The sequence below is a fragment of the Vanellus vanellus genome (assembly GCF_965231255.1).
Source record: "Vanellus vanellus genome assembly, chromosome: 5".
Lineage (NCBI taxonomy): Eukaryota > Metazoa > Chordata > Aves > Charadriiformes > Charadriidae > Vanellus > Vanellus vanellus.
Genome location: NC_138910.1, coordinates 663,945 through 808,123, shown reverse-complemented (window position 1 = coordinate 808,123; position 144,179 = coordinate 663,945). Strand labels below are relative to the sequence as shown.

The 144,179-nt window shown below is 49.8% G+C and overlaps 3 protein-coding genes across 3 annotated transcripts; all 3 read right to left on the bottom strand.

The window, feature by feature from the left end:
• Positions 1-1,080: 1,080 nt before the first annotated feature.
• Positions 1,081-12,462, bottom strand: CYTIP (cytohesin 1 interacting protein; the record flags this gene model as incomplete). Its single annotated transcript, XM_082484094.1, has 8 exons — positions 1,081-1,942; positions 2,459-2,525; positions 5,447-5,516; positions 5,669-5,762; positions 5,894-5,996; positions 8,701-8,755; positions 9,086-9,135; positions 12,298-12,462. The coding sequence occupies 8 exons, from the start codon at positions 12,460-12,462 to the stop codon at positions 1,470-1,472; spliced, it is 1,077 nt and encodes a 358-aa protein (XP_082340220.1). The 3' UTR covers positions 1,081-1,469.
• Positions 12,463-27,484: 15,022 nt separating this feature from the next.
• ACVR1C (activin A receptor type 1C) lies at positions 27,485-56,886 on the bottom strand (the record flags this gene model as incomplete). The annotated part of the gene is made up of 9 exons (XM_082483273.1): positions 27,485-27,610; positions 27,939-28,069; positions 28,292-28,416; positions 28,818-28,974; positions 29,494-29,661; positions 29,884-30,114; positions 32,350-32,595; positions 43,549-43,779; positions 56,814-56,886. The coding sequence occupies 9 exons, from the start codon at positions 56,884-56,886 to the stop codon at positions 27,485-27,487; spliced, it is 1,488 nt and encodes a 495-aa protein (XP_082339399.1).
• Positions 56,887-75,161: 18,275 nt separating this feature from the next.
• On the bottom strand, positions 75,162-143,109 carry ACVR1 (activin A receptor type 1). Its single transcript, XM_082483652.1, has 10 exons — positions 143,009-143,109; positions 109,511-109,584; positions 99,664-99,930; positions 98,938-99,155; positions 94,208-94,307; positions 91,855-92,001; positions 89,042-89,317; positions 85,238-85,435; positions 77,430-77,560; positions 75,162-76,424 (listed from the first exon to the last, which is right to left on the bottom strand). The coding sequence occupies exons 1-10, from the start codon at positions 143,014-143,016 to the stop codon at positions 76,290-76,292; spliced, it is 1,554 nt and encodes a 517-aa protein (XP_082339778.1). The 5' UTR covers positions 143,017-143,109; the 3' UTR covers positions 75,162-76,289.
• Positions 143,110-144,179: the final 1,070 nt, after the last annotated feature.

Here is a 144,179-nt window from a genome sequence, read left to right as displayed (position 1 = left end):
GCACGCAGAGGGACCCTGTCCCAGGCACAGCCCTCTCAGGAGGTCCCCAGAGTGCTACATGCCACCGCATCCATGCGCAGAACAACGCTGCTCATCCCTGCAGGACAGCCCTCTGCCTTTACTTCTCTCACCGTAAAGAGGTCAATCGATCTGAGCTATACAGCATTGTAAGTGGATGAGTACTTTCTCAAATCTGGTAAAATTCTGGCCAGGCGACTTGAGCTCTGTGCCCTCCGGGGGTGCGGTGAGACCCCGGCACGCCATGGGGCTCTTGCCGAGCTGACACGGTGCCGAAAGCATTGCTTCTGCCGAGCAGAGTGCCACGGCATCGGCAGAGCCATGCTGGGAAGCGGCAGAGGCAGAGACCCACCGCCCTTTGCCGGCTGCCCGCTGCCCACCCCCTGCCCACCGCAGCCGCTGCCGCCGGCCCCTTGCCTCCTCCCGCACCCCGCAGACCTGCACTCCTCACCCTTTCCCCACGCAGCGCTCCGCTGACGGCGTTCACCAGCCCGTCTGCACCTCCGCCCGCTGCCGCGCTCCCTCCACCCCGCTCCCCTGCATCCCAGAGAGGAGCCCACCCGGCTGCGCGGTGACCGGCCACCCTGCTCCGGGCACGCCGAGCCGCTCAGGGCAGCCAGCGCACAGAGACCGGCTTCACGGACAGCGGCGCAGCAGAAGAGCCCGGGGCTGCGTGCGTGCTCAGGAGGGTCCTTTCTACTCCAAATCCCCTGGAATAAGGCAGGTTTGGCAGGACATGGGGTACCGGCCACTGGCAGAGAGTGCAGCTGGCCAGATCACAACTGATAAACCCGGTCGCTGCAGGGTTTATACGACGGCTGCGAAGAGATGCGAAAGCGATGGCAGCCGGCGTTTGCTTTGTAAATCTGTCTATCGATGCTGCCGGCACAGCTGACCGGGGGAACCCATCCCTGCCTGGGAGACTGGGAAGTGGGTGGTGGAGTTCACCCTTGTAAATCTCTGCCCTTCATTTCAAAACCTTGCTGCCTGGGGTCTGTCTCTGTCGTAGGCTCTGGGCTCCATCCTCTTTCTAACGGGACCCTGTCGCTGGTTTTAGTAGAAGCACTCGCTTTATTCAAGACCTTTGGGAGACTGTGACTTCAGTAACAGGAAATAAATAGCTATCAATTTTGCGTTCAATTAAAAACTGTTATTAACACTAAAGTATGCTGAGGAAGTTCTGCAAAGGTTCTTCACATTTCAGAGTCAGTCATTTTTCACGTTAATGAAGAGGTCCGCAGTGTGCTCTGATTAAAAATTAAAATAATTAAAAACCCCAGAGCGTTTCAATTACCATCAGTCCTGTTGTAAGGTTGTGTGAGGAGAGGAAAAATGCGGTGCCACCGTGTTTCACCCACTGCGTGCTTCTGGGTGAGCTGCTGCCCTGCGCCCCAGGCCACGCAGCGTTCCCACGTGCAGAGACCCAGACGTGAGGGATGACATGTGCCACATCAGACCCGACTTTCTTCCTCTTCCACCGCCCGGTGAAGGCCTGGAATGAATTTCAAAAGGTGCTTTCGGACACTGGATCGCCTGCTTTTCCGCGGGAGGGTCCCAAAACTACTGGTGCAGCTGCTGCCCTCCCAGAGCGGGGACATGGACCCGCTGCTGGCCAGGCTGATGCTGCGGTTCCTCCTCAGGGAGGACCTGCCGGCAGCGCCCTCCCCGTCCCGGGGGAAGAAGCAGTCGTCGTCCATGCTCGACTGGCGGCTCAGGCTCTCTGCCGCTGAGTCCTCGAAGGCGCCGCTCTGGTAGAAGCCGTCCTCGCTGTCGAGGGTCATGGAGCTCAGCCGGCTGCGGGAGCTGCTCTCGCTGGAGAAGCGAGGTGTCCTCGGAAAGGGGGGTCCCGTCGTGCTGCAGCCACCGAGCAAGCCAGTCTCCTCCAGCTCCAGCGCACCCTGCAGAGCGTTGTCGTTCACCTCCCCTGGAAGCAGAAGCCAAAGAGGAGTGTCATTTACGGCTGAAGGCGCGAGAGCGGGACGCCCATGCCAGGGTGGCGCGGGGGAACGTCACGCTCAGCATCTCCCTTTCCCCGGTGGGGAGCGGTTTCCCGGCTGCGGGGTGCTCTCTGCCCCTGCCTCCCCCCACATGCAGAATCAAAGCTGCTCCCTGGGCAACCCATAAAAAAAAACCCAACCAAATTAATCTCTCCCCTGATAAGTCTGAAAGAAGAATGGGAAAAGACTTTGCAACCCACATCAACGCCTTTGCTAGAACTCATGCAGTAGAGCCTTTGGTCTGCCTTAGTCAAGCAGCGCCCAAATTCATTGCTCCTGGAGAAAAAAAAAGGCTTTTCTGGGGCCAGCCCATGCCTTCCTTAACAGGGGCAAAGGAAAGCAAACAAAAATCAGATTAAAGAATTGCTTTTTACTGCTCAGAGAGCGTTTCCGCAGAAGGACGCATCGCCGGTGCGGTTTCCGACCCGGAAAGGCGGACATACCGTGCAGCAAGCGCCGTTCCTGTGCGAGCAGAGCGCGCAACTCCACCCACTTCTGCCGCAGGGTTTGCTGTGGAGGAGAGAGAGGGCTCCGTCACTCGCGCACTTTCGCAGAACCGTAAAACACTTGCAAAGAAAACAGCCCCTCTAGAAAGTACAGGCCACCTACAGGAAGCACTCCTATGTCCTTCTTTTTACTGAGACGATTTTCCCAGAGTTTAGCAAAGTTCTTCCAGAAAGCACAAGCTCACTCACGCCCTGGCTGCTCTGGCTGGGGTGATTTGACAAGATTTGACCTCCGATTTGACAAGCAGAAGCCTGAAACCCGGCGAGCGTGCCGCTTGCCCCCAGCCCCCAGCGCAGCCACCGGCCCCCCGCAGCCACCAGCCCCAGCGGGCGCCCCGCTCCTCCGTCCCGGCGGCGGCGGCGCGGGCACAGCACAGCGCACCGTCCCCGCGTTCACAGCACACCGCCCCGGCTGCCCTCGCTGCCTCCCCGTGACACGTGCCAGCCACCGGGGAGCAAGGAATTTCTTTCCCTCCGTTGCACATCAGCTTTTGACACAGCAAATAAACCACCGCACGGATGATTCAAAAGAAGAAAACCAAAAAGCACATGAACCTCCACCTGGTGAGAGCCGCAGTGGGCACTTCCCCAGTAATCTGCACGAACCCGGCGCGCCTCAGACACCCAAACCGGCCCCACAACGCTTGCGTGGCCAATCCTGTTCTGCCATTCACATTTTTCTCTCTTTTCCACATTTTGGAGCAGCCACAAAGTGAAGACCACGGCCCGGTGGCAGGCACCAGGGTGCCCAGCGAGCCCTCAGCACCCCGCGGGGGCCGGGCAGCCCCCGCAGCGGGAGGAGGGGGCAGCACGGAGGGTCTTCCCGGGACTCCCTGAATCTACTGGGCAGGAGCCATTCCCAGGGGCACGGGGAAAGACGCCTTTTCCCAGATGTTTTTCTTGGGGAATCCCTTCCTGGCGGATCTGGACATGCTCTGGTAGAGCGCTGGTGCGTCAGGGCTGACCAGCACAGGGCAGCCGTCGCCAAATCCGAGGTAGGGGCCAAACGGGACCTATGACTGCTTTTAAGGAGAATTCATCTGGTGAAAGTCTGCTCTTACCACCTCTACACAATGTTGAATAAAGTAGTTTTTAGACGTTTATAATTCAACAAAACCTAGGAAACTGTGCACAAGAGATGCTGGGCAGTTCCCTGAAGGTTTTCCCCATTTGGACCCAACCAAAAGAGCAACCGCCTCCTAGTCCTGGTTTCTCCCATCTAATTGAACTGTAATAGCGGTGGGACTGTCAGGATAACTGATGCGCGGTGTGGGTGTCTGCTCGTGGCTGGATGCCCGTTCCACCAGCACGGCAGCGGTGGGGGCGGAGGGGCACGTGCCCCAGCCCCCGTGCCTCACAAGGGCTGTGTCCCCAGGGCAGGACACGCGTCTGCAACCGCACGGGCAAACCTGGGACGCTCAGCACCCGCAGGCACGGCGCCGTCGCGCTGTGGTTACGGGGGTTTACAGCGACCGAGCACACCCTTCAGTAAGGCATCCGAGACAGCTACAAACAGAATTAGGTTCTTTCCACCGCAGCCACACTGGCGTGAGAGCGCAGGGCCCGGCACACCCCCCTGTTTCACTCCGTAACGACGCGCGTCGCAGGGGTTTGGCACTTCTGGGAAACAGCTGTTATTGAAAAACTCCCCTTTTGACACAGAACCTTTCACAGCAGATTTTGAGATTTTGATAATTTCCCTAGAAAGGGGTGGAGTGGGGGGGTATCCCATTTCTGGTGACTTTACCGGTTATTTCATCCAGATTTCTAAGGGACCAGACCGAACGGCTTGCCATGGAGCACTGACCGTGGCTGGGATGGGATGGGATGGGATGGGATGGGATGGGATGGGATGGGATGGGATGGGATGGGATGGGATGGGAGCAGCCTGCTGAAGCGTTCCCATTAACGCAGCAATGAACTCTCTGGCTCTGGGGTCTGGCTCGTTTCTCGCCATGTCTGCACTAGCCGGCCAGCGGGGCGGTTGTGGCATCCCCAACCAGCAGCCCGGCTCCCGCCAGTCTTGGGCACTGGGGAGCTCCGGCATTCGCGCCGGTCTCCCAACGCCTGCCTTTACATCACCTACGGCATCAGCGGCATGCAGCAAACTGTAGCACCCTGTGCCGCGCTCTTATGAATGCAGTGCAAACCAAACTAAATAAAGGTTGTTTTCAACACGCTAAGTACTAAACATGAAATCACCCCCCTGGCAGGACTTACACGTTATAGGCAATGGCACCTATGGCAACCCCTGTCCCTGCTGCCCAGCTCTGGCAGCCCGTGAGGCATGAGGTTTATTCCAGCCAGATTCATTTTTTTATGCACTTTTTAAAGCACCATACTCCTATGTGGAGGGTTTTGGCATAGAGTTGCCATAAGGAAAACCCCCTCACTCTGTCTGACAGAGCCCCGGCTTTGGAGAGCCCCGGCTCTTGCGGCGCCTGCGGCACTGCGGCTGCACTGGGGCGAGCGGAGAGGCACGCCGCGGCACCGGCACCCGAAAACCCTGCCCGGCTGCCTCGGACTCGGCAGGGGAAACAGAAGTTCTACGAGTCAGAGGTGCCGTCAGCGTGCCGTCCCTAACGAGCCTGAGCTCTGCTTGTGAAAGCCTGCCTTCCCTTTTTGCTAAATATAGCGTGCATTAAAATAGGCTGTTCGGTCCGTAGAGGGGAGGATCGCCTGCCAGCTGGGCACAGCCCAGACGGAGACAAACGGAAGGATGTAGTGCGTTACAGAAATCATTGTGGGGGGAATTATTACCAAGAAAATATACAGAAAATATCACAGGGACCGCAGGCGGCGGTGCTGGCAGCAGGGGACACAGGAGTGTCTGCCCCCTGCCGGGACACCCACCTGCGCCCACTGGCAGCAGCTCCACAACGGCCCTCTGCGTTCGACAGCGGATTAACTAATTAGTTATATTACCTTCAGTAACTGCAGCTTGGTCTCGAGCTCCATTTTCCGCAGAAACATGGCCCCGTTGACAGTCTCTAACCTGTAACGACCAGGCGACGTTGGCACCGGCTCTGCACAACCGGACCCCCGGGGGTTTCTGCCCCCCGGACAGCGCGGGACTGCGCGAAGCTCTCTTGGCTTCCGGCGGGGGAGACTGTTCAGCTACAAACCATTTGGAGGAGGGACACCTACCTTAAATAATTCCCTGAAGACTTTATCAAGTCTACTATTTGCTTGTGACTAAACCCGTCAGTGCTCACGCCGTTGATACTGGCGAGGATGTCGCCTGTCAGAGACAGAGAGGCAAAAATGCGCATCTGCGGCGCACGCACACCTTGCGCGTGCTCTACAATAAAACGAACCCAGAGAAAAGCAAAATAAGGCCACCCACAGCAGGAACAAAACATGAGTAGTTACCCATTTGAAGGCCAGAAAGATGGGCAGGACTTTCTTCTTGAATTTTGCAGACGCAAGTGCATACCTCCAGGGAGTTATCATTTTGGTGCGCAAATCTAATAGTCTGTAAATACCAACGTGACAGTGTTACCGATATTAGAGCCATGAAAACAACTTAAAAATTAATAGTCGTCTTAGGCATTTTTTAAATGAGAAGGCTGTGGTGAGCAGGGTGTACTATCATACCAGTGAGAACATCAGAATGGTATAACCTGATAATTAGACATTGCATTCTGACGAGAGGGAAGTGCAGACACCCGCCTGTACGTTGCTTTCGCAAAAACTAGTTTTAAAGCAAGTTGGTCGCTCATTTATCAAAAACTCAGTAACTTCAGCCAAGAATATCTGTGAGCAGACAGGCATGCAGGTTGCCTTCGGGAAGGCGGTTCAAGGTCCCCGGCCCCGGCCCGGCGGGCTGTGACCGGAGGGACAGACCCCCCTCACGGGGAGGCGGTGGGAAGGCGTGGGGCTGCCGGGCGGGTCGGCTCCCAGTGAGAACTGAAAAGCGAGGAGAGCTGGACCCGCTTTGGCTCTTTCGGTTTCTTGAACTCATTGCCCACACACGTCCCCACACCCCCTAAAAAGTGCTTTTCATTCTTGACTTGCACATTAAGTAATTCTAAGTGTAAATCCACCATGTGATTGTCAGTGCCGACGCGTATTTAGAAAAACGCAAAAGGCGGCGACGCAGCCTGACCAGATCTTGCAGTGACAGGAAATGTCTTCTTGGTTACATGCAAATGGCAGTATTTAGCCACATCTTCCCACCAGAGTTGAAGGCTGAGGCTGAACTCCCTGAAAGCCTATGACAGCCACATCTAACCCAGATACAAGAAGTCACGTAAGATTCCCAAGTTTCTCAGTCAGTGTGGAACAAATAGCGATGCCGAGCAGGTGAGTTCAGGGCCCATCTGGCCAAATCACACCGAGGCAGTGATTTCAGCCAGCAGTAGACCAACAGTAAAACTTCTGGCTAAACTAAGAGCACCGAGTGACACATGAGGCGCTTGGAGGACATGCCACAGCAGGTCACACATGCCTCTTTTTTTTTTTTTTTGACCTATTTCAGAGTGGTAGGTCTCTCATACCAACCCAAAAAATTGGGCCAGCTTGAGCGATACAAGCTGCACAAGCAGGATGGGATTCATCACACCTAACTGGAGCCATCCGGACAGAGGTATCTCAATGGCCTCACCAGAGACACCGGGAGAGGCGGACATCTCCAGGGTGTGACTGATGGCTCCAAGAGAGGTGCTCCAACCAGGAGGGTGGACTTCCTCTCTCCTGTACCTTCTTCTCCTCACAGACTGTGGGAGACGGCTGGGCCATGGTTTTGGAGGTGACACCTAGCTTTTAGGTGGCTGCAGCCAGAGCAGAGCCGTGCTACCAGAGCATCTGCTCTGCAAACACCTAGGGACTTCAGGAGCCACACGGCGTCCGTCTCACCCCCAGGTTCTGGTCCGCCAGTGGGAAGTAGGAGAAGCAGCGGTAACATGCGAGAAGCTCTGGCATTTGGCCATCACTGCAGTTCTCGTGAGCTCCCTGCAGATGGAAAACCTAGAGTTTCACATCATCTTATTCTGGTTTGCCTAAATTTAACTTGTAGTAATGAAATTACAGCTTCTAAATAATGGCTTATCCTTAGTATCAGACAGATGCTGCCTTTCTGTAGCCCGGACTTTCTAGTGAAGTGCTCATGCTGACGGTACGTTCAGGAAGAAAATGTGCCAAGAACAATTATTTTTAATCAGAATGTCACATATAATGAAAATCTGTGCTGACAATTTATACAAAAGCCCAATAATTGGCTCAATTAGCCTCCCTTCTGAAAGCTCTCCAGTGTTCACGAGCTGAAGGCTCACCCACTCATTAGTCACAGAACCAAATTTGAAAAAGTTAAGCTTTTCCTAATACACTAATTTCACTGAAAATACTATTTTCCCTTTGTGCACAGATATAGGCGAACACTTTGAAGAAGCCCCGCCGCCGCCGTAATCGAACAGCGGGGCGACGAGGGAGGGTCTGGTGGGCACGAGCTCTGCGGTATTGCCACAACCCGCTGCCCCCAAAACAACGCCCATATATTCCTGGGATTATTTTTTATTTTTAACTGGGATTTTAGCAGGACTACTTACCTTTTGAAAAAAAAAAATAAATAAATCTACGGAACAAAAATCTCCCGTTAGCCGTACTCCTGATAACATTCTGGTTTTCCTATTTGACCATTTACTGACTTCTACATCTATCAGAATTTCTTCCTATATGATTTAGCCCCTCAAAAGTCATGCAGTATTTACTAAAAAACATACCAATACTGTAGACCTACTTCAAAAATACATATGTCTCTACACACGTTAAAGGAGGTAGTAAAATGCTAGGATAAGGTATTTTTTGGACACAGAGTTTTTTCATCTCTCTTTTTATATGAAAATAGTCTCATACACAACTCTTCCAAAAAGTATTCACTTACGGAGGTAAGAAGGCACTGCCATTGCTTCATATCTGGATTTGGATGAGATTCCTCCTGCATTTAATGCTCCAACTTGTGAGAGGGCCAGAAACTCTCATGTGTGACCTTCCCTATGAAAAAGTCCTTGGAAACGCATCCTGGTTCTGTATCATTCCTGTAAGCGCTTCAAATTTCACCAGGAGCTGACAGATCTCCTTCTCCACTCTATGCTGTCTTAACCTAATTTTGAGGATGTGATACTTAAGAGGCTGCGCCTAATTTTATTTTTAAATGAATCAACTTGTCATTTAATTCCTACCTGGATTTCAAACCCAAACGTCTCTTTATCTTCTTTCAATATAGCAACGAGGTGTCTGCAAGAATAATACACAGAATTCCATGAGTGCCGAGGTGCCACGCTTCGTGCACTCTGCATTTCGAACCGAAACAATCGTGTCCCCGTCATTGCCGGTCCCTGTGCCAGCAGGGTGTCAGCACGCCTTCCCTCAGACCTTGCAGCAGTGGTGCCTGCTCTTTGCTTGCGCAAACTAAATGTCTCCATGTCACCCGCATGTCCCAGGTGTTGGGTACCACTCTCTGCCTGGAACCCTCATCCCACTAGGGCTGATAAACGGGAAGACTCCCAGGACACGTTTCACGCAGAATAAGTAAATATCAGTGATTATAGAAGAGTATCTTCATACCTTTGTGGCATGGAGGAGTCACCCAGGGAGCTGGATCTGGTTAAGGCAAGCTGCAAACAGAAATTGGAGCGGAAAAGGGTCAGTAGGTTAACAGTTCTTTGAAGTACATGGCTAAAATCAGGCGTTCAGAGAAAAACTAAAGCAGTTGGTGGCATCCCCCCACCAGCCTCGCCAACGCAGCCTCCCCCTCAGTCAAATGTGAACTTGAACTTTCGGAACAAGAGGAAAGGCAGCAAGGTGCAGGATGCAAGCCAGCTCATCATCACGTTCCGAACCCCCTCTTAGCTGCTGAGGGCGGCTCAGCCGGGCACAGGCAGAGGGCCACCAGCCACCAGCAGCGACCTCTGGGAGCCCCGACCGCTCCCTGCAAACCGTGGAGAAGGTGCTCCCTCCCGCCCAAGGAGTCTTCCTACAGCTCCTTCCCAAGCCAGCTAGAGAGGAATTTTACACAGTAACAGGTCTGCTATCAACCCCCCTGGAGGAGGTTTAACTGGCACTGCTGCAAGACGAGGTCTCAACTGCGACACGTTCTGGAGTGAAGAATGGCATTAACCTGCAAGAGGCGGTTGTTGAAGGAATTCATGTTTATTTTTATTTTTATTATGTTGGCAATTAAGCCCTGGAAAACTGGTTATACGTCAGCCCTTTCATTTTTCCAAACCTTTTAAATATAAAATTGAGTACTTCCAAAATAAATAAATAAAAAAAAAAACACCAAAACATGAGTACTCAGCACATCATAATATTGTTTCGGTTGTTCACCTCCAGAGAACGTCTGGGCGTCCTCTCTGGGGGACGGTAATGCAGTACCCGTTCCAACTTTATTAGAAAAAGTTGGCCACCGCCAGCTATCCAGTCTTGCCTGCGATGGGTTAAAACTGAGAGCTGAGCTACCACCAGCCAATATAAAGTGAAGAACCACAAGACTTTTTTTGCGCAGGGGTGATAATTTGACACCTTCACGATTGGCTTTGAGAAGCTCACCAAAACCTGCTTTGGAGGGGGAGGAGAGGGCTGGAACCAGAAGAAACTTGGCTGGGAGACCCCTGCAGCAATGCCAGTTGGAAGACCCCCCAGCAGGAGGGTGCTGTTTAGGGTGATAGAGGATGCTGTGAACAAGCATAACAACAAGTGGAAAAATTCACATATCCCAAGAAAAATTTTCTGATGGCAAAAGTGCTTGGAGCAGGGAACTCTTCCCCAGACTGCTGGAGGTATAATTTCTGAGGACAGTAGAAACGGGAAAGACAAGAGGAAGGACCGCTCAAGAATAACCCTGCATCCGACAGAGCATTGGAAGGACCAGTGGGAGGTCCATCTCCAATGTCCACAACCCTCCTGTCTTGTGCATAATTAAAAAAAAACAAGACTACTTGTGTTTTCAAATAAGAGAAGGAATATTCCTCCTTTGCGGCTCACCAGGCTTTACCGCGGTGCGGTGTGGGGAGCGGGGGCCAGCGGGGGCCGTGGCTTGGCGTGCGGCCGCCCCATGCCACCGGCTGGGCTGGGCTGCTCCCTCCTCGGGGCGCGCAGGCACGCGTGCTCTTGTGCAAGGACGAGGGGCTGACGGGCACACAGTACCGCCGCACCTCTCCAACAGTGCAGACCCTTCAAAATGCTAAAATGGGTGAGGCTCCAAGGTTTTGAAGGCCAGGGGTTGCCGTCCTCCCTGTTAACGCTGTAACTATTACCTATACAGTGCCCAAATCATGTCTCTGTTACGCTAAGACCTCACTTTTCTTTTGTACCTTTCCCTTAAATATCTGTGGGCATTTATAAACTTAATGCCTGTCAGAAAAGGCGGAAAGAACATCTAAATTGAGGTAACTGCAGGCAGTTATCTCTGCAGTTTCTCGTGGCGGCTGCATAGCATTTCGGAGCCGAGGCACGCGCGGTCACGGCGACGGGCACCCAGGAGCCCCCCTTCAGGCCAGGGAGACCTATGCCTGAAGAGGTCCCTGGAAGAGGCCAGGGTCGGTGTTGAACACTGATTCTTCCCATAAAAATGGCCTCTGAATAAGGAATTACAGTGCCACTGAAATGTCTGTAGTCAGTATAGCCAAACGCCTCAGGCTTCAGCGGCACAAAGCGGTGCCTCAGCGTGACCGCCTGTAGAAACACCCCACTTTATAAGCACACATTCACTCGGGGAGAGCGGGGAGAGGAGGCAGAGTCCCCACGTACAACGATGGACCGCAGACCGTGCGAAGGAGCCGGGGGCCGCCGGACCCCTGGGCTGCTGTGCCCCTGCAGCCCCCGCGGCGCGGCCGGTCCTGGGGCCCGACGCCCGTGTAGTAATCCACCGTTAGCCACTGTGGCCACGTCACAGCCGTGGCCGCCAGCCTGCCCCGGCTCCACCACGGCCGCGGGCGCCGGGTGCCAGCCCGCAGCAGCGCCCCACGATTAGTCTGGCCCCGGCTCTCATTACCTCCCCACACCCGTGCAAAGGAAAGGATTAAGCGCGTTTCTGTACCAAGCAAAGCCTCCAGCGCACGGATGTTAGGTACCAGTTTTCTGAGAACACCTTCAGATTATAACGCGCCTCAAACATTTTCTATTTAGGCGGCTTCACGCTACGCAGGGACCAAAGCTGGAATTGCTCCGCTGGCAATTTCCAGCGAGAGGCAGAGAGAGTTTTGTGGGAACCCAGCTGCAAACAGCAGAAATGTGCGGCTGGGTCCGTGCTGGGGGGAGAGCCCCGGCCAGAAGCACAGCCCCACCAGCCCCAGCAGCCGTAGCAAAACACTCCAAAATCCGGACGGAAATAACTCATGGTGGGCGCTTTCTGTCAGCACTGCCGAACTGAGGAGGGTCCCGCCCGGCCGCGATACTGAAGCAAATGCGAGCTCAAAGGAAGACCCGGAGGGCGAGAGCCTCTTCTGACTTGCAGCGCCGCTGCAAACGGAGAAGAAACGCAGCCGGGGCAGGAGGCGACTGCGAAAGCACTCCATGCGCCCGACACCCCGCAGGCAGAACGCCTCTTCGCTCGCTCCCCTCCGCAGCCTCCCACGCTGCCGCTGCTGCAAAGATTTCACTGCAGCCCCAAAACCGGCGAGGCTAAAGGCGCCCGGCGGTAATCCTTCGAGCACACCAGCATCGGGAGCCGCAGTGACCCTGCGCGGTCACTCGGGGACACCCGGCCGGTCCCGCTCACCCCCGCAAACACCAGCAGCAAGCCATCAGCCTGCCGGAGCACCGGAGCGACGCCGTACCTGCTTGCGCCCGCGGGGCAGCGTGCCCACCGTGTTGGCCAGGTGCTGGATCCTCCTGCTGTCCATGGGCAGAGCCGGCTCCCCGCCGGCGGCGCTGGCCGGGCTGGCACCGAAGCCCACGAAGTTGGCGTTGTGGTTCTGCTGAATGAGCCTTCGGAGAGCCATGCCGGCGGAAGGGCATTTAAAACGGCATTGCTAAACGCTGCGGCACGGCCGAGGGAACTAAAAGGCGGTCGCCCCTCCGCACGATCAAAACGCCGGAGACCGGAAAGCCAGCCACGTGAGCTGTGGTTTAGGTGCACGTCGCATAAATCTCTTCCAGCAGATCACCGGGGCCCTCGGTATGTGTTGTGCTCACAGCAGAGCTAAGAATTAGCCTTGGCAATTAAAGAAATCTGCTTTTTTTTTTTTTTTTTTCCAGTCCTGCACACAACAATCCTCACTGAACAGCTGCTTCTCTCTGCAACAGTTTGTCCTTAAAGCACTACTTGCTTGAGACACTTCCCTAACTTCAACTTGTTCATTCTCTCACTTGCTCAGCACCCCCTGCCTTGTTCAAATTACCTTTTGGCAAAGACGGGAAAAGAATGCTTTCTTTGGAAAACGGTGTCAGTGCGTGACTCTCCAGGCAGAGGGAGGGAAGCGGGAGCGGAGGCCGCGGGCTGGGAGCGGGAGCCGCAGAGGTGGCAGAGCAGGGGCAGAGCGATGCCCTCGGCAGAGCGGCTGCGTTTCGGGAGGGAGCGGTGGCTCACCCAGCAAAGGGGGGTTGGGCGCACGCAGCCATGCAGACGGAAGGGCAATTGCACTGGAAGGGCCACGAGGGGCTGCCTCGGCAGGGCGAGGGGCAGCCACGGCGCCAGGGAGAGCCCTGGCCCAGCGCCGTCCTTGCACCTTCCCTGCCAGCGAAGAGGCAGGCAGCCACGGCGTGCCGGGCCGGGCACCACGCACCGAGCACGCCCGCCCGGGCAGAGGGGTGGTCGCGATTGCCAGCGACACCCCTGGTGCCCTCCAGACCCTCCTGAGGCATCGGCTTTGCCCACCCACCCGACGCCGCACTGGCAGCCCAGGTCCCACGGGGGCAGCCGAGCCGTCAGCCCACCCTGGCGCAGAGCGAGGCCAGCCGGCATCTCGCCCCGGTCCGCACCGGCCAGAGCACGGGCTGACCCGTGCAGCCAGCCGTCGCTCTAAAATCAAGTTTTACAGGGGGTTCCTCTCTTCCAAAGGGTTTTGTCCCAGTAGCAAACACACTTGGGAGGGTTCACAACACCGGGAACTTTGGGCTGGTTTGGTTTTTCACTGCAGGATTCATCTGCCTGCTGTTCAGTTCAGCATAGCTTTTAATCACCTTTGGGTTTTGATAACCCCCAGGCGGATTATGAGCTCCTGGATTTCATGGAGAATCAGCCCCGGCTGCCTGTCCCCGTGTCCCCTCGGCCGCAGGTAAGCCCTGCGAGGGGGGGACCGGCAAGCCCTGGGGCGGCACTGCTGGCCGGCTCTGGCTCCGGCAGCCTCAGCCGCTGGCACCAGCACGTCCCAAACACGCACGGGGCAGCAGCCGCCCCCGCCGCCGCTCAGCTCCGCAGCCCACGGCCGCAGCCCCCTGTCCCCGGGCGGGCGGGCAGAGCCGCTGCCGGCGATGCTGGGCAGCCCCGTGGCGCTCGTCTGCGCCACGCTCACTGTCAGTGGAGACGGCTGGACACACAGCGGGACGGTGACTTTACGAAGGAACCAGAGTTTGTCACAATTAACCCTAGCTGGCATCTGAACCTTCTCAAGGGAAAAGCGGGGCTGTCGCTCTCAGAACAGAGAAGTTCAGCGGTGCCCAGTGACAGGACAAGAGGGAATGGGCACAAAAGCATAGGAAGTTCCATTTTAACACGAGGAGGAACTTCTTTACTTTGAGGGCGGCAGAGCACTGGCACAGCTGCCCAGAGAAGGGGGGGAGTCTCCCCCTCTGGAGCCATTCCAAACCCGCCTGGAGGTGTCCTGTGCCACTGCTGGAGGTGCCCCTGCTCAGGCGGGGGGTGGCACTGGGGGAGCTCCAGAGGGCCCTTCTGACTCCCTGTAATAAAAACGTACATGTTAAGTTCATTTTTTCTCAGTAGAGACCTCTCTTGCGGCGTTACAAAGCATTGCCAGGTGTGCCTGGACACCCAGCCCCCGGCCAAGGGCCGGCAGAGGCGCAGGCAGCGCCGGGGGCACACGGCTCTGCCTCTGCGGGCGGCGGAGGCGCAGGGATGGGTGTCCGGCTGTGGCCGGGAGCGCCCGCCCACGGAACGGAGAACAGCCTCTAAGTAAGGGATTGCGAAAGACACGCAATGAGTTTTTAAAATTAGTATCCTTTTAAAAAAAGAAACCTGTGTCTCCTCTTACACTGGAAACAAGTCCGGTTTGGGGCTGCGGAGCACTATAGATGACATCGTGATCTTGGCAGAAACTCAGGGTGAGTAACGCAGCGAGCACGGTGGGACGGGCCAGTGAACTAGAAGATAACTAAACGTTTCTCTATTATTTAGCAGGTACTCCTAAACCCATCAATTGCAATGGAAAACAAAGGTGTTCTGGCCCAAGTCAAGCTAGGTCAGTCTGCAGGTGCTATTGAGTGCCACAGGAGCTCACGTTTGCAGTTCCCCCTCCACACCAAACTGCTGCCGCTGTTCCCCGGCCGGCGAGCTGCCGCCGCTCTGCCCCCCGGCCGCTCGCGAAGGCCTTTCCCGGAGCAGAGAACTCCCGGTGCCGTGGCGCTCCCGCCGCTGCGGGGACCCGCTCGGCGCCCTGGATTGCTGCAGTACAGCATGGTACGTCCCCATCGAAAAAAAAAAAAAGAAACCAGAAACCCAGCACCTCGCAACAGAGAAATGCCCTGTCAGAAAGCGTCCATACCCCTCGGGGAAGGTTTGTGGTCCCCGCGGCTCTCCCGGCAGACAGACCGGGACGGGTGTGTGTTGCTCGTCACAGCAGCAGCACAATGGGGACTATTTTAGACATCCACCCTTCACCTCCACGGAGAGGAATGAGACAGATCCAGAGGAATCCCTCCAGGCTGAGAGGTGGCACTGACCCTGCTCACGCTTTTTGTCTCTCTCACCACCTCCATGGTGCTTGTTCACAAAAAAAAAAAAAAAAAAGAAAAAAGTTAGCAAAGCAATGTACGGCAGGGTGAAAGCTCTCTCCTTTTTCCTGAGAAAAGTGCCTCAGGGGTGGCATCTGCTTACTTGGTACAGCACACGCTGAGTAATGCGGGGACCGCAGTGACTCAAAGCCTCTTCCCCTTTTCCTGCTCATAGCCACCCCACTGAGTGCCTCTGAAAACAAACTGAGTGCATTTCAGTTCCTCGGGCAACCCTCTCGTACGTGTCTGAAACCCAGTGACTCATCTCCAAACAAGCTGAGAGGAGAAACAAATAAAATCTCCCATCGGAGCAAAGAGCGGCAGCGGGGCACCCCGTGTCCCCTCGCAGCGCTGCCCCGGCCCCGGGCGATGCCACCCGCCCCTCTCCCGCACACCCACCCCACCGCCGGCTCGCCGGCCAGACCCCCCGCTGCCCGGAGCCCGGCCGGAGGGGAGCGCGGCTCAGGCCCCGCTGCCCACCCGCGTCCAGGAGGGCACAGGGGATGCTCCGCTCCAGCCTCCTCCCGCTGGGCAGCCCCGCGTCCCCGCCAGGAGCAGGCGGGCGTCCCGGGACGGTGCGGCAGAGGAGTTGTTCCCAATCCCCGGAGAGGCAGAGCAGCAGAGAGCATCACCACGGCCCGTGGGCTGCCCACCACCAAGGCCGAGCCTCTGCCGCTCTTCAGCCGAGTCCAGCTCAGCGCTGTACGTGCAGTGGCGTACAGGCGCCAAGCAGCGCTGCCGGGTAATGCTTACCTTGCACGGCAAACCCCTCTGACAGGCTGTTACCACTGGCAGACTCGCCACGCGGCGCTATGGGCACACCACCCTTTCACCCCTCTGGTCTCCTCCAACGTGCCCGCGGTGCCGGCGCGGCCTGGGCAGACGCCCGGCGCTGGTTCCTCCACCGGCCCAGGGAGGGCTGACGGGACAGGGAAGAGCAGAGCACACGCGCTGGCAGGGCTCTCCTTTTCTCCTGCAGTTTCTGTGGAGGGAAAGCAGAACATCCTCACCTTCCATCCTCGGACCCCAGAGAGCCGCTCCTCCACAGGGATCGAGTCCTTGGCCGATGCCCGTCTCTGCCCCTCCAGTCCCAGAGCTCCCCATCTCTTTACAGACACCTCCATTCCCCAAATTACCTCCAGCGCTGCCGTCTGCAGAGTGACTCCCCGCCGCACATCAGCCCCTCTGGCACATCCCAGGAGCAGCGCCGGTCCATAACAGAGCTGGCTCTGCTCCTCCCCGCTGCCCTGCAACAGCTCCGACTCGTGCCCTCAGGCCGGGGCTCGGGGCACAGCACCGTTCTGAAGGACCACAACCCTGAGACACCTTTGGGGTCACTCCTTCATGGCCAGGAGCTGCCGCTTGATTGCAACATTACCAGTCAAATGAAGCGTGCTGCTTTCTCGGGGTGGTTACCCCGCAGGCCGGGCTTGGCTCGCCCCTGCGCTTCCGTGGAGCCATTCAGGCTCTGCTCCATCCATCTCTCCCGTTCTCTGTACAGCCTCTTTGAACTGCAATTTTCTAGCTGTTTTGAAAGGAAACCAAAACTGTTGTGACATTAAGGGAATGGTTTTGCGTTAAAATAATTGGATGGATGACCACAGACTTAGAACGGATTTGCATTTAATGAAAAGAGAACTGGGTTCTCATGTGATCTCGCAGAAGAGGCAACGTGAGGATGCTCCTCCGAGTTGGTCTAATCTGACCAACTTCATACCTTGTGATACGGACTTGTTTTATGAGAGTGCTCAAACCCTCCTCGAGGATGTGATGAAACCTGCTGTGTGATTTCAGACAGTCTCTCTCTGTAGTTTTTGAATAAGGTTTTGTATTGTCACACTCGTACCATGTAGACAAACCACACGAGCTATTTCAAGCCGCTACTCCTTTGTGCTACCAACTTTTCCATTTGACAAGTAGCTGGTAAACCATGCGATGACTCAGAATAACGGTTTGGGTACCCAAATGAGTATCACCCCGTACTTGTCGCAGCATATCTGCTCATCTATCCCCTGTGCTCTTCTCCGCTTTCCTAATCAAAACATAAATTTTTCAGAATACCAAGGTACGAAGCTTAGGGCTGATTTTGAAGAAGTCTTGAACAACAAGCCTCTTGCCGAGGGTTGGAATTATCCTGGCAGTTTAGACTCCTAACACCTACATAAGCCTAATTTCTGTGATTTTATATTAGACTTTCAAACACTTGCAGAAGTGTCAGATAACGATCCTGAGCAATAATCTTGGTGAGTCTCTTACAGCCAGTGAGTTCCCAGCACCTCTCATTTCACTTATCAATGAAATCAGAAAGGTGTTTTACAATGAATCAAATGTGAGCAGCGATCCAGAAATACGCCAAATATCTGTACTGTTCGTTTCTAAACAAATACATACCGAGGACTCAGTAGTACATTTAAGGAAAATAGATGTTGGAGGAGAAAAAAATCCGACAACCCCCTCCATTTTATCAATGCAGTATAAGGATGTGCACGTTTCCGTACAATATAGCTGAACAGCTGTGCCCGTGCACGAACCCTTACAGGGAGATTTTCTATATGTACAAGAAGACCCAGAGATAAGCAGTTTGTGTTCAATGCCACCCCGAGCTCGGTGCCCTCCCGGCGGGGGCCGAAGAGCTGTGCAGCCCCGTGGTAGGGAAGAACAGCCCGAAAGCCGCGCGGTGGATCGCGGGCAGCCACCAGGGCGCTGCAGGGCTGGGGGGACCCTCCGCCAGCCCAGCGTCCCACCGCAGCCCTCGGGGCAGGGCTTTCAGAAAGAACCGGGTTTGGGATACCGGGGACAAAAGGCAGGCCAATGTGCGTCACAGCAAAACCGTCACGTTAAAGGGGATTTCTGCTGCCTGTTCCCGGAGCAGCTTTGGGGCACGCGGCTTCGCAGCCGTACCCCCTCTCTGGAGCGGGGGGAGGGCGCTCAGCTGCGCACGCACACCAGCACATAACTGCTTGGTCATAACAGAAGGTCCTCAGAAAACAGCAGTACCCCCGTGCCGCAGCATCCCGTTTCTATTTCTGTCTCGTTAAAAGATAATTTTCATCTGTGTTCATCTTATTTGTTCTTCAAAGTAATCTCACAAGGTTTGAAAGAAAGCAGAATTTAGTATTACATTCACCCCCACACTATGAAAACTCGCCTGAGTATCAATGTCCCATTAAACTTTCCCATAGTTTTGCCGGTACCGAGACACCAGTTGGACCGAACCCCTCCAGTAGCGCAGCTCTGGAAGTTACAGCTTCTCAGCTGCCACCGTCCAGCCCGGAGGAGCGCAAGCCAGGTCACGTCGATCTCCTTCAGCCCGAAGCCCACAGCTGGTCGGAGCCGTCGCCACCACAAACCGCCCCGGCAGGGGTTTCCCTGTTTCCCTGCACACCGCTCCCACCGCAGCGGACCCTCACCCCGCGAAACAGCAGCACGCCGCTTTTTACCCCTGTGATTTGTTCCCTGAGTCCCTGGAAGTACACTTCCGAGCAGCAAAGGCAGGAGCCCCTGTTGGGGCAGCACTGAGAAACGGGACCGCTTCTGAGGAGGGCATTCCCCGGCTCCCGGAGTCCCGGCGAACGCTCCCGGCACCGCGCAGCCCGAGTCGCTGACCGTCCCGTGGGGTGCAGACAGCGCTCCTGCCTCCCCTCACGGGCTTTACGGAAAGGCTAAGCCCGAAGCAGGAGAATAATGCATTTGGGGGACACGTACCAGGTCTGGAACACGGGCTTATCAAAGCATTATAAACAAACAAATCCATTGCAATGCTTTGGAAAATCATTTGCAACCAAAAAAACTTTATGAAGATACTTCAGTGAAAAATCCCAACTTCCCTCAGTTTCCTTTACACATTCTAGTCCTACGCCAGATCCTATACGCACGCTGCTATTAACGACAGCGGTACCTAAAGTAAATTCTTTAATATTAAACTGACAGAACCTTACAACGCAGCCCCTTGCTTTCAGCCTCCACCGAAAGGCCAGCCCTCAAGCTGTGAGGCGGGTTCATAAAACAGTGTCCCACCATCCAGACCGCTGCAGCCACAGGACGGCTGGGCAACGACAGAGTGCAATTAAATCGATACCAAAAAATTAAGCGGTGATCAAACACTTAATGAAAGAGGAAGGGATCCTGCCTCTGCAGCATAATAACGCTGCAGCCTATTGACTAGAGACCGCATATTTTTTATATCTTACCCTACTTTTTGTTTTCTTTATGGACTACCTACACGTTTCCTGAGCTCTCGGGAACTCACACACTTCCTAAATTCCCACAGTCCAGCAGGCCCAGGGAAGAAGTAATAAAACATTTGAAAGCAAGCAAGATGCTATAGCTTTCCAAAATCCACAGCCATTTGCCGTCGGGATGATGCCATTCCCACAGCTGGGCAATAACCGGCGCGCGGCCCAGGCGGTGACCGGGGGGTGCGTGGCAGGTCCTGGGCAGACGCACACTCCTCTCCTCTGTGTGCGCGCGGGTAAGCTCTTCGTACTAATTAGTGCACGTGTATACACCCCCCTTCAGCCGCCTAGAAAGTCACAGAAATCTTCAAACAGTTTCCCTCACAAAACAAAGCCTTTCTGCGCTGCACGCTGAGTTACAGCAGTTTCCAGCCTGCCGTCCCCACGAATTCAGCTCGCGGCACGACAAACAGGGAACCGCAGCCCCGGCGCCCGCAGGGGAGGCGCCTCCTTACCCACAAAAGAGCAGCGGTTCGTGTCTCAGCGAGGCTTTGCGCCCCAGTTCCCCATTAACCACCTCTAAAACGCACAGAAAACGATGGGGACGGCTCCTGGGAGCGGAGCTGGCGCAAAGCTGCCGGAGCACCCGTCTTCAAGGGCTGAGCCGCCCGCGGTTCCCGCCCGCGCTCCCATCACCGGGGCAGAAGGAACGAGCGGGACGTCACCCTCTGCAGGACATGAGCCCCTACCTTCAGGGGCCCACGAGCCGGCTCTTCTCCTTCGCGACCAGGTTTGTGCCGATGACTCCTGCAGACTCCCGCGGAGTTGGTTTACCTAACAACAAGAACATGAAGAATTAGCCCTTTCTGAGACCCAAATCCTGCCCCGAGCAGTTTCTCCCGAACACCTCTCCCCCCGTTGCTGGCGTGCCACACGCCAAGCCGGGTGGAGAGGACAGGGCCAGCACCCGCAGCTCACCGGGACGCGCCGCTCCTCCTGGGAACGGGCATCTCCGAGGAGCGGGAATTCCTCAGGCTGCTGCAGCGCAGCGTTCTGCTCTCCCGGGCGATGGCCACCAGCCCGGCACTGGCCAGGGGATGGCAGCCCACGCTCACGGACGAGCCACGGGCTGCTGCCGTTTGCCTGGGGACCCGCTCCAGAGCCACCGCTTGCCATACAGCAACCAGAACCCGCGCTTCATAGCCAGCACCAGACCCGGCCACTAAAACTGCCTTGAAAAGTGCAATTACCGAAAGCGAGAGCGCGCTTCTGATCCCACTGCCCGTTGTAGAAGGACCGAACTCACAATTGCCTATAATAGAGTGGTCTTTTTAAGAAAAAAAATAATGAAAGCCCCCAGCATCCTTCAAAAGCCATGGGAAGTCTCAATAGTCCCGGGCAGTAGCTTGGTGGGCTTCATTCTGGCATACCTTGAATTCGAATAAAGCCTGGCTCAAGCCCTGGGTTATGGCTACGTTAGGGGGATTTTCAAGCAAGCAAAGATTTCAGAAGCGAAGTCCTGAGTGTGAGCGGGTCTCACTCGGATTTGCACCACTGAAAGCCTAAATAGCTGGAAGAGAGGGATGCAGGGAGGGCTGTGAAAGGGACCTCAGCCAGAGCTCAGGTCAGCACAGGCGCGAGAACGACGTGCTGAGGCCGAGCACCGGCTCTCCTCCCCGCAGGCACAAGCCCTCAACCCCTCATCCCGGGACGGTGGTTGTGTGGAAGAGACACCGCTGTTCCCCAGACAGGGAGGCACAAGGGTACAAGGAACGCTCCGGTTCGGCACCGGCGCTTACCAGCTCTTCATCTCCTTTACTGGAATAAGGGTCCACCACCGCCGTAAGCAGGAGCTGGACGTCTCGTGCATCACCGTGTCTGCTACACACCAGGACGAGCAGTGCGAGGAGGAACAGCAAGGCAGAGCCCGTGCACCACCGCTGCACCATCGCAGGAGTCCGGAGAGCAGGCGGGATGTCCCCCCAGACATGACTTACTCTCCATCCGGCAGCGCATCGCCCGGGAGCAGCGACGGGAAGCTGAGGAAGCGGTGGCCAGGGGGATTCTCGCCCCGTCCCGGTCCCTGCAGAGCCCCCAGCGCCCCACACCTGGCGCGGCGTCCCCCTGCCCAGCACGCCTGCGGCCACCACCAGGTGAGGGGCTGGGGGAAGAGCTTTGGGGCACGTTGGAAACCTCCAATGGCTACAAGTGACCTGAAACAGCCCTCAACCCTTTTCCCTTCGCAAAATGAACAAGAAGAAAAAAAAAAAAAAAAAAAAAGAAATAGTTTGACACTTCACAGGAACACAATGGCAGAGTGTGCTTAATTTATTAAAATCGCCACGTCTTTCCAAAAGTATACCGGTATGTAAAATATGCATACAAAATACAACATTTAAACAAATTATTTACATCCAAGGGCAGCTGCAATATCAAGCAATAACTTCAGCAATAGTTTTAAAAATAACTTGCTGCAGCGTACACTAGACTAGGTATTTCACAATATGAAGGTTGAATTTTAGCATTGTACTGCTATACTAAGTTCTAAAACATTACAGTACTTCCAGATAAAATATTAACGCTTCTTTAAAAAACAGACAACTCAGAAACTGGTTTGTAGATCAACAAAACACTACATATTTCTCTTTGGGATCTGAGAACCACAGCAGATTTAGACACAAATGTAATAGCTACATTCAAAATACATTCAGTCTATTTATGCCAAAAATACATTCAGAGCCTTTGGTTACGACTTATTGCACGTTTCTTGTATTCTGTAGAAATATAATGTACCTCTTAATGCTGATTTTCCCATACATTCATAAATTGTGCTGCCTGTTAGAACAGGACCGGGATGTCTTTCCCCAAAAGCTTCACAGGGAGGGGGGTACCGCAGCACGCAGGGATGCTCCCCGCCACGGTAAGAGCGGTCCGGCTCACAGCAGGAGACAAACTCCCGGTGGTGCTGCTGCTGCCGCTCCTGCCCGTGCCCGTACCCGCACGCGGCGGCACGGGGCTCTGCCCGCCGGCCAGGGAACCACAGTACCGTCATCGATCACCGACGCGCACCACTACACACAAACGCGCTCGTGCGTCTGTAGACTGCGCCCAACGCCACAGAGCGCCTTCCCACCCCTCCCGAGAGGGACGCTGCCGCTGGGCGGGAGCCCTGCCGAAGCACGGCCTGACGCTGACAGGCGTCCCGGAGCTAAACACGTCCGCGTGGTGGGGAGGCAGCTCCTAAGGGACCATTCTCAACAGCAACGGGAAACACAAAACCTTCCCTCTCGCCAGCAAGGACGTGCTGGGGACTCCCCTGAGCCCATCAGTGGTCACAGGAGGTGGGGGCAGATGGGGACCACGAGAAGATCTCGGCCTGTTCAATGTGAAGACCTGCTGTAGGGACAAGCCACCTTTCTAAACAAAATTATTTATAATTCCTGGATGTATTCCCTCACAAAGTGGCATAACAGTGACTAAAACATTACAGGATTCATTATAGGGTTACATGAGGGAATAGTCGTGATTATTAGTGCAAATTGCTATACAAGTAGGAAAGTGCAAAAGAGATTACAGTTTGAATTTCTCAAGGGGTATTTGGGGGGAGCAGTTCAGGAAAAAAAAAGGTGCTAGAGAAAATGTTAATTAACTTTCCCTTTCAGTTCATATTCCATACATTAAGCTTTAGATTGTTATGAATTAAGCTTTAGGTTGAAACGAATTAAAAAAAAAAAAAATAATCAGTAACTCCCCCAAACTAGAAGCATCAATTAGGAGAGGCTAAATGTGGTGACTGGCATTCAGCATCCTTGAGCTTGAAAATTCCCACAAGCTTAACAACTTGTGCTTCAAGTGAGGGTTAGCAGGACCATCAGTAACCTCTCCAGAAACCTAAGCCTCCCCAAAACCCGTCTCAGCATAACCTCTGTTCTCAAATTTGAACAGGGCAGATCTACATTGAGAGAAAAAGTCACTAAAACAAAGGGGTGGTTTGTTTGGGGTTTTTCTGGGGAAGGAGCGTACCGTTTCCAAACCTCGTAAAGCCCAGTACGCCCCCAGCCCCCGGCTCAGCCGCGTGGACCTCCAGCCTGCCTAAACCGACATCCACCCCTCAACAACCACAAAAAACAAAACCAGTGCAAAAATACTGAGCTCAGGGAAAAGCCAGGGCAAACAGACCATAATGTCTGATGCCACGAGACACGCGTGGGAGAAGATTTCAAGCGTTCCCGAGGCTGGAGCTGGGACCCGAGAGGCGCAGCGGAGCCAGAGCAGCGTCCGGCCGCGCAGAGCACCCTCCCCCCGCACCCCTGGCGCCAAAACCGCCGTTTCCCCGGGGCTGTTCAGCAATCCTCAGAGACTCCGGCGGGGAAACTGAAAAAACACAGCCTGAACATCCACCACCACGTAAGACTGACCAAGCGGATAGGAAAAAGCAAGTGGCATTTGCAACCAAGAAGAAGTTACTGATGGTGGTTCCACTGGTGTCTGGAGTGAGGTTAAACAAAAAAAAAAAAGCAAGGGCAGAGCCTGGAGGGGCCGCAGCGGAACGCGGGCTGTGCCGGCGAGCTCCCTGCCCAATTCCATGGGCACGCCGCGATGCCCACTCACTGCCCAGCCGACCCTCCCGAAACAGCTCCTAGCTCTGCCCCGAGGGCAGGTCACCAACGGGCCTTATGCCAAAAAACCACACTTTTTTTTTTTAATTTCACAGCGCGACTTTGGTCCAGCACAGCTCCTGACCCAGAGGAGCTTCTGCACAGACACCACACTCCTCCACCGTGCAATCCAATTCACAGGGAAAGAAGCCCCAGGAACAGCTATTAGATAGACTTCAAGGACATGGACGCTTTCAAAGGACAATAAAGACAAAAGTTAAAATGGAAGAAAAATTCCTAGAGCACACTGTGACCACTCCCCCCATGAAGAATGCCTCCATCGCAGGCAAAAAAAATTAATGTGCTTTAAAAGTGGTGTCAGAGAAGCTAATGGCGTCCCTTGGTCATCTTGCATTTTGTACAGCAACTGATCAGGTTTTCCCTAACGAGTCTCAGTGCATCCAGACTGCTGCCAACGAACACCACAGGCTTTGCGATCCAGGCGGTTCCTTTACCCCGCTCGGCATTCTCCTTCCGGAACGGCGGCAGTTTCTGTTTTAAAACTACTTCCTTCAGTGACTTCAGTGCTATTTTAAACACGTCTCTGTGTTCCCACGTTCACGGCTGGAGCTGGGGCAGGCGGTGCCGTGGCCGCGCAGCTGCATCCCGCCGCGAGGAGCGGACGCGCAGGAACAGTCGGGAGCTCCTCAGCTCGCTCTTCACGGGTGCCCCACTCCGGCAGGTCACCCTGTACGACGGCTGTCACTCCACACTTTGACACGTTCTCCGTGTTGTTAATTGTTCCGGCGCACTGGTTTTAATGCACATTTTAGCACGCTACGGCTGCTCACAAACATTTGATTCTTTTTGCCCAGAAGAAGAGCTAACGGGGTCTGTAAGTGCCGGGAGCTCTGGGAAGACAGTCCGTTCCTCCCGGGCACCTTCCTGAGTGCCAAAGCTATTCCAAGTTCATTAATTCCAAAAGTTCCTCTCACCTGCACAGTTTAAATACTTTTGAAAAAAAACAGGCCTATATCAGCATACTATTTTAAAATTAATTTCACTGCTCTACCATTGACTTCAGGCACCTTATTCTGCAAATTCAGTAGGAGCCGATTTCGATGGATTAAATATTTCCTTTTCCTACTTAAAAAAAAAAATAATCTTTGATTGTTCCTTTTTAACATAAGGATTTCTTTCAAGTTACGTTCTACAAGAACAAGTGCTGGATCTTACGTTTGCAAAGCTTTTGCTACTCAAGTCAGCATCACGCTTTGGATCATACAGTCGCACCAACCACCCCTCAAACAGCTCAGGAAGTGCGCATCTGTTGAGCTCCCCGGTGTAGGTTACGCAGCTGAAGCACGTAGCAATTAAATCTACGAGACGACTTTGACTATACCTCAGAAAGCATAGTGGGGAGAACCCTACTAGACAGCTAGTAGAAACATTCTCCACCATTCAGCTAAGAGACCATGCGCGGGCTCGCAGCATTAACGCAGGCAGGAGGGACTAAAGTTACGCAAACAGGTAAATCGCATTGAGCCCGTCCACGGGGCAAGTAACATCCGGAAAGAGTCCGTAATGTCCCAGAGTGTGTGGCAGGATGAAACGTGGAGTACTGACACTGCTGACCATCCCGCTCAGTAAAAGTTTAATCCATTCTTCCACGTAAGAGCCCCAGTTCAAGAGGTTTCATATCGAAGATTGATCTTAAATACCGTAATTAGCTAACAGCTTAATTCCACTGAGCTGCACGGGCTGCATCGAATTTTTGCAAAGCTTCGCTACTCTGCAGAAATCTCTGGGCTTAATTTCTGTGGATCACCTGGATTTAGAAACGTTGAAAGAACCGTATTATTATAAAGTGCAGAATTTTGGCTATTACAAATATTAGAATCAAACACATGAACCACAGAGTGGGGCTGAATGCACAAAATGCCAGGACACCAGGGAATTTTGAAAAACCACCCCACCTTCTACAGTTTGCAGTATTACGGAAATACGGTAAGAGATGTTAATGCCTTTCACCAACCTGGTGCTACGACAGAAATCCATATGAAACCTCCCAACAGGCTGTATTGGCTTCGTGCAACGACATCAGCGCTTTAAATTTACATTTTAACAGGTCCCTAGACCGCGACAGACAACAGCAAACGCTGATCCAGTCCGGAGCGCAGGTACATTCGAAACAGTTCTCTTAAGCGCCAAAAGGCAGTAGAAAGGGCATTAATCTCCTGACGGGACGGGCACTGCTCCAGCACGCGGCCCCAGCCGGAGCTCTGCCGCTCCTGAACGCCGACACCGACGCGGCTGCCGGTCGCGCAGGCGTCCCCAAATCCTCTGACGCCGCGAGGCGACTGCGCGGTACGGCGCTGCAACGAGAAACGGACCTTTCTGCCAGGTTGCAACTGTTTTCCAAGAATTAATTTTGTTAAAGCTTCCCCCTAAAACATCAAAAGGCACTAAAAAAAAAATGTTACCAACGACAGATTGGCAAGATGTTTTTTTTAAAAATATATACTTTCTCGGTTTAGGTAGAATTTCTCCCATTCCGTCCCTATGTATCTATCAGAAAAGTATTGCCTCTATTATTTTTCCTACTAACTGTTAAAAATTGTCCCTTGATCAATATGTTCGATGAGCAAATGAACAGCGTAAACCAACTGCAAATCCTAAACTATAATATTGTATATGAAATCAAGACAATAAAAATAAAAGTTAATAAAAACCTGACTAGATGCTTTTGTTCACAATATATATGCTTAGTGGGCTTTTCACCTTCTTTTCTTTGCTTAGGTAATGATAAATATAGGTTTTAAAAACACATCTTACTGACAGCCCCTTTTCAGATTCCTGTGCAAAAATACGTAGAAAGTGTGATTAAATTTGGTCTTTTACTTGGTTTGAGGACAGAACCTGTGGGTTTCTCTTGCAAACAGACTTTACCCAACACCAGCTACTTCCAAGACGTTTGGAGTTTGACTAGGATAGACAGCGCCACGGCGAAAGGTATTGATACGCTCTCGTGGTGTTTCAAGCTCCCTTCTGCGATTAGCCCAGTCTCTAATTCACTTCAGAAAACCAGCGCAAGTCATTGACCTGCTGTATAAAACACGAACGACGCGTCAAAGCTGCCCTTTCCAGTGGCCAAAATATGAAGCTGGATGTCAGTGCTCTGGTTTGGGCACTCAAATACTGAACCGCGTTATGTGAGGTAGACCGAAAATGAAAATAATATCACATGTTAAAAGATGAACAGAAGAATTCCTTCCCCTCTCTTCTTCCTCCGGGGAGCTCCCTCAGGCTTTGGAGTCCTCCTGCACGCAGAGCTGGGAAACGGTCTTCTTCACCCGCAGGGCGGTGAGGCGCGCGGCGCCGTTGGCGTACCAGCACTCCCGCATTATCCTGCCCATCACCCGCAGCGCCTGCAGACCACGAATGAAAAGAGCAGCTCAAGAATAAACCCCTCACCTCCCGCCCTGCGCTTTTTAGGTGCAAGACCAGAAGATAAAATACAGCGCTCTGAAACGGCAACGCAACAGCGGTATCACAAATTGAGAGCTGCGTTCCAGAGAGTTCAGCATTTGGTGCAAAGACACTTTTCTCTGCACTGACCCGGGAGCAGAAAAAGAGCTAGATATCTGAAACGCTGACATTCAGGAGAGGCCGGACATGGAGCTCCCTTCGCCCCACTGAAAAATTCTGTCTTAATTTAAGTACGCTTTGTAATACACCGGAAAAAACTGCTTTTACCTCACAGCTTTGCCACTGGTTTGGAATATTTGGTCTGAGCTTCTGCTCACAAACTACCCTTCTCATATCTTCTATCGAAGGATCGGAAGGCACAACGTCGTAGTAAGGCAACTGGTATTCCTCAGTGATTCCTAGGAAAGATTCCTCGTGTAGGTAACACAAAACCCGAAGCATTGTTTTTACAGGCAATGAGAGAGAACAGAGGAACATCTGGGGCCACCTTTGGCTCCACAACAGACTTCTACCGCCACACACTGCCAAGACAACTGAGACAGCAGGGCAGGGACATCGACCCGTTCATTGATTTTGTTTTCTTTAAGATAAAGGTGGAGTGAAAAGGCCCGAAACCTCACCTCCAACGGAGCACCTTCGGGCTATCTCCCAGTACACCAGCCCGAGAGAGTATATGTCCGCACGCTTGAAGGACTCGAAGATGTTCATGTTCATCCCGTCATCAAGTATCTCAGGAGCCATATACCTTTAAAGGAGACAAAGGTCGCTATGCCAGAGGGACTTTGTACAAGTCCACAGCCGCAGGGCTGCGCGCCGGGGCCAGGTCCCAGCTGGTCCTACCGGGAAAAAGGGAAAGACTCCTTTGGACAGCGATTGCGAGCGAACCCAAGAGAATTGGCCTGGGGGACAAATGCAACGCTGCGGCTGCCCATAGCCACAGCCATCGCCGTGACTCCTCGCGACGCCCCGACTGTGCCTCGGGGGTGACCGACACGCGGTTCCCACACCGCCGCGCCACGCTCTGCCTGGGGTGGCCAGCGCCGGCGCTCGGCAGAGGCCACCAGGCGAGGGGGAGCCACGGGTGGGGAAAGGGCCGGGAGAAGCCGTCCCCGCAGGGAGCCGGGCGGGCAGCGTGCCCTCACCCACCTCCTGGTGCCCACCCGGGGGTTCTGGGGGATGTCGATGGTGTTCAGCACCGAGTCGTGCTTCACCGCCAGGCCCAGGTCCGCGATGGCGCAGCTCTCGTTCCTCTTCACCAGGATGTTTTTGGATTTCAGGTCGCGGTGCGCAATCGCTGGCTTGCCTGTTCGCAGAAAGAGAACGCCCCGTCGATTTTGATAACCGCAGTATAAATTTTAATATGCAGAGCAAGAAGCAAAAACAGTTTTATTGAACTTTGTCACTATACCCCATAAAAAACATTAAAGCCTATTTTGTACTAAGGAAAGTTCTACTAAATGCCATCAAATTAAAAAAAAAACAACCTTGAGGGCATTTTTGTTCCATTATCTGTATTTCAGGAATAAAACACAAAAAGAGAAACTGTACGTTCACCCTCTGAATTAATTTAGAAAATCCTTCATTAGCGCTCCCCTTTGGCAGAGCTGCTCCCACAGACGTCCACTTAAAGACAGTGGACATGGGAAGGTGATATTCCTGTTCTCTGTTTATACTGTATCTCATAGTGTTATGCCAATACCGTTTCTTGCGGTACAACAGTTTGTAAAATGCTTTATGACACCACATCACCCATAAACGTCTTTGCAAACACCGCTGAAGCCCCTTCGAACACCGGACAGAGGAGGGGAAGGGGAGCGCTTGCCTTGCGTGCCCACGATCTCCATGTGGAGGTGTGCCAGGCCGCTGGCCACCGACAGCGCCAGCTTCACCATGCCCTCCACCGTCACCGTCCCCCTGTTCAGGTAGTCGAACAGCGAGCCTTGCTCGTGGTACTCGGAGACGAGCCACAGCTGCGTCCACGTCCCGTTATCTACCCGGAGGAAGAAAGATTATTCAGATTTATGAAAAAAATCAGCCAGGAAAAGCCTCCCCCGTTTTGGGGCCGGCTCGGGCATTGCCGGCCGCCCCACGGGGACGGAGCTCAGGGCGGCTGCGAGGTTCACAGCGGTACTCCAGGTGGGAGCGGGGGCAGCGAAAGCGATTGGGAGCCGGACACCCCACACCCGCACCCCGCCGGCGGCTCGCGGCGTACCCTTGTTATCGGCAGCAATGAAGCCCAGGATGTTTTCGTGCCTCAGCATAACCGTCTGGTAAATTTCCGCCTCCCGAAACCAGGACCGTTCGTCTCTGGAGGAGAAGATTTTCACAGCCACGTCTTCCCCGCACCATTTCCCACGCCAGACTTCACCAAATCGGCCTTTCCCTACAATTTCCTGCAGGACAATCGTCCTTGCGATTGTTCTTTGCACGAGCAGAGGTAAGCCTAGTTTAAAAAGAAGAGACGGGTATTTGTGAAATAGTTCACTGGTGATTTTTAAACCCCAGAGTTAGAGATTTTCTGGTGATTTGTACTCGTGACATTGACCTCAAAGAGAACCAAGGGAAAATCCTCTCCCAACCAAAATGTCTCCAAATCTTATTTTTTAATGTTACTTGCCAGACAAGTGTACATCACACAACAGCCCAATCCGGTGCTGCGGCGCGGCAAGCGCCAGCCCCCCTGGAGGGGGGGTCAGGTTCTGGTCCACCCCCCTGCCCCGGGCAGGGCCACCCCCCCCCAGCCCAGGGTGCTCCCAGCCCCGTCCAACCCGGCCTTGAACACCCCCAGGGATGGGGCACCACAGCTCCTCAGGGCACCCTGACCCAGGGGCTCACCGCCCCCACAGCCGAGAATTTCTTCCCAATATCTCATCTCAATCTCCCTCTTCCAGTTTGAAGCCATCACCCCTCGTCCTATCACAAATGAGCCCAGCTTTGCTCTTCTGCGTGACACGGAGTAAAGACCAGCTGTGGCTGATGTGTACAAAGCCAGACCAGACCACAACGACGGTGCACCGGCACACGCCGGGGCCAGACCCACACCGGGCACCACCTGCCGGTCCTCGGCAGCCTCCGGCCCCGGCCACAGCCCTGCCCGAGCCAGCTCCTCCGGCCCCTCCCACGGCCCCGGGCAAGCCACCACGCAGGGATACCTTCCAGCAGGGCCAGGAGACCCCTATGGCACACATACCTTTCTGTCCCCAAAATCTACCTCCGTAACCCCAATTAGATTAAGAACAAAGCCAAACCATAATACACAATAAAAATAAAAAAGCTGGCTACAACTTAATTTGGTTTGATATGGCCTATAGCTTGTTTCGTAGCCAATTAACTGCTCTGCCCTGGCTGCAGTTTTCAACAAGAAAAAAAAAAAAAATCATAGCCATTTCATTGTGTTTTGCTAGCCATAAACCCCTGCCCCGTTCAATTTGATACTGTATTTGTTTGGGACTTAAAGAATTTTTTTTTTTTTTTAATCAAGACAACTGTGCTTTTAACAGAGAAAAATAATCAGCAGGAAAAATCATAGATTGAAGGTCATCTTATTCACATTTATTCAAAATTTTCCCTCTGGGTCCCTTGACAGAGCCCTCACACCTTGCAGCCGCTGCTGCCTTTACAGGGGCTCGTCCTGGCCGCCTGTGGCCAGCCCGGCCAGCCCCGAGTCGCCTCCCGGCACAGAGGAGCCAACGCGCTATTCGGCCGCAGTCGGGACAAACGGCACAGTGCGCACGAGGCTCTGTTGCCTCCACTGCGGGTCAGCACCTATAAAGCCCTGTGGCAGCTCAGGGATGTCTATCAACAGCTCAGACTTCAGGGTAAGTAAAGCCAGAGTTCGCTCGGTATGTGTCTGAAAAAACACGAGGGAAGTGCAATAAATTAATCTGGAAAGGCGTGTAGTTCATGGAAAACAAAGTAAATTGAATTAAGCACCATTTATAAATTTTTCACTTATAAATAAGGTCAAGCGTGATTTACATATTTTTCAAGTAAATAAAAGTCCTTAGTTGCAGAAAGCTGGGCCGTACGCTCCAGCCGTGCCAGCAGCCTGACGAGCTGCAGTGTTTGAATCCCCACCTCGGTTTTGCATTTCTTTGATTTAACGAGTTCTCAGTAGCAACGGAGGTGTCATAGCAGAGAGGGTATCAGAAATGGGTAAAACATTAAAAAGGTTGGCGTTCTGCTCAACCTTAGAATTTGGAATAACATTTCTTTGGCACCACTATGAAGATTTCAGGAGTGGCATCCCGACTCATCCGGTTAAATTTAGTCCCTTTTATTATCAGCTGCGCCACATCAGCCGGCACTGTTTTGTTTCACACTTGAAATGGAGTTCTGAATTAACTTTTTGAACTCTTCCATTGCGAACAATGCATCGAACTTTTGTAATCTGACAGAAAAAGAGCAACCAAAGCCCTGTTGCCGCAGTAAGGTGTGGCCAAGCCTGCCGGTCACCGTGCCGGCACATCTCCCGTGACATGCAACTTGCCACCGGTGTAAGAGCCCCTGAGGTAAGACCTCCACCTGCACCCTCTGCTGGGCAGGCCACGTTCTCCGTCGCCCTACAAGCGAGGGGGCACATCTGCCTTTGGTTTGAGCACCACGGAAATGCACTCCAACAGCTGGCAGCAAAGCACCAGCCGCCGCGCGGAGGGGAGGACCGGGCAGCCCCACGTACCGGAGCCGGAGCCAGAGGTCGTCATGTCATAGATAAGATCCTTCAGCGTCTTCCCGGAGTTCACCAGGTTGCACTCGGAGAGGGGCTCCTCCACGTTGGGCTGCTTGGCCCTGCCACGGGCGCAGCGCCGGCGCTGGTGGGTGCACGCCGCCAGCACCGCCGCCAGCGAGAGGACGCAGACCGGCACTGCCACCGTCACCACCAGCACCACTGGTCCCGCGCTGGCTCTGCCAGGCGATTCCGACGCTTTCAGAAGACACAAGGGAGAGCGGGGTGGGGGGAAGGAGACGGTAAGTGAAGGGCTGTGGAGCAACGACATATCAAGATTCAATGATTTCCCACACCTGTTCCGAGCAGGACTGGCAGCAGCCAGCCAGACATTTCGGAAAGTTCTGGCACCTTCCCCCCAGCACCACCTTTTTTGCAGATAGCTTGGGCTCCGGTTAGTGCTGTGACCACCGCTGAACACCAGCACTGAATACCACCACCTCAGCCAGATGGCCCCACCAGCAGCTCCTCAAGGAGCACCTTCAGCGGCACGTGGCTGGCAGCAGCACGGCCGGAGGTGAGGTGCCGCACAGACCACCGCTGTGCCTGCCCCCAGGAGCAGCCCCGGGAAAGCTCCTCAGACACCCCCCGATTCCATCTCCACTTCTGCTATTAAACCCACACAGAGTTCTCCCAGCACAACACATCTCCAGCTCGTCCCACCCCACCTCCCACAGGACCATTCAAGGCCGCAAACACCTGAAGAATATTCCCGTGCAGTTGTAGTTTCAAAACCACATCCATAGTATGCAGTTTTAACCTGTTTGCTGTATCAAAATGCCATTCATCTGCAATTAGCTGATCCCCCACCCCAGCAAACCAAGAGATAGGACCAGCAAGCTCACCGCGGGAGCCCAACTGGCACAGCCACCACCCCGAGGGCCACCAACTGGCATCTCACCCAGGGGCTGCACGGGCAGGAATTCCACACGCAGGGTCTGCATTGAGCGAGGGACACCTTACCCGCATCACAACCGGTGGGCACAGCGCCCTTCCCGCACTTGAGAAGCTTGTGGATAAATTTCTCAGCGCATTGTCCCTGCTGTCCCCAAATCCATGGAAAAAAATAGTTTCCCAACACTTAACATATACAGGAATGCAAAGTTCTAGCAAATGAGGGTTTCTAGGACAGAACACTTTTGGGACTTGTGTTCATGAAGCTGTATTTCATAAGGGTCAAGAAATGGGACTGTCCCAGATAATTTTCCATTCCAAAACTACAGGAGTAAAAAACATATCAAGAAGGTACAGGAAAGCATTATTAAGGTATTTACTTGCACATGCACACACACACACACAAATCCCCTAACGCTCCCAAAATTGTAGATAAGCCAAAAAAACCCAAACCAAAACAATCAACCAACACCCCTTCCTAAAAACAAACCAGAAAGTCGACCCAAAATCCCCCTCAACAGAGTCACAAGTACCAAACGGTGGATGTAGCAGCTACAGAGGTTTAATAGTCATGAACTCCACACTGTGCCAAGTCACCCCTTGGCTGCCCGAGGGAACAAAGAGCCCCTCCTCTCCCTGTAGGAGGATGCTAAGCCATGTGCACACCGCAATCGGAATTTTGGGAGTAAGGGAAGCAGCAGCCCGATGGCTCCCAGCACTGACTGTTACTTTCCGCCAGTTGATATTGCAATGGCAGCGCTGACGCTTCACGGGACCTCGCCGAGCCAGGCACCCCCTCCTTCACAGGCGCCAGGAGCAAAGTTAGCTCCGCAAAGTTAACTCATTCCTTTTTCTTCTCTTCCTCACATTTTAGCACTATGCATAAGTGAGAGAAGGTGATAAACAGGATGTTAACAACCGAAGGCCTCGTGTCTATTCGCTGCGTACAACTCAAACCCTCCTGAAAACACAGTTATTACGCCTTTCCCACGGGCTTTTCCTTTAACAGCCTCCCACGGGACGCTCAAGGGGTCACCTGGCAGATCATAGCATCATAGAATGGTCGAGGTTGGAAAGGACCTTGAAGATCATCGAGTTCCAGCCCCCCTGCCATAGGCAGGGACACCTCCCCCCAGCCCAGGTTGCCCACGGCCACGTCCAGCCTGGCCTTGAACACCTCCAGGGATGGGCCCTCAACAGCCTCTCTGGGCAACCTGTGCCAGTGCCGCACCACCCTCACAGGGAAACACTTCTTCCCAATGTTCAATCTGAACCTGCCCTCTTCCAGTTTAAAGCCATTCCCCCTCGTCCTATCGCTACGTGCCCCAGTAAAAAGTCCCTCCCCAGCTCTCCTGTAGGCCCCTTTAGGGACTGGAAGGCCGCAATAAGATCTCCCCAGAGCCTTCTCTTCTCCAGGCTGAACAGCCCCAACTCTCTCAGCCCCTCCTCACAGGAGAGATCTGTAAGAGGATTTGCAGGCAGGATCCCCCCCCAACTGCTGCTCCTTGACCCACGTGCCGCGGTTCCCCGAGCTGCTTCCAGTCATCTTCCCACACGGCAGGTCCGTCTCCCCTGCACCGCGACCTGCGGGCGCTGCGCCCCACGCGGTGGCCCCCGCCACACAGCACCGCAGGGCCGGGAGGACGCGCAGCGCGGCAAGGGGCGGCCTGGCGCCGGCGGCGGGCTGCAGAGGAGGGCTGCCATGCCACGCACGCAGCCGGCACCACGCAGCGGGGCGAGCAGCCCTCTCCTGGGCGCTCGGCACACCGAGCGCAGCGCTCCCGGGGCATCCCCCAAATCCGCACCCACACCGCTATGCGATGCGTTACCTATCAGCAGCCGCTGTCAAAGACAAACAGGCACAAGATTCTTACTATGAAATGTCGGTTCTTTCCACCAACGGCTGAAAAACATCACGTGAAATGAACAAAATATAAAACTTCATTGTGGTTCGGCCGGTGCAAACAGTATGGAAAGGAAAACATTCAGGGAGCTGTGAAGAGCCACCACCAAGCCCCTGGGGGGAGAGAGACCCTGCGGGCGTCTGCACAGGCCGGCACAGCGCCTCGGAGCCCGGCGCAGCCGTGTTCCCTGCCGCAGGCAGCGGTGAGGAGCAGTCCCACCGAAGCCCTTGCTCCCAGCGCAAGCGATGCGCAGTGCCCGCAGAGAGCACGCTTGGTCCTGCCGGGACGTCCTTCCCCCATGGCTCTGGCGCATGCCGCAGCCTCGCCGTGTGCCCACGTCGTCCTTGCTGGAGTCGTCCCACCTCACCAGCACACGCTCCTCACCAGCACACGTTCTGCTGGCGGGTGACAGCAGTCCCTTCTCACAGCGTACGGTCGCCACCGTCCTGCATCCCCCTCCCACTCCTCCCAGCCCCTTCCTCCTCCTCCCTCTTCCTTCGCAGCTCCCTCCATTCCTGAGCAACACTCTCTTAAGGAGCAACTTCTTTAAAATCCCCGGGTTTGTTCTCTTTTTCTTTACTTTCAAGCCCGTTTCCTTGCAGTCTGCGTGTTACAGGTGGTGAACCTGTACAGGCAAGAGAGAGCGACAGTTACTGTGGGCTTCCTTCTTATCTTAAAATTATATACGTACCTGGGCACAAACATAAAACTTTGCAGGAGCTCCTGAGAGTGCGAAGCGGCTCTAGAGATACTCTGAGTAGGAGAAAAGCCAAGTTCGCTAAGGGCACAATAAATTGCTAATCACTTTGCTTCGCTTTCCTTCGCTGTGCCTGAAGCAGCTGCACACCGCAGCGCTGCAGCAACATCTCGCCCCGCGTTTCGGGAGACGCTGGGGCCGCAAGTTCCGACCAGCATCCAAGGGAGCAACTGGGTGACACAAGCAAGCCCAACGCACTGGGGGGTGGAAAACTGTGCATTTCCGTGAGCACTTCACTGCAAGACACGCTCCCGACTCAGACGATGAACATAACAGTACGTACCCTTTTTTGAAGGGTTTTTAGTATTAAAGCCGTCCTACTGCGCTGGCTCTGTCCACGCTACCTCGTCATACATCCTGCAAATCCAGGTTTGGTTCACGGATTTGCCAACAGAATGAAGGGAGGCAACAGGGCGGTTCGGGCTTCTGGGACATGACAATCTGAACGTGCCGTGCACTGTTGGTACACTGTGAACCGCTGAAGCGGGTTTCACGGCAGAATTTTAAGGGGCTCGTAAAAAACACTCTGTACATCTTTTAAAAAGAAACAAAACCATTTCTATTAGAAAAAAAAAGTCTTGAATTTTAACATAAAAGTTTTCTGACACATTTTTACTGAAAACGTGTACGAGCACAGTTTGTACCATGAAAGACCTGCAGCGCAGGCTGCACGAGAGAACTGCATCAGGACATAATTGTTAAGAGGTATTTTCCTGCCATGCAGTACTGCGGGAGCCGGGCAAGCGGCGGGCGGGCTGGGGCAAGCGGCAGGTCCAGCAGGACACAGGGCAGCCAGCTGGGTTCGACAGCCCGGGGCAAGGAGCAGGAGGAACCGTGGCGGAGGCGGGAGGAGACAGCAGGGACAAAGACACTGGTGGCTGTTCCGGGGATGCAGGGCGAGACGTCAGAGCGAAGCAGAAGCAAAACTCAAACACTCTCCCACACCCGCTCAAGAGGGTGACATCCCACATCGGGAACACGGACAGACGCCAGCTTCATGACTTATGCAGCGACAGTTGTTCAGAATAAAAATCAAGTTCAGTGATGCTTACGGGTCTCCTCTGAGGTGCTGCTAAGTTGAGAGAGCTCACGGGCAGAAGGCAAGTTGGCAGTGAGACTGGAAGCTGAGGTGTCCAGGCCAGCTTGCACGGGGTCTCTGCCGAGTTCCTGGGAAATGAAGAGATCCTGACTGGCTAGAGAAGTCTCTTCGAAGAAGAGTCAACTGGAAACATCCTTTGCCATCCTTTAGTCTACTGGCTGCGCCAGAGACGAAGTGCGGACCGAGGCTGGTGGCAACTACTCCAACCCTTCCCAGTTCTTCACCGAGCGCAGGCGGGAGGCTGGAGAAGCACCAGCGCTGTGACGTCTGCGTTACGGTTGGTTGTAGGCCGTCTTCAATCCTGACCCCTTCCAGCACGGCGTCCTGCGGCCAGCACCACAGCCGTGCCCGGTTCTGGGCTCGCGCACCGCAACCCCTGGGGCTTCCCGCAGCACAGCGCCCCTCGGGGGGAGGGACGAACCGCACCGGTGCAAAACACACCACACGCGCCGCACAAACAGCCATTAAGGGCTACATCACCAAATAAGTGCGGTAATGTTTTCAGCAGTTGTGCAATGTTAAACTCTTCGGGAAATAAGAAAATCCCTCATGACTACCTAAAAACCATCGAATCAACACCATTAATCATAACGTTTTGCAATCCGATTTCAAATGTACCACTCAATGAGCTACTAATCAAGAATAGAATAGAAGCTGAAGACATGTTGCCATGTATGAAACAAAAATAGCACATCTGGCAATATTTAGCAATTTCACAATATGGTATAGTTATACTTCCAAGTTGTGTAAACAAAAGAGTACTTTTTAGGCAGAAAAAAAAGGAAAGATTCCCCCCCCGCAATGGGAACGACATTCTCACACACCACGTTTGCCTTGCTTTTGACATAGAATGTGCACTGTAAGACTTCTAAAAGGCCTGAGCTACGCACCTTTACGTTCCTAAGCTACTTGGGGAAAAAAATTATGCATGTAATGTAGTGAGAAAATACATTGCATCTACTGGGGGGCTCCAGTCAGACACACAGAACACTTTTAAACAATTTCAAAAATACACGATTTGGACTAGAGTCTAAAATTCAGCTTCTCCAGCTTCCACCACAACTACGGACCCCATCGCCCCTTTCAGGACATTCAGGAATCAGCTGGGAAAGGTCTGCCTGAGGATCCCGACGTCCCATCGCGCCCACCGGGGATACAGCTCGGAGACGGATGGACATGTCACCTGAGCTGCCGTTTCCCCCTCCCTGCCCCAGGAGTCGGGTTTGGTTTTTTGAGTCCTGACCTCCCTCCGAGGCTGTCCGTGCCACAGCAGACAGGCTCATTTTCTTCATTAAAAAACCCAAACCAGCCAGCTAAGTCAAGCTCCTGTTATCATTTTGCAGCAGAGCAGTAACGCAAACTGTTAATGTCGGCCACCGAACTCTAACAGTGGCTTTCAGAAACCATCAGTTTCAGGAAACAAAGCGGCCACACAGAAGAGAGAAACAAACATATAAAAATATTTCCCCTCGGTTTTTTGCTCCATTCCCCATCCTCCCTGTTTTTATCCATCACCGACATTTTAGGAGAGTTAGTGAGAAGAACAGTGTTTTGCCTCTTCCCTCATTGCCCAGACCCTCCTTCTCACGCTGCTCTGGGACCAAGCCCGGGCTGGGACGACAAAGTGAGACCTTTTCATCCTGTTCGATCACTTTTGGCGTTCCTCATCTGTTCAGCAGAGGGAGAGGCAGAGCCCGCAGCTCAGCCCCCGCATCCCTCTGCCCTCGGGGCACCGGGAAGCTCTCACGGTTAAACCACGGAAGAGATTGCCCTTACCATTTCTATTCAAACACTGGGGTTTATTCAGGAAGTTACAGGTTGGAGACTGATTTTTCTCATTGTCTGCATCAATATGTACCTTATAAAGCTTTTGGTACAGCACTGTCTGACTTCCTTAATACTAACAGATCCGCGTATACCATTCTCCTAAAAGGGCTTTAACGTCTTTAGGCATTTTCAAACAGGTAAATGAAGAGTAATTATTTCTTCACGCGAAACCTACAGACGATATTAAGAAACCCCAACAAAATACAAGAATCTTGCCCAACAAATCGTCTAATTGGTACCATCCATCTCTCTGAGCAATACAAATATACTCAAGGGATTTTTGTCTCAGGAATTCTATCATATTTCCCTTTCTTTCATCCCAGTGTGTGCCACTGTAGGTGATATGACATCCATTTGTGCCTTTGTACAGTTTAGGCAATAGGAATAAAGAAGAAATTACTGGAAATTACTTATTATACAATTTGTTAATCCCAGTATTAGCTTAATTTTGTTCCATAAAGCCTCCTCTCTCCTCTGGCTCGTTTTCCATTACGCAAATACGGAACAAAAACGGTACGCTTTTTATCTCAAGTTCTGGAGCTGCTGCTGTGCCCCCCGAAACACAGCAGAAGGAGACGCTTCCTGCCGCGCGCTGCCCTTCGCGGGAATCACAGCGGTACCTTGGAAGGAAAAGCCCTCAAACCTTTAGAATTAAAACCTTCACAGAGAATTCTCTGCTGTGCTGAGGTTTCCCACCAGTGTGGCTGCACACACTGAACACGTCCCCGTGGTTTTTCTCAGAGGGGCTGACGTTTTCTTTAGCCGGTCCCTGAAAGCAGCCTGGGCTGGAAGCCCACAATCCCGTGACAAATGTGCAAACCCACCTGCACCAACCCAGCCTCAATTTTCCATATCTGTAAAGATGGAGAATAAATACCCAGCATCACTCAGTATTTTGAGATGAAGAGGTTAGAACGTGTAGCAGCATGAACTTTTCCCCACACACCTACAGACACACTGTCAAAGCAGAGGAGGACACCAGAGCTCCAGAAAGCCCCATTTCACTCTCCCTGGTACCAAAGGTAAAGCGCTGGAGCCTTCAGGCTCCGGTTCCACGGCCATGGAGTCCCTGCCTCCACCGAAGGAGGTGACCGAAGCCAACATCAACTCTGCTGCCTCAGAGAAGGGATGGGAAACAAGCTCCCCAGCCCAGTATTCCAGTTAAAATAGCAGAAAACTGGAAATACATTCAGGATAACACAGAAACCCCCCTAATTACTGCAAAGTAATCCTGCACTTTGAAACTTCGCACCTGTTCATGCAAAATACTGTAATGAAGCCCCAGCCGACAACAATGAGTACATAAAAACCAGATAACCCGGTTGAATCTATCCTTAAAAACGTATATTTCCAAACATTGTAAAAAAAAAACAAAAACCAACAACTCAAAGCACGAGCAGCCTGGTGGGAGCAGGGCTCTGCCGCTGGCCGAGGCGCGCGATGCCATCTACAGTTTTACGATGGGAATTCATGCACGGGCAATCAAGGCCAACAAATTGCTTCCCGCCCTCAGAGATCCTGATGCCACCAGTCATTTGACTGTTCTCCAGCCACTCCTGGCACGTGTACCCGACACAGAGCCGAGCCGGAGCGGGTCGGTGAAGGCGAGCAGAGGGACGGGCTGGTGTCCCGGCCGGCCGCCGCCGGGAGGGAAGAGCCCGCCGAAGCTCCTGCCGTGTCCGGCAGGGATGTGCACCAACCACATGGGACCTTCCCAAGGCTTCTCCTCCTCCGTGAGACTCAGCCCTGCCTACAGGCAAGCTTTTCGTACCCACAGGCTCCGCTTTTGAACGAGAACCCGCGCAATGGAGAGAGGGAGAAGAACTTCCACATCAAGATGTCTGTACCCAATGTCAACCTGCACGTATCACCGCTCTTCAAAAGCGAGGGTGGGCTGGCCTGAATACGTACTTTGACAAAGCAGGTGTATTTTGAAGACCAGAGCGCCTGTGTGCCGAGTTAGGCACTAACGAACAGACCCAGCGGCTTCGTTACTGACCGCGGCTGGCAAGGGACAACCGACCAACATGAGACAATGCTACAAAAGAGGCGGCGTCACACATGGACCTTCGGGCCAAGCACTCCTGTTCACCAGCGTGGTGGGAGCAGAGCCCATCTACAAGCCCCAGCTGTGGGAATCCCGGCCCAGCCCGCACTCCGCAGTGGAAACGGACTCTTCTACAGTGGCAGCGAGATAACGGGATAGACCCACAGCTGCCTCCGTGTCTCGTCACACCAGCTGATGGTTCCCACGCCATGGATGGTCGCTTGCTACAGTGCCTCCGTGTTAAATTTCTTATCCTGGAATCAGAGGCGAACCCAAGACCCAGATTTGGATTTCTGAGTGCTGTATACAACCAGAAGAGAAAGAAGAAAAAACGCAGGCTGAGCAGGGAGTTGCCTAAAATCTCTCTTCGGAAACAGCGATTTCCTAAGCACGGGAACACACCTGCAGGCGCAGCCCGGCCATGGCATCCGGGCTGGTTTTCTCCGCAGCGGAGCCCGGCACGGCAGGTTCCCCGGCGCGAGCCGCGGTGCGAAGGGGGCGGGTGCCCGGGACAGCCCGGCTGGCGCAGCCCGCTCCCGCACCCACACGCTCCACAACGACCCTCAGAGAGCTCATCGTTACTGGGGCGCAAACGAAGCTCTCCGACAATACGAATCCCACGAAGAAGGGCTGTCAGAAAAGACCAGCCAGCAGATAGCATTGGCACTTAAAATTTTCAACTAACATGCATTCCCCCAAATGTTTAGAGCAAAGGGCTCAGGCTAAAAATTAAGTAAGTAATTTTCTCTGGTGCTGAAATACAAAACCAGAGGTTTTGCAACTACCAGCTCAAGCACTAGGATGACAGACATGCCTCCACCGCTCCTCTATAAATAGCAGTTTTCTCCCAAGATTCCAGCATCCCAACTTGGGGGGGGGGGGGGAACCCATGGTATTTTATTTCTACATTTCTAGAGCATGACCACTATTAGCATCTCCCTTCCCCCATCACCAGAAAAAAAGTACTTAAATAATCCTTACTCCTGCCCCACACAGCAGGTGAGATGAGGTCCCGGGGTAGCGACCCCCCAGCTGCCGGGCTGCTGCCTGGGCTGGAGGGGACAGACCCCCTCTGGCAGCGTCCGGCACCCGCCTGTCCGCACCAGGAGATGCCGGTCCCCAGGGCGACCACAGCAGTCCCTCGTGCTCTGCCCTCCTGTACCTTGTGTGATACAGCCAGTGCTCCCAGTAACAGCCTTTCCAGTTCCGCTAGGTACTATACGATAGCAGCTTCAGTGCAATTATAATGGTAAATTATGTATTCATTTGCATCTTTCTTACCTGTAATGTCTCTCACTGGTACAAGTATATAAAAAGATACCATCTGATAAAGTAGTATATTTTACAGATTTTTCAAAAAAGCCTGAATTAAAACACAAATCTTGGAAAGAAGAGATAAAAAATTAGACCTTAAAATAGTATAAAGATTTATTTTAAAAAAAAGAACTGAGTCAACTTCATTACACAATTTTGAGTCTGGCAGACGCGGGGACAGCACCAGCTCTGCAACACGCAGAGCTCCTGGAAGCGCAGATCTTTTTCCTCCCTGTAGCTGGGACCGGGAATCTCACACCTCCTCCTCCCCGCGGGGCAGGAATCAATGACACCCATCTAACGCCGAACAGAAGCTGCCAAAACGAGCTGCAGAACGCCAAAGTTCAAGACGGCTGAAACGGCACCAGCCGAAGACCTCCCCTGGCAATGACCCGGTGTCCCTCACGCCTCTCGCCCCCCAGCAGCAGACCCTGCGTCCTGCACGACCCACACCAGCGGAGAGGACGCATCTGCCTTCGCAACCGCAACTGAGACACTGCAAACCCCTCGCTTGTAACGCACGGGGACGCCAGCAGGAGCTGCAGCAACCACCCATCAATCCACATCACAAAGACGTGGCACTCGCTGACACCGACCGGCCGAGGACAACGAGGAGAGCGGCTCCTCACCGCCCCATCACGGCCAAACCCCACCACCAACCCTGACACTCATCTGTCCAAAAACACGAGGTGCATCTCCCATTTACAATTCACAGTCAGCGCCTACAACTAACTGACCGCCGCCTTTCCAAACCTCTCTAGTTGAATTCTTACCCGAGCCATCTATGACACTGCATGCAGAGACCGTGAAACCTCAGCCAGTGCGAGGTCTTCGTCATTGCCTTGCGGTGCACCAGCTAACAGCTCTCCGCTCCTCACCATCGCCGACGCACAGCTGCTACACGCTGCCGATCCATGCCCCGCGGAAAGTCCCCGCTACGTCAGATATCTTCCGAACATCCAGACTAATGCCAATTCAAATCACAAACTCCCTTAAGATATTCCAGCCCATAAAATCTGTGAAGTTATAAGTCTGTTTCCTGCAGACACTTCCTTTCATCTTCACGGTTAACACCCTGTGGGCTATCACAGGCAGCATTTGGAATATCTTTAGGAGACACAAGAAATCCACTTTTCCCCACACGTAGTTGCAGTTTAGATTTTCCTGTCTGAAACAGGTTCGGAAAAAACCCAGCTACTGTCTGACAGCCAGCCTTTAAAATCCCCACTAGCCGGCCCTCACGGTCGCGTTCCCCGCGCAGCGCTCCCGCGCTCCCCGGCTGGCACACAAGCGCTCGGACGGCACTTACCGACGGGCAGGCGGAGGGTGATGTTGTTGCAGAAGTCGGTGTAGCAGCACTCGGTCTTTGTGATGTTCTTGGAACTGTGGCAGAAGACCTGCGCGTTGAGCTCGGGCAGGGAGACGCAGGACTTGATGACCTCCTCCCGCCCGTTGGTCAGCATGACGGAGGCCCAGCAGGCGCCCTCCGTCTGGCAGGTGAAGTTGGTGTGCTCACACAGCTGGCACACGCACTTCAGACCTGAAAAAGAGGTTTCCAGTTCTCGTGAAAAGACCCCGGGAAGACAGACACCCCCCATGATGACCGTGCTAGCCTGTCTTGCCGGTTGGCCAAGACTAGCCGATCGGCCACGAGCACGCGGCAGAGCTCCAGCGCAGGTCCTGTGTGAGTGAACGGGCTCCGGGGCTGCAGGAGGAAGCCGGTGCCGGGAGGATGCCGACAGCACAGGTCCCCAACACCCGCAGGTGACAAGAACCAGGTGTTCCTCAGCCACAGGGATGCGTATAGCGTCTATCTGGCGTGGGGGAGAAGAGTGACCACCCCAAGAAGTCATTTCTGGCAGAGCTGCATTTTGCCTACACGGGGAGACGGGGGTTCGGGGCTCCAGGTTCATGTTCGCAGCTCCCGCAGACTCAGGACAACACCTCAGACGGCGCTCAGGACACACACGGGCACACGCTCCACTCCAGATATGTATTTAGACACAGCTATGTTCATTAGGTACTGAAGTTTAAATAACACCAACAACCTCCTGAACCGCGGCCAGCCCTCACCTGAGCCCCCCCCATGCCGGCACCGCGCCGGCACCACGCACGCCTCGCCGGAGCCGGCTGGGCTACAGCAGGGAGCCTGAGGAATCGCCGAGATGCGACGTCCTGGCATGCACCACCCTGCGCCCTACGGACAGACACCGGCAGTAAGGACGGACTTGTCCTCCCCAGGTCATCCGAGATGATGCGCCTTTTTCAGGCAGACATACAGCTGCCCAATCTCTTTCGGTGCAGAGTCTGATGACTTCTAAGCTTTGCTTGTTTTTAACCACACCTTCACGTTTTACCAGATCAAATAGAAACCCACTTAATAACCACTATGTTTTTCAGGCTCCGTTGACTCTTCCTTGGAAGAAGAGGAGGAAACCAAAGCCACATCATCTCAGTGAAACACCAAATGCCAACAGTATTTTTTTTCCTTCCTTGTTTTCTTCACCTGCTTCATAACAAACAATTTTTGCTTGCTTCATGCCAAGTTCAGGAGTCCATATGGGCCGTGATACAATAACCAAGACATCTTGGCCTTGCGCTGACAGCAACTTCTACAGGAAACCCTTCCATGAGTGCACTTTATACGATTATTTTGTTCCTGTAAAAAAAGAAACAGCACCTCAGAGTACTGAGACTTGATCTCTTCAACTTTTGACTTAAACTGTTCTTATCCCCCTCACAGGGTGCCCAAAATGCATTCTGTGCACCTTCCTGGGTCAGCTATAATGCTGCAAGGTTGAACAAGGCTCTATTTATAGGAGCCAAGGTATTTAAAAAAAAAAAAAAAAAAAAAAAGTAATTTTATCCATAAATCCATTCTGTTTCTTTGGGAATCAGACAGGGGGACGCTGTTTCTTTTACTTAAAGATAACAGACACCTAAAAAGTAAAATCACAGATGACTAGGATGGCCACCAGGAACAGCGGAGCTTTCTGCCGATCGCTAGCAGCCCCCGATGAGCCAGCGCGCCCCAAGAGCTGCCACGTTTCTCTCTCCAATGCCTTTCCCTGATCAACCCAGGACCGAAACCGGCCTCTGCCACCAGCCCCAGCACAGGGTTTGCCTACCGGGAGCGCCCCGGCCCCCGGTGGGATGTGTCGCCTCCCGCACCCACGGCCGAGGAGGACGGCGCGGTGGCGACAGCTGCGGCAGCGCTCGCCGCGGGGCAGCACCAGCGGGAACGGTCACCCCCACGTCCGCGGCGGAGCCCTGACATCCTGTGCTGCCCCTCTGAAATAACAGCTTGTGGTGTCCATCCTCCGCTCGGGCCTGCGGCAAACCCCCTTGGCACCACGTGTCCGTGTTTATCCTGGACACGGCGCTCGATGGGACCGCACCGCAGCCCGCGGGCAGCGAGCACCATCCATCACCCAGCGACAGGACAGGCGGCTCTCCACCTTAAAGACGTTACCGCAGCCCTAGAGGAGATGCCAAGGAGCGAGACTCATCAGATCCAGATAAATAAGGGATCTAGCAGGAGAAAAATAGACACATCATCACCAATATTGCAAAATAAAAGCATTACTGGAGGAAATGAATATAGGGCTGTCGCAAGTGGCTTCAGTGTTTCAGACACGTCATTATGCTGTTTTTCTCCCCCTTCTCATGGCTGAAAAATAAGATGGGAAATGGTCTTTATGACATCATCCGCAGTAGGTAACTGACAGTTTCATCCATATTCTGGTATTTTGCGGATTGCCCCAGAGAGGAGCTGATCAAAACTGTCACTGCGAGTCCTGAACATCTCCAAGGGCGCTCCTCTGAGCGCTGTGCACGCTGGGTGAGAAAGGACGGCTAAGGGCTCCGAGCCCTCACTGTGACCGATCTAAGGCAGCCACTTATTTCCAGAATGAAAGGGGCCACCACGCGCCCACCCGTGACCAGCGCTGGCAGACAGCTCCGCCACCGGCGCCCTTGGCGGGGAAAGCAAGGGGTGCTCGAACATCGGTATTCTCTACTGCTGTATCCGGAGAGGGGTTTACTCTCCTGGATGTCCTTTTTTCTCTCTACATCACTGATAGAAAGATTCTAACCCCATTTTCCCTTTTAGCTCTGAGTGTTTTGCTCAATAACGACTCATCCAATCTCCTGGTCACAGACCTATGGAAATCAGCCCTGACCCCCACAGAGTTGTTTCTGCGAGAAGCCATTAGACGAGGAAGAACAAAAAGAAAGAAAGTTTTGGTCAAAATCCTCAGCACAACCCAACCACGTTATTATCGCTTCTGAAAGTGAACGCATTCAGCCATCGGATGACAAGCGGGAGGAGCAGGGACAGGAGCACCCTGAACTTAGTACTTCCAGAGAATTTTTGTGCCACCTGGAGACTAGAAAGTCCTGGAGACCAAGACGGCTCGAGAAGCATTCCCTCTTCTCCTTTGGAAACACTGAGCTCACAGAAGTCACATGAGACAGGCACACGAACTTCTGATGGGAACACTGCGTTCAGTTTGGAAGAGGCAGAAGAGCACATGAAGAAAAACTTGTCCACACCCAAAGGCATCACATCCTAAAAAACATTTTAATGTACTTTTGTCCTACCACACTTGAACTGTTGCCTTTTTTAACCATTCCTTTTAAATAAGCTGAGCACCGCTGCCCCAGGGGTACAAAGCCTTCAGCCTGTGCTCCTCAACCCAGCTCCTTCCCGCAGTCCTGTCCCGGTCCTGACTCTCCCCCGTCCCCGTCCCCCCATCGCTGGCAGCCCCAGACCCCACCTGGTCCCAGGAGCTCTCCCCAGGATCCCCCCCGGCTCCCTCCCCTCCGCCGCATCCTCCGGCCGCCTCTGCTCTGCCACGGTCGGTGCCGGGGCGGGGGAAGCACCGTGCCGGCAGCACCGGGGAGAGACTCCTCCGCTCTCCATCACTGCCCGCAGCCTGCACGAGCATCCCCGATCGGCCGCTCCAGCCAAGTCTCCCTACACCCAGACTCTCTGGGCTGGAACAAATCTGGGCTGTCGGGTGATGCGTGGCAGAAGTGAGACAGACAGCGCCGTGAGAGCCGGCAGTAACGCACCGCGCGGCAAGAAGGAGACTCCACACGTCTTTGCTGCTAACAAGGCTCAAAGGGGTCCGACCGAGAGGCGAAAGCCGCACGCCCTCCCCTCTTCAGCCTCATATTTCAGATTTTCATCATGTCGTGTCTGCTGCCATCGCTCACCCCTGGTTAAATGCTGCCAAATTTCAAGCCCTTACACAGGAGGGGGGGGGGGGGGGGAAATCAAACAGAAAAACAGTGCAGCTAAATCTATTTAAAGACAAGATCAGAGTTTGAGCTGTGGGCAAGACGAGACTCTCTCTTCCCAGAAGATTTACATAGACCACTTTTAAACACAATTCTACAAAAACAGAAGCCCAAGGTTCCCCAGCCTGTGCTACTGGCTAATTTCTCGTGCAGAAAAAAGGACAGAAAACTCAAAACAAATACAAATACTTGACCTTGCTTCCAAGACCTTTTATGTACATCAAGAATCCTTTGCTAAAAGAGCAGAAAGATGATCTTAAAATCTAACCGTCAAAGCACAACTTCCCTGCAGCCGCGCTGTTGCAGCTGCCTCGCCTCAGCGAGTGGGGAGAAGAGGAGCCCGGGCCCTCCTGGACATGTCCTTGGGAAGATCCGCCATTCTCCTGCTCCCGGTCCCTCCGACCAGGGGACACCACAAACCCCATCAGTGCTGCCACCCAGCATCGCATCCCCGCGCCGCGTGTGGCTCCTCCGCCGAGCCGGCGCCACCATCCCCGCTGACACCCTCAGGGACAGGGGACCGGCCAGAACTTGTGGCTTGTCTGTGCTGACCCACCAGGCGCGTCTCGGTGCCGCTCCAGTTCATTCACGACAACTTCCTCCAGTACCCTTTCTAGGGAAAAAACCGTCCATATTCGGTTCTATAGTCGGGCAACCTACAACCACTGGCAATGCATTTCAAGCTTTGACGTTACGCATCTGCAGAGTTTCTGCTCTACGTTGACTCCACTGCCGCCCCGGAGAAGCTGGCGAGGCGCTCCCCTCCGTCTGCAGCCCAGGGGGTAACAGCACGACAACAAAAGACCTTCCAGTCCTTTTGCACTGCTCCAGCCAACACCACTTTTGCACCGTTTCCCCTCCCGCGTACCCGTTCTATGGCACAAAGGAAGAGGAAGAATTTGCAGCCATTGACTGAAGTTCTGCACACTGCTGCGTGCGGCGAGAAATGGTTATTCCCTCCCTGGGGAAAGCGCACCGCGCTTCGCCGGCTCTGTTCCCGGGGACGGTCCTGGCCACGTTACCGGCGGTGCTGTCACGGGGGGAAAGTCGAGACGTCCACTGCCGCGGAAACCAGAGAAGTTATGAATGTGAAGGTGAATGTGAAGGAGTTAAAGGGAAAAGGATCAAAGAGGCAGGAGGAAAATGTGCTCCCAAAATTTCAAAAGAAGGCACTCTAATCCCGTAATGAGCATGATTCCATTATTTACTCAAGCACAAAACATTTTCCTTAAAACATTGCATTCTCTGGTTGAGAAATTAGGAGAAAGTGAACAACTGAAACATGCCATGGCCTCAGAGAGCTATGTTAGGCATCCAAACTTGGTTACCAACGGTTACAGCTCGCCCAGCATGTAATTCTCCAGCAGTCATTAACAAATTTGTCCTGAATCTCCCCGAAGCGCCGCACCCCCAAGGACCACCAGCAGGTTGTCCCGCCGTGACCGGGCGCAGCGCCCGCGGCAGGGCCGGGGCAGGAGAGGACGCGCGGCGCGGGGACGGCGGTGCCGACAGGATGCACGGCGCAGGCGCGCCGTCCCTCTTCTCTTCCGAGGGAAGCGCCGCACTTGGCAGGACCCAACTGAACAACAGGAGGAACCGACAGCCAACCGAGGTGGCGGGGAAGTCGACTCACAAATCGCTGTTAGATACAGAAGGAAAGCAAATTGTAGGGATAGAGGCCACAAGGGACAGCCGTTCCCTGGGTTTAAGACATAAGGAGTTTTCAAGGATTTTTTTTTTTTTTCTGTTATTGCAATAGGAGTTGAGACCATATACCAGTTTCTTGGATGAGACCCACCACGAATTAAGGACAGGATGACTTGCTCTTCGGAGCAGAAAATAACCTGCGTGACTTACAAAAAAAGCTACTTTTGTTTTTTCTTCTTAGTTTTCAATGCAACAATAAGAAAACCCACAGTACAGGCAAACGCACCGTGCAATGAACCTACGTAGCAGGAGGAACTGAACCAACATCTGATTCACAACAAATCAACACAAAGATGCGCAACAGAAGATTATTTTTTTTGTACGCTTCCATCAGTTTTTCCCCAAGTGTCAGCTTCAAGTACATGAATCACTAGGTAACTGAGGAACAAGAATGATACTACATGCGAACAAGAGACGGAAGAATCCGAGTTTAGACACCAGCTTAATGATAGCAGCTAACAATTAAATAATAATTAAAACAAGTAGATAGACATGGCGCAACCTCAAAAGTTAAACGGAAAGAATTGAGCATATAATTGGCATGAGCTGAGTTAACACTGCAGGACTAAAAGAATAAACTAAAAACTATGGGGGGGGGAAAGCCCAGACGTGCTCTCCCTTGTGAACCACACAGAGCTCTACATTTCAACACAGACTTTTTACTATACAGATTAACAGGGCATTAATCTGCCATTAAATCATAACCCCGTCCTACCCACAATAGTCAGCAGCTTCTTCTTGCGACTACGGGGCAGCAGAGCGTTTCAGAATTAAAGTGGAAAGCAAATATCTAAGTGGCCTCACAGCAATTAATGGTCTGTAATCACAATGGGGAGGAGGGCTGAATATCCCGAGTATCGATCACTCGGTGCAGTCACTCCCCATTGTGCACTTCTACATACACTTTCAGTTTTTCCCAAACGAGGAGATCTGGGGCTCGTGTCAGCGCGGGCGCCGCACGTCGCCTGGGTGCCCCGTGAGGAGGCGGCCGCCCACGGGCCGCCCTCGCGCGGGGGGTGAGGCTGCGGCCCCGCAGGACACACGCCAGGACCGACCCGTCCGCCGCGCTCCCGGGAGGCGGAAGCCTCACCGTGTAAAGAGGGGCTCAAAGGAGACCCCAGAAACTACAGCCCGGCCGGTGGCCGGTGCCGGTGATGGAGCTGTGGCGAAGCTCGGCGCGGGTGCTGGTGAAGGCGCGGCAGGGCGGGAGGGGGTCTGCACAGCCCCTCGGCGGGCGTCCTCCTCTCACCGAGCGTTCTCCCACCGAGTGAGTCCGCACGACCGACCGCGGCACAGAAACTCCGCTGCCGCGGGGCAGAGCCGCCCCAGCCTTGGCCAGGGGCCAGCCGCCGAGGTGAGAGGCGGGGGGAAACCACCAGCGCTCACGGGGAGAGTTGCGCAGAAACGTGTGCCGTGTGGGAGCTGGCACAGGGCACCGATGACAAAGCAGCAAGGTTTGCTGAGGGCAGAAAGAGCAGAACTGACTTCAGAGCATCGCAGAGGAACCTGGCCGTGCCGAGGGAACGAAAGCCCGAGGAGAGTAAAATCGTACAGGAGAAAAACCCACTTTCAGGGGCGGATGTGGAGGAACGTCCCCTATCGCTGCTCGGGGCAGAGCCCACTGTGCCTTTCTGGGGAGTGCTGGAGAACATCAGCTGACGGGAGGGGGCGGGAGGACACCCAGTGCCCCATTCTGCTGTTTGGGGTCAGTTCCTGTCACCCACTTCAAAAGGCGCAGGAGAACGAGACAGAGTCACGGGGGAGACGGCCGGGGGGACCGGGCACGGATGAAGAAACTGGGCTCTCTCCGGCAAAAGGCAATTTTGGGGAGACACAAAGTTTTATAAAGAAACCGCAGATCGCATTGAGAAGACGAAGGGGATCAGGTACCCACCACTGTCCCGGGGCAGCGCAGACGCCACCGAGGGCACACGCACGGTAAGCGAGGGGAAGCGCTCCTTTCTCGCGCTGCCGCACCGCTTTCCCCCGCAGCGCTGCGTGTCGGTGCCGCTGCCGCCGCTCAGGGTATACCCCGGGTGTACGCAAAACATCGCGGGACACATCCAGCTTTATGTGCCGGAGATTTACAGAACCCACTATGCAGAATGACACAAATCCACCTTCCGCGCGCCCTTAACCCACCGGCCGCCGAGGGCGAGCGGGCGCCAGCCGCGCGTGCTGGCAGAGCGTGTCCCCTGACCACGCACCGCGTCCCACCCGCCGTCCCCCCGCCGGAGGAGCAGCGCTGGTCGGGGCCGCCGAGACCCCTCCTCTGCTCCTGCCGCAGCCAGGAGCGCGGCCGAGCCCCGAGGGGAGAAGAACTACCTTGCCAATATCGACTGAAACTCTGCAATAAATAAATAAATAAATAAATAAATAAATAAATAAATAAGTACCCTCTGCGGAGAAGGCCCTGGAAAAAAAAAAAAATCGCAGGAGTTAATAGTAGATTAAGAGCGCAGTATATAAACATACTGCAAGAAGGACTGATGTCAAACCAGGCAAAAACTGGAAAGCTGCAGAGAGGAAAAGTAATTATTCCAGAACTGAAGAAAATGTCTTGGAACAATCAACATTAAATAGTTCCACCGTTTCCATTTCATAAAACTACGTATGGGAAGTGATTTCATTAATGTGTGCAAGCATCTTAATTTTGGAAGGAGGATGCTGGGTACTCAAAATCCCCATTCTAGAAAAGCTTAGCAACCATCACCAAAAAACCAGCAGACAGAAACTGCGGCCAGGCATTTCAATCAATATTAGGTGAGCAACAAAGGGGGAGGGAAAGGGCAACCAACTCCAGTGAAATTACTGTTGTCAGAATCAGCTGTCAAAGGACATGTGCTAATTTCTCCTTAGCTCCAAACAGGCGAGGGATAAGGGCTTAAGGTGTTTTGCAAGAATTTTGGGCAGTACAGTCCATACACGAAGCTGAGGAGGAACCCGCCGGTCTGAGCCCGCGAGGCGCCGAAGGAGGGTCCAGCGCAGGGACGGGGGTGCAATTCCGCGGGGAGGCGGCCGCCATAGCGCTGCCGACAGCATTGACCGACTCCGAGTCCGAAAGGGCGTGCGTGGGAAAGGAACAGCTAGCTTTGAAACTGGGTATAGTCAACACCTGAAAGCAGTCTGAAAAGGTATTTTCCATCCGGGACGTGACACTGACTGTCTCTTCCACGGCCCCACAGTTGCCCTCCCCTAAACGCGGCCTTTCTCGCAAGGAGTAGGTGCTACTGAAGAATGAAATTTGACTTTGAAGGTGAAAATTTGAAGGGGTTAGTATTACTGTATTAAGAAGAGCGAAGTATTTCAGAACAACATTTGGCAACCTAAAAAGTCCTCTTTTACTTAACTGACGCTGTTTTTGCCCCATCATATGTCAGACTGAAGATGTGTTCCGTGGAGAAGTGAGGGGGGCGCAAGTTCTGCAAACGCTGCTCTGAGTACGTAGAATCAGCTTCCTGGTACATACACGGGGGATCAAGAAACACTGACGTTTTAACATACTTACTTTATTTTCACCACCACCAAACTTAAGATGAACCAAGAACAGAATGATAAAAAGCCAACCGCATACTGGCGGTTAGAATCGTAGAATGCTTTAGGTTGGAAGGGACCTTGAAGCCCATGGAGTTCCAACCCCCTGCCACAGGACCCCTGCCCAGTTGGAGCAGGGGATGACGGTAGGTCCCTCCCAGCTGAACTATTCTCTTCTGTAAGAAACACTTCACTTGCAAAGACCACTTATTCGGGGAAAAAAAAAATCATTCCCGAGGTTGCAGTTGGTGGTGAAACACAGCCGCCTCTGGATGAGTGGCAAAACCTGCCAACCTCCATCAGAGCGACTTGCATGTGCCCGGATTCATCTACACGGGTCCAAAACTGCTGGGGGGGAGGGGGGGGGAAGGAGGGAGGATACCCTCCCCGCCCCCCCCCCCCCCCCCCCCCTCCCCCGACAGGTATTCACAGCATCTAAATTGAGGCATCCACCTCGGAGTTTGTTCTCCGCAGGACAGCTAGAGACGATCCCGGATAACTCAGAGCCCAACAGCACTTGAGGTTCAAGAGAGGAAATTGCGGGTTTGAACGGGGACGGAGTTATTAGCTGAGCATCTCTTCCCTGTCATCACTCGCCACACAACACTTTCATGTCACCGTTCCGTTAATTACCGGGTTATCGGAACCTTCCCAGCCAGGCAGAAGCTGAATTTGTAGCCTATGAAAACAAGCACGGAAAAAAGCCCCGAGCGTATCCCTCCCGGCACCTGATGCGGAGAAGAACAGGGTAAGGGACTACGGCTCCGGGGGACTTCTGCACCATCTCCGAGGCCCCTTTCTCTAGGGACCTCCGCTGAAGGCTCTGCCATCTCCGTGCCGTAACCCAGAACTCAAGTCAGGCTTCGGCAGGCGCCCCAACACCAACCCGACAGCTCGCTCCCGCCCCGAGGGACGGCTGCGCCGCCGCACCACGCACAGAGAGCCACTGCGCCGCTCCTCTTCCAGCGGCGCTCTTCAGAAGTGACAAGGTATCCCGGCCAGCCGAAAGCCTAGAACAGGCATTTGCAAGCAACTGAACGGATCTAGAGCCTACTCCAAAAAAGCAGAATTAAGTTACACCCACTCACCCCACATACAGTCTTTCATCTGAGCGAGCTGTTGGCAGACGCCCTGGTAGATCACGGAGTCGGGCCATTAAGTGCTTATTGTTCTCATTCATGTTGTTTCATTAAAGCTTTTTTATTATTAAAGCTTTTTACTAAAAGCTAGGAAAACAGAGCTTCAGTGACAGAGAGAAATGAGAAGATAGCATCGTACTGATAATTTGTTACATAGCAGTGAATTAAATTGTTTAGTGAAGCACAACTGCTTTGCTATTGCGGTACTTCTTTCCGAGGACACACTATTTTTGGTGCTTTTCAATATTACCAGTTGATAAGGACCAAGCAAACCAAATTATTGAGCTGGAACAAAGATGCTTTTTGCAGAAGGTGTCTCTGGATCTGCCAGCGACACACGCTGACACGATGTGCGGCGGCCGGTTCACAGCTCCGAGTGCGGCAACAGCCACCGCCGTGCGCACCACGTACCTCGCACTTTTATTCCAGGTTTACCTTCTATAGGAAACACCGGGATAAACGGAGTGTGCTAAAAATTCAGGCTTAAGATTCTCAGGGAGTTTTCAGCGACTGTTTATAACTCAATACAGGGGCGTTATAGCACATGGAAAAGACAAGAAGTTGTTTGGACACAGTACTGCTCGTCTAGCAAGAGTCCAATTTTACACTACTTCCATGCATTGATCCTTACGGAGTAGTTTTCAGTAGCAGGCTATTTTGCTCCTCATTTTTAAACAGAAAGTTTACATTGTACCTGGCCGTGAGCAGCAGCTGCTCGTGCCTGTGCCCCCCCGGCACCCCCGAGGGCCAGGCGTGCCATCGCACACCCACCGCTTTACTGCGCGTACAGCCATCTCTGCCACCCGGCAGGGGCCGCTTATGGGTTTTGCAGTTTGCTTTTGGGAGGGCCGAAACGCACTTAAGCCGGACACAAACTCTCACAAAGTTCGTATTTGTCTAAAGGCTCTCTTGAGGAGCACAAGGCAGTTCCGTGGTGAGCGCTACGAGAGGCTCTCGTGCCACCACCACATGCAGTGAAATGTCTCCTGACTGCAGCCCACAGCCTCAACTCCTGTTCATTTAGGAACCCTACAGCACGCTGAGTACCCCTTACTCCCCCCAAAACAATGCTGTGAAACGCACAGAAGAGCGGGCAAAGCATGTCATACAGCACAGACGGAGGCGATGCAGGACAAAGGCGGGGGGGGAGCGATTTTGAGGAGCCCACACGAGGTACGTGCATAGGAAGCAATAGGACGGTTCATCACATCAGTAGCAAAATACTTTTCCTCTTAATCCCATAAGTATTCCAGAATACCGGAGCACAACGGGGGTTCCTCAGGAGACCTCCACCGCCCAGCACAGCACCCTCAGACGTGGCGCGAGAGAGAACAGGGGGGAAAAGTTTACCGGAGCACGCTTGGTCGCGTATCTCAGCCAGGCGGGTCTGCGGCAGAGAGTGAGCAGATGCAGAGCTGCTCCAGCAGATGCGCTGCTGAACACCCGACACCCAACAGCGACCGCCGCTCCGGACCTGCGGACCCCTTCTAGGGACGTGTGACCCCCTCAGTGCCCCCTCCAAAGCGCTGTAAGGGTGGAGAGGACCCCTGCCCACCCTGGGCCCCACGCACCCACGCTGTGCCTTTTCAGGGTCTGGGTCGGGTAACTAACGGGGTAAGAAAAAGAGAGGGCAACGCTACTGCAGCTTAAGAGAGCAAAGCAATGCAGGTTGGTTTAGATCAGCGCCGAGCAAAGCCAGCGAGGTTTGTGAGCGCATCACTCCCCAGAGGGAAGCGGTAACGGTCACAGCGTTGGCGATGCTTCAATTCAATCCCAGCACAATGGGGAAAAACAAGAGTAGCGCCGGGCTGCCTATTTCTGCGGTTCACTTCCAAACTCAAACGATAAAATCCAGACAGACAACGAGAAGGGCTCGGACAGATCAGGCTTTAGGCCCCTCGGGGGTAACAAGGATTTACCAGATGTAGAATACTATACTGAAGTACTTCAAACATCAACAGCTGAGTTTTATCACTCCTCCTTTCCCAAAAGTGGGGACTGCGTGAGCACTTTGATGTGGGAGTGGGCACCGTCCTTCCTTCCAGGCTCGGGCAGGGACCACCTCTCTGCAAGCGTAAAGGGCATCCCAGCAAGGAGCGAACGGTGGGGAAAGCACTGAGAGAAAAGTAAAGGGGAGCAAACCGAATACAAAACCTGTGACGTGTTCTAGCCGACACTGCCTTCCTTTACCTTACAGACAACCGCCTGTTTACGGAGCGCGGGGGTCAGCGTTCAAAGGGAAGACTGAGGGGAGTGAACGTCTCATACCGCCGACGGGGCGGGAGAACGGCCCCTATCGGACGGACCCCGAGGCGGCGTGCGGCACCGCTGCCCAAAGCCCTCCCGCGGGCTGCGGGACGGGACGGGACGGGGTGTGCCGCGGGGGGTCCCGCACGACACCCGGCGTGGGCAGACGCGTGGCCCTCCCGCCACGACCCACAGTCCGAAAAGCTGCCTGCGAGCGGCCAGCACACGCGGAGCCGCGCTGTGGGGGCCCCCTCGAGCACCCCCGGGCGAGACGTGGGGTATCGCTCCTCAGACCCCCGGCGATGACGAACTTGTGCACGAGCGGCACCCGAGCGGCGTGGGCTGGGGCGGCGATCCCCCGTAAATCCCGGCTGACCTATTTCTTGTGTATACACACGGTGATCATAATTAAATGCATTAAGCGCCTTAACCTCCCGAGAAACAACGCTGACCCCGGCGGGGCGGGGGCACGGCTGCCGGGGCGGGACGGGGAGCGGGGGTCGGGGAGGGGGGTGGGGGGGAGTCCCGGTACTCGGCGCTGCGCATCAGCCGCCCCCACCCCGCGGCGACCGCCCGTCCTGGGTGCCGCCGGCGGCGCGCAGGGCGCTCCCGGTGCCGCTCCCGGTGCCGGTGCCCGCCCTACCTGCGCACAGCGAGACGGCGGCGGCCAGCAGCGGCAGTGCCACCCGCAGCGCGGGGCCGGGCGCCCGCCACATGGCCGCGCACCGGCGGCGGGGCCGGGCACGGATCCTCCTGCTGCTGCTGCTGCTGCTGCTTCTCCTCCTCCTCCTCCTCCTCCTCCTCCTCCTGCTGCTGCTGCTGCTGCTCCTGCAGCGGCTCCCCCCGCCGGCGCTGCCCGCGCTCCGCCGCCGGCGGCGGCAGCTATAGCGGTGCGGGGAGGGGCCCCGCTCGGCCCCGCCCGCCCTCACCTGCCCCGCGGGGCCGCCGCCACCGGGCACGGCGACGGGGCCGCCCCCCCGCGGGTCCCGGGGCTGCCCCGGGCGTTGGAGGGCGGCGGGAGGCGGAGGGCGGCTCGGAGCCCCCCCCGGGCCGGGCGGGAGCGGCGGCGGGTGAAGCTGGGCTGGGGGGGACGCGGGGGGACACACACCACCTCTCCGGCCCCGGGTCATCGCTGCTCCCCACTGGCAGCTCTGACTGCAGCCAGACACAAAACCAGCCCAAAATAGCACTTCTCGGGTCTTAAATACCACCCCCCCTACCCACCCCACCCCCAAAAAAAAAAAAAAACCACCCACCTATTAGTGGGTTTTGGCACCTTCCCCGTGGCCGCTTCATCAGGCTGTGCCAAGTCTTCCACGTACAGCAAAACAGCAAAATTCTGAACTGTTTTCAGCATTTCTTCAGTATCTTGTTACAATCTCTGCCACACCGAGACCCTCAACCCCCCACCTCCCTGCAACCCGGACAGGACCGGCGCCCCAAAAGCGCTCTTATACGCTACCAACCACCGTGACATTTCTTAAAAGCCATCGTGTCACTGTAACCCCGAAGCCTCAGTAGTACTTACAGGTATCATCATAAAAATCAACTAAATTTCAATCAAGATATAATCAAGTCTATTGTAAAAGCGCCAGAGGAGCAGACTGTGGCTACATTGCCTTTAGGACGGCGCTGCACATGCTCCATTTCCCTCTATTTGTTTTACAATAAAAATACCAGCAAGAGCCCCGTTTCCCACACATTGTTAGCCGCATCTCTAGGTTTCTATTACTGCCATGCAATACTTTACTAGTATTATGACATCTCTATTCAGCCTTTTAGACTTCCCTAGACAGTAATTTCCTAGCAGTAATTTCTAGGGGTTTTGAATACTGAAGTTAGTGACGTTTGTCAAATCAGTCTTTTGCAGCCTACCTGGTTGTAGCTGGTATTTCCGAATGCCCTGGCGGCGGTTCCATAGTGGAATGGAATTCCATTCCATTACAATGCCTGGGAGGAAAAAAAAAAAAAAAAAAAAAAAAGAAAGAAAGAAATCAGACTCCTAGAACAGTTAGAGTTGGAAGGGACCTTAAAGATCATCTAGTTCCAACCCTCCTGCGATGGGCAGGGACACCTCCCACTGCCTGTTGATTTTATTCATGTAATTTTCCTGAAGTATTTATTCAGGGTTACAGCACAGGCCATATTCACGAGGTCTTTACGAGCTCCTCGTCCCAGATGTGTCCCCGCTGCAGGATCACAGGGAGCCGAGCCTCCCCTCTGCTCCCACGCACCGTGGGAGGTAGCGGTGTTCCCAGTGCCTTTTCCGGGGCAGCTATAGGTAAGGAGCTTCAGCGAGGTCCTGGGATTTGGGAATTCAATGCATTCCAGTGCTTTGCTGCTAACTTTAGAAAATTAATTTAGGACTCAGTTCAATTAAGAGTCTGGTGCTGTGGAGCGGAGACCCAAACAACCTGAAGGAAAACTTGCCGATAGTGAAGGCTGAGGGCACGGAGGTGCTGATGCTCCCGCTCCACCCCGCCGAGCTTGGGCTCCCCAGGGAGGCATCCCCACGCTCCTGGGATCCGGAGCCTTGGATCTTCCTCTGTAACCTGCTTTGGGAAAGTTAAGCAGATCTCCCTAAATTCTTTTACAATACCCCGGAGGAGGAGTGCCCAGCTGTGCAGAAATAAGCTCAGTGATGGAAGCCATCACCAGGGAAGTGAGGGAGCAGAGCTTGACTCCCTCTGCAACTGGAAGCACTATTCCGGCTCCCGGGGAAGAGCCTGGACCCACCGAGGGCTCGCTGCTCTCGACGGTGTATCCAAGGGAGGTGTCTTCCCGGGAGTCAAAAAGGAAGAGACCACCACAACACACAGCAGTAAAAGGAGTATGACTGCCCCCCCCCGGCTCCATGTGCCCTCAGCCACGGACCAAAAGGAAACTCCCTGGGCTCCACTATAGGTGTACGGAATATCATACTGGAATACAACACAGCAGTACATTGCGTACCTAACTGCTTTAGAAATAATGGAGAGTGATTAGAAAATACAAGCCAAGATCTAATTAAAAAAAAATAATGCAGGTTTGGATGTCAAAGCAACAAAATAATAGGGGAAAAATCTGCGGCTCCCTCCCTTGTGAAAGGCTGGAGTCAGTACCGCCCTCTGCCCACGGCTTCCCAAATACCTGTGGAGCCGTACTTCGCTCCCACGTAGATCCCAGCTTGCTCGTGGGATTGCCATGGGATTGTCAAAATCCTCACCAGCACCTCGCTACTGCTCATCTTTCTGACAAAATCAGACAAACACAACGCTGTTCTTGGCAAATCCATGTTTTCTGTCTTTCCTGTTGAAGACTTACAAAGAATTTATTTTACTCGCTCAGTGCTACTAGAAAGTGTAAATATATGTCATTCAGACTCATCTCTGGTTCATAGCATGGGAATTATTACTTCTACTTTTTTGTTTGAAAGAAGACATACAATTATGAATTATGTAATGAAAGTAGTTAAGGTTATTATTCAGTAAAAGAAAAACAAACCTATAGAACACATTTGTGTCAAAGAAGGGAAGAAAACAGTATCTCCTGTGCTCGTCAAGAACAAGAATCAAAGTTTATAGAAAGAAGTTTGCAGCACACATACTTGCAAAAAATAGTTCTTAATAAAATGTCCATTCTGTTTTTAAATAAACATTTCTGATAAAAAAAATTGGTTAGCTATTTATTTTAATAGCATCCCCAAATGTACTTTCTATCGCACTACATAAATAAAAGGAAAAGGCTTTTCTTCTGAAATTTTCCATTTTCATTACAAGCGTTACAGGGGTCGAGCAGGAAGAATGCCCCGTACTTTCTCCCTTCCAGTATTATAATGGAGCAGAGCCGAGCGATTTATTGAATATCCTCTCTCTGCATATCTCTTTTTTCTGTATCTCACAGCCTTTGGAAAACCTATTGCCCAAACTGGCTCCCAAGCAGGCGACAGAGCCAAACCCACCTCTTCCCTGATGATGAGAACACTACCGCTGGTTCCTGAACGCTGGAGAGGACTGATGAAATCTATAAACACATATATACTCAGCGTGACCAGGTGCAACGGTGACAATAATTTCAGCAACACATATCAGTGTGGCTCCAACACTGCCAGTGTACGAGTTCACCGAGTTTGGAAACCTGTTTGATCGCTCCCCGATGTTCTTGCGTACAGCGCATGGTTCTGTCAGACTTTCTCTGCTGGAGCAGCACAGCTCGGCTCACCCCCGCGCTGGAGCTATTGGGGGTGTTGGTGGAGAGTCGGCTGAACATGAGCCACAGTGTGCCCAGGTGGCCAAGAAGGCCAGCAGCATCCCAGCCTGTACCAGGAACAGTGTGGCCAGCAGGACCGGGGCAGTGATGGTCCCCCTGTACTCGGCACTGGTGAGGCCCCACCTCGAGTGCAGTGTTCAGTTCTGGGCCCCTCACGACAAGACGGACCTTGAGGTGCTGGAGCATGTCCAGAGAAGGGCAACGGAGCTGTGAGGGGTCTGGAGCACACGTCCTGTGAGGGGCGGCCGAGGGCCCTGGGGGTGTTCAGCCTGGAGAAGAGGAGGCTGAGGGGAGACCTTCTCGCCCTGAAAGGAGGGGGCAGCGAGGTGGGGGCTGACCTCTTCTCCCTGGTGACAAGTGATAGGACGAGAGGAAATGGGTTCAAGTATGTCAGGGGAGGTTTAGATGGGATATTAGGAAACATTTTTCACTCTAAGGGTTATTGAACATTGGCAGAGGCTGCCCAGGGAGGAGGGGGATTCACCATCCCTGGAGGTATCACAGTATCACAGGTGTTTAAAAAGAGGGTAGAGGTGGTACGTGGGGACATAGTTTAGAAGAGGTTTTGTCAGGGCAGGGTAATGGTTGGAGTTGATGATCTTAAAGGTCCCTTCCAACCTCAGCAATTCTATGGTTCTATGGATGCCCGGGAAGCAGCGCCGCCTGCACCCCGTACACAACCCCAGAACAGTGTTAGAGCCGGCGACAGAACGGCACCAGCGCTAAAAGCCAAGTCTCGACCAGAGACGGAGGAACACCGAGAGGACGTGGGCTTTGCCGGTGCAGGTGTGGGTCAGTCAGGCTGTCCCCAAATCATACGGGGTCCTCAGCGCCGCTGGCTGCCGCTGGAATGGGTTTGTTAAGCAGCACTGGTGCACAAAGACTAAGGACCCCCGGGCCCTGCTGGAGAAGAGCCGCAGCTCTGCCCACCGGGGTGTCCTGTGCCCGCGGCCAGCGGGACCCTGCGCCCGCGGCATCCCCAGATCCCCCCGGGGAGCGGGCCGGGCTGGCGGCCCCTGCAGCCTTTCCTGGCACGGCAAAACCACACGTACCCGTTCCTTCCCATCCCAGGAGCACGGCCCCGGAAGGGAGAAAGGGAATGCTAATTGTCAACTCCTAATTACTGCTACCCTCTTCCTTCGTTTCCGTCCCCTCGCCAGCAGCCCGGGTCCCTGGCTGCGGTAATCCCGCTGGAGCGCAGCGCACAACGGAAGAGCCACGCTCCATGCTCCCATCAGCAACGCCGAAACCAGACTCCATTCATCCTAATTAGTTTGTCCTTAGCGTACCATGGTTTTTATTAAGGGAAATCTGCAAATGTTAATGTTCGATTTTCAGAAGGGCGAAGCGCCTGACCTGTCATTGAAGTCAGTGGGAGCCCGGGTTATAAACAGCTAAAACCACTTGTGGAGGTACCACCTACAGCAAATTACATAGATTTGTATTGGGCGTACTTCTAGCAGAGATTTGGTATTGTTCATCCTCGCACTTCCATCACACAAATATAGAGCAGCCACTAAATCATCTAAATAGGACAATGCAGAGCCACAGCTTTCATTTAAAAGTTTATGAAGCTGTCAGTCTGCAATTTTCCATTCCTGTGCCCCTTTCCCCATTTTAACAGGTTTTTAGCTGCATCTACGTTATTCCTTGAATAACACGGATACTGAGGGTTTTTTAAAGCATTATTTTGTGCTCCGTCCTGGCTTTTGGGTTGGGGTATTTTTTTAGAATCTCCTTTCCCTCTCACATCCACTACTGTAATTGCATTTTTTTTTTCCTGAGAATCCAGAGTATATAAACATTGAAATGATGAAGCCCTCCCACAATACGTCTGCCATTTAATTATGTATTGCAGCAACCTTAATCCCTTCCTTCCCATTCCTCCCTTCCCCACCAGCCCTAATAACATATGTGCATGAGTTTATCTTTACTCGTTGATACCAAGAGGCATCTTGTGGTTAAATAGATCTAGTCCAAGAAATGCTAACCTACGTTATTAGATAGAAAAGTCTAATCAAATCTCTACTCCTTCCAAAAAATGAGGGCTGCTCTAGAATACATTTCCAAGCAGATGTATATATAACAAGCACCCTAGAAACTCATAAAGAGTAAAATTTTATATATATTATTATATATCAATCATTTGCAACCAGTCAGTGGGTTTGGTCGTGGCACTCTTAGTCACAGAGATAAGGATATGGATTAGCTGATTACTACGGAGTTTTGGCATGTTTTTCAGCTGCCGAGTTCTACATGACTTCTCCTTTATAAATCTGATGGCAACCTCTATCAATAACTCCAGAGTTGCACCAGGGAGGTGTAGATTGGATATTAGGGAAAATTTCTTCACCGAAAGTGTTGTCAAGCAGTGGCACAAGCTGCCCGGGGCAGTGGTGGAGTCGCCGTCCCTGGAGGGATTTAACAGACGGGCAGATGTGGTGCTGAGGGACGTGGACGAGTGGTGGACTTGGCAGGGTCAGGTTAATGGTTGGACTCGATGATCATCTTAAAGGTCCCTTCCAACCTAGGTGATTCTATGATTCTGTGATTTCTTGTTTGGACCAAATCTAACCAAGAACATCAGGCTGAGATGATGCACACAAATTATAAGATTGTTTTCTGAATACATCAATGAAACAGTCGGGTTGCATTGTTTATTACTGATGAGGCACTACGTGACTAACTCCGTATCACACCGTTACAAACCCCGGCAGCCAGTCTAAAAGCCAGAACCTTCTTTCTCATAGAGCGCACCTTGCTCACGGGTGGAAGAAGAGTTTCTCAGGGTTGCCCGGGGATCTGGGGGCGTGGGGTGGGGAGAGCGATGCTCTGTCATTGCCCAGTGCCGGTTTCTAAATCCAGTCCAATTCCACCCTTGTTTGCAATATTCCCTTTGTACTTAGGCTGCAAGGAATCCCTAAATTTGTACTCACGCCATACAGAGACACAGCCGACGTGGAAAGCACAGGGGATTGTTCGCACCCCGCGGAGGAAATCCCACCCGAGCGTGGTCTGTCACCACAGGAAGAGGAGCTGCTGCTGCTGACCACGACGACGCAATGGGACAACTTCAGAGCAGCAGAGCTGAAGGACGATGTCGAAGCACGCAAGTGTAGTTGTTCTGACTTCAGAATTCCTATTCCTAACCAGGATAATCCTGTCCTCCCAGGTATTTCATGGAGGAGCGAACGCAGGACACAATTCTTGAGCAGCACAGGCTTGCTCCAAACCGAAGAAGATGAGCTGCACCCTTACCCCCTCCAGGCCGCCTACTTTCTATGGCGGTGCTCATCTCAACTTTTCTTCCCTTTTCCCCAGCAATCTCCCATCCCCAGTTCAGTATAACATTTTTAGGGTGAGGAGACGCACAGAAAATCATCGCTCACCTGAATACACTCCATTTCAGAACATTTTTATCTTCACTTTGTGACGAGATCTGGACAGGCAGATTTGCATCAGGAGCGGCAGACACAAGTGGAAGATAACTAAAACCAAAATAATTGTGAAAAGGAAGTGCTTGCGTAGGAAATCCTACTTACAGTACAACTGGAACTTTTTGGCCTGCAAACAATATTTTTAAAAACAACCCCCAACACAGGAATAGCCCAGAGACGCCCCACCAGCCCACCTCGGAGGACAGAAACGCGTCCCTCAGTGGCAGCGGGTTTGGTGGAACAGCGGGGGTGGGGGGGAGGGGCCTAACTGTTTGAGGAGAAGCCCCTCAGAACCCGCTGAATGGTAAGGGAGCGCTGGGGTTTCTTCCCAAGTCCTCCGAGCTCGGAGAGCTCACACCGGGGGGTTATCGCCAGCTACAATCAAGGATCCAAAAAGTATATTGTATTTCCTCTTCTATCACCATACCAACCTTATTCCAAGGCAACACCTGTACCATCAGTGCTGTGGAACCCTGTAAAGAGGCGGTAAATTACCTTTAATACACTGCTGACAGAAATTACGTGAAAAAACATATTAAAACATTACGTAGTTTTTTTTGGGGGGGGGGGGGGGGAAGACAGACTCCAACCAGTCTTTCTTTTTGTTGGTTATAATAGATGACTGATGATGCCTTGAGGCAAGAAAGTTTCAGTGAAATATATATACTTAAAATCTTGTTCTACTAAAGTGGGATTGAAGAGAATTCATCCATGTGAATGTAGCATCCACCCGTTTGACCAAGTAAGAACATATGTTGCATCTGTCCAACCCCCCCCAGGAGATTGTATATCTTATACACGTCATTTTACACAGTTTAGAGAGAGAGAGGTATATAGTTTGAAAACTCTGGTTTTATTCTTATTGTGAACATTGGGAGTGAAGATATGTCATGACAGAACTGACACACCTGTTAATTAGAGCAGCTTATCCTGCGGGATTTCGAAGCACCCAGTCACCAGCGACCACCGCGTTGTCAAAGGTTGGCGGCATCCAGCCAGCGCCTGGGGACTCAGGCAGAGGTGACGGCATTGTAGAAGAGATTTGCTGAGCTCAGGAAACGATGCCAGACCTCCAGTAACGGCAGAATGACTGGTACTTTTGGCCCACGTAAGTTATCTTGCCTGGGACAGGAGGGGGAGTCCTCTGGCAGATACGACGTCGGGGAGGACGGAGGGGCGGGAGTCCCACTCTTCTGAACTTTGGTTTGAACAAATGTTTCATCAATAAAAGCCGAGTTTGAACACCACCTAATTACCAGTTGGGAGACACGAGCCCTATATAGCAATATATGACACAAAGTGTCTCCTCATCATTTGGGATTACATATGGCATTTCAGGTCTCGAAAGCTTTAGAGAATCCCGGCAGGGTAACGGACTGATGACGAACAATCCAACTGACTGAAGACCGGTGTACAAAAAGCAATGTTGTAGAAACTTGTATGCCAAAGCTGGAGGAGTTTATTTGGGACCTCAATACATATCACTTAGAATATGGATACTGGCAGTATATTTAAGTATTTGACAAGTTTTTCTGTTCCCCCCCATTTATATTTGTGTTTATGAAAGAAAAGTAGCCCGTCAGAATACTAACCACACGGCTGTCTCCCACCCATCAGGCCCAAGGCTCTACCCAGCTTCTGCACACATCACGTGGCACTGCCGTCGGTGGCATCTAGTTTAAACAAGGCCCCATTTGCATGATTTCATACTGATAATACTGTCTGTCTTCAAAACACACTTGATACCTTTTGTTTCCATCTAGGCCATTAAAAACTAATTGTCTGGGCACTTCGTATGCTATTATATTTCGTATTATGCGATGTCCGCGAAATCTGGAACAATGCATTTCAAATTGTCTGTCGGGTCTTAATCTCCTACCTCAATAAGTTTCATATAAATAAATGTCATTATAACTATCATTGATACAGAATTACAAGCTGCTTACATTTTTAAATTGTTTCGAAACCAAATATCCCACCCCAAACCACAGAACTCGTTCGTATTTTCTCAACCCTTCTCTCCACTTTGGTCTCTGGACTGGTTTGCCTCCAGCCCTCAACCTCAGCCACTGCGTAGGAAGTACCTGAGGTTACTACAACCCATAATAAAGCCCGTTGCTAAAGCTACAACATACACGCTTAAACGCCTTTTCACAAAGCTCGTGCTCTGAACATTGGCCTTTTTTTGGTTTTCCAAGATTACCAACATCGCTCAACTCCACAGCTGTGAATCTGGCGAACGCAGTAAGAATCTTTGAGACGCAGCAAGAATAGAAAATACAATAACCTGAATTCAAATTGAACTTCTGTCATTTAAATTCTCTACGTTTGTGTTTATTAGTACAGCATAAGAAAGGAAAGCAGTGAGTGCCCTCCCTCCTCCTGCCGCCACTGCTCAGGGCTGGCTGGGAGCAGCTCCTGCGGCATCTCCTGCTCCGGGCGGGAGTCTGGACCGACGGGCCACGGCTGAAACGTACGGATGGGCCACGGCTGAAGCAGCCCCGCAGGTCAGGAGGCACTCGAAGGCACGCTTAGGGGCAGAGAGGGGGAGGAGGGCCAGTTACTCACCTCTTTCTGCCTCTCCAGAGCCTCGGGGATCTGCAGGTTGGGCCCCCAGTTACCCACCATCACTGGTCTTTCACCCTTTGTCTCTAAACTTCATCAGGCCTTTGACACAGCAAATGCCAGTGGAAAACAAAAGAGCAACAAAACAAGGGATGGAGGAAAAAACCCACCAATAGCTTTGTGGCTATTGTGAGGCAAATGTGCTCCCGAGTTAGATGTTTGCATGGCACGGTTCATAGTAGGACAGAAATAGCGTATCCTGGGGATTTAAGAGTCTTTGGAAATGGGTAACACCATAAAAACGCTTGCCAACTGGAAGTACTTCTAGGGTTGGCTGGAAAACAAGAATTTTGTTTTGTAATTTGTTTTGCTCCACATCAGGACAAAACTAAGACCTATTGAAATTTTGTGCAAGCAAAACAAAACGCAGCACGCGGCCATCCCAGAATGGCCAGCAGGTCCGTAGCTACCGCTTACCTTGGTCCTCTGCATCCCAGCTCCGGCTGCCAACGACGCAGCTGCCTCGCAGCCCGTCTCTCTCCTACTCTGTTCACCCAGAAATGTTATGAAACCTTCCAAAAATTGCCATCAGTAAGATGCATTTCTGCAAAAACATTATATTGTTTTAGATAAATTAAGAAGTGTCAAAAAATTCCTAAACTGTTCCAAGAGCCATTTTACAATTCTTTAGTCACACTACTCCTCCCCACCCCCACCCCAACCCACTCCCCCAAAAAACCCCACTGCTGTTTACAGCTCTGAAATCTATTAAACCGCAGCCCATAAATCTATGGAAAGGCTCACGCTAACCTCAGTGGGTGTCTCTTTGATGAGGAGGGTAATAATGGAACTTCTCAGAACACTTTAACATCATTCAGACATAAGAAGTGTCCAAAGCATTAGTGTAATTAAAAAGTTAATTCTCTAATGGGACTGCCCCTCTGCCCCTCACCTCTGTTCTCGGGATGACTGGCAGTGTCCTCCTCTCTCGCCACCCCCGCGCTGGCGGTGCCACCTTCTCCTCACCCGCGTTCCTCCTCCCGGCACTGCTGCCAGCACCGAGAGCGCGGCGGCCGCAGGGCAGACTGCGGCACAGCCCGGGCGGGACGAAGGTGCCGACTCGGGCGCTCGCTCCTGGCTCCTCTCTGCCGCCTTCTGCAGCGCTACGTGTGAAGCACAAACTATGCCCAGGTCGGCGTTTCAGCTGCTCGGAGGAGGACAGCCGCCAGAGATGCTCCTCAAGTGGTGTCCTCACCAGTCCTTTCCATACTGGTGTGGACCAGAAGGCGCTGCCCAGTCTTCCCACCCCTTCCGGGCACTCGCCCTGTGCTCTGGACCGGGGGTGCACTGGCCATCGGGGCTTACTCAGCGGTTTTCCTCTGGGGAGCTCCTGGTGGCCCATTTGGGAGCCATCCCCTGGGGGGGACGAGGGGACGAGGGGACTCACCAGGAACAGCAAAAGGGAAACCGAACCATTGGCTGTAACTGCCGGAGATGGCCAGAGGAGCAAAGGGAAGGGCCAAAGCCCTTTCCCTGACGGCTCCCAGTGTAACTGGAGATCCTTAGAAAACAGCAGAAGATGCTAAGAATATTTCTCAGGCAATTTTTTTTAAAAAGGTACTTGCAGAGAAAACACAATTTCAGATTATCCCATTTCAGTGAACAATTAGAAACAGTGAAATAACACGGGGTGGTTTTTTTTCAGTTATCAATGTCCTTTCTCCTAATGAAGGTGGGCAGTCATGTATTTTAAATTCACACGCAATCTCATTACAGGAGACTCGACGTAGTAAATTTGTCAGTTTCCAGCTTGTTTTCAATGCGAGTCGAAATACAACCATTCGGACTGTAGCCGCGGTACGGATGGGTCGCTGTACACGTTAGGCACAATACGGTCCAAAGCGTACTGCGAACTCCTGTCAGAACACTGCTGCTCGTGTTCCACATCTCTTAAACAGCCCAAGTGTACGACAAACATTAAGCTATTTTTAACTCCACGCATTAAAGATCCACATACAGTAAATAATCAAACGCGGATGAATGGGTAGACAAAAGGCATTATTTTTCCCTCCTTATTTTGCATCTCCTTTGTACTGTGAGTTCCCACAAGCTGTTCTTCGCTGGCAGTTCCACTGTTCTACGAACTGCCTTTTACACCTTTCAAGGTCGTCCTTCTCAGTACTTATGTTAAAGGTATGTTCCCGTTGTTGGAGGCAGACAATGAAATGCAATAGCTATTTTTGCAAATTTTTAGAATAAAATTCCTGGCTCTCATCCAACAGTTCTCTGCCCCTCACCACCTTCAGTAGGTATCGTATTTTAAGGCTCTGGGTTTTCCAGGCGAACATTCCGAGAATGAAAAGAGATCTGTGCGGTGAATCTGAAATATTTGTGATATTTGGGGGGTTTTCTGGGTGGTGAAAAACGGAGAAGGCTGCAGCAGAGACCTATGGGGGAAGAGACTGCTGTGATACAAAGTCCTTAAATCTAGTTAGCAACAGTCATCGAGCTTCAGTCAGGTGCATCGTGATCTCAAAGGAACAAGCTGACTGCAGGTTTATAATACCCTCTAACAAAAAAGCCGCTGGCCGAGCTCGGTGTGGCTCCTGCGTGGCACAGCTCCCCGCGGCTGGCGCACAGCAGTTCCGCCGGACGGGAGGGAGGTGGCACAGCCAGAGGCGCTGCCTTCACAAGGTGTTCCTCCACAGGGACATCTCCCGGGACACGTGAGGGAGGAACAGACACAGAGGGGGAGTTTGGGAACGGCGGCGGATGGGGCTGCAGCACACCCATGGCCGGCCCAGGGGAGGGATGCGCTGCGCAGCTCTGCCGAGTCAATCCATGGTGGTGGCACAACCCTCAGCTGCCGCACACGTGTCCTGGCGACACCGCTGGAGCGGGGCAGGAGCGGGCACACTGCAGCAGCGGCGGAGCGCCCGGTGCCCACCCCACTGACCAGCCCCGCTCCAGGACATCGTCCCGGCTCACCCCACGAAGCAGCACAGCCCTTGGCAAGACCCGGCAGGCTGGCCGCTGCGGGCGCGAACAAGCGGAGCGCTCAGCAACACCCCCCCAGTGCTGCAGAGACACTCATACCACCGTTTCCATGGAGAAAACTCGTAACCGGTGACATTCGCCCCATCTCAAACAACGGCTGGGGACACGGCTCCGGCAGCTCCACTAACACCCGGAGCACAGGCGCGTTGACACACCGAGCCCCACCAGCAGCGCGGCCATGAGGGGTCCCGCACCCCGGTGAGCTGCCACAGCACGTTTAAAAGCTCTTCCTGCAGTTCAGTGACGAGAAAAACATGGGAACCAGGTCAAATCTTCACGTAACTCCCAGGGTTAGATCTTGATTTTTCCCATCTAGACTGACAAGAGATGAGGACTGCAGCCGTACTCCACCAAGGCACTGCGAGACCTTTAAATCGGTAGAAAGCAGTGACCATGAAGTGCAGCATTAACTTCAGAACTGACCTGACGGCAGTGCAGTACCGTACCCAGTGCGCTCTCTGCCTCTTCCTCTCTTCCCTAAAGTACTGCCTCGCCACAGTGAATCAGGTCAGAGTGTCCTTCTATATGCTGTGAAAGCCACCAAAAAAAAGCGTAATTTAAACTTTCCAAGATGCCTCGAGGAAGAAGAAAAATACAGGTGTTGAAGCAGAACGCAGCATCAGCGTTTTCATTTTTTTGAAAGCAACAGATTTAGCATAGTAACACAGACAGGCAGTTGCAAAAACTGCTGCCAGTATCCAACTGTTGTTGATTTTAGGAGTTATGGGCTTCTGCGCCAGTGAAACGCTCAGTCACTGCACTGGAAAAGGTGGTCAGCGTTGTGGTGGGGACTGCAGTTGGAAAGACAAGTTAGTAATTATTGATGACAGGCAATTTTTAAAATCCACCTCACATCATCTGCAAGTCAGCTGCTTCATCAGCGACGCCGTTCGCAGAGAGGAACCACCGCTACGAAGCCCTCAGCAGCGCCGAAGCACCAGCAATAGGTGGCCGCCCGGCAGGGAGAGGACAGAGCAGCTTTTTTGGTCAGCGGCCGCCGCGGGATGCTCCCCCGCTCTCCGTCCTGGGAGCACCACTCATCCTGCAACGAGCGCTGGGCTGCATCCCCGTCAGCAGCGTGGTGGCCCCCCCCGGCCTCCCCGCCTGGTGACACCCTGCCTGGTGCCAGGGCAGGGGAAGGCACAGCCCCGGGGGCTGCACAGCACTCCCCACCAGTCACCCAGGTAAGGCAGTGTCGTGGTTTAGGCCAAATCTACCACTGGGGACCTGAGGGACCCCAGACGGGACCGACAGATGCTCCCCTCTACCCCTCTTCAAAGAGAGAGGCAGAGGAGGAAAAAGAGACTTATGAGTTTAGAAGGAACTAAACTACTTTAATGAAATATTAATAATAAAATAAAAAGAAATAATGAAAAATATACAAAACCGTATCAAGCTCCTGAGATGACAACCGCATCACCAGTGGCACTGGGGCAGTCCCAGGTTGGACTCAGTGATGGACAGGAACTGGATTCCGGATCTGCATTCAGGATGGGGATCACAGGCAGATGAACAGAGTCCTCCTCAGACGTTGGCCATCGGACATTTTGGTCAAGAACAAGCAGAGGTAACGAGCACTGAGGAGCCACGCCAGGCTGGAGGATGGGACACGTACAGCAGCTCTCCTCCTGCTCCACCAGCGCTACACCCCGGGTCTAGACATGGTGCCGGGACAACTGCCACTGCACACACAGCAACACACCGCAATGGCTGTGGGGGAAAGAGGGACAGCTTTTTTTAAAACAAAACAAGCAAAACCAAAACCAACCCAACAAATAGGTGTCCCAAGTGTGACGGCTGGCAGGCACCTTGGTGTGTTTTGTTACAGGCCACCGTCCCCAAGAGGACCATGTTCCCGGACCTCTAAGCAGTCAGGCTGGTACAGAACAGGTTCACCCGGCGAGCAGACGTCCCAAACCTCTGGGAAGATGTCCTTTGCCGACTGCACACAGCTCTGCACCACGCGGGATCTGGAGGCTGCGAGATGAGTCCATGACCAGTGAGGAACTGCGCTTTCCACAGAAAAGGTCCCACCTTCTCCTCCACAAGTACCAGAGGGCCCTCTTGCAGCTCCTCTTCCTCCACAATGGGCCGAGGCGATGTAAACCATGTACGGCTGCACTTTGCTTTTCCTGGTGTGCTCGGGCTTCTGTCATGGCACGGTGTCTCGGTTCAGGCACCGGAACTGTGGTGGGCTTTCTCCTTCCAACTGGGGATAAAGCAGATGTGCTATTCCCAGGTGAGAGCATCTGTCGCAGTACCTCATTAACTCCACACTGATAAAATGCTTACTTTGCCCACACAAATCTTAGCTTTACAATGTAAAAATGTATTCTGTGTTTGAGAAAGATTTCTGCTCTCTCTAGGTAAAGGGAGCAGCACCTGTAACATCTTCCTTCCCCTTCCCCAATGCCAACCACTACAAAAAGGCTGATCTTTTTGCAGAGCAGACATTCTGCCCTGCAGGGAAGAGAATGCCTCCTTGTCCTTCCCTATCAAAATAGTTTAATCCAGGTAAATAAAAAAAAAATCTGGCAGGCTTGATACGGATTTTTCATGGAAACTTCCAGCACAGAAGGCCGCAAGGAAAGTTACGGACAAGTGGGAGAAAGCCTTTGGGGGCTTCGCTACAGCGACACCAGGACGAGCTGCTGGCCCCGGGCTGCTTCAGGCAGCCGCCCCCAGGACGCTTGTCAGCATAGCACATTCCTAACCAGTAACAGACAAGCCTTCTGCATCTGGAAAAGAGAAACACGAACAAAAAGCAACCGCCCTCCCCCCCAGCCTAAAGCACCTCTGGGTTTCGCCCAGCCTTCCCCCGCAACTGGCAGGGGGGGACACCTCTCGGCAGGGCAGCTGGCCCGCACAGACGGTGCCACTCTTGCACTCATGCGCCATTTGATTTATTTTGTAGATGCAAGGCCTGCTCTCGCTAGGGCTCCGACAGGCGCCAGGCACTGCCGGGATGACTGACACCACCCCAGAGCCATACTGGCTGCGTACAGTGCAAATCCGCCAGACACATGAATAATTCAACTTCAACTATGGAACTGCCTGTGCCATCTCCATAGTAATAAATGCAGCGACGCCCTTAATGCAGCAGATTATATATAAGCATTCCAAATCTCTTTAGAAGATTAGATTTTATGGCGGTACTGGAGAAACATCGATTAATAAACATGCTGGAAAAATTGCAGGGGGGGGCGGGGGTGTTACCTTCACGTACATCGCTTGGGAACTCTCCCCCGCTGCCCAAGCCCGGACACCTTGAGGGGAAAAGCAGCAACAAGTTTTCTCCTCTGGCTGTCCGAACACTTGAAAATGAAGTACAATAACAGAGACCACAGATAATCCCTCACCAGCTATCACTGAGTTTTTCCTTCTCCGCTCCGGGAACACCACCCTCCAGCTCCCAAGTGTTCAGGACACCGCTATTCCTGCTGGTTTTTGAAAGCAGGGACCCTCACTATCCTCAGTAGCAACTATACATTAGAAAAGCACAGTGCTGAATGACTTATCCCTAAGTCAAAGGATAAGAAATTGCTGAGAAACTGCTTCTTATGACTATTTTCCACCCAATTTTCTTGATTCAAGTTTGCCAAATAGTCACCCAATTAAAAAACCCAATCAGTTAACATTCCAAATAGTTCAGTCAAAGCCTGGACCAAAAATACTTCACTAGAGGACATGAATGCGAATTTTGTTTGAAATAATCCCTGGATGTTTTGCTATGCAGAAGGAAGCTGCCAGCAGCAGCAGCCCCGACAATGACCTTGCCTAGCACGTCGATGCGTGCCCAGGAGCCCCAGCGTGGGACAGACATTTTTACCCTGCCAGCAGCCTGCTCGGATAATCTTCTTTACCTAACACAGGATAAACGGGATGTTACCGGCATGTTTTGATGGTTTGTGTTTTTATCCCTTAGTTGGTTATCCCTGCTTTATAGACAGGGAGAGCCGAGGCTCCAGTTTTAACTCAGGCTGAAGCTCCTCAGTCAAGTCTGTACCCAAACTCGGAAGAGCCCAGTGGTTCCCAGAGCCCAGTCCTGGAGGATCCCCCAGAGAACTCTGCGCCTCCTCCCGCAGCGCCGCATCCTCCGCATCCCCACGAGTGCCGGCACAGCTAACAGACTGGCACCCAACGCTGCAGTTAGAGAACTCAGATCTTCAGAGACAGCAGAGTAAACTGAGATATATATGTGTGTATATATACACACACAGAGCTGTTTCCAACCTGAAGTCACATTGTTGTTCTACTTGCGCAGTACTTTTCAGAAGATGCTACAGCGTAAAGGAGAGATGGATGGAGTATTTATCATGACCTCTTCCCAAACACCTCGCAAGATGCTGTGACTCAGCACGTTAGCGTTGGAGCAAGGCACCGCAAACTCAGCCAGCGTGGCCAGAACTGTTATTAATCATCAGCACGACAGATCGTCTCTCCCCTCCAACACCTGTATTGGAAAATGCTGGAGATGTGAAAACTCAAGGTAAAGAGCCTAACCAGCCACTTTGAACTCCCATCGCACACTGAACTGCCACCACCGGCTCTGTCCTCGTCCATCTGCAGAGCCACCTCCCCTCTGGCCCTCCACTGTCCAGACGTCCCCGGCTGTCCTCCCCCCCGAGCACTGCAGCAGCCTGCCACCCCCGCAAGCAGGCTCCCTCACTTCCCATTTGTTTCAAACACTGATGCCTGTTCCATCATACAAATACACGTGAAAGAAACACGTACGTGCGTGCGCCAGGCACCCAGAGATAAGCAACTTCAGGTAATAGTCTATATCAGAAAATGATCACTACCACAGCTGCTCACTCTGCAGTCGTGACCATCAGTAGCCGCTTCCATTCACGTAGCATCTCCAGTCCAACACACTGATTCACTCCAGTCAGAGCTGAAGCTCTGTCCCTGCCGTGCCACCGTTATTTACCAGTTAGCCCAGCATGCATCACATACACAAACCAGACCGGAATGCATTCAGGCAATGGAGCCTTTGAATTCCTATTAAAAACTAACAATAAAAAATAATCGGATCCCATTTTTCCTGTTTTTTTTCAGCACTGGATCTGCTCAGATTCTCAGCAAGTACAATTACAAGCCCTAGCAACTGGTACCACCTCAGTCTGCTCCACAAAGCTATGGTACCAGGCGGTCTGGTAGCACCATGCGGTACCTACCCCGCAAACTTGGCTGTTATTCCTAGGCTAGAAATGCCGAAAGAGGCAGGCACGCCACTCTGCCGGAGCAAGACAAGACTGGGGCTGAGAAGGAGAAATTAGAGAAACAGGAGAGCAGAATCTGGCGGACTTAAAGCACAGGCTAATCACCACGCAGGTTGTCAAGCTACGTGGAGGATTTCAAGCCCACGAATAAAGGAGTCCTTTCCCAAGGACAAAAGGGCCCTGGCCCTTCCTCTACAGGCTCCAGGAGGTTTGCACGGACATGCCGTATGTCATAGTCCAAAGAGAGGACACCAGCTCCCCGCTGTACTGTTTCGGGATCCAGTTCAGTACAGGAAAAACACCCCCCGACAAGCAACTGTCCCCAGCGTCAGCGCCTCGGTGTGCCCCCGCGCTGCCCTGGCCCAGCTCCCTTCACCCGCGAGCGTTCGGCCGGGGCTACCGCCCCTGCGTCTGCGCACCTTTGGTACCAACAGGCAGTAAGAGAACTAAAACACTCTCCCGTTTGACTTGAAAACATTCTATTTAATTTATACAAATAACTACTAAATAGAAAAAGTAGATTAAAACAAAATAGTTATTTTTCTGGCAGAGTTTAAATGCATATTATATAGCTTAGAAGAAATAAAATGCATTTTCCCCACAGCATTCATGACCTAAAATTCTAGTTAATTCCTCCATTGCTTTCCTCTTCTAGATCGGTAAGATACTAGACACAACGTCATGTGGGTAATGGCTATATATATGTTCCGTATTTGAACTGAAAATATGTTACAGACCACACACCTACAAATGTGAAGCACTTAAAATGTGAATATCGAGTTGTAATATGATAATACAGAAAACAATTTATGTTTCAGGTTATATTGTGTTACAAAAACATCTGTGTAAGAAATCATGAAAGAGGCCACATAAAAATAAGCTTTAACTTTATGCACTTATTTTACAGTTTAAAAAACTGGCAAGTGCACTAGTAATAAATAATTTGCAAGTTTTGTATAAACGAGAAATTCCTAATGTTCAGCATTATTGTAAACATCAGTACACATGTAAAATGCAGCTAAAATCTGACAGTTACATTTTCAGTTTACCAAATTCATTTCCTATTATTCAGGCATAGATCAATGTAGTATACAGCCAATCATATTTTTGGCAAGTCATGTCATTAAAATTAACAGTGACAGTGCAAGTAAGGAATGCAAAGAATTCCTAGTGCAATAAAGAAGAGAAGCACAGGCAATATTGCTGATTAAAATTTACCACTTCCATGTGTTCGCCCTGGGAGTGATTAGGAGAATTAAAAAAAAAAAAAAAAAAAAGAAAAAAAAAAGCTGTTCAAAGCCATTATTTAATGCCCTGATCTTGTCTTAGGATTTCTCTGTCTTCCTTCAGGCCACTACCTTTGCAACAGTACATCCAGCGTGAGTCCTTATAGCTTGACCATTTGTGAAATGCCCGTTGTAGTCACTGAGCAAAGTCCGTATGGTTCCGATGTCTCCCAAACAGATGGCTCGGTAAGAACTTCTGCCTCTATAAGTAGCCACATGGGGACCAATCGTATAAACTGTCTGGCCAGATTACTTCTGAACCAGAGAAATGCCTTCCTACCAGGAGAGCACCACGAGAAGAAGGTCAACAGTCAGCTTTCAGTTTATCTAAGGAATTATCAATTTTGGTCAAAGTCTTTTTGATTCGCAGGGCTGTTAGTCTCGCTGATGGATTTTGATACCAGCATTCTTTCATCAACTTGGCGAGAGATGTTAATGTCTGGGAAAAGAATAAAAACCAACATGCATGTAAGTGCACAAATCACTAGCCAGAAGAGCACTAGACTGGGTTAAGCACTAACGCAGTAAGGTTTTATTGCCTTATTAATACTCAATTTTCAGAGTCTACAGAGAGTTTACTGCTATCTATCAAAGATACAGCTTTCACATCTTGGGAAAGAACCCAAGTTTGATAAATTGGTTAAGCCAAGAGAATAACTAGACAATAGGCTGACTGGAGTGACGAGCTAGCATAGCGTTAAACAACAGAGTTTGGGGTTTTTCTTACTAAGAAAACACTCTACAGAATCTCTTTTCAATGAAACTGACTCCTGCAAGATCCACGAAGGAAGCCAGAGAAGGTACAGGCTTGCGTCTGTGACTCCCCCGTGCCCAGCGCAGCCTGAAGCGGCTGGGATTCCCAGCAGGCTGGAGCAGCAGCACGGGGCACGGCTCGACAGCCCAAACCCCGCGTCCCTGCCGGCCCCAGCGGCCGCACAGGCTCAAACTGCCCTCCGCAGCTTCACCAAGGAGGAACAAACCAGCTGGTCAACCCGCAGAGTCCAGACTGATTCAGAAGAAAAATAAGCTTCAGCACTGACCTTTCAAAAGGAACAACAGTCCCTTATTCTGCTCTAAATCTGCACGCTTACAGGCCACAGAGAGCCCTACCCAGGCTACCTTGCCCTTACAGAAATGAACCCCTGGAGAGGGAACAACATTGGAAGAGCAGCTTTAAAATAGTTATTGTTAAATCATGCTACTAAAAAGCTGATTTGTGAATAGCTCAGACTTTACAGTCTTAAGTTTGCTTATTGCTTTTTCCTCCTGCTCCAAGACAAAGGTCCATGCCAGCACGCTTCCGAAATCTGCACAGGTAATGCCCCTGACAAGTAGCATTGGGATCATTTCAATTCCAAGTGAAAACAGCATTGAGATCATTTCAATTTCAAAAGAAGAAAGGTCAGCTCGTATCTTCCGCAAGCCCCCAGGCACAGCCACTTACAGGGTCTGAGAACCATCTGTTGGGAATGTTCGGCCTTTGCTGATCTACACAGACCACTTTCCTCATGTCTTCAAAACTGGGATCGTTTGGGACCAAGTCATAAAACGGTGGTTTATAGTCTTCCACAATACCTAGTGAGACACAAACAACAGAGGCGTTAGTCAATGGCTGCGCCTGTGAAGCAGCATTTCTGCAGAGAGAGAACGGGTGACCCTGCCGGCTAAGAAGCACAAAAATCTTTCCAAAGTTAACACCACAGTGTGAAGCAGCCATTCAACAGCAGAATAGCGCTTACTGTCATAGGAACAGCTTTTTCTACCCAAAATGTTAATTAATTGGCTCCTATTACAATTCCATAAAGTAAAAACTATCTCTGTTTTGCAGATGCTTGAGCTGAAATGACGAGAAATAAATTCACTTGCCAAAAGGCCGTCTTTTATAATGCAGGGAGGTTTACTGACTACCACAAAACTGGGATTTCTACTAGCAAATGTAAAAAAAATGAAGGTCTGCATTGTGGTTTTTAGTAGGCTTACCGCACACTTTGCATGGGGTTATGGTTCCTGAAAGAGTCCAATAAGCATGTCGGCACCCACAGACCCTCATGTTGGTGCTTCAAATAATTTTATTTCCTGTTATTAAACCAGCAAAATACCGAGGGTAATTGGCACCTTGTGCCTTCACAAAGCCAAACACCTGAGAGCCTGCGGCACCCAATGTCTGTATGCATTTTCTACGATGATGCGTTGAAAAATGAGTTTACGTGTGTGCTCTCGCAACTTGCCACCCAGCTTACAGAGGACTGGCAGGCTAAGAAGCCTTTTGCCTACTCTCCAAGGCACGCACGCAGCACTGCCGTTTCATCAGCGGATCAAGCTCACCAATGATCTATAGGGAGCTCAGCTTTCTTATGAAGCCAATTTAAAGTGGCATTCAAAAGACAAGGCATTTGGGTCAGCAGCTGGGAAAAACACGGCGTGAATGAGCCCCTCTGTGTAGGCAGAGCAATCCTAGAACTGCTTTTTAGCAGACCGGCAGCTGTCCCGCAGTCGGGCATACATGAAATCCGGGAGAGTGTCTGTCGCTTTGGATATACTGAAGCTGAGAAGAGGTTCTCAAACTTTGCTACAGTGGTTTGGATTTAGTTTTCTTGTTCTGTTGGAGGTGAAGATCAAAATCCCATAGATCCTCTGTAAAAATCTGGAAATCCCCATCTGCGATAGCTAGTCGAAAAGAGAGCTGGTCTTCAGGAAATGACAGCTCCCTCAGAAAAGAGCAGGGCAGTTCGAAGCCCTGGCTACCCCCGCGCGCTACCGTAAGGAGGTACCCAGCAGGCTGCAGGGTCTGCCCTATGGCATTCTGACGTGGATGCAGACGGACAGACTACATTACACGCTGCATAAAGAAGCATCACCCACCCTCCTCCTTCGAGCAATTCATAACCACATACACCGAACATCACCAACAGGGCTGAACTCTTGACACGCCTCCTGCCTCCTCACAGAAGACAGAATAAAGTTTATCGTGAGAACTCAAGAATACAGAAAACCTCTCGTGTATCCACATTGTCTATACTTCGCTGCAGATAAAGTAGTGGGTTTACACAGTCGAGTGCACAGCTTCAGAGCTACGCCATATGGCTCTGGAAATGTTTCCAGGGTCATTAGGGCACTACAGATCACCTTTATCACTAAAAAAGAGAGCCTGGCTCTAATTTACTATTTTCATGTGGTCTTTCCAAAGTATAGGGTACATAACTGGCTATTTCAGATAACACATATAGTAATAACTATGCGATGAACTGGGTGTAGCCTTTACTCCAATAGAGCGACTCCCGAGTCCTCTGATCTACCACAGCCAAACGTCACGGGCCCCGTGGGACACCGCTGGCTCGGCAGCAGCCCGGCAGCGGTGCCAGCGAGCCACTGCAACCTCTAGCCCACACCGCTCCGCTCACAAAGCTGCCACTGACCTGTGACACGCTTCCCTCGCCCGCCGCCCCGGGCAAGCGAGAAAGGGAGCCAGCCGCCCGCTGCGAGGGAGACCCCCGACTCCGCCAGCACGACCTCGAGCTGCCGCTTTCGGGACAGCTTTAAGATGACTTCTGTAATTTACAATATATTGTATTTTGTTTCCCTGGGGTTGCTGGCTTTTTGCTACTCAGATCAACCAGAACTCACACTCAGTAGCGTTCTCTTCACCTTTATTCCTCGTTACGTTAATGTCAGCTTGTCCTATGCACGCACAGAGCTAACTGCTGGAGCAAAGCAACGTCTACACGGAGACCTGAGCAACAGACACGGCCTTGCAGATATAATGATCACCACACAGCAGGGGTGGCTCTGAGCAGTAACCACCTTTCAGCTTCTGGTGTTACTATTAAAATTGAACAAGATGAAATTGAAACAAACAAAAAAATTGAACAAAAAAAAAATTAAGCAAAATCCAACCTGAGCCAGCAATGTGCGCCGGCAGCCCAGCGAGCCCCCGGCCCCCCGGGCTGCATCCCCCGCAGCGTGGCCAGCAGGGAGAGGGGGGATTGTGCCCCTCTGCTGCGCTCTGCTCTGGGGAGACCCCCCGCAGTGCTGCCTCCAGCTCAGGGGGTCCCCACAGCAGAAGGCCCCGGAGCTGTTGGAGCGGGGCCAGAGGAGGCCCCGGAGATGCTGGGAGGGCTGGAGCCCCTCTGCTGGGAGGACAGGCTGGGAGAGGTGGGGGGCTCAGCCTGGAGAAGAGAAGGCTCCGGGGAGACCTCAGAGCCCCTTCCAGTGCCTAAAGGGGCTCCAGGAGAGCTGGGGAGGGACTCTGGGTCAGGGAAGGGAGCCATGGGATGAGGGGGAATGGTTTTACCTTGAAAGAGGGGAGATTAAGATGAGATATTGGGAAGAAATTCTTGGCTGTGGGGGCGGTGAGCCCCTGGCGCAGGGTGCCCCGAGAAGCTGTGGCTGCCCCATCCCTGGGGGTGTTCAAGGCCGGGTTGGACGGGGCTGGGAGCGACCTGGGCTGGGGGGGGGTGGCCCTGCCCGGGGCAGGGGGGTGGAACCAGATGGTCTTTAAGGCCCCTTCCAGCTCCAGCCATTCTATGATTCTAAGATCACAATACTGGGAATGACAGTGAAGATTCAAGAGGAACAGAAGCGTAATAGCCAGGTACCAGGTACGGAACGTGGCAAGGCACTACACACCAGGAAGGGAGCACATTCAAAAGCAGTGAACCACTCCATAAGGAACAAGCACTGGTCTATTTAAAAAGTAAAATACTCACTTAGAGCATTTTTCAAGTACAGAGAGAAATGCTGAGTGGCTCCTGCTACAGCACAAAGATGATACGCATCTGAGTCAGGACAATCCCAAGCACAAATCCAGGCTCGGCAGGGAATGGCTGGAGAGCAGCCCTGAGGAGAAGGACCTGGGTGTGCTGATTGACAAGAAGCTCACCATGAGCCGGCAGCGTGCGGTCGCAGCCCAGAAGGCCAACCGTATCCTGGGCTGCATCAGAAGAAGCGCGGCCAGCAGGTCAAAGGAGGGGATTCTGACCCTCTACTCCACTCTTGTGAGACCCCACCTGGAGTACTGCCTCCAGCTCTGGAATCCCCAACAGAAGAAGGACATGGACCTGCTGGAGCATGTCCAGAGGACGATCCGAGAGCTGGAGCACCTCTCCTGTGAGGAGAGGCTGAGAGAGTTGGGGCTGTTCAGCCTGGAGAAGAGAAGGCTCCGGGGAGAACTTATTGCAGCCTTCCAGTCCCTAAAGGGGCCCTACAGGAGAGCTGGGGAGGGACTTTTTACTGGGGCATGTAGCGATCGGACAAGGGGCAATGGCTTTAAACTGGAAGAGGGCAGGTTCAGATTGAACATTGGGAAGAAGTTTTTCCCTGTGAGGGTGGTGAGGCACTGGCACAGGTTGCCCAGAGAGGCTGTTGAGGCCCCATCCCTGGAGGTGTTCAAGGCCAGGCTGGACGTGGCCGTGGGCAACCTGGGCTGGTGGGAGGTGTCCCTGCCCATGGCAGGGGGGTTGGAACTCGATGATCTTCAAGGTCCTTTCCAACCTCAACCATTCTATGATTCTATGATATTCTTGATTGTGGCAAAGAAGTTTCCTACCACATTTTCCTTCTTATACTAAACCACAACAGAAAAGTGCTGTGTCACCTTGAGGACCACTAGATAAAAGTTAAAAATAATAATAATAAAAATTATGTAAAAATAAACACACAAAATATTAAAATTTAAAAAAACATCAGACTTACTAGTCAGATTACAACTTCAGAGTCTCCACAAACCGAGGCACTAAACCAGGCTGACTCTGGCACAGACTCTGCATTTCCACCCAGTAAGTGAGAGATGACAAGTGTCCATCAGCATAGCAGCAAAAATTTCCAGCGCACAGAACTGACAAGTGCCCCTAGCCCGCCTAAGACACACCACCACCCCGTGCACACGAGCATGCTACCTCCACCTCAGCACACTCACTCCAGTGCCAGAGTCTTACGATAAATCAAACAGGGTTATCTGAGTGACCACCTGATAAAGTAACGATTTCCACACAGCTTGACACTTGGATTTCAGAGAAAATGTTTACTCCATTTCAAACCAGTGCAGGGAAGTGTAATTACTTACGGCAACAGCCAGAAATACTGAGCAACTGGAAAGAAGTACCGTGGAATTAGTATCACCGTCATCTTAAACTTAAGACTTCACTGACATGACCAATGTCATGACGTATCTGCATTACTGTGAGAAGTGCTTCCATGGTGACACTGAGCTCAGCCTGAATCAAATCACTGAAGCGCTTACCTACCATCTTTGGTAGGTCTGCAGTCCATGCTGGGTTTCAGAGCATCTTGCTGAAGCTGCCCGCAAATCTAAGCTCACTAGTTGAAAAGTAGCTCAGGTAAGCGGTGTGTGAACCGCTGTTACTGCAGCACTACACGATTATCAAAACTTCAGCGCGGGAATATTTAAATAATAGGCACCGTTTCGTGGAATTTTCATTGCAAGAGGTCACCAGGTAACACTGTGTGTATTTTTATACATATTATGTACAGTACACACACACATATATAAGTATAAATGTATATTTGTATACAAAGAGAGCAAGACGTCTAATATTGCACAAAGGATTACCAGCCTCCAGAAGAGCAGTGAGACAAGACAGATTCCAGAGGCACTACTCAAAATTCAGGACTACCACACACTTATCAAAAGCACATGTGAAGTTTTATCAACACGTAGGCCAACTGCTATGTTCAGACCCCCAACGCAGGGTGCCCATGTGTAAGCACACACCCCTGCAAGCGCGCTGGGTCACCCACGGCTACCAGCACGGTCCCCCTGCAGGCAGCAGGAGGCATGCCGACTGCCTCCCCTTCCCGCGGCAGCATCACCTATTGCACAGTGAATTCATCGACCCCTGCCCAGCAAGCCCATCGTATTATGGCAACTGGTAAGCTACAGTGCTCGCAGATTGCTGAGACAAAGTGCAGAATATAAAACTGCACTGAAAACAATGAAGTTACAACTTAAATTCTCTAGGCACTCACACTGACGTGAACTGCAACCCAGAGGTCTCCAAATATTGGGAAATGCAATGAGCAAGTCTTCATAACTGCCTACGGCATACATTTGCCAATAAACAGAGTACATTGGAAGAAAAATTAACGCACAAGACTTTCCTCCTTTCTCTAATTACCCACATATATCTTTGCCTGAGATCATCATCACACTTTGTGATTCAGGTGACGTATGTTCTGGTATCAGAACACCACCTATTCCTTTTGCTGCATACGTCTTCAAGGAACTCCTCTGACAGTGAAGGGAGAAGGCAGATGAGGTCGGGAGCACGGCTCCGGCCACTCCACAGAAAGCCTATGGACGCTCCCTTCTGCTCCGTCAGGCAGTGCCGTGACCGTCGCCAGCTTCCAGCCACTCCACAGAAAGCCTATGGACGCTCCCTTCCGCTCTGTCAGGCAGTGCCGTGACCGTCGCCAGCTTCCAGCAAGACAGGAGCTGCCCACTGAGGACCTGCAAGTTAAACTGCACGGAAACAGCTGTGCACCCACACAGATTACCCTGCTCTCGCCATCACAGAGAAATGCTCATTTTGGTTTTCCCCAGAGCTATCAAAGCAAGCTCTCAGGCTCACAAGGAGACTTAAATTAGCCACCTGAGCCTCCCTGATGCATTTTGGTACCTCCAAGCCAGCTTTGTTTAAGCACCCTGTAAGCATCCTAGAGAAGGCAGGGGCTTTGGGCAGTGCTCCAGGCCCCAGGCCATCTCGCAGCAAGCCTGGAAGCTCTGCAAATCTTCTCAGAAGTGCCACCTTCCAGCAGCCTTCACATAACAAGCCTCACTGCAGTGCTTCTGGAGACAACTAGCTGCCTGTGGCTGCTGTGCTGAGCATAAAAAGGTACACATTTAGAAGTCCTGTACTTTATTTGTCTGCTTCTAGAGCTGCTGCACATTTGGCTGTTCACTGGGGTCAGGGAATGGAGGGGAGATAACACATAAGAAACAATACAAGGCAAATATTTAACTTCCCCTAGAATTCGAGGCAGGCTTTACTCCCCAGCACTAGCTGCCACAAGCCTTCGCTGCCATACCTTACTGCAGCCCACCTCTGCCCACTCACTGCTCCGCTCTCTGCAAAACCACTCACACTCCCTCCTTCGGCTCTCAACAGCTGCTTTTTGAGAACATCTCTAAAGCTATCTTAATCCTTTCCTCCAAAGTCTTCCCTCAAAATCTGACTTGCAATAGTTCCCACCAAAAAAAGCCCCCTCAGTTCTTCAGTTGGAGCCACTCTGATCACTGCCTATCATTCTGACCATGCCTCCGTCGAACAAGTTTGTGCTCGCACCCCAAGCTGGCAGGCACCCCGCTGGCCCCCGCCCTGCCGTCGCTGCAGGGTTCCAGCCTGCAATCAGGGCTCAGAGGCACTGCACCAAACAGACATCTTTCTGGGAAGAGGGTAAACCCGTTGCCCGATGTCGGGTACAGAATCCCAGATTTGGATTTAGTGGGAACAGATCATATAGACACGGCAAATAAATGCGTATGATGATTCGGAATTTCCTCAGATTTAAACATGTTGCCATTAACAATCCAACACTGCCAGCATCTGCAGACGCCCCTGAAGGGCATCTTCTGTGCTCTCCTGTCCGCTTGGGTCCAGAGAGCACAACCTGTGGTCCAGAAGTCAGAGAGGACTTCTGACTTGACAAGCACAAGAAATCACGCCAATAGATCCCTAGCTTAAAGGCTCCTAAATTCAGACTCCCTTGCCAAGGACACACCAAGCAACACTGCGCTACAGAACAGGACTGCAGTGGCAGTTGTCCAAGCAGAACTGGACTTTGACCAAGTCCTGCTCGCTGAGAGCATTTAACTGGGCTTAGCCAAGAGCATACCTAAATTCTGACCAATTCACTTCTTTACTTCCTACAGATTTTCCTTCCGGTCCTTAGACATTGTCATGAGAAACGGCCACCTGAAAGTATTCACTATGGTTTAACGATACATGGAAAAATTTTGAAGACTTTATGATCCAAAATTTTAAACTATTTGGTATGAATTATTTCTCATCACAATTTAGGATGTTCTCTGCCTTAACAGAAATGACAACAATACTCAGCCATCATACTCAACACACCAACAACTTCAACACAGGCAGCAAAGTGTCAGGAATCAAAATACTTTGGAGACCCAGTATTTTCCGTGAATCTTACGTATTCTGGTGGGAGATGCTTTGCCATGAATTACCATTTGCTCAACCCCTACTACAAAAAAGTAAAGGAGTCCCAAACACTTACCGTTGCTAACCATGCGCCTAGCTACTTCCCAAAGGACCAGCCCAAACGCCCAGATATCGACCCTCTTATAGGAGTCAAAGCAGTCTGCCTGGATAGTTTCATCCAAGACTTCTGGAGCCATGTAGCGTTTGGTACCCACACGGGGATTGTTCCCCACGTCCAACTGATTGGTGCTTTGGGAGTGCATTACTGCAAGGCCTGAAGGACAGAAAAAAAAAGAATAATCTCTGTTAGGTCCCCTTTAAAACCACAGCAGCACACATTTAAAATTACATGTGAGCAGTGACACCCATCAGACAGTTTCTTAAAAAGAAGGAGCTGAGAGTCCAACTGTCCAAAGACGAACCGGGTCAGCTCCAAACTAGCTATCAAAAACTGCCACCGTGTCCGTAGACTTAGACCAATTATCTCCTCGGGGATTACCATTAAGCATGTTATTGCACTGTTGCAAAACGTTGTCATTAAGTGTTTTGCAGCCACTGGATGTCACCAGCGCTCTAGGCACGTATACACAGAAGGCCAAGCATCTGTTACTTAGAAGAAAACAATTTTACAAAGCATTCACATTTATTTATAGAACCTTTGGGTAGGTGGATATATCCGAACCGCAGGGAAGAGAGAAGAAAAACACTGCATGACGGATATACACAAGTTAAAAAATAAAGCTGGGAAATAAAAAACACCGTATTTGCAGTAGCTTGAAAAATAAACATCCTCAAGCTGATCTAAAATGAGTCAGTCCAAACCACTCTACCTGGTTTCTACTAATTACTAAACATTTAAGCAAAGAACATTATGTGAGAGACTAAATTACTGTAAATTTGGAAACACAGAGAGTACTCATTTTGCCATGGTAAACAGAGAGCACTGCAAATTGAACAGCAACAGGTGCATGACATAACTAAGCAATAGAAAAGACGACACAAACTCTCCCTAATTTCCTCAACAACTCTTGTAAGAATAACATATGCTATTTACATTTAACATGAGTTTATTTTAGATGAAACTTAAAAAGCTTTTTAACTCAGTCCCACAAAAAAATTAACCTATCATCAGATCATTAATTTTTTTTTTCTTTCCAAAACCAGTCTGTACTTCACTAACAAAAATTTGGAAAACTCTTTCCTACAATTTAAATACATTTCAAGTAATTTCAGGCTGCTAAAAAAATGCTTATGGCACCTCTAGAAAGATACCATCTACTGACCCTGGGACTGCTGAGAAGGTAACTTGGCAAGTCTGTTCTCCAAATAAAAGTATTTTTTGTCATATATATATACACGCACACAACATTTACCCACACACTTACACATTCATGTATTTGTTCATATTTATATTGTACAACATGTATGGACTATAATATTAAAAAAAAAAAAAAAAACCAAGCAACTTGTAGACTGGAAACAAAGGTTAGAAAACAAATTTCCTGGCAAACTCTGAAGACATCAAGACTTTGGAGAACGCTTTGATAAGAATTGTAATACTGCATCCAAACTGGCAAAACAGATTCAATAGATTGACAGGTCAAAGGTTTAAGGCTGAGGGATGCAAGTCAGCATCCTGCACACTACAAACTAAGACAGTGTTGCAATAAGGTCAGGGGACAGCAATGTTGTAATCAGGCCCTCATCTCGGTGGCATCTGTGCTGTCTGTAAGAGTCAGGAAGCAGTTATTGCACCGCTTCAGCTTCTTTTCACCTCAGGAGATCTCAATGCACGTTTAACTTAAGGGCGCACGAGTGCTTGTCAGAGAGGCTCTTCCTACCATATACTAATTCTTTAAAAAATAAAAAAAAAAAAAAAAAAAAGCTGGACAGGAATACAAATTGATGAAACACATTGCTTTTCAAGACACCAAAAAATCCTCTTTAGAATACTGGAGTATCTGTTAGAAACAAAAATTGAGCCAGTATGCTTTGTTCACCTTCTTTGCACCTTCCTTACAAACACCGGTGTCCTTTTCAAGCCGACATTCTCTGCTGCATAGGGATGGGCACGGGGAAGGAGGGAGTAAGAGCAGGGCCGGCCGCCTTCTTCCTTTTGTGCCAGCATTACCCTGCTGTCCTATAAGGTTGCCCAACTAAGGCCTATTCCCGTGCACGTGAATTGCTTTAGAAGGGCAGAACTTTTCCACAGTGCTGACAGGCTGAAGCAAGACTGACATCCATCCTTGGACTTTATCCCACGGTTTCTGCTTAGCTAGAACATACTTGAAACAGCCAGTTTGGTAACTGCAGCTCTGGACGCTCGGGTTGCTGTTCGAGACGCTGGTTTCCAGCACACGTGCCGAAGGACAGGCCACCAATTCACAAAGCTTTAGGCTCGTGCCAGCCAGAAGGACCGACCGGGACTGAATGGCAACAGGCACCAAGTCACACTGCAGTTCAGGCGTGCGGCGCCCGGGCCGCCGGCAAAACAGACCGTTACAAGATACGCATCGAAGCCATTTTACTCCTCTCTGTTTTCAGAGCTGACCCCTATTGCAGCGGGTACTTTGCAAGCCCCGAACCTGCTGCGGCCGGCAGAAGCCAAGTCCGGCTTAGCTCTGGGCTGCTGCAGTGAATCTTTCATCTGCTCATACTTACCAGTCTCTACGTGCCATTCTTACGGTACGGTGCATGTGGTGTTGAAAAAACAGAGAAGGAGACCAGAGGAGGAAAAAAAGACAAAGCTATACAGGAAAAAGGGGTATGAATATACGGGAGAAGCAACATACTCTTTGGTAACTCTCCTTTACAGATACGGAACAAACGAAGAACGTGTCAGGTACGTGCCTGAGGATTTCACGTTTTAAAAAACAGCTATTTTACCACCATACAAACTAACTGGGAAATGTTTATTGCTGCGCTCTCTCAGAAAAACTCCCAAATATCTGAAGCCTCTAGATAAATAACGTAGTAATTTCACTTTATTAGTATGATGTCAATCAGCGCCAGTATGTGCTGCCCCCTTCTCACTGCGAACTACAAATTTATTTAAAAGCCAGTCTCTGAAGTTTTGTGTTTTCAACTTACTCCTCCATTTTTTACTTACTATTCTCTCTATATAGTAATAGCACTATTCCCTCAAATTTAAACAGGCCCATGTGTGTGGCTTTCAAGTTTTCCCTGTGCATATCTCATGTCCCTCAGGCAAAAGTGATAGGAACTATGCAGTGGAATTATTATTGAAAAAAAATCCCATCTCCCAATACACTTTTTGTCTAGCCAGTGACCCCCCAATACTATTGTTCTACTCCTATTTTCTCCCTTGTCTTCAGAGAAAAGAAGATAAAATATTGTCAAGACATACGCCCGAGGTGTGAATGAGCCATACTGCTGCAACTGTTCCTCAGCACCCTACCAGCTTGAAGTCTAAAACCGGTTGGTCATGGAGAACCCAACTTTCAGCTCACTGAATACATGTGGCAAAGGACTCGAGCCAGGTGGACCTGCGGAGCTCAGGCAGTGAGCGCATAGTTCTTAGACTGTAAGTGAAGGACATTTAGAAGTTCAGAAACGAGCCGAAGCCTAATAACTGCTGCCTTCTGGGATCCATGAATGGAATTTAACAACAAAGGCCCAAGAAAGAGTCCAAAATGTCAGATCTGCTCCTGAACTCAGAGGCTACACTGCGCCTCCTCTGCAGCAGAGGGGCATTTCTGAGTCGTAAGTGCCACCTAGTGGCTGTCAGAAACCTTCAGGGTAACATCAGATCACGGTAAGGTTATTTGAAGATTACTTTAAGACTTTTACAGCCGAGTCACGCAATACGCTTGATTTCTGCAGAAATGCACTGAGTATATTCGCATCGAAATGAACTCACCTAGATCTGCTATGCAGCACTGTCCATTTTTCTTAACGAGGATATTTTTGCTCTTCAAGTCCCGATGAGAAATGGCAGGCTTCCCCTGGGTTCCAAATATCTCTATGTGCAAATGTGCAAGACCACTAGCTATGGACAGTACTATGCGTAGGCAGCTGACGGTGTCCAGGGTAGTGAGCTGGAGATAGTCATACAGAGACCCCATTTCATGGTAGTGGGTAATCAACCACAACTGGGTACTAGAGTTTCTGGAAGTCATATCAGACGCAATAAAACCTAGAAAGAGAGGAAGAAAAAGGAGAAACAACATAATAAAATGACAAAGCTTCTTCAAGACTCCCTCAAGAAAAGTATCAATACTACTAGGCCTCTCTTGCAAGCAATTTAAACCCCTGCTTAATTAAAACTTTTCCATGATTGTACTGCACTGAAACAGACTGCGGGTATTACCACGATGAAAAAAGAGCTGATACATTCTGGAACTCCAACTCAAGTCAATTCAGAAGAATGTATTTATGCATTTTGTCAGTCATACCAAACACAACTACTCGCTAGGACCACATACTTTAAAAAAAAAAAAAAAAGTTACTCTTTTTTTTTTTTTTGTCCTTCTCTTTGAAGGACTTGTGGAGGGGGAAGTTTGCAGTTAAACAAAAAGACCACCAGGCGTAGCACATCTGCTGCTCTCCACCCAACAGGATCACGCTGGAGAGAAGCAATGCCTCAAACAGAGCATACGTAATCGTTTCCATCTTTAAGGACAAGAAGCAGCCAGCGCAGGCAGCTGAGAAAAGGGTTAAATGTGTTTCACGTGTGCACCACATCCCAATAAACCGAGACTGCATGCTGTGCCAGCTTCACGTTTGCATCCAAGGTAAGTCTATCCAGAGCACTTCCACCAACCAACCTCAACTTGTCCAAACCTTGCCGTCCCCACAGAAAACGTCGCACCCAATACAGATTGAAAAAAGCACATCTCACCACAGCAACAACCTGCTCTCCAATCATCTCCGACTGCTTAAAAGGCTGCAGCGGGATTGCTGCGGCCTGATAAATTACCAGACCTATGGGACTGCTCTCAACTGCCGAAGGCTCCAAACGCCCAATCCTCTTAACCGCACACCAGCTCGCAACAGAGCGGCAGGTGGCCAAGGAGAGCGTAGCAGCACCAGATCAGCACACCAGAAAACAAAGAATAGTAATTCTTCTACTCAAATGCTAGACAGTTCAACCGGTGCGCTGCTTACTTCATGGTGAAGCAAGGCAGAGCACCTTTCTGCACCACAGCTGTATTCCACAATGATTTTCTACAAAGGAACAGAGAAAAATTTCTCTTTGAAGCTCATGAACCTCAAGAACAGCTTTCCACAACGTGGTGTCTTAAAGCTGAACCCAAAATTCAGGAGTAGCTCCTTTCCTGTTACCTCCGAATTTATTGTGTATCAGCACACTGTTGACCTCAACAGCTTTAGCGGGGAAGCAACAAAAGTTTTATTCCCAAGTTAGAGGAACAAATCATGTTTATTAAAAGCCCACATATGACATTTGTCAGAAAGAACACCCACTACCTTTCTCTCCTGAAGTCAGATTTCTGCACAATGTGACGCTTTTGTAATCTATGATATTGTTTAATATCGCATCTAAAATAATTCTATAAAATAGCCAACAAATTTGACAGTTATCAAGAAAGACTAAACACAGACAGAGGAACATAGGAAACGCGTAATGTAATTTCAGCCAAGTTACTTGCTCTCTTGTGAAGGAAACTTCAATAATTCACATTTCAGGAGGCCACCAAATTATTTTTGTAGTAACAAAGGAACTGCTTCAGGGAACATTAGACAAACGTCTAGCAGGGTGAGCTCTAGAGGCAAGGAATATTCTCTGACAGGAAACAAGAATAAGGAGCCCAAGTAAAACTGATTGAAGACAGACAGATTGCTGGTGAGGTAATGTCAGCAACATGCTGCTGCTTTTATTTGTAAAGGTGGCAGAGCAGTGAAAGAAGGTCATGTCTATTCAGAATCAAAAGGGCTCCTTGAACTCCAGCCATGGCTCACAACACAAAAAAGCCATTTTCTGAGCTCTCAGAACTGAGCGCACGAGGTACAAGGGATGCAGAAGACTCAAAATCGCCACACTTTCATATTTAATGAAAGGGAAATGAGATACGTCATAAAGGAGCAACTATAGTTGAAGTTTAAACATCAAAGGAGTTTAGTTTGACCCTGAGCAGAACAGTTAAACAGAAGAAAATAATGGATTAATACTGCACTTCGTTCAGGCACAAGGAAAGTATTCGAATATTTAAATCTCATTACAAACACCACCCCACTTTTTCTCCCTTCATTTCTCCCAGGTAAACTGAAGTTATAAGAAAACATAGGTCCACATAGATCCACTTCTCCACCTAACACATTGTGCAATACCCTGTTGCCATTTGGCTGCCCTGCAGCAAGAGCTGCAAGGGTGAATTCCCAGCATGCGGGTCTGTGGCACCTCCATTCTTCTCTACACACTGTGCTGCCAACAACTGATTAATCTGGTTGACTGCTTCTTGCTAGAATATTGCAGGAGGACAATGATTTATAGTTGCTACGACACTTTCTCCAGTTGAGACTCAGATTTCAGCACCCTCCTGGCAAGTCTCCCCCTTAAAATTGCCCTTCAACTATTTATTGCAAACACAAGAACCTAATCTCGAAGATTGCAAGATATCTGGCAAATCTGCAGTGCTTCGCAAGTGAACTGTTCGGCTGGCTCCCCGCTACACCAGCTACACTAGGACGCATGAATATGGTTGTCCTACTCACCTAAAATATTTTCATGCCGCAGCAATACAGTGTTGTACAATTCAGTTTCCCTGAACCAGGATTTTTCATCCCTAGAAGAGAAGATCTTCACAGCAACGTTTTCTCCTTGCCACTGACCCCTCCAAACTTCTCCATAACGGCCCTTTCCTGGTGGGGGAAAAAAACACAGTAAAAAGTTGTCAACTAACAATCTTCACAGGGCAGAAGGCCAGGATTAGCCAGTAGGACAGAAACTCAGCAGTCATGGCCCCGATATCACGCTGACGCACGTTGATCACCCCTGCATACGCTTTTTACCACTTTACAGTCACACTGTGCTCCACTGTCCCTTAATTTTTCCTGAGAAAAAATTAAGCTCAGAGTATGGACCTCTCCTCCCTGCGCACTGGTACAGCATACAGAGTGTTTGTGCTGGGCAGCTGTAATCATTCGACTACCAGCAATGAAAGAGCTTCTGCAGCTGAAGCAACTTTGGCAGCATACTGCCAGGTCAGCGGACACCATACAAACGCATCTATGAATTCTGAAGTTAGGAGGGCAGCAGCAGCCCTTGCAGAGAACACTCAGCACAGCCAGACACACAAAATGCAAAAAACCAACCCAACAAAAAACCACAACCAACCAACCAAAAAAAAAAACCCAACAAAAAACCACACCCACCCACCACAACGCCCCCCCCCCCAAAAAAACCAACCCACAGCCATGAAGAAAAAAGGACAGAAAAATCCCCCCGCCCCTTTGGAGAGCAGCACACATTCCCTGCATGCTGAAGGTTTTACCCAAATAGCTTAGAAGAAATGCATGAAGTTATCAAGTACCCAAGAACAAAGCAACATCCTGGACAAGGCACACCGGACAAGTTCAGGTCGTTACCGTTTTCACCACAGCCTGAATACGACAGCCTCAGGCCTCGGGCAGTGAATTATGCTAGATTTGACAACCATAAATATCCAAATCCTGCCCTTCCTTGCTCTGCCGTTCAGCGCTCTTCAGAGGCACGTATGAACCTGGAGCAGGTACCACCAAACGAAGGGAGATACCCAACAGCGATGTCTCCACGCTGTCACCCAGAAGAGCCTTCCTGCAGAAGCGCTTTCATCTGGTGCTGCCACGCAGGCTAACGCGCACGCTCTCTGCAAACAGTGCCAGCCTGAGCGAACTCGGGAGCAGGCAGAATTCCAGAGGCACACTCAGTCATGCCTATATACATGCACGAGAAGATGTCCATATTGCAGGCAAAATCATCTGCATATCATATTCTACAGTTTCTGATGAAGAGAAATTGCAGAGCAGAGGATGTACGCTTGGATTTAATGCGAGTGTGAACATTTGTGCTACTCCATATATACTATAAGCCTAAAGCAAAGAAACGCTGCTAAAATGTGGGCCCAGTCCCTACAGACCGACTCATCTGTTTCACTCGGGCTTGATTTAACAGCCTGATGAGTTACAACTTCTAGTGACTTACAGGAAGGTGTTGACCGGTTCCGAGTTCAGATCACTGAAGAAGCACCATAAACTATATTTAAAACAGTTGCTTTTTCCCCCACTAGAATCACTCATTATCATGCCTTCCTCACCTCTTCAGCGTCAGCACAGCATCTTGGCTCAACATTACTGCCTCGGGATATCTTTGACCCAAATGCTTCCTAAAATTACTAAACTCAAATTTAACTATTCAATCAATAATAGATACATATATGCTGAAGAAAAATTTAATGGATCCTTAAAACGAACACTAAAGTCCTACAGGAAAATAAAGACCAAGAAGAGTCTTGGGGAAGAGTTACCAGAGGGATTCTCTCTTTGAGGGGGAAAAGAGCATTCATCGCCTGCATGGTGCCAAAGCAACAGTGCAGAGCAAGCCAGATCCAAAACTTTCATGTAACCATTCTAACAGCCCAGGATCCCAGGGCTGGTTTTGTTTTGTTGGGTTGGGTGGGTTTTTTTAATGTCATGTTAGCCACTTTGCTCGATGGTTCAACTCCAGATCTCAAATCCAGATGATCCTTTTCTAATTCTAAAGCTTTCTAATTAAAGGCCATTTAACAAACAAATGTTTGTTTCACAAAGTACCCAAACAAGCCTAGTTTGCATTTTTTAACATCACCTTACCGAACAAAGCTTAAATTTTTCAATCATAAAGCACAGATGATATTTGCCCCTTTCTTCTGCATGGATCTGAAAAGAATTTTTTCACGCCACTTTCCAAAAGCAGGTATGTTCCGTAGGCTGAAGAGTTTCATACGGTATATAAGTAACTGAGGAAAAACAGTTACGATGGGAGATAAAGCTTTCTCTCTGCATTTGTCACCAAGACTTGGCACTAGATGTGAGCAAGAATTATACTAACCTACACACTCTACAAGCGTGATCTGGCGAGCCACCGTTCTTTGCACCAAGAAAGGAAGTCCAGAACCACTTCCAGATGTGCAGGAATGGTCCAATAAATCCTGTTCAAAAGGAAAAGCAGAAGCTTACAATCTGTGAGAAACTACATTTCTTCTCCATTTAAATACGCACAGGGACACCACTTCACAGGATAGGTTAAGTTAAAGCTTATTGGTATCTCACTGGCTCTGCTGATGCCATTGGTCACTCGGGATCAAAACACAGCGTTGCCAGCACCGTGCGGGTAGACAGAGAATGCTCTTTGCAAGATTTTACAAATTCAAAGAACATCCCATGCATAGAAGAGACTGACAGGGGAGCTATAACTTTAGGCATAATCACTTTCTGCTGGAAGTTTTACAAACAATACAGCAAGGAACAGCAAACAAATCGAGCATCTTTCATTCTCAGATTTCTTATTCTGTCTCTGTCTTTTATCTGGTATTACAGTATCATTTTGTTTAATAAATAAATGACAACAAATTTACTGTCCCCGAACCTGGAAGCTCACTCGTAGCCTACAAGCTATGCTCTGTAGTGAAATTCCACTTTTTCAGCACTTTGTTATTCTCTTACTTGGCTTCTGGGCTCTCAATTCTGTATCTGTCACCTATTTCAAATAGGTTAATCTAAACTTTTTTCCCAAAACATTTTCTATGTCTTGCAATAATCTGAGCTGCCTCAAAAAGAAATTGTTACTTTCTCCGACTTCTATACTTAAAACCTTCGTCCTTACACAGTTAGCAGAAAGAAAAGCAGCATTTATTCTGAACGTTCCTGCAGACTTCCCATTCTTCCAGTCCCCTGTGGTTTCTCCCTAGTAAAGACGACTCGAATGGCACAGCAACACAAATGTGTTTTCACTACCTAGAGCTAAGGTGGTGTCCCAGCCCCGCCGATCTGTGCCATCAGATACTCTCAAAATCTATTTTACAACCCGCTATGAATAAACATGTATTAGAAAGGGACATTCAGAACTTTGAACTGTTTTTATTACTATAAATAGACTCTAGAAACAGCCACAGCCGAAAGTTTCTAATTGAAATGGGAAGACAGACAAACCCAACACATTCCTGCGATACAACCTGCTTTTTCAGCACCTTTTTAATCAGTGGCCTGCACACCACTTGTGCTCAGCTGACCCTTTTGTCTCAGGTAATATGGGGAGGGGAGTCAGTTTTGCTGAAAAAACCCTACAGGCAGGTGTCTTTGGGGTCCATGTGAGCTGAGCGGAGAGGTGACAGCCCACAGCCGGGTGCTGGGCTCGCAGCCAGGGATGCCCCGGGGGCACCCGGACTGGAGACACCTGTAATGACTTGCTTAAATATGTCTTTTCTTAAATTTTCTGTAATGTCTTTCTTCAAAGGTTTTATCAGTTTCTGGTATTTTTAGAGCATAGAAAACAGACTTTAAACTGTAAACTTCTAAAAAAACATGAGTGAGATTCTAACTGAATCTTAAAATCCTATTAGCCTTTTAAAAGGTGAATACCCCATTACTTTTATGGCTAGGACTGCTGTGCCAGTTCAAAGCATTAACAACTGCATTACTGAACTTCTTTTCTTTACACAGGAAAACAGAGTAAAAAAGCATAAGCATAATCAGCTTTCTAACATTTCCAGCAAACCACTACTGGGCTTTAACCAGATTTGATGAAATCTCATTTCTCCTAACAATTTTTTAATGAGTACTCAAGAAAAAGATAATTTAAGAACTACAGAAGACTGCTATTTTGCTTTTTAAAACAAACTGAAAGCTCATTTTCCTTCCTGCTTGTATCAGAGGAAAAAAAAAAAAAAAAAAAAACCAAACAAAAAAAACACCAAAACCAAACCACCAAACTTATCTGCAGCAACTGTAAAAACAAGATTTGAAGAGGCCACAGCTCTTTCCATTCCCCATCAGGAAGCTGAGGGCTTTCAGCCTACCTAAATGTAAACTAATCTAATGTGTAACAAAACCAGCGATTTAAAACACACAATGAAGAAGAAAAACCTGGAATTTAAAACAGACTTGCCATTTAGATGAACATTTAGAAACAAGGAACTACCAATGTTTTTTTACATCACCAAGACTCAAGAGGCGCAGCAGAGGCACTGCGGTGGCTCCGGGGGTCTGGCAGCTGGGAACAAAGCAGCTCCCTCACAGCCCGCCTGTACACCTAGCCACTGCTCCCATTTCGTTTAGAAAGAATTTTGATTTATTCTTCTCAGGTTTTATCACCATTTCCAAGTAACATTAAATGACTTGAAGTGCAAAAGGTTTGCAAATGGCACGGAAATGCTCTTGCGCAGATAAGAGTTAAGAGCCGGTAAAAGCTGGAAGTCAGTGCTTAAGGACAGACAACCAATTGAACAGGTGCCTAGTTCATGGTGAAGGCATCAAAACTGGCTGTTTTAAAACAGCGCTAATTAAAGAGCGCCAAAGGCATTTAAAAAAGGAATAGATTACCAAGTATAGTTTACATAGGGTCAAGCTGAAGCAGAATAGCGGGGCCACAGTAGGGTGCTGCTCCGGTTTGTGCCAGCCCTGATCCTGCAGTGACACGACGTGCCTGGAGGTTTCAATCTCTAGAAGATTGCTCCATCTTACCCAAGCAGCCAGCATTTATAAACCAAAACACTTATTGGGAGAGTCACATGAATGAAATCAGAGTGGCCATCCTAAGGTCCCTCTAGATCACTCTTGTCTCTGACCTCACCCAAAAGCAACGCCCTTTATTAGCGTATTACAAGTGGAGTGAATTGGGGTAGTAGACATATAGGGGTATTGGACATATGGAAGTATATAGGGGCACTGGGGTATTAGAATATTGGGATAGTAGAAGTGGAGTGAACCAGAAGCGAATACAGGACTGCTTTCCTCTAACACTCTCCCAGCCCCCAAGCACATTCAGATCAGGGACTTCCTTAGATGGGTTTTTTTTTTGCGTGTCTGTGTGCTCAACAACATACAGTCTTCTCATCCTGTTGCTCTTTGAACGTATCCAAACCTGTAGCACCTAGAAAAATCATCAGACAAGGAGTTCTACTGGTTCAGTTACCACTGTGTTAAGAACCACGCTCCTTATTTTTATCCTTGCTCTTACCTGCTGATTTTGATGCCTCCCCCTGTTAGTGGACTGCAGAAAGTGAACAACTGATTCCTAGCCACCCTCCCCTTGCCATGCTGCGTCTCCATCGTATCTTCCACCCTCTTAAGAGAACCAGACGCTTCTTCCTGGCTGAAGCATTGGTTTACTTACTCGTTCCCCACAGAGGCTGTTTCCAAAACGCGTGTTGGGCATCCAGATGACCAGGAGTCTGATTACTCAGTTTTAACTTATTCTTCCTTAAAGAAGAATCTTCCCTGCTCCAATGGTATCCCACCCTGGCCATCTCGAACCCTGAGAACTTACTTGTCAGGACGTACCGTCTTGTGAATGAATGGGTTTTCATTCACGTGACTCTCCCAGCACTTATTCCCAGCAGTACTTTATAGAAACATCTCTGCCTCAAAACAGAGATGCACGAAATAGTTTCCAGCTCCCCAAAACAGTTCAATTTTTTGAGCAGTCCCACAGATCTTTCTCTTACTGAATTCCCATAGCCGGGCCTGCAAAGCGGTTGTCAACTTTCAGGTGAGTTGGTGCAACTGTTTTCTGGGGTATTTTTTTGGACACAGTCAAAACTGCTTCCCTCTGTGGTGGCAACCAACACTTTCTAAGGAAGATATTGAAGGTTATTCCTCACTTAAAGAAATACCCATTTCAGTTTGTCTCTCTCCCACAGAGAGAAACAGAAAAAAAAAAAATACCCAGTCAATGTATTTAGTAGCACATTATTAAAAACATTTCAGGTTTGGACCATTTTTCTTTAGCCACTTTTCAACCCTGCAGTGAAAGCACATTATGGCAGGAAAGCACTGCAACGGAAAGTGTTTTCCAACCTCTTAACACTGAAGACATTTTATCTTAGAAATGCAAGGAGGACTTCTCTTTGCACTGGTTTCCGAAACAAACACTCAAGCTGCCTCTGAAGCCTTACTTGCTCTGTTTCAACAAAGCACGGGAAAGCTGCTGGGAACACTTTTTTATGGGCTGAAGTGACAGGGTAAGATACATTAAGGCTTTAGAAAGGAATTTTCCAGAAACTGTGTGAACAAGAACATATTTTAAAAAACAAATTTTGAGTAAGCAGTTCTCAATTCTTAAAATTCCTCCCGCTCTTCTGTCAACAAAACATCACTAATTTCTTAGTCATCCAAGAGCCCTTCTACTACGATCACGGGAGTCGGGTTCGAAGTTTACAAAAGTAAAAAAATATCTGTATTTCCTCCTTCCCCTACCATCACATCTTTTTCAACTTTTCAGGCTGTCTTTCATATAAAAAAGATGCAGTACGGTTTTACACCTTTCGTATCACTTCAGGCTACCCAACGATCAGGCGTACTCTGTTTTGCTGTTCAGGCATTGTATAGCCATTCTCTGGGTCAAAAGAGCTATACTTGCAAAAGCTATCTTTTGGTTAAATTTCATTTCAACTACAGCTTTGTGAGCATAGGAACGTCACCACAGAAGTCCCGATGCTAAGTGGCATCCCCCAGAAGCAAAAGCTCCTGTTATTGGTGTGGCCACGCCTGGAGGGTACAAGAGGGGAGTTCGGAAGCGAAGAAAGCTCACACAAATTTTCACCACGCACACAGGTTACTTACTGCCAACGTGCTGTCTCCAACATTTGACGCAATGAGTCCCTCAATTGTGCCATATTCTGCATCTCTAGAATTGAGCCTCTCCATATGGTTCTTCTGTATTCTCCGGATGATCAGCACAGCTACTGCAGAAAAAACTATCAACACTACCACAGGAGCCAGTATAACAATGATTAGCGTTTCCATGCTGTAACCTGCAGCGTCTCCTTGAAAGGTTTGCCCTTGGAAAGGAGAGAGGGGAAAAAAAGAAAAGAAAAAAAAGAAGAGAAAAAAAATAAATTTGCTCATTCCCAGAGAAAGTCTTTAAAACCAGCAGTGCTGACACCGGCATTTAACTTGGTAGCCACCTAGCCTGAGAGAGCGGCCGTGACACAGCGAGAGCTACGAGCGTGTGCTTGCACAAAAGATGCTACATCCCTGCAGAGCTGTCAGAATAACCCGTCCCTTCAGAACAAACCCCACCGGTGACTGCGCAATGCGCTCGCAGGCAGCAACTCGATCCTGACCCTCACTGCGCACTTTAACCCCATCATGCATCCAGCACCACAGATCATTCAACCTGTGGACATCAGACGTGTGCCAGTGGGCCCCAGGGTGGGGAACCGCGCTAACTAAACCCTTCCTTTCGCTGGCACTGAAGCCATCTCACTTCCATCACATCAGATGAAAGCCAAACGTTTTTGTTTTTTTTTCCCCTCAAAATTAATTATTTATTAATTAACCTCTCACCTTTAGAAGAAGGCAACTGTGCAGTGATATTCATGTTGCACAGGTATCCCTGGCAGCACTCAACAGCTTGGTCAGGAGACGGAGGTGTTTTGCACGTCATTTTCCCTTGTTCGTAGACTTGGAAGCAGCCTTTCTGGTAAACCTTAGCACCGTCATTAATGCTCAGGGAAGCAAAACATTGCTGGCCTTGGCAACGGTCTCCATTCCCACAGGACATGCCTTCACACACACATTCGTAGTGGACCATGTTTAGCTTCAGTTCTTCATCTGGAAAAGGGGAGAGTTGAGGAAAAAACACCATCGTATTCTTAATAGCTTCAGTTATATAGAGATCATTAGACAATAAAACCTTCTGTTTAAAGGGAGGACTACTACTTGCAGCTAGAGCTGAAGAACCACCAAGTGGGAGCTAACGATAGTAAGGCAGCCGTTTCAGCAAGACAAAGGCGTGAGCTTAAACCATCAAAGAAATACCAGTCATATCTGCCCACTCCAAGTACTCAAATTTCCAGAGGTCAGCGATGTTTTACATCACCTCTCGCGCACACACTGCTGCGGGTAGACAACACGGAGGGTCACCTATGCAGGGACACTCAGCAGAGGAAAAACTTGACAAACAGTGTAAATTTAAAGCAGATTTGCTAAACCACATTACCTTTCTATACGGAAATAGTTATTCTCAAGCATTCCGGAAATGACTGTAACAAAATCAAATTAAGGCCATTTAAACTTGCAGTGGACACAGCTGCACAGGATTTAGTGGGTTTAACTCGCTTGCTTGGAAAGTCAGTCTGGACTTTTCCCGGGAAGAGAAGCCTTTGAGGAGCACCTTGCGAGTGAGTAACCATGGAGATAAAAAGTAAAGCGAGAAGCAGCACAAGCTGCCAGCAGGACACCACCTCCCTTCCAACTCCAGACGCTTTGGCTAAGTGAAAGGAAGAATTTTGAAGAGAATGTCTAGAGTGGGAAACTAAACTCCTAAGTATCCTCAGCAAAGCGTGCAGAGATCCCTAGCTGAGAAACCCCTCTCTCTCTGCGCAGAACCACACACACTGCCGCTTTCAGGAAGGGCACGAGCCCTTACACACCCAGCACCGGGTCACTCTGGTCCCTGCAGGACAGGACGCTGCTCTCCATAGCTAATGGGGACCACTGGAAGCTCTTCAGCTTCCTGGAAGATACAGGTGCCCGCGGTGGTAAACAGCCACGTGCGCTCCCAGAGGGCTGAGAAGAGGCACAGCTGGAAGGACAGAACAAGTCGCTGCTCTGTCACACACAGCCCCTGCATACACACGTAAATGTGAGTTAAGTTGTCATAAACATTCTCTTTTTCAGTTCTAACACACAAGAAAAATTTCCAGCCACAAATACAGTGGATGTTCCTAACGCAGCAGCTGAGCATACCAGGCGCTGGGCTTTTTCAAGCCTATCATTAGAGTCTGCCCAGGGGGAATATAACTCAGATTGGTTTCTGCTTTGTTTCCCCCCACTCCCACAATGAGCAAACACACAAATATGATTTTCCATTTTTGAACCACTAAAAAAAACCTTAATTATGGAAAGAACCCTGAAATCAGACAGTGTCTGTCACATTGATTTCATGTAGTGGCATACACAATCCCAGTCACAGATGTACCAAGTAACAACTTTGCTAATTTTGCAGATTTTTTATTATTTTTTTTTTTTTAATAAATATGCCAGACATTCCTATAATCAAAGTTTTGTTCCTCCTCCTCCCACAACAGCAGCAGTAAAACACAACTGGTATTGTAACACACAAGCACTTAATCTTGGTTCATCTGGCTGGAACTGCCAGCGGCATTCCAAGCCAGAGACCAACAAGGGACTTCCTCCCAAGGTATGGTCATGACCTGCCCACAAACGGTACAAGATCTGTACCTTCCGTAAGGACAGCCCTTTAGCAGCAAGGATCGCAGTGCCTCCCGGTCAGCGAGACATTCCTGCTGCCACTGACAAACCCTGGCCTGTGGGGACGGGGCCGAGGAGGCGTGCAGGCTGCAGGAACCGCCACCGCAGCTATTCAGTAACAGCAGGAACAGGGGTTCCAGGGAGCAGGACAACTAACCTGCCATCCCAGAGCCACACCAAGGCCACAGGAAAATTCTCCTGGCTTGCAGCCCAACACAGCCTCACACTTCCCTCTTCTCTTGACCCAAGGACCCGGCAAGGCTGGGCAAACCTCAGGCAAGCCAGAGGGGCAGTTCTGGGAGAACTCCCCCTCCCCTCACATGCCGCCTCTCGGAGCAGCTCTGCAATCCCCAAAGGGGCCAGGACGGGACCGCGCAGCCACAGGGCATCAGCCCGTGCAGAGCAAACCAGCCGTGCCTTGCGAGCAGCGAGCTACGGCACTGTCACTCCCGACACGCTGCGCCTCCGCTGCGCAGCCTGCCCTCCGCGCAAGGCACGGGGAGCCATCGCACACGACACGCAGGCTGTGGATCCATTTAACGGGGCACGGAGACAGAGTAACACTGACCACATACGTGTCAGCTGCTGCAGATCCTGATGTGTCTGGGGACCAATACACATCAATTATCTGCTGTAAAAACGAAACTTTTCTGGTGAAGAATTCATGGGTTGGAAAGGAGACACTCTCCTTCATGGCTATTACCATTCTGATTTTCTTTACTTAGTTGGTTTTCCAACTCCATGGTATGTTACCACGTATCAGCCAGCCCTTCCCTCATTAATGTTTCTGCAGTGCCACACTCACTTAAAAAAAAAAAATAAAAAAAAAATCCAAACCGGTTGAGCTTTACCCAACGAGAGAGGCTTTCCGGGGGTGCAGAGCCAGCCCCAGCTCTGACCGCGTCCTCCCCCTCCTGCCTCGGCAGGCCAGCAGCCCGAGGGCAGGCAGACGCGGCCACGCTCCCGCCAACACGCGACGCCACCCCCGTGCTGCGCCCCCGCAGCCCCCTCCCCGCACACAGCCCGCTGGCAAGGGCTGCGGCTTCCAGCCCTGCGTCCGCAGAGCGAGACCAGCCGCAAAGCAAAGTGGCGTTCCGTGGGCACACGGGGAACCCAGAGCAGCGGCGGCAGAGCTGGACTGGGTGACGCTTCTCCGCAGCGCCCACCAGCACGGCTGAGCGAGCAAGTCTGCGGGACCGGTGGCACCAGCAAATGCCACGGGCCAGTTCCAGTCAACAGGTTACGGCTGAAGCAGATCAGGTGCCCCGAACACACCGGCTCAGCGGGAAGTCCCTGCCCGGCAGCGGCTCCGGGCACGCGAGGCTGTCAGGCCAGCTGCGATGCAGCAGTCAGGCAACACGCGCAGGCAAGGAGCCAAGCTTAAAAATACTTCCATTACCCAAACACGTTCACTGCATATATTCTTGTTTCGTAATACAGAGACTCATCGCCGCACTTCTGGCCCATAAACATATTGTGCATGCACACAAAAAAATCTGACTTGCCACACAGATACAGAGATTTGCATTAACTTCTCATTAACTAGTTGATTAGTTCATTATTATGAAAGCTGAAAGTGTCAAAATTGAAGCTCCTTTATTTTGCTTGCTTATTCACTTTGTGAAAGTCACCAATTAAGAGTGCTGACTCTAATTACATAGGTATTTCAGCAGAACAAGAACCGAAGGGGAAGGCGCAGTGCGTAACCCTCCGGGTGACGGCAGGAGCCGTCGCACTGCGCGCGGTGCTTGTGCGCAGGGACACGGCCGCAGCCGTCCCACCCGGGCACCAAACCGTGACACCAAGAACACCGGCCAACGACGGAAACATACAGCAGCAAGGAAACAAAGACAAGTTATTTACTTCTACGTGAAGTTTATTTCACACAACCAGTTACCAATCTAGAACATTTTCTTTCACACAACCAGTTACCAATCTAGAACATTTTCTTTCACACAACCAGTTACCAATCTAGAACATTTTCTTTCACACAACCAGTTACCAATCTAGAACATTTTCTTTCACACAACCAGTTACCAATCTAGAACATTTTCTTTCACACAACCAGTTACCAATCTAGAACATTTTCTTTCACACAACCAGTTACCAATCTAGAACATTTTCTTTCACACAACCAGTTACCAATCTAGAACATTTTCTTTCACACAACCAGTTACCAATCTAGAACATTTTCTTTCACACAACCAGTTACCAATCTAGAACATTTTCTTTCACACAACCAGTTACCAATCTAGAACATTTTCTTTCACACAACCAGTTACCAATCTAGAACATTTTCTTTCACACAACCAGTTACCAATCTAGAACATTTTCTTTCACACAACCAGTTACCAATCTAGAACATTTTCTTTCACACAACCAGTTACCAATCTAGAACATTTTCTTTCACACAACCAGTTACCAATCTAGAACATTTTCTTTCACATTTTATATCCAATGCCTGGACTGTAAACATTGTTAACCGTTTGGGAAAATACCAAACTTCTCTCCAAGGAGAAAAATGCTGCATGTTTCTGGGAACACATCTTAATTTTGAGGTGATCTCTTCACTTTTAGAAGAGCGATTCATTTTCCATGGGAACAGCTAGTACAATAGGCACTTACCCACCTTTTCTTATTGGCACTACTGCAACAGTCTCCTCACCTGCCTTTGGCTGGAAAAAATGCCTATGTTAACCATGTGACATGGTCAGCGAATATCGGAGTAATTTTAAAACACATTAAAAAGTAAAAACATATGCAATAAGAGTCTCAATTTTCTTCCTAAAAGACACAATCTCTAATTATATTACACGTACCTTTTAAAGAAGGGCTTTAACAATATCAAATCGCTTCCTTCCAGCGATGCACCGCCACTGCACACCCTCCCTCTCAAAACTTCACAGAGTATCTCAAGCTGGAGGGGACCCACAAGGATCAAGTCCACCTCCCTGCTCCTCACAGGACTAAATTTCACCTTGCAGATAAAGACTAGTACATCTTACTAAACAGAGAAAATATACATTTAGTGCGCACATGCGAGCGAGCGTTCGGAGGGATAACCAACGTGTCACCACAAGACCTCTTAGTACAAGGCTGGGGGAAAAAAAAAAAAGCCGAGTGCCAAGGGTGGACAGGGGTAGACAAGCCTTAAACTAGTCCTTCCCTCACCAAGACACGACTTTATAACGGCGTAAGCGTAAGAGGAAGAATTCCATCTGAGCGATCGCTCTTTAGCGAAAAGTGAGGCGAAGCAAAAGCAGCGGCCCCTGGGTCCCAAAGGCCAGAGGAGCGACCCCTGCGTCCCGGAGGGGCGACCCCTGCGTCCCAGAGGAGCGACCCCTGCGTCCCAGAGGAGCGACCCCTGCGTCCCAGAGGAGCGACCCCTGCGTCCCAGAGGAGCGACCCCTGCGTCCCAGAGGAGCGACCCCTGCGTCCCAGAGGAGCGACCCCTGCGTCCCAGAGGAGCGACCCCTGCGTCCCAGAGGAGCGACCCCTGCGTCCCAGAGGAGCGACCCCTGCGTCCCAGAGGAGCGACCCCTGCGTCCCAGAGGAGCGACCCCTGCGTCCCAGAGGAGCGGGCAGAGAAGGTCCCTCGGGAGCCGCCCCCAGCGCAGCCCCAGCCGTGCAGCAGGCGGGCGCCGTGCCTCCCCGGCCGCATACTCAGCATGCACAGACACTGCAGTCATGGGCCAACCTCGGCACGCGCGGCCGATCCCAGCCCGCCGAGCCGCCAGGATCTGGCTTCCCAGCCCGAGACCACTCGGAGCCGATCCAGGGTCGTTATCCCCTGCGTAGGCTCACTGCTAGGCATTGAGCGGGACCATCCTTTTCCAGTGGAAAACCTCAAAATTCAAACCAGAAAGGCTGCAAATCATAGGCGAAGCTTCTATCAGAGAGCTGGTGACATCTCTAGCAGGATGAAAAGGACCTCACTCTCAAAGGCCAAAATATTTAAAGGCAGCAATATTCTTTTTCACTTTAAATGACTAGGACTGGGGGAAGAGGTGGGATCTGCCAGGGCTTCATATCATAATGAATTAAAGATGAAGGAAAGCAGACTTGGAAAAATGAAAATCTCTTTAGAGCCCATTTAATTGCACATTAGACAGCTCTTTTTTGTGCTTAGCTTCCCTTTACGATTCTTACCCATTTCACGGAAACAGAAAATAATAAGCTTGCAGAGATGACTACTCCATTCAGTTTTATTCTCTGTCTCAATGCACACAGTAACAAGCATTATACAACAGCCATAATAATAATCACAGAACCATTTCGGTTGGAAAAGACCCTTAACATTGAGTCCAACCACTAACCTAACACTGCCAAGTCCACCACTACACCATGGCCTTCAGCACCACATCTACCCATCTTTTAAGTACCTCCAGGGATGGTAACTCAACCACTTCACTGGGAAACCTATAATAGTTTATTATATATAGGATTTATTAATTTAACAGAAGCCTTTGAATTTTCCAACACTAAGAACCAGTCAGTTTAGCTATACTATTGCCCTCCGTATTACAAAAAACCCTAAACCAGCAAAAGCACCGGTGCTATGGTCGCTGGCAGGCAGGGGGGACGCCCTGAGGCAGCAGAGGGGCAGCCGCCCCCAGCCCAGCTGCCGGAGCGGGGTCCGCCTGTTCCCAGCTCCCCGCGGGGCAGACAGCCGTTTCTGGAGTCTCGGTAGCTCCCAGACACTCCCCGGCCACGGTGTGACAGGAGACCCTCTCCAGCCTGCCCAGTCCTGAGGCCCAGCAGAGAGGCTGTGTTTGCAGGGAAGCCACGGCAGCCTGAGCAGAGCGTGGCCCAGATGCCCTCCCCCAGTCACCGGGGAGGGCAGGAGCTCCGGCAGTGCCTCGCGGCCACGCTCCTCCTCGCGCTGCCGTCGGATCAGGAAACGGCAGTGAAAAACCTCACGCTCTCGGGCACAGGCATTACATGATTTAGAAAATGCTCTGCTTTAGTCAGGGTTTAGCTTCTTGGGAAATGAAGAAAAACCTCTTTCCCCACTTTACAGGGCTAATAAAAGACTACCACAGAAGTACATGCTGCTATAAACCTTTAGAATAAAAGGATTTTCTGGACACTCAAGCAGGGAAGAGATGTGTTTCTGCACTTAGAATTCTACAGTGTTTGATTTTTTGGGTTGGGTTGTTGGTTGCTTTTCTTTTTTTTTTTTTTTTTTTTTAATTCATGTTCAATCTCACCTTCCGAAGCCTAGAGGCAATGCAGACATAGTCAGTCTGCCCCTGAATGCTACCCAAAGATATGCCTGAATATTTTTCACTCATCAGAAATGTGAAACACACCAACCTGGTTCAAATCCCAGTGAAAGGCAATTGACTGATCCGTGATAAAATATACGGGGGTTGGGGGGAAATCAGAAGGCTTTGTGCTTTTTTTTGTGTGTGCTGTTTTGCGCAAGGGGAAGACAAAATAAGTGTTCTCCCCCAAAACGTCAACTTTTTAAAATTCCCGTAAAAGCACATGGGAAAGCACGTTGGTCAGGGTGCACCAGACGCATCTTGGTGGCCCGTTAGCAGGCAGCGGAGGACCAACTCCCGTTCCCTCAAAGGCGCTCTCCCCCTTGAAAGACGCCCCAAAGCCAGGGCCGCGGCGCTGGGCCCACCGCCCCGGCACCGCTGGCACAGGCTGCTGCCTCCAAAGCACCCAGCCGCACTGAGACGCTGCCGGAAGGGAGCGGTGAGTCCTCCCATTGCAACTACGTGTTTTATTGGTGAGGAAGCCAAAACCGAGATGGGGAGCCATACACGAAGATTTGCTGAGGGGTCCGTGAGGTATTTCTGCCTCCCCAAACACTCCTCTACAACCAGCTTGAAAGTAGGGACCTATTTCCAAAGAAACAGAACAGCATTACTACTAGCAAACATGAATGGGGGAACAGCAGAATTGTTTATGTGCGTTAGACAAGTAATTGCTGACAGAAAAAGAAAACTCACCAAACTCGCCATAGGAAGTACGAGGGGAGGAGAAGGGAAGGAATAAAGCAAGGAAAGCAAAGCAAAGCAAGATTGTCACGCCTCTTCTACAAAGTCTTTCACAGGACCTCTGTCACCGTGGGAGAGAAATGCAGGCCCAAACACAGAGTTCTTAAAAAAGCATTATTGGACAAGCTCTCCCTCAGCACGGCAGCTCCACGCTGTTCTTCGTACATGTCCCGTTGGCACAGGCGGACAGACAGCAAGAACATCTGCACACCTCTGCTCACACGCTCCTGCCCCCACACAAGCTCTGCCCAAAGCCCCTTCCAGCCGCACATCTGGGCCAGCGCTGCCTTTGCTCCCAGAGCAGGCACGATCCAGCCGCACATCTGGGCCAGCGCTGCCTTTGCTCCCAGAGCAGGCACGATCCTGTACCTCCAGTCTTGGCATCACAGACCGCCGGGAAAAGAAAGAAAACGTCTTGGCACGGGTTTAGTAACTCTTCTCTTGCTGATCACTTATTGGCATCTCTTCAACAAAAAGATAAGGTTTAAGCCCTAGAACCTACTTCCCCTTTTTTAAGCAGAGTCAGGTGGAATACGGAGGACCTGCAGGCCGGCAGGGCAGCCCGGGAAGGGCAGGGTGGGCTGACAGCGCAGCTCTCCAGGCGGCACCATGCATTGTACAAGAGAAATTAACCGGAACTTCAGACTTTAATCCGCACCTTTCCCACGTCTTTCTCTTCTCCATCTACCGCTCTTCACATTAAGGATGTGAAAGGCAGGTGGTTTACTCTAAGATTTTTAATATAAGCAGCTCTGAAAGCTGAAAAAACATTTTTGAGAAGCAGATAACTGCACTTCAAGAGCGATAAGAACGTACAGTGTGATAACTGCTACCAAACCTTATTTCAAGATAATATTGTATCAATAGCATTAGCAGTTTAGTGTATTTCCACAAACGTTCATCCAGCCTTCCTCCCTTCTTAAATTGTCTCAATTTCCTATTCATAGACATGACTAAAGTCAACCACTAGACCCCCCTGCATTTTTAATCTTCACCTTCCACCATCCATTCTAACATTCCATTTAACATACTTTGCCTTTTATTATTTGCATCAACATTTGAAAGTAAGTGCATTTCAGCAGAATAGTTCAGAATGAGTAGTTCAGAAAGAGATTTCACATGGTAAATACAAAAGAGCATAGATATGGCATAACAAACACTAGATACACCTCTCAAGTCACTTAAAATTTAAAATTGAGAAAACCAAGTTACTCACAGAAAACCTTTATTCAACATTTTTAAAAGGCTGTTTGCAAAGTAGCAAGTATGCATCTTTCAGGAGGTCATCTCCCAAAACATCCAGAAGACCTTCAAATGAACCATTCCTGCCTCTCCACAGCAGTGGAAATACCCTTCTCCCATTTTGCTGAGGCAAATCTTGAACGCGCTGCATGTCATAAAACCTTCATGTGCACACTACGTAAACAATTTACGAAAAAGTCACTTTCCATATCCAAAGACCTTACTGGAACAATCATGGAAAAGTTCCCAAACACCATGCTAAATATGCCAAAGAGCCCGCCCAGAGGAGAAGAGGAAATAAGAAACTGCTTGTACGAGCACGAGCAGCACAACTGCACCTCAGCCCATGGGACAGAAAGACCTACTCGTTACACAGCTCAGGAACTCGCCATCCCATCAGGCTTCCCATTTCCCTCCCCAGGACCTGGCAAGAGCCACACCAGTCACACATGCTATCAATTTTATACATAAATGGGCAACGAATATCCTGGAAACGGAAAAGCAAACGTCTCCGTCCCGGGAGGAGCGTGCCCACGCTGCCAGCTTGGGGAGCAAGAGGGATGCCGCAGAGCGGTGCCAGGCGGCTCCACCAGCTGAGCCGGCACTGGGACGCGGCTCCTCCGGCAGCAGACAGCTACTGCCCCACCACCACCCCCATCACTCACCTTGCCAGCTCGGGGAGGGGAACGCCATCACCATCAGCACAGGAAGAATCATAACTCCATCTACCACTGTAGAGCTGCGGAAAGAGAAGAGACGTGAGAGCTGTGCACACTTTCACTGCTGTCTTAAAACATAGCCACCCCAGAAGTCGGTGTTTAGCAACATCTTTCATCAATTCCTTATACAAAATGTAGAACCACGAAGGCTGATTGGTCTCCTTTTTACAGTGTCTTGTTTCCCACGTCATTCCATTCACTTATAAAATTCATGAATTACTGCAATTTCTTAAAATTGATTTTTTTTTAGTCACGAAAACATCACGCACAACCACAGTGCGCGTATAGAAGCATGTTATTAGGAAAACATGAACCATTTCAGTACCAAGCAGGCATGTAGAATAGAAGATATGTTCTTTTAACCAGGTATTAAGAAGTTAAATTATTGTGAACTGAAAAGAAGGTCTGTAAAACTGTGTATTATTTGGGCTTTGATGAGAAACAGAAAAGATCTCAGCCAGAAAACTCTGAATAACTTTCTTTAACCAGGAAAAGCCCTTGCTAGATGGCAAGAAAAAAGAGCAAGAGATATATACATAAGGGAAACACGCTCTCAGAAGAGTAATTTCCCAGTTTAAGTTGCTTTTCCACAGGTTTTCCTTTCAATGGCCCAGCTTCATTTCCCCCCTGCTGAAGACAGGTAACTACATCTTGTGTGAGAACTCAGCTGTTTCCAGCAGATCGGTAGAGGCCCATGCTCCCTCTAAAACAATAAATAAAGGAGTGAACTCTCTTGTGTATTTCAAATCTTTCCCAGGACACTTGGTCTTTACAAGAAAAGAAAAGCTCCACTTCTTACTGTGAAATAAGAATTATTTAACAGGCTTCTGTAAGGAAACTGTTCTGCACTTTCTTAAACTCTGCATTTAAACAACCACTGTCAGCAAGGCATAGAGCTTAACTGCGATCCATCTTCACTGGGATTTAACCCAGCAAGCAGGGCTGGGTGACTCGGAAGGGCTCCTCTGCCCCGTGCCACTGGGTTCCTGCAGAGACTCCCTGGCCTAGTCACACGCCATAAAGTTTCCCCCAAAAGCAGCGGCAAGTAGTGTGTGCAAAAGTGTTACTCTCCTTGACCAAGGCACTCGGTCATTACCGTTCTTCTTACATGTGAGTATTTGTCTTCATCTTCCAGATTCCATTCCAGTGAAGCAGATGAAACTTGAAAATAAATTTGATATTGCCATTTTTCTTTCAGATATCTTGTTGCTGCCTTTTCAAATCATTAGCAGGCTGCTTAAGTGCTCGGTGACGAAAGCCAAGCCCTTTACTTCTATATTTACTTCCTGACATGGATTTGTTTTGCAGAATATGAGAAACATTTCAGTAATTACTTCACCACCAGTTAAAACGATCAAAAAGTTTCTGAACCCAAGTATTCAGTTTTCTTCCTTACAGAAAGGATCAGGCAGCGCTCACCACGTAACCCCCAGCAGTGACACTCTCACTTTCAAATATCCATTCACTGAGTAACTTTGCCTTCCTCGTTCTTGACACACATCAATGCATTCTTAATACATGCCAATATTTAACCTTCAACAATTATGCTGGAAACACAATGAAATGAAGTTATCCACAGCATGATCATTGAGTAAGCCAAGATAGGAAGTTTAAAGCAGAGGAAAGCTATCCCAGGGAACGCTTAGCTGCTTAACGCTCCGGATCAGCTCGAAGGGGTCCATCCCAAGGGGGGGCCGCAGGACCCGAGAGCGATCCCGTCCCCCCCCGGCCACCCCGCATGCTCCTTTGGGAGCAGCTTACATTACCCCAGCGTTCTCCTCAGCCCTACACCCGGGTAACCCTGCAAGTCTTGACAAAGGTGGCTCAGGAGACGTGCCCTCTTTCTTTCAACATACCAATGGTTCAAAGAGCAGAGGCAGAAATCTTTGATTTCAGCGATGGGGACGCGCAGGCGCAGGGGAGCGGGGTGAGCCCACTGCCCTGGGGGCTGCTGGGCAGAGGTGAGCAGGGGGGGCGCGGAGGGGAGCCGGTCTGCCCAGGGAGCCCCTCCGGCAGCGGGGACACCCGGCACAAGGGAAAAGGGCATTACAAGAGACAAAAAGTGAATTTAACAACATAGAGCAGGTTAAGACATTAAGCAGTGGCACGCTGTCGACATGCAGAGCAGATGCCGGGTTTTCTTCAGATCTGTAATTCATGGTTGCATCCTCCATACCCCATTAAAAAGCGACAAGGGTTGTTTTCAGCTGGTGAGGAGCCCTCGCAGCGCCCCGGGGACCCGCACATGCCACAGCCTCCCCTCGGCGGGGCTGCATCCCTCCTCCCAGCCATCCACCGCCTGGGCCAGGCAGGGAGAGCCAGAGCGCAGCGCCGCTCTGCCATGAGAAGAGCCTGGAGCTGGCTGGAGCCAAGGAATTTAAAATACAGGAAGCAGACAACGCTATGGAAACCAGGAAAACTCTGCAAGTTGTATTACCTATTTGTTTTCTTTTCAAAATTCCCTAAGAAAACCCAAAACCATATATATATACACACAAGCTCCTGCCCTGTATTTCCCAGAGGGAAGAGGAGGAAGGAAACCCAGACTGCACCCCCCTGAAGAGGCAGTCAGCCTCCCATGGGAGCTGGCCCGCGATGACCACCTCCCGTCTCAAGAAGGGGAGCTGTAACACACTCGGGGTGCTAAAATCAGCTGCCCATCCTCCGATTCCACATGCCCCCATGTCCCCAGCCCCTGCCTGCGCTTCAGGTCAAAGCCAGCACAGGCTGAGACAGACAGCAGTTCATCAACAAGCATGAGGATTTTTATCAGTCCTCACCAAAGGGATCAAGGAAAAAAGCCAGGAAAGCACGAAAACAGTCATTCTTGATCCCTCACCCAAAACATTGTTCCAGGTTCCTCTTCAACAAAGCCCAAGGATGGCTTCATGGAATAATGCACCTCAAATGACACCAGACTTTTTCGTTAAACGCATTTGAGTGCCTAACACAGAAAAGGCTGGCATCCTTCCCCTGCGCCCCGGAGAGGTGCACACGCTGAAGTGCAGCCACCTGCAGGGACTCAGCAGCGAGCGCCGGCGGGGATGGCGGGAGCTGGGTCGGAGGCTGCTCCAGCCTGGGTCCTGGTCCTGCAGGCCAGAAGCAGCTTGCCTGGTGCCTATCGAAAGGCCTGCCAAATGACCCGTGTTCAGCCCTGCGTTGGCAAGCAACTATTTGCGCAAGCTTCTTTGGTAGGGTTACACTTATGAATAGACTTTTCCGGTTATAAATGCAAACAACAAAATCAGACCATTAACAGACTTTATGCATTTCACAGCATGCACAGTCGTCTCAAAGAAAAAAGCTAAAGTACTAAGAATTTAAACCCTGCTTCCATGAAACTTGTTCCTGTAGACAGTCATTTTCCCAAAAGCCTCAAAGAGTATTTTGCCTGCTTTGGCTGAGAAGTGCTGTGCATACTTACAACAGCCTATAAAAAACCCACCCTGTGTGTACTCATCGCCCATTACAACCCCGTGGCGTGTCTGTGCAGACTCGTCCCAGCTCTCGGGCTTTTGGCAAGCTGCCGGCACAGCCCGCAGCACGGCACAGCCCAGTTACACCACCTCCAGTGGGGCTGCCGCCACTGGGAGACCAGAGCAGAGAAGGAGCAGGGAGGGAGCCTCTGACCATTGCAAAATACTGATTTTCCTTTAAAAGTTATTTAAGAGCAAGTGTATCCACTCTAAAAACAACAAATAAAACTCTTCACCATATTAAAACCATGTCAAGTCCTTCACCCCTGCTCTGAGGCCAAAGCACATCTCAGGCGGGATGAGGCGAGGTCTGCTCCCAGCCCAGGCCGTTACCCAGCACCAGCCGACGCGCTGTTCAGACAGCTGAAATCCTGCCAGAGCCTCGGAAGAGGTGTCATGATCCCTCGCTGGTTGCCATTTTGCTCAGGGTATGCCATATCTGCTGCACGCCTGTTAAATCAGCAGTTAAAAATAAGCCTGGAGAGCACTCCGCCTGCCAGGCAGCTGCGGGACACGGGGCCGGGGAGCCCCTCTCCGGGGGTCCCACCAGGCACTGGCCCCTTCGGAGCCACCGCAGGTGCTGGGCCAGGATGGAGCCGTGCCGTCCTGTGGCTCCAAAACCGTGCTCCGGCTTTTATAGTCATCTGCATTCCCACAGTACCCTTTCAAGTGAAGGCACAAAACCCACACGCAACACTGCGGCCAGGCTTTTGCTCTGTTTCAGGTTATCCCGGTTGCAAACTGCAGACACAGCAGGGAACGAGTTTAAAAGTCCCGTTTCCATTGCCTAAAAAATTACTTTTTTTTTTTTTTAAAGCAATTAATACCCAAGAACCAAAACCTGGTTTTAGTGACACCAGCAAGCACATCTCCTCCAGTTACTACTTGTTTGAAGAGAAGGGAGATACAAGTTTCAATGTAAAGAACAAAACATTCTTTAATTAAACTCAACAGCAAGTTGCTATGGATCTAGAGATCCGTAAGATATCCAGCTATTATCCGGCATTTGAATTCACAAGGACTTTTTCTAAAGGGAAGGATTGGGCTTTAATCCAGATAAAGAGGAGCTAGAAAGCAACCAGCAAATAACGCACAAAATTTATTTTCCTTTCTAGACACACCAGTCTTCACTGCTATTTGACCGCAGCTCTTGGAGTGCCGCAGGAGGGCTCTCCCCTCTGCGGTAGCCACCAGAGGGCACGCGGCAGCCGAGCCCCTGGGAGCCCAGCACCGGTGCTGCGCTCCACGCACACCCACGCTGGGCTGGAGACAGGATACCTGCCTCTGCGCTTCATCCACCGACACCGAAAAGAACATCATTTGGTTTTAACTTGCTCCTACAAAAGCATGTAATTAGGAAACCCGAAACTTGCTATAGGTCACAATGCAGAAGTCTCTTTTAAAGCAGCAGCTAACAGATTTCCAAACAAATCCGCTGTGAAGTGCGGCCGACGAGGCGAAGCTGGCTCCAGAGCAGGCCCATACCGACTTGGAAGCCAGCTCCGGATTCCAAAGGAGGAATCAATTAAGCTGTTGTCAGAAGCCTCAATGAACAGTAATAACCATATCATATGGCAGACGCAATACTCGGCTAGAATACCCAACTTACCACACAGATACACAACTACTTGTTTTAGATATGAGAACTGATAGAATTCTTACAGTTTGTATTCGTAAAATCCCAACACTTTAAACAATCTGTCCTGAAACCCCCAATACCTTTTCCATTTTCACAGTAAATCTAAATTGCTTTCTCTTTTCTTGCTAAGAAAACTTTGTCTCCTGACGAATCATCCCCTTACGGCCCGACAGCGCGCGGGGGTGCGGGAGCCCCCGGACCCGCAGCTGGGCCTGGCGAGATCGCTGCTGCCGCAAGCCGCGGGGGGAGAACCACCGGGAGGCAGGAGGACACGAAACCCCACACCGACAGCAGCGCGGGCTGTGGGGAAATGGCGTTTAGTCTCCAATGCCGCCACCCTGATACAGAGCAAGGACCGCGTCAGACAAAAGAGCGAGTCCAATTAGTGGAGAAATTTAAGATTACACTTCATCTCAATATGACACAGACATGGGAACACGGACCATTAGAGGAGTTCAGACTTTTCTGATGAGATCAGAAGCACCCACGCTATCGCTGACAGCCCCGGTGGCAACCCGCCAAGAGCCCAAGGGCTGTACATATTTTGCATGTACCTCACCAGATTTCTATCAAAAGAAAACATCCATAATACTGGATTGTAATTCTACCATCCACAATAGCCACACAAGCTAAATTCATCAACAGCTGTGTCTTTAGAAGGAAAGATGAGCATTTAAAAGCAATAACTCACAGCTTGCTTTTTTTTTTTTTAATTGAAACTCACACAAACTAACTAACGACCTCAGAACAGCACACACAAAGGCATTCCTAACATCAGAGGATGGCAACCTTGGGTATTCCTTTCTAAAGCCTAAACCTTGTTGCCAGAATTCAGCAAGATGGAAGCCAGCCACAAACCCCATTTGGCATCCACCTCCAAGTGCACAAGGCACACATCAATACACTTCAGCTCAAGAAAATCTGCAAAAGACTGCCACCTTGAAAGGCTGAGTGCCTCACATTCAAACAGCCCCAAAAACGGAGAGTGGAGTGTGCAATACACTGGTTCTCCCATACTCCTCATGTGCAATGCGGAATCACGACACTGCTGAAGAAGAATAAAAAAACCAGCAGGAGAAAACAACCTTTACAATGTGAAGTGTCACGAAAGTTACTCCTTATGAGGTTAAGAGCTCTGAACATGCTCATGAAGAGCTGCTCCCCAGGTTCTTAAAAGAAAAGGAAGAGGTAACAAAGCACAAGCGTCACTTACAGAAATAAAATCCTGTTTGGTCTCCCTCCTGACATACACACAAGTAAGAATCCATTTATTGCCTATGCTGTCACCCAAAGGCTCCAGTTGACGCACCAACTGCGGAAATGGCACAGCACGGGACAACAAATAAGTAACATTCACAACGTCAGGGTGGAGGACAGATGTGTGACGACACAGAGGGACAACACAACCACTTATCCAAGAGAGAAAAACCCTGATCTCAGCAAAGTGGCCCGGCAGCAGCGCCAGCCCCTTCCCGAGCGGGCCGGGGAAGGCACGGGTGACACACACAGCCTCTCCTTTACCGGAGGGGTTGGCCGGGCTCTTGTGCCCGGCACAGGGGCACTCCCCGGAGAACAGGCAGAGCAGCTGAAGGCCCAGGATGCCTTCAGGGGCACAGAAGAGGCCAAAAATAATGCTAGGTTCCCCATGCAGGTCAGCTGGTGAGCAGGTGGACTCACGACCTTGTATGTGGGCAGCAGAATTTCTCTGTGTGGTTGAAGGAGACAGAAGACAGAAGTGGCTTGTCGTTAGAAAGCCCAAGTGTGAACGTTCAGGTTGTGTGTAGGCATTGCATCACTACGGGCGTCTGAGGCAACCCAACGGTGGATGGCTTGCTCAAACGATGAAGTAAGCACAGACATTTTAAATTGATCTGAAAACCCCAATTTATATTGCAACTTCCTGGTGCCTTTGAAGCCACATGCGTATCTTTCCATATCATTTATTGCTTTGCAGGGTAAATAAATTCACCAGGAGGCAGCTATCAAGGATTAACATCGCACCCTGGAACAGCTTTCTTCTGTAGAGCCTGCACACAGCAACAGCCCCTAAAAACACTCACTCACTAAGGAACTGCATATGGTTCACTGACCGTGTCATCGCCGTGAGCATCTTGAAAGTTAGGTATGCGATTCCACACGTGCAAGGAACCAACTACACATGGTTTCGTTTACACGCGCAAATTAACAGATATAAATTAGCGAACAGTCAAGCGAACAGTCAAGCGAACAGTCAAGCGAACAGTCAAGCGAACAGTCAAGCGAACAGTCAAGCGAACAGTCAAGCGAACAGTCAAGCGAACAGTCAAGCGAACAGTCAAGCGAACAGTCAAGCGAACAGTCAAGCGAACAGTCAAGCGAACAGTCAAGCGAACAGTCAAGCATGCACCAGCTTCATCTTACAACGTATGTGCCTGGGGCATCGAGTAGGTATCAGTTCAAAACACTGTTAGATATACATGAATTATTGTGGCTTCTCACTTATTTCACATATAAACAAAGATGTTGTTATAGTACATACATTTTACTGCTACACAGGTATTATCCCACGGCGCACACAGCTCCTACCAGAGGGGAACCCTGCATTCTGTAATTGCCATGAGAACGGCTCCATTGCACAGCTGCAACATAAAGGTTCTTGGGCATTTTCCCTATTCGAAACAATTCAGGGCTGTAGACAACCTTGGGTACCACTCACTCTGCTAAGGCCTTCCAAGTGCCCACACATAGTGGAAACAATCTCCACTAACATCTGGTGACTTCGTTTGTGCTGGGGCCTTGGGCATCAGAGGCAAGTGAAATACCCTTTCAAATCCTGCTGCAAGACACAGTACTTTTCCCCTGGAATTGTTCTCTCTCGGAAGCCAGTATCTGCTGCCAGATCTTAGCACAGAACTTCCAATGAAGATATAAACTCCCTCTAATCTAAACAGAAAACCTGGATTTATCCACCAGCTGTGAATAAGCCCCAAACACAAATATTTTCAACTGACGTATTATCAGAAATTTTCTGTAAAAGCCGTTTCTGCATTCTTTAGGGAAAAGAAAATAACCACACAAACCCAATATGCACGCAGTAACAGCTACTTACTTTTAACTTACTCAAAGTCTACCTCTTTTGAGACTTGGCCTTCTTTCATCCAGCTAGCAATACTTTATTTATTAAAGATTTTATCGCACACTATGTGATGAAGGAGTTCAGGGAGGAACGCACTTTCACGGCTTGCAGGCGTTTCAGAACTGCCTATCAAACACTGCTTATATCACATCCCGGGCGCGTCCGTCCTGACAGCTGACAAAATCAAGAAGTATGGGCACTGAGCTCAATTCATGTCTGCACCGAAAGGGCATACAGTCTGCCACAGAATCAGTCAAGTTTTATTAGGGTATGGTTTCACAACCAATTTGAACCAATCTAAGACACAGCAGCGTCAAAGCCGGCTGTCCAACCGCATCCTCAGCTCGCTGCCATCACTCTAAGCAGGCTCTCCCCCCTCCTCTTGGCTGGGCACCGCGAGGCATGGGGTGAGCCGGATCAGGCCACTGCTCAGCCCACACGCTGCTCCGTCTGCACCGTGACCAGACGTGCGAGGCTCAGCCCAGCAGTGCCACCTTGCCGGTGCTAGCGCAGGAGAGGTGGTGGGAACACAGCTGATCTCAGAGACGTGCATCCCTTCAGTGGCAGCAGAATCTTAGCTTGATTTAAAAAAAGAAAATAAAAAATCCCAAACAAACAAAAGAAGGGGGAAAAAAAAAAAAATAATCACAGTGAAAACATACCTCCAGTCCCTTCAAGAAAATTAGCAAGACAGACAGCAGGGTCTTAACAACTGCCCCACATCTCTCCAAATGCAATATGCTTTTTAAAGTAAAATCCTAACAATCTGCCAAGTAAAGAAATATTTTCATCAGAACACTCCTCTAGATTTTTCTGTTTTGTTTTTAGTCTAAAACAAAGCTCCTATTTTTCTTACTCACTTTCTTTTTTTCTTTCATCAAGCAATTGCCAGCTCCCCCTCCTGACACAGGCTCAGTTCAGCGAAGAGCTCCCCCGGCAGGCTGGCCCTTGCTGTTTCGTGAGACCACTTAGGAGAAACTGCTGGTATGGCCCCAAATGATATTTTGCTCTTGAAAAACTAAACGCCCCGATCAACCTGGGGAAAGCCTCCGAAGGCCTGCGAGGCAGGATGACAGAAGATCTCTCTGCACTGCAGTTTTCCCAGACGGTCAAACACGTTACGCCGTCATGTTGGACTGAAACCAGGGATCAAAACCGCGGCACCTACCTCAAGCCCTGCAGAAGTCCAAGGTTGTGTCAGGGTTTGTGTACACTACTGAGATACCAGATATCCCCACACGGCCCTGTCCTATAGTTTAACTCTTCCAGAGTTCCAGCATTATAATCTTACAAAAAAACTGAGACGGCTGAAGTTATGGTCTAAATGAGATCAATGACTATTAATATAATATCCGGATTTTTAAATGCTTTTTATTAACTATTTAAATATTACGTAGATTGCCTGTTAAAAGTTTCTCATGCAACACTTCAGCCAACACAAAACCGAACATTTCTGAAAACAAATCTTTAGCTTTGGTCTCACCAACAAAAGTCCTAATTTTTACTCAAAAAAGCTAATTTTTTTTCTGGTTTTCCCCTCTATTTTCTTCACACAAATTTTAAATACTCACTTCTTCACCTTGGGTTGGTTTTGTGGGTTTGGATTCTTTTTCTTTTTACAGAGAAGCTAGGGTCTGATTACATGATGTGAACAGCATTTAAAGACCATCTCTCACTCCGGCAAGCCGTGCCGAAAGACAAAAATGCAGTCTAGTTCCTACAAATGCATTAATTAAGGAGTGTCTCGCTACAGTCTAGTTCTGTGGTTTCACCTATGCGGGGACCTTAAGAGGTGGAAATGCTTTTTATTTTCAGCCTCTGATGCAATCGGGCCGGGTCGCCCCGAGCCCGGCTCGGCGAGCCCAAGGAGCTGCCGGCAGCTCCCTCTCTGCCGCTGGACTCCGTGCCAGCCCTTATCTGCGCCGGAATTCCGCCACCAGTGAGGACACTCTTTCACACATCTCTAATCCCAGCGGGATTTTGCCTGCCTGGGTAAATCTGAACCTCTACAATTTATTTTCACAGGGTCGTTACCACAAGAATACTCTACTTAGGTCCCTTAGCCCAAGCATCCTAACCAGAATGCAACTCGTGGTATTTGATAAAAATTAGCTAAAAAAAGAAATGTTTTTAATCCATGTCGTTGCATTGGCAGAATAACAGAACTGCAGCATGACACAGCAAACACGCTGGTCCCAATAAAGCCACCAAATCCACAGAGAGGGGCAGGAGAGAGGAGGGAGAGGCGCAGAGGAACCGCCGGGGCAGCTGCCCGGTGGGGAGCGGGGCGGCGCAGGGCTGCAGCCCACCAGCGCGGGGAGAGCCAGGCGTCGCGCCCCGATCCAGCGCCCACGCTGCCATCAGAACTGCAGTCCGCAGCAGCCGCGGGTTGCCACACAGCAGGGAAGGCCAAGGGACACGGAAAAGTCAGGTCTTCGCTTTGCGCACCGCTTAGAGCTTAACTGCTCCCCAACGTCAGCCCGCCAAAGGAAGCCAAATACAAATTAATGAAGTATTTTTAGAACAATCGGACTGAGAACAGAAGTTCCTAGCACTCTGTAGGCACGTGTCGCTGCACAGCCTTTCATCTCATCAGATTCTTTCACTAACTATTACTTTGGAGTCCAAAAAGCTGAATGCAATTAGCAATCCAGAAGAGAAGGAAACACCCTGCTGCACGAGAAAGTAAAATTCTTCAGAGATTATATTACACCACCACAGAATTTTAACAATATTGCTCTACCGTTTGGTCTTGCCTGTTTGGACAGGCCAGAGACATATTATTCTGCTCTTAAATACAAAGTACAGACAAAACCAAGTTCTGTTACAGGCATGGTGGTCCGCAACCTTTCTCCTTCTGCTGACATTATGCAAATTGGACCCTACTGCACAGAGGCATACAGAACATCATTAAATCTAGAAACATAATACTGGAAGGTCAGTCATCACTTTAAGATGAATGTAACTCAAAACTGAGTTTGAGGATCCAGTAGGTACAGAACAGCTGGGGGTTTTCTCCCTCTTAGACCTCTCCAGTGATATTTCTGTCCCCCTTCACCAGTGACATTAACCTCAAAGTTACTTGTGCTGCTGTTCACACCACAGCTTTACCCTCTGTTCTCACCCTCCACCACGGTCCTTTCCCCTCGCCCTGCTCCCGCTCCCTCCGCGCACCCCGCAAGCTGTCCTCCTTGCTCACCTGAGGCTCCATAGGGCTCCACAACCTCCAGCACAGGTCCCTGTTCCGCTCACGTCTTACCTGTGGCAGCCTCACCTGCCAACACCAAGCCAGCTAACGTTCAAACCTGTACGCTAAAACAGCTTGAGATATTTCCTTCCAGATTACTCTGTCCTGACATTCCCTAGCTGCTGTTTTAGCCATGTCCATCTTGATCTCACAGGCACATATCTGTGTCCCTCCTGCTAACAGAACTACCCTTTCGCAGCCACAACTGACGTTCACCATTGCCACACTACACAACCCTCCGCCTAATAATCGGGCATCTTGTCACCTCTCCCTATGTCAAATTTACTCTAAATATATACAATTCTGAGACTGCTTCCCGGAGCGGTTATAAGCATCCCCTTTCCACCCATTTAGCTGTAAGCTTTCAAATTCACACATCTCACATGGCCTTGCCAAACCTGACTGTACTTGTGTATCTTCAGAAAATTGTTCCATATATTTACCCAGACTTTTGTTTTAATTGCTCTTACAGATGCCAAAAGCAATCAATCAAATTACTATTTAACAGCTAAATTACCATGGCTGACCTCGCACATACTCCTAGCTGCAAACGAGAATTTTGGCTTGCATTTTACTTCACTTTACAGACAAGTCTAGCTTTGGATCTCCGAATGAAGGACTACCTAAGAGCAGCTCACCTATGATCATGTAGAAATGAAGCCATACTCTCTTGATTAAAGTGAGCTTATGACATACATCCACTGGTGATTTCCAAGGTTCAACATCTCCACAGAGAGGATCCAGCCACGATTGTTAATGTAAAAGACTGGAGACAACAACTCAAACATAACCTTCACTAACTGCTTCTGAAAAAGGAAGCACCCAAACATGCTTTGGGTCAAGAGCCCTCCTCACTAGTGGGAAGTGATGGAGTAAGAGACCATTCTGAATAGGATCCAAGACAAGACAGCACTTGTTCACACTTGTAGGTCACTTGCAGGTGACTACACCACTTTTTTTTTTTTCCAGTGTCAGGAAGTATTTGGCACAAAGCCATTTTCCTTTGAGATGAGAATGCACAAGTTAGAGGAGTGAATATACTTCCCACAAATAACCTTTTACGGAAACTGTTCCTACAAAAAGGGCAAAAAGCATTGTCAAAGGCACAAGGAGCTAAATTTTGGATGCCCTGGATAGTTACTGTCATCAACCAGTCAGCATAGATGAGAATACTGATGAACCAGTCCAACAGTCAGCATGAAAAGGTTTCCATGGCCTTATTGCTGCTCAGTGGAAATGGAAAGCCAGATCGGTCAGCGAGGCCAGGTCCACCTCCACAGGAATCGGTCCAGTTTTCACCTATCTCCTGGACACCAGATAGACTCTTCTGAGTTTCGTGCTGCAAAACTTTCCACTCAAAGAAAAACAGCAACGGAAAACAACCTCAGGTTCTCATCAGTGTGGATCTAACTCTGAGCCCTCTGAAGCTTGCAGGAACACGGTTGCAGAGATAAAGCAGTAGCTGCCATGTCTGCCATGTCTGCCTGTGAGCATTCAATTAGACCAGGAATCATCTTAGCTTCAGCTGGACTAGACACTAAGGAAACCACAATAAAATGGACTGAGGCATCCAAAATTATCCTCAGAAAATAGGCCAGACCAGGCACGAAAACATCTGGGCTTGGCTTGAATCACGAACCACATGAGCAAGACACCCCACTGCTGCCTCCGGGCAGCCGAGCGAAGGAATGCAGAGCAGCACAAAGGTAGGCAGCAGGAGTCTCCTGACTTTCTGTATCTTCCTCCAGTAAACATGTGCAACAGCCCGTTTATTCTGAAGCTCTTCCTACAGCCCAGTCCCACAGGATTTTTAAGGATGGCGTTTCTGGGCTGTCAGGCAATGCTTACACAAGCACAGCTGGTCAGCCAGCCGGCTCCAGGCACTTACTCCCTCCTCTGTGGCAAAAAAGGGCAAAAAAGGGTTAAATCATTACAATCCTAGCCTATGCCAACATGCACGTCCAACTGGCTAAGACTGTACGCGCTCCAAGCATCTCTTGCTCTGTTACACCGACAGGCACCAGTTCCCTCCCACCCACCCACCCACAACACAGAGCCAAACCCTCGTTTCAATAAATTAGACAAATTGTGAGGTGGACAAGTTTATCCCAATTCCAAGCAGCAAGCAGACAAGACTTCAGATACCAGATGAGCTGCAAGAGCTTGGCTCCTCTGCAACTTAGACGAGTCAGTGTCAGCACTATTAACTTTTAGCTTTACAGCATTAAACAAGACGAGTGAACTGAGCATTCTTACAAGAACTGCTCACTGAGGTCAAAAAGCCCTGAGGGACAACTACGGCACACTAGAAGGGACAGGCGGTGGGGGAAGCAGACCACTGACCAGAAACTGCAATTTCCTCGTCTCAACAATGGAAAAAGAAAAAAACCAAAAAGATTAAGGAGGAAATAAGCAGAACTGCACCAATCATTTAAAAATAAACTGCTCGTACGTTTTTAGAAATAAGCATGACAGGAGGAACAGGTCAGGAAGAGACACAGGACACAGCATATTTATGTATTTAATATAACATAATGTGGAAAATGGATAGACTATTACACATATAACCTACAGACTAGTACAGGAAATTGCATTCCGGGCCACCATATATACTCCTAACGAGAATTTCATCAGTTTTACTTCAGAGTGGATTTAGCCTGGTCCCTTTACTGGAAGCTGCTGCTACCTCACGTGGCTCAAAGCTGTCCAGAAGAGGCCGAGACCTTTACGCCCATGTTTTGGGATGGGGCACATTTGGTACACACCAGAAACAGCAGCTTAGTTTCCTCCAGAAGGAATCCAGTACGTACATGCCCAAACCGCTCTGTGACTCGCAATAAATGGAGCGGATGAGCTTCGAAAACCACACTGGTGCTCCAAGACAAAACTCTGATGAGTTAAGAGCCATAAAGTCATCCAACCCCGAAAGCAGGTTTTAGTGACGCCCCTTCGCCCCAGCTCGGCACCCCCCCAACACCCACAAGCCGCACTGAAGGTAAGCGAGCAGGACCCTAAGATGGGGAGGGGGAAGAAACAGCGCTAAGAATTAACTTTTAACTAAAAAAAAAAGGGGGGTGGGGATTTGCACACCCGAACAAAACCCCACTGCTATCCGAGTAAGTTAATGTTTAGTTTTATTTTAATACCTCTCAGCCTCTGCAGCTGTCTGCTCTTGCAGTTGGCACCGATCATTGCCAATCCGGGACTTGTTTCCAGTGAAGACTGCATTGTTTTATTGGCTACTTAGGCAGCGCATGCACCATTAATGGAGTTTTTATCTCTCCATTTTCCTGTCAGTACAGAACCAGCCAATCTGACTCTGTTAACATTAAGAATGCTTATTTTCCCCTCATTCACTATCTCCAAGCCAAAACAACATCTGGAACTTCAGCTTGCCATACAAAGAAGAGGGACAGATTAAAACTGGAAAAAGCTACACATCAGCTTCCAGAGCTTTATAGGTTTCTGCTTTTATCCAAATTTCCCACACGTACCTTCCAAAACAGCTCTACTGAGAGAAAAAACTGAGTCTCTCGTACAGACTCCCAAACACAATGTAAAGCTCTTTCCACTTCAAAATAACCCCAAAAAGGATTATCAGAAAAATAACAGGAACAAAACTGATACTCGAGTTTAGAATAAGAATTTACCATAGCTCTTTAAACAAAACAAAGGTGACACACCAGTGACCTAGAAAAGGAAATTAAACAAAGAAATATTACTGGTGTGTGTTACTTGATAAAGTAATGGAAAAAAAACTGGCGCCATTTCAGCATACATAAAGGTCCCACTTTAACAGACAGCTGTCTCCAATGTCATTTAAGTATGCTTTTTGCTTAGATCACGTTCAATGAATCATGAAAATCAATACAGAGAAAAAAACATAAAACCACGCTGTAGACATGCACAGAAATCGAGCATGTACCGACTAGCACCAGCCTTTTCTGGGGAAAGACGTGCCAAATAAACACAGACTAGTTTTCCCAACAACATTTATTTAACTCTTAGTAGTTAATTAACAGAAGTCATGACTACTGGTTATTTTCTAACCAGCTATCACACTGGAGAGAATTACGAACTTCAGGCTTACCACCAAAGAAACGCTCTCCCACTTGTCTGCCTGCCTTCTCCCCCGACAGACGGCACACCTAGCCGTGACGCAGAGCTGGCTCCCAGCCCCGCACACCGCTCCCCGCCACGGGCACGCGTTCAGCCCAACCAGGCGCTCCGGCAAAGCGGAGCCGGGCGATCGTGGCAGAGATGTTTCCCCCCCTGCCACTCACGGGCAGCGCCCGCCGCCCGAGCCCGGGGCTCCCAGAGCGCGGTGCTGCCTGCCGCTGCCCACCGGCTGCGAAACCCATCCTCGCTCCTCGCAGCGCTGCCGCCCGGCCCTCCCCACGGTGCCAGCCGTTTCCGACAGCCACGCTGCCGTGTGCTAAGCAATGAATGCTGTCAGAGAAGGAATTTTCACTTCTGGAACACACAGCCCCCCCCGGACAAATTATACAGTTGATAGTCCCAGGCCGCAGGAGGCTGCCTTGCTGCTGAAAGGCTGCCAAACGCGCTATTTTTTTCAGCTGACAATCACGTAACATGAATTTGAATGACCAAGGCAGAATAAAGTGTATGTTTTCAGGAACAAACAAAAACGTATGTCACAGGTTTCTACATCTAACAGCAGTTTTAACACCACGCACAGTGGAAGCCAATTAAAATAGTTGCTGTTGAACAGAATCCATGGTGCCGCAAGTGGAAGGACAGAGCGCCAACCACGACATTGTACAACCCTTTTAACAAAGTCTCATAGCAATGACGATCAGCTTCGATAGACATCTCCCGCCAACTTCAGCCAACTTTGGGGAAGCAACAGCAGCATACACTCAAATGGGATTTGCTACTGAATACATACAAAAAAACCTCTACGTAACCCTTCAGGAATTACTACCGTTTTAGCAGATTTTTGCTTTGCACCCAGCTGTTGCCTATTCCCAAAACACCTACTAACTTATTAGCCACTTCCTTTATGAAAAGAAGGATTAAGTGAAAGCAGTAGCACTCAGAAGCATTGACATCGCAACGGCCGCCCCGCACACCCAACTCTGCCAACAGCAGGACTGTGCCACCCCCCAGTGCCCCCTGCCACCACAGGTCCCCAGCCCCCATGGCAGGCAGGCTGGCACCCCGAATACAGCCAAGCACCAGCAGCAAACCAGCAGATGAGAGCTGAATAAATGAATTCGCTATCGATGCATTTAATACATTCTTTTTCTATGTCAGTTGGCTGAATAAACACAGAAATTTAGTAATTTAGTAACGTCTCCAAAACTCCCAGAATTGACTGAATATAACAAACTTACTTGACAATTTGAACCAGTAAAAGTAAAAGTCATCCCTACTGATTTGTGCAACAGTCACTTGCCTTTTGTTTGTGTAACATCCACCACAGACACAGATAAGACTGCATTCATTTGCACTACAGCTTTGGGCTCGAACTGTCTTACTGTTCTCTGATGGAAGGGACTTCCTTCTTGTCCTGCTCCCAATTTTCAGAACAGATCGCCTAATATACCTCATGGATTCCCAGAGCAAAGCCAAACAAGACCAGGGCCAGCAGAGTTTGAAATTAACAAACCAACGAACCGCTACAGCATGAAGTTGTTCACTGGTCAGGTTTGCTTTTCATGAAGAGCCATTTATATAATAATAAAAAAAAAATCTCTGCTTAGAATTTGCCTGAATTAGAAGAGTGATGCAACATTTTCTTAATAGCTAGTTCACAACAATGCAGTAAACTGAAACTTAGCTACCTATAAAAGTTATATGGCATAAATCATTTAACTAAGGAAAGCACTTTGATTTCTCCTCTTTTTCTCTTCCCTTACTAACACCATGATCATTTTCACTTACTCCAAGTCCTCCAAAGCAATCATTTTCACTCCATTTTCTGGAACCTCCCCTATTAATCGCCTTCACATCTGCCTTCCTGTCCACGCACTCGCCTTTTGGCCACCGTCTCTCCTGGCTATCTTCTGCACTAGAAGAAATTCACATATACTACATAGCAGGTAATTTTCAAACATTGTCACCTTGCCTACAAAAGGATTAGATTGAACTTGGCGCTAATGTCAAAGAAAGAAGTTAAAGGAGGCAATAATGAACAGTGCGTGAAATACTTCCTCCTTCAGCCGCGTAGCTGACAGCCGTGGAGCCCGGGGTCAGTCTCATTCAGGCTCCTCAGCAGCAGAAGGCTGAGAAGACAGAGGAGACTGCCTGCCTCTTCCACCCTCACTCTTTTGTTTGTGGGGTTTTTTGTTTGGTTTTTCGTTTTTTGTGTTTTTTTTGTTTGGTTGGGTTTTTTTTGTTGTTTTGGGTTTTTTTGGTTTGTTTTTTTTTGTTTGTTTTTTTTTTTTTTTTTTTTTTTAAGTAGCTTTTGTAACTGAACGCAGTGCATGACCTCGAACTACTTTCTAGCTGGGATCAACACCTTTTTTGTTCCCTTTTTTCCTGCCAGGCCCTGAAGGCCAGTCAGCTGTGATCTCCAAGGACACTAAGCCTTCAACACCACGGCATCCAGCTTTTGGTAAAGAAAAGTGTTGCTGGACACAAGTTAGCACTGATCCACAGATATAAAAACACTGCTGCAAGAAATGTAACTACTAACAACAGTTCTTTAAATAAGAGCCCGTGTGAGACATGTCTTCTTACCTGCAGCAGTTTCAAGGGCTTTGCATTTCTGGAGCTGCAACTGTACATCACCTCCTAGACCTCCTCAAGCAGCAATTCAACTGTACATCTCACTGCTGCACTCATCAGTCTGTTTTCTTTCTTTAAAGTTCTGCAATTGTTATGCCTCTGTATGACCAGAGGTAGACAATCCCGCATTAGCGCCACATGCAAGGCAGAGAGCGTACGGCAGTTCCTGTCTACGAACTGCTGGGCACACGCAGCCCGAGCAGGGGCTCTGCTCCGTGGGCTGTGCTTGACCATACTGGCGCAGCCTGAGCTCACCTGTCACCAGCTGGGGATGAAAGGGTAAGAGATGTTTGAACAGCTCTGCCATCGCCCCTGCAAAAGCCCGTGCTGCCATCGCACCGCGACACAGGCACCAGCCGCAACGCCAGCTCGGTGAGGCAGACTGAGCCACTGGACAAAGCCCAAAAACACTGAGGTTCCCACAAGCAGGACTGGGGAAAAAAAAAAAAAAAAAAAAAAATCAAACAGCTTCAAAATAATTTTGTGGTAAACTTGCTAGGGGCAGGGTTGCCAAACTAGCAATTCTGGGGAGGGCTGTACAAGCTAGGGATCTGTGCAGGTCTGCACTGCTCCCCAGGAGCAAACAATCCCTGGCCACCTGAAAATCCAGCCGGTCTGCACGAGCTGCTTCAGGCAAGTAACGCTGCCCAGAATTACTTTAGCACTATATAGAGTATTTCCATCCTTCCTAGACTGCTCCAGTTCTCTGCACCACAGCTCTGGGGGCTGTGTTATGCCACACCGGCATTAGAGAAATTCCTCTAATAGAAGGGTAAAGGTTTCTTTGGACCTCCCACACTCACTTTAAAACTTCACTCCATCTTCATCCCCTTCCTCCTGTCTCCTCCCTCAAATTCAAAATCTTATTTATGGAAATGCATAAAATGACAGTGACATCACTTCAAAGCACTTCATACCCCCAGCCCTTCTCAGCTCACATTGGATAATGAATACCCCACACCCCCGAACACAGCCGCACTGCCCCTTCTGCCACAGCCATTTGAACAGGGAATTCTGTACTCAGGATGGAGGCACAGGATGGAACTTTCTTTGGACTAGTACCAGGAAAAAAATAGCAACAGAAACGCAAAATAAACCCTACTCAATAATTGTGTGAGCATAATGATTCAAAGAAAAGCTAAGCAAAATTCAAGGTTAAAAAAAAAAACAACCACAAAACAAAAAAAACCCCACCCTACACTATTTGGAAATTTACCTGGTTTTCTGAAATTTTCAAACCAGCATTTTACATTTGCACAGCTGGGATATTCATTTCAGGTTTTGGTATGTATTTAAATACTTGCAAGTTGATCAAAGTGATTTAAATTACCAAGTTGAGTCACAATTTAAATAACCGATTTTACATCTGATTTTGCACTTATCTTTGTTCATTTCTAAGGAAAGGTTAATTATTTTCAAACACAAATGAACATATTGTTAAGACTAACTAAATACGGACTTTAAAGACCACTTCCCCAGGAAAAAAAGCAGTCTCATTAAGAATAACAAGAGATTGAAGGGAAGAAGATGACTTGACTGTTACCGAGAGCATGCTGTGCTGGCTTGCAGAAATGGGGAAGGACAATCCCCAAAGTTATTGCTGCAAATCTTTGCTTACTCCAACCAAGAATTCAGGCAGAGAGACGCAAAAAGCTCATGGAGTAATAGATGGCACGAGAGAAACAGAGCAGGCATGCTGCGAGGGAAGCATACAGCATGGGAAGGAGGGGGGCACAAACGGCAGCCCACGTGCCAGGGCAGCGCACGTCCCAACTGTTTAGGAAGGTCTGCTTCACACTGCGTTTGGCGTATTCCATTAACCAAGCCTTAACCAAAGCAGCTCCATGCTTCTACTTTAATATCCAGAAACCCAGGTTCCTAGGTTTTATACGTCATGTATAAAAGAATATAAGAGTAATATATTCTTCTGTAATAAGAAGCGATACATTTACTTTGATTATTCACTGTCTTACAAATTACAAAAGTTTACTTTTAATTGGAAAAGCTTGACTGTACTAAATATGCAAGAAAAATTATCAAAACATTCTGCTACTAAAGCCCATTTATTAGACAAAGGACACCGTACCTGCAGTTACTGCACTAAATTAACCAAAACCAGCCAGCTGACCTTGATGTCTGGGAGACCCAGGGGGGCAGGGGGGGAAAGATCGCATTGTTTCTCAGTTCATAGATCAGACAGGCACACACTTTTCTGCTATCAGAAGTCCCCGCCGACTTCCCAGCTCTGCACCATGACCAGCGGGGCGCAGGTGGAGGTGCCACCCTCCCTGCCAGGCAGCAGGACCAGTGCCACAGCCCGCTGGCCACCATCCTTGGCCGCGGGTGCTCGCCACCCGCCCGCCCCATCCCCTTGGGCAGCAAGCATCAACCAGCCCGCGTACCAACTGGAAGTGACAGATTTAAAGAACTTTTTAGGAATCTCTGAAATGTCTTGGATTGGGAGGGAGTGTTTAATCACCTTTAAATCACCTTCATTATGCAGCTGGGGTGAGCGTTTAATAAACTTCATTTAGCATTTACTGTGTTCTTTTATGAAAAACAACAAGCAAACAAAAATACAAATTAAATTAAACCCCAAACAGTTCAACAATTTAGGTTAATTTTAACTTTTATACTTCAAACACAACAGCAAAGGTGAAGTCTATTTCTTCAGGACCTCAGCCCCAGTATCGCTTCAGGGGCAGGTCATCTCAGGGATTAAAATCTCATTATTTCCTCAAATTCTTCCACAGAGGTCTAAGTTTTAGCTTTCTAGATTTTAACTCAGAGTAAAATCAAATGCTAATTTTTTTTTTTATATTTTACATGGAAAATCTTTATTCTAATCATTTCTTTTATTTAAACATTTTAAAGTATTTGCAACAGAGAAAACGTTTTTGCGGGTTGGTTCATTTTATAAGGAAAGTGGCCTTTCAAGATCACAGAATCTCCTTTTCACATTTAGATACTTAAATACTCTTGATGTCTCAAGAAACTGATCAAATACTATGTCATAAAACCCACTGTACTTTTTTCTTACTATGTGAGAAAACCCACTTTAATACTAAGCTATAACTCATGGTTAGCCATATGACCCTGATTTCTAGCCTTTGGTGTTAGTTTGCTTCTTGGCACAGCAGCTACTGTAGCTTTCTTGACCAATAATTATTACCCAAAAAGAAGATAACAGAAGAAGTATAACAAAAGATAAAAGAAGTATACATTTTTCATCAGTTGTTAGAACCAAAGATGATTGTGTATTGGCTGTAATCCTAGGAACGATTTGGGTGAAGACTGTAAACCGTATTGATTTGTCAGCTAACACATTTAACAGACATCTTTTTCATACAATTGTGATATGCAAATGGAGGGTGTTGAATCAGACATTTTTGGCTTGTCCAACATTCATTTTTTAATTAATATGCCATTACAAACTGAATCCGGGACATTCGTCGTCCTCCTGGGATGTTTAGCAGTGTCGACAGAGCGCACACAAGGCACTTCCACAGCTCTGTGCAGAGCCGCCTGGAGCACAACACAAAAGCCAAGCAAACCTTCAATGTAAGGCTAAGACAAACCTTAAACCAAAAATGAACTGTTATTTATGCACTTGTTACAGGAAGGCTATAACTCCAAAAGATGAGCTACAGAGAAACTGGAAGAACCGTTCAAAGCACTTCCAAGATCTAAGGATAAGCAGGCACATTTTCAGTACACTACATGTCTACGCACCAGCTTTTAGAACTTCAGTGTGTTCATTTGCAGAAGAATCCCTCACTTCACTTACAGCCAAACACACCCGTGGGACTGAAACAAGATCAATCCTCTCAAAAAAGCCTTAGCATTTTTGGAAGAATATTTCAAAACTTCAAGGAAAAAAAAAATACATTTCATATCCTGTCACACTATTGGCACACCAAACACTCAGAGATTTCATTTTACAGCTAATTGTTCACTTCTGTTTGCAGATTTGTTTTGGTTTTTTCTTCATGTTCACATTGGCTAGCATTTTAGAAAGAAACCTCTTCTGTACACGCTTAACCGCCATGCAAGAATTCAGCAGATGCTCACCGAGCCCCACTCCCGTGAGGGACCTTGAGTCAGCCTGCAGAGGGTCCCTGCCAGCGCAGCCCGCAGGAGGGAGAGCGCAAGGCCCCCGCCTCCGCACCCTGCCCAGCCGCCCCCCCGCACCGCCCACCGACAAAAAGCTGCCAAAACCCACCGTCCTCACCCGGCCGTGTTAGGTGTGCTACTAGGAACTCTTCGGGTAAGACAATCCCGAGTCGAACACGCAACCCATTTCTTCCGACGTGACCTCGGTGAGAACCTTCCCGTGGCGCCACGGCACTACGGCGCAGCAGCAAGTGCATCAACTGGGGCAGAGACACTGCCGGGTAAACAGCAAGACACACCGCCTGAAATCTCAATGAAATGTCTTCAGCTACTTTTTACCCATATTCACGAAACACTAAGCATGCGCACAGAGCTGAACAGCACCAATTAACAGCTGATAAGCAGGGACTTATTTTGTTATGCATACGCAGCCACATGCCTGGCCTTTTGCCATTGACCCCTCTCAGTGGCACATAAGAGTCCCACGAAACCTGCCCGAGTGTCCCTCTTTCACCTCTACCCCCACCAATTACCCCTATCTGTAAAGAGAGCCAAACTCCACCTCGGTTCTCCAGATCTCTCCTTTAAGAGGCCTGACAGTGGCACGTGGGCTCTTCCCCTGGTAAACCTTGTCACCCCTGTGCCGGGGCCACTTCCAGTTTGCAGCTGTTTGAATTCCAAGACCCTACACAAAGCAGGTCGCATCGGTTCTCCCCATTCCAGGGGTGTCCGGTCTCACTTCTACAGACAGTTACCTACACTCAAATCTGTGGTTCTCTTTGCTTAATATTCCCTCAGGTCTCCTCCAAGGCTTTTTGAAGGAGGCTCCCAGACTCTCCATAACGTCCTCCCATTTCCCCAACTGCTGTAAAGTCCCACAATCACATAATCCTACAAAGAAGTCCATCCTGTTATGAATGTTTCAGGAGCAAAAAGAGCAGAGGGAGAGGACCACGTGCTACTCTCAACTAGGCAGCATAAAGAAAAAAGAGCCTTCTCCGCTCACCCCGAGCGATCAAACCCCAGCATTCCTACCAGAAGGCAGCTGAAAGCTATGTGTTAGGCTCCCTCCCTCCCCAGAAAAAGGGGGGGTTGCCAATTTGTTTTGCTTTTTGTGGCACACATACCTGAAGAAGCGTGCTTGCTTCTCTTTCCAGATTTTCCATCACGATCAGGAAAACTACAAATCGCCCTCTTTAAAGAAGGACTTCAACCAAGTTTCAAAAGAACCATCAAGTACCAAGAGACAAACACCGTAGCCTTTCAATAGCTGCACGTTAAAGGCTTCCCTACATCAGAAAACAGCCAGGAACAGTTCTCTCTAGTCCTTGTGGGAACAGTGCAGGCGCTCGCAGGAAGCTCGCTCGGGCCATACAAGGACTGATGCTGCAGAGTAAGAATGACAACAAGAGGGCTCTGTGCAGAGGAACAGTAGCCTCTGAATTGCATCTACTTCACTTACTGAATAGCCTCAAAATATAAACAAACTCTCAAAATCCCTTTCTTTTGTCTTCCTCTGCCACTGTGTTGATGTGCTGTGGCTCTATTAACCCAGCCTTGCAGAACAACTTCAAGTTATTCCACCTTCTCCATTTGCTTTAGTCCACTCCCCAGAGCTCTATAGCCAGTAGATATTTATTTTAAAGCTAAGCCAAAACCATTCAAATGCTACCATTTCAGGGACCTCAATACTCTGTTTGCATGCAGTACGGCCTCTTTTAGAATAAAGAGCATCCACTTTGGGACCGAAACCAAGATAATTCTAATTGGTCTACACGTCAAAGTTTTACAAAACCCCAGACTGGGAATAAAGCAAGTTTTACTCCTAGCAGACCCTTTGTTAAGGAAGGCATAAAACTGCACTGCAGACTCAGCAATACTGATTTCTCACCAGAGACTCCAGTAACTGCATAAGAAAACTGACAGCTTCTAAAAGCGAGCTCACTCTCCTGGCTCGTAACTGCATGTCATTTTGGCCTTCCTAATGGAGAAAGGAGATAAAGTTCCCTCAAAATCCTGGACTTTGTTGTACATTAGAGTCCAATAAAGGTTTTATTTGAATGTCTAACCAACAACCAGGATCAAATCCCAACTAAAAAGACTTTTCCACTCACTGTAAAAATGCCACTTTTGCACAAGGCGTGGAAATATCGTCATTTCTTTCAAACGGTATTTTAATGGTGCTTAGGTTTTTATTTCCATAATTTAGGAAGAGTCATACTGATGCACTCATTCTTCAAAATATTATTTGTCTTAAGGAAGATGTTGGAAGGAAGGGTCTAAATAGCTTCAGATTTTAGAACAGGTTTTGCAGAACAATTATGCACGTTTGCTTCAGAGGTTGGACATGAGTCTTACAAATGTGTAAAATGCCTACACAAAGACAGAAAAAACCCTATTGTTTAGGCAAGTTGGAACATGTTACTCATTTAGATTATTCTCTACTAAAGGCTGATGCAGACATGCTGGGTCCACAAACACACACACAAGTGTCTACGTGGCATTTCTGGCACATTTGTAAAGGCCTCACTGACAATCAACGAGTATGAGGTTCACAGAGAGAGCAAAAGCAAGGAGTTGTTCAAGAATTTAAGTGCACAGTCGCGACAACAAAAGCCAAGGGGCAGAATCCATGAGAACGCACATGGAAGAAAGACCAAATTATGACACATTTGAAAAACAGGAAGCCACCAGCCATACCCCAAGCTGCGCCTTCACTGGTGCCGCACTTGCATGATGCGGGAATTTGCAGGTAGGGGCAAAATATCCCAGACTTCTTCGCAATCTTTTAGGTGGAGCGTTTTCTTCTAATCCCAGTGACTTGAAATAACTTGCATGTTTCTTTCTGGACAGAGAAGGGTTCAAATTATGCAAAGACGTTGGAGTATAGCCAATGCTCAAATGATTTAACCTTCATCATAACCACAAAGTAAAGACGAACCTCTGCTCTTACACAGACTTGCGTTTGGTTAGCTAGTCTGGACAGAACGGGCTTCTGAACTGCAGCAAAAGGACTCTGCCCGAGAGAGAGGAAGAACTACATCAAAGACCCTGTGCTGCCTCTTCAGTGAGGACAGCTCCTGAATCAAGATAAGCAGGGATGGTTCCACATCACACTTATGCCTAGTTACCCCGAGATGAAAAGCAGGCAGAGTGAAAATTGTCATGCAAGAAACTTTTTATCATCATCATCATTTCATTTAGATTCAGGATGCACACAGGTTTTACAATTCAGTCCAAAAATACAGGTCAAGTGAAATAAAAATTACTCAGATCAATGCCCAATAAGCACAAAACAAATGTCTGGAAAAGAACTTCAGCCTAAGTTTTCCAAATATTTACTTTATTTTTTCTATTGTAATCACAATCACCAAAGGCATAACCCCCTCATTTGGTTGTATTTGCTGGTGCTTGTGAATTAAAGAAAAACACCTTTTTTTTATGAGCTAAGAGTACATCTGAAATACTTTTTATTATTAACTTGAGCCAGTATTGAAAAGTCAAATTGAAAATAGCTTTTTTTTTAATGCACTTCTTTCAATTCCACTCATAAGTAGATGTGAATAAGCCAATTTAATACTAAGACTTGTGCACTATGTCTATCTTTTCATTCTGACAACAGAAAATAAGGAGTTCCACACATTGTAATACTACAGGATTGACTGCCACATAAAATCCATTGCCAAATCATCCTACAGCCTGGGACTTGTCCAGCCCATGCAATCAAAATCAGCTTCATCAGGCTGCTACACAGAACTGCAGCTTCAACGGGCAGTTACACTTGAACATCAGTAAAGAGTGCAATTTAACAGATAAAAAAAAACCCCAAAATATTACTCTATGAAGGCAAGAGGAGTTTCAACATGCAACACGGACATGATTTTTTACCAGTAACAAACAACCTGCAAGGTACCATCTATCTTTTCTCTAACGTAACTTGATACAATTAATTTATTCTCTTAAACCAAACCATTATCTTTTCATTTTATTTTCTCTTTTAAGATTCAGCCTTAAAACGACTTAATTGTTGCAGTCCACCCACACAAACACAAGAGACAACTTTATTGCAGGGGAGAGCCCTAAATAGCACAGTCTGGTTTAGGCTGACTAATACAAACGCGCATTTCGTTTAATTTTACATTTGTTCCTAGGGAGATTTAGATCTCATCTCTTCTACCTCCAATTCAATACTAACGGACATCGTAGGAAATTACCCACTCCTAAAGGGAGGAGTAACGCAGATCTGCCGTCACACGCAGCATCTCACAGAGGACAGGCTGGCTGCCATGCTCATCACAATCCTTACAAGAAGGAAGGACAGGCAGGCGTTAGAGCTGTGGCACAAAAGCCATGGCGTGCAGAACTTCCAAAAATGTGTGTTTGAGCATGCCCCAGTGTAACAACCAGGAGCCAGGAGCATGCAGGCAGCAAAGAAGCCTGCAGGAACTGCTGCAGGGGAGTGGACCACAGCAGGTCCGCCCTGGCACCAACGAAGCAGGCCAAGGGACTCTGCAAACAGTCGTGGTCACAGCCAGCAGACTCAACACACCACACCCATGACACGCTCAGGTAAGACAAGGGTTTTCATAGACATGTGGAGAGAGCGCACACAGTTCTCCATGTCTGCCCAGCCACTCATACCCTCAGAGATCGCTCCTGAGCGCCAGCACAAAAAAAAAAACCAAACACACAACCCACACACAAATTAATCCAGGTTCGAACCAATCTGGCAAAGACAAACTAAGTTTTAACCAAGTTAATGTCTTAGCCAGTTCACCACATGGCCACAGAAACGCCAGCACAGGAGAAAGAACAGCCCAGGCAGAGGGACAAGCACGACTACTCACTTCCCTGGCATGAGTAGCCAGCGAAAAGGCTTGCACAACCACAGCACCAACCGCCTAAAACTGCTCAGCCAGGAACCCCAGGCCATTCGGGGAGGAAGGTTGGAGGGGCCTGCTGAGGCACACCGACTCATGAAAGCAGAGATCAGCAGCTTGCAGGACTTCAAAAGGAAGCCACTTCTAGCCTCCCAGCTATCCGCCCAGCCAAAGGCGGCTGTCGAAAAGCTGCCAACCTGCTCCTACTGTTACAGGATACTTGCCAGACAAACAGCAGACCTGCAATTAGAAGAGGTGTTTGTTGGCCTCTCTTCTGCAGCTTATTAGCAGAGAGGTAAGGTTTGTAGTCAGAACAAGAAATGCCTGACCTCCAGTGAGCACAACTAGTTACAACTGCTCTGTAAGACACAGGAGAGGTCCTCCTACCAGCTTGTATTTAACTCTGTGGCTTCAGGACACTGAGCCGCCATCTCCTACCTCCATCTTTGTTCATTTCAGTCAAATTAAAAGTCCAAGGTCTGCCTTGGACAATCACCAAACTGGAGGTCTTCTGTTTTAATAAGCTTTTTCTAATCAAGCCGTAGTCTTCCTTTCCCTAAAACAGACTTGAATTAACTTACAACAAGCTACAGATATTGTATATGCATCTTTTCAGAAGCACTACAGGTAGCGAACAGTAACATGGCTTGCCACTGCCAGGAACATTTCAAAAGGGGGAGACGCGTGGACAAAAATACCTTCTGAGGATGAACAACCATCAGGTCAACAGGAGAAACAGAGGAATAACAAAACATATACCTAACTCAACAATACTAGAGTTCTGACTCCAGAAGAGGCTAGTAGCAGATGCTTAAGATGACGCATAAGGACATAGCATGCAAAGGTCATTCTTCTACCCTCCTTCTGCCCCCCAACCCCACGCTTCCCAGACAGAGGTAAATTCCCAAGCCCAAAACTGCCTCTGGACCACTGCATTTAATGGTCCACCCAGGGACCTACAAACATAACCAGTTCCTTTCTTAAAAAAAAAAAAAAAAAAACAAAAAAACCACCCACACAACTCTTGAATGTCCCACTGCACACATTCTATAACTTAAATAGGCACCACACAAAAAAAACCTTTTTTTTTTTTTTAATTTTAAAACTGCTTTAATTTCAAAACTGCTGACTATTGACTACACATGGTATTCTCTATTTCCTACCTCACAAGAAATAATGTAAAATCATCACTTCCCGTTTACTCACATTTCAATTGTGACTATAGGACCTCTGTATTTCCTTTGAAACATTTCTCTCCTCAGCAAAAGTCAGTTTGTTTAGACACGCTGCATCTACACCATCTCACAAATCTTTGTAGAACAAGACTGAGCCAACCCCATGTAAAACTAAAACGACAAGTCCTGAGCATAAAGAAAGTGCCCATCTGAAGGACGATGAGTTATCCTTATCACTTACAGACTTATGCTGCCTTTGTCCTCAAACAGAACAGGGCACGATCGCTTGAGGGACATTGATCTTAGGGGTGTTAGAGGTGTTTAAGAGCTGGTGGCGCACTAATTTTCAGGCACAAAGAATGCAAAACATGTTCTAACCAGAACTGGGCAGAATCCTCCGTCCAACAGGCCCTGGGATCCACCACGCTGCCTGGCCTGCCAGGCATGGCCACCATGCCACGCAGCAATATGCACAGCCAGTACTGGTTCAGCAAACAAGGTGGAGCACTGACAACCAGGATGAATTCAGCATTAAATGAAAGAGCAGATCAAAAGCACCCTGTTTAAAGTCGGGATCATATAATAACTGGCAAAGACCATGATGCAGCACCTGATGTTGACTATTCACCGGCAGATGAATCACAAGGTCAGTTATGGCCTTCCAGGGGAAAGTCAGCACCTGAACAGCTAGCAAAGAACACCATCACGTTTCTAAAATGCATTACTACTTTCTTTCACGTAAAGAAGCAGTAACGTACTTATTTCACTAGGAATATGTGCACAGTCTTGATGTTCCTTCTAGAAAACACTTAGCATCCCAGGGAATTAATGTTAAAGGCTAGATTCAGTGCTACTTTATAATCATAGTTAGTTCACTGCAGATATTGTTATAAGAATAAAAATTTGAGAGCGTGTACTGAATACCAGTAGACTTACAAATGCAAATCGCTTTGAAATAGGAACCTGTGAACACTGAGCTGTATACAGGTAATTGCAAAAGACCACATTTTAAGGAAGGGATTACCCATCAGCTGAAACTGGGTCACGTGTGTATACTCATGGCCCAACATAACAAAGAAAACTATTTCATTACAACTACTTATTGCTATTCACCTATACTTTTATGCTTTTGAAAGCATTAGTCTAAAACTGTGTTTTGGCCGCAAACGTGGTGAAGAAAAAAAGGTATGTAAAAGACATAAATGACTTACATCTTTAAAGTGTAGTCGCTGAACTTGTCTACAGCAGGATTTAAAAGGTGCATTTTTAAACAGCATTGAATACCTTTGTAACTAATATGCTTTTAAACTGTCTCAGGTGTGACTACCCTCAGGTCTCAAAGCAAATAAACTATCCCCTAATACACAAGCACACCCTCATCACGGCCAGCCTGCAACCCACCCCGATCGAACTCCATGAATTCTCATACACAGAGAGGCTGGAAGAGAGAAATTACCACTCAGAAATCTACTGCATTCAACACCGCCACTGTAATCTCCTGTAGCTCAACAGAGCTGCACAGGTGAGTGGGCTAAGTTTTTAACCTGTTTATACACAGTAGAAGAGATACGACATACAGATATTGAGATTCCCATTTGTAAGTTCAAATACCTAAGAATGCAAGTGAATTCAAGCAGCTTTTTTTTTTTTGGCAGGGATGAGGGGGCTAAAAGGGTGCCTAATTATTTTACAACGGCTGTCCCTAGATCCTATTTTAGCACCAGGCTTTCATTAAATTTAAGCATGCCTTCAGAGTACCAGCTGGCCAAAAAAAAAAAAATAATGAAAAACCAACAAAAACCACAAACACAACCCACCCACAACACCCCACTGGTGTTCTTTCCCCCACCTATGTTATCTTCCTACCCCAAGAGCTGCTTCGCTGCTGAAGAGCCCACTGCCTTCTCCCTTCCCAAGAAGCATGCAGCTTGTGAAAGAGCAATGCAGGGACAGAGCAGGGGTTGAGAGAGAGAGGGTGTTTCTCTAAATGATTTTTATCCCTCTCTCAGGCTCATCTGCAGCCCTCCCAAGTAAGCTATTTGATTCCTCTGCTGTTGCTGTGTCTGGCAGTTTTGGCAAGATGACGCAAGTCTCCATTTCTTCCCTGCTGGACACAGACTGAAGACAGGCAAACGATACCATGTCAAGTTACGTTGCCACATGCCTTCCCGTCTCCCCCAGCCCTGGCCACCAATCCCTTTGTTTTCCCTCACTCCTGCACTGGGACTCACCAACAGCAGTCAGGCTGCAGACAACTATAAGGTTATCTGTGAAGAGTAAAACAGCAAAAGAAACCTTCTCTGTAGGCTTGGGAAGACATCACTTTCATTTGGAGAGTTGGCCACAAAAATAGATAGGTTTTGCAGGAAATGGCTATATTTAGCCCTCCCCTTTCACCTCAGCTTCTCAACACACTGGCATTCTCCTGCGGAAGAATCTTTCTAAACAGTATTAGAGGTGAGCTTTACCAGGTCCCCTCAGTAGAAAAAATGCAACCAACTTAATATAGGTTAATATAGAATAGTGTAAACAGGCATTGTAATATCAAATATCCAGCTACTAAAGCATAATAAAAACGTTCATGTCTCAAAGCATGTTAAATTACAAGCTCCAAGAACATAATATGGCCAAAGTTACTTCAAGAGTTAAGTCCACGGAGCGTAAGCCTGAAATGCCTGCACCATTCAGGTCTCCACAAAAACTAATGCAGCCATAATATTCTCTACAGAGAGTATAAACATTAAGTAAGAACCTCAACAGCTACGCAACCAAAATATTTCCAATTTCCTAATGTACATATACAAATAAGTCACGACAAAATGAGTTAGCAGCAGTTACTGTGCAGTGGAACTTATACAGAGACTGTCGACAAGGTCTCTGGAAACATCATCAGTGCCGGGTCAGTAGGATTTCCCTTTCTCAGCTTGCAAATTTGAAACGTGTTATAAGACTTAAAACTAAAAATATATAACAAAGTTTTCTTCTCTCAGGCTGTTTCATTTAAATCTTAGAATGGCTTGGATTGGGAGGAGCCTTAAAGATCACCTCTTTCCACCCCCCTGCCCTGGGCAGGGCCACCTCCCCCCAGCCCAGGTTGCTCCCAGCCCCGTCCAACCCGGCCTTGAACACCCCCAGAGATGGGGCAACCACAGCTCCTCGGGGCAACCTGTGCCGGGGCTCACCGCCCCCACAGTGAAAAATTTCTTCCTAATATCTCATCTAAATCTCCCCTCTTCCAGTGTAAAACCATTACGCCTCGTCCTATCACTACACTCCTTGATAAAGAGTCCCTCCCCAGCTTTCCTGTAGGCTCCCTTTAGTTTTGGCCTATGATTTAGGCCTGTAAAAGCTGATTATTTACAAACTGAAATGGTTGAGGGGTGTTCTAAGTCACAGCAACAGACCTTAAAGTTTGTCTTGAAACAGAAACAGAAGCAGACAAAATGAAACACGCCTGTCACTACAGCCTGAGAAGACAAATAAGCAGAGATTTACAATCAGTAACTACTCCCAAGTCCTGTGCCATTGGGCAAGGAGCAGCACCCACCCCCCTCCCCCACCCCCCAAACGAAGCAGTGGAATGCAGGTCTTATCCCAGCAAACAAAATACTGAGAGGGAAGGCAAACCTCTCAAAACATTGCACACACTTAACACCTCTGAGAGAGAGCACAGTGCATACAGGAACTTTTTGTTCCCCTAAAATAGATCTGTAACGCCTCCTCCAAAAAAAAGTTACAGTCATCAAAGGAACCAGACACGCATTTGAGAGCTTTCCACATCCAGGATTTCAGCTTTTGCCGATTTCAATTTCAAGGCAACCCGGTACTCTTCAAACAGTACTAGACCTTCAAGGACAGAACTTGGAGAGTATTTACAAAGCATCTGCTGCATTCCAGGTCACTACCGTTTCTCTGAAGACGAAGCATAAGGATCACAGCAAAGATCCTATTACAGGAAACAAAAGAAAACTGAAGATTTAAAAATAGACCTGTCACTGCCCACAGCAAACTGCTAGAGCCATAGGAGGTATCTTAAATGAAAGGCTGAGATCCATGACCGACGAACTCCAATGCGTACCATAAAAACACACGAGACTTGGGAAAAGAAACTATTCTCTTCTGAAAGCCCAATGCATCATTTCTAAAGTGTTTTTATACAAAAAGTGCCAGTTCTGCAGCTAAAAGTCTTCACTTCATGAGGTCACCATTAACAACACTGTTGCAATGAATTCGTCCCTCCAGAACGCCCACATAAACCCCTACTCTTTCAAAACCTGCCGAAGATGAGTCTCTCGCGCATTTTGGGGAAAATAAAGCGGTTTAGCTCCAGTTTACTGCAAAAGTTCTGCTGGAAACAAGTTCTTTTAACACATTTACACACATATAGCCTATAAAGGCTACCAGAGTTGGAAAGACTGCCCAGGCAGCTTTCCCTACGATATTCACGCCCCAGATTTCACAGACCAGCATGTGGTGTTAAAAGCCCCGAGGTTCACCCGCGGACCAGGGCCTGCCGGCTCCCAGCGACCGTCCTCCTTCACCGGCGAGAGCCGTGACAGGAGTTCGGGCAACAAACCCCTTTGTCTCCTCCTCGGGTTCAAAGCTGCATGCCCGCAAATAGCAGCACCAACAGCGCAAGGCTGTCCCTCGTAAAAATCAACAGCACAACTCCGCACCTCCAATTTCACAGAACGGTGCGGGTCGCAAGGGACCTTAAAGCTCACCTAGTCCCAACCCGCCCTGCCACGGGGCAGGGACACCTTCCGCTAGACCAGGTTGCTCAAAGCCCCGTCCCCGATTAGGATAACTTTGTGTAGTTTTAAATAAAGAAAGAAAGGAAAAAAGGGAGCCGAATCACTGCCCCTTCAGGAATCAGCCCGCGGGAATGTTCCCCTCCCGGATTCTACCACGCTCCCCCGGGTGGAGGTACCGGCGGGCCCGGCCGAGCCGAGGCGGCCCGGGGCTGCGGGAGGAGCTCCGCTCCTCCCGCAGCCCCGGGCCGCCTCGGCTCGGCCGGGCCCGCCGCGGCCCGGCGGCTGCACTCACCTCCTCATGATGGCGGCGGTGGCGCTAGGGCCGCGGCGGGCTGGCCATGGGGAGCCCGGCGCTCGCCCTGCCCGCGGCCCGCCCGCAGCGGCGGAGCGCTGACAAAGGGACGGCGGCGGCAGCGGCGACGAACGACGGCGGCGGCGGCGGCGGCGCCCCGCCCCGCAAATGGCCGCCGGCAGACGTCACTCCCGGGTGGACGCGTCACTTCCGCCCCGCCGCCCTGCGCCCCCTGGCGGAGGAGGGCGGCGAAGGGGATGAGGGCGGCGAAGGGGATGAGCGGGTTGGAGCAGCGCTGCCACGGGGACAGGCTGGGGGAGCTGGGGGGGTTCAGCCTGGAGAAGAGAACGCTCCGGGGAGACCTCAGAGCCCCTTCCAGTGCCTGAAGGGGCTCCAGGAGAGCTGGGGAGGGACTCTGGTTCAGGGAGGGGAGTGATGGGATGAGGGGGAATGGTTTTACCCTGAAAGAGGGGAGATTGAGATGAGATATGAGGAAGAAATTCTCTCCTGTGAGGGTAGTGAGACACTGGCACAGGTTGCCCATATGGTCTCGTTCTAACTAGATGATCAGATGAGCCGTCAGTGCACCCAGAAGGCCAGCAGCATCCCAGCCTGTATCAGGAACAGTGTGGCCAGCAGGGCCGGGGCAGTGATGGTCCCCCTGTACTCGGCACTGGTGAGGCCCCGCCTCGAGTGCAGTGTTCAGTTCTGGGCCCCTCATGACAAGACGGACCTTGAGGTGCTGGAGCGTGTCCAGAGAAGGGCAACGGAGCTGTGAGGGGTCTGGAGCACACGTCCTGTCAGGGGCAGCCGAGGGCCCTGGGGGTGTTCAGCCTGGAGAAGAGGAGGCTGAGGGGAGACCTTCTCGCTCTCTACAGCTCCCTGAAAGGAGGGGGCAGCGAGGGGGGGTCGGTCTCTGCTCCCAAGGAGCAGGTGATGGGACAAGAGGAAATGGGTTCAAGTTGCGCAGGGGAGGTTTAGATTGGATATTAGGAAAAAATTCTTCACTAAAAGGGTTATCAAGCACTGGCACAGGCTGCCCAGGGCAGTGGTGGAGTCGCCGTCCCTGGAGGGATTTAACAGATGGGCAGACGTGCTGAGGGACGTGGGTTAGTGGTGGACTTGGCAGTGTTAGGTTGATGGTTGAACTCAATGATTTTAAAGGTCCCTT

Bases quoted from the DNA above. Each gene is read 5' to 3' on its own strand.
- ACVR1 (XM_082483652.1), bottom strand. The intron at 85,436-89,041 runs GTGAGTTCATTT...TCTGTCCTTCAG, and splicing joins GTGCTGCATAGCAGATCTAG to GCCTTGCAGTAATGCACTCC. The intron at 77,561-85,237 runs GTAAGTGTTTGG...GTGTCTCACTAG, and splicing joins TAGGCGCATGGTTAGCAACG to GTATTGTGGAAGACTATAAA.